This window comes from Phocoena phocoena, chromosome 5 (genome assembly GCF_963924675.1).
Source record: "Phocoena phocoena chromosome 5, mPhoPho1.1, whole genome shotgun sequence".
In the NCBI taxonomy this organism is placed as follows: Eukaryota; Metazoa; Chordata; class Mammalia; order Artiodactyla; family Phocoenidae; genus Phocoena; species Phocoena phocoena.
This window is the reverse complement of record NC_089223.1, coordinates 95,799,096-95,943,274: the sequence shown is the minus strand read 5'-3', so window position 1 is coordinate 95,943,274 and position 144,179 is coordinate 95,799,096. Positions and strand designations below refer to the sequence as shown.

Sequence of the window (144,179 nt, the reverse complement as noted above, 5' to 3'; positions counted from 1 at the left end):
GGAGGTTTTAAAAATAAAATTTTAAACTGTGGCTTCAGCTGTTGAGTCCTATGTGATAGCTACTGAACCTGATAATTATAAGATTTCCTAGAATAAATTTAATTGGCACACAAATACTTGCAATCAGCCATTATTGTTGCTATAAATATCTCTAAAGCCCTGGGTAAAACTATGCTAGTTGTTCTGGCCTCCGGAAAAATGTTAGGCATCACCCATTTATGGGCCCTCATTGTAGCCAGTTGTTTTGATTCATCTGGGGCAGATGTCTGTGTAGTTCAGAGAAACTCCTCACACTCACAGAAGACAGCAGAAAGTTATTCTCATTCTTGTGGAAAAAGGACACTTTTTTTTTTTTTTACCCCATGTGGTGTGTTAGAATCAGGTTTACAAATCCATCCCTGTTTATATCTAGCTATGTCATCTTCTAGAATTTCATTCTGAATTTACAGGGATAAAAATAATTTGAATATAAGCCATTAAGCTAAATATAAGCCATTTTGTCTTTAAATATGTAAGTCTGACTTTAAACCCTTGTTCTGCTTCTTAGTAGCTGTGTGACCCTAGGCAGCTCACACAATTTCTCTGATCCTTATTTATAAAACAGGGATGGTAATATACATGCCATAAGATGTATGTGCTGTTAAGACTGCAGTTTTTTGGAAATAAGGTTTTGGGAATTAAAGTATAATATGGCATTATTAGCACAGTGTGGAACACACAGAGCACATTTAAATTCATTTCATTTTCCCCAGGTAATTCTCAGAGAAGAATATCAATTTTATTTAATTAAGCAAACATTAATTGAGCACTTATTATATGCAAAGTCCTGGGGATACCAACCCTTCATTCAATATTTTTAAGAAGCTCATCATCTTTTTTTAATTAATTAATTTATTTAATTAATTTATTTTTGGCTGCATTGGGTCTATGTTGCTGCGTGCAGGCTTTCTCTAGTTGTGACGAGTGAGGGCTACTCTTCGTTGTGATTCGCAGGCTTCTCACTGCGGTGGCTCCTCTTGCTGCGGAGCACAGGCTCTAGGAGTGCGGGCTTCAGTAGTTGTGACTCACGGGCTCTAGAGCGCAGGCTCAGTAGTTGTGGTGCACGGGCTCAGTAGTTGCTCCGCGGCATGTGGGATCTTCCCAGACCAGGGCTCGAACCCATGTCTCCTGCATTGGCAGGCGGATTCTTAACCACTGCACCACCAGGGAAGCTCCGCTCATCATCTTCTAAGGAGGACAGACCCCCTCTTATGTCCTAATCACACCAGATTGGGAAAACTGCTTTAACTGAATTCGAAAGAACGTGCTCAGGGTTCCAAGGGAAAGGAATATTAGTTTTGACTGGTACCAAAAGGTTTTTATGAAAAGGTTTAAGAGCCTCAACCTAGCTCTCAAAGGATGAATAGTTCTGACCTGAAAGAGAAGAAAGATTTGGAAAGCAGAGAATGGAGAAAGAACACTGTAAGAGGCAAAAGCATAAAGGATGGCAAGACAGAGTAAATATGTGTGGTGTGGTCGAGGAATGCTGCAGAGGACTGTGTCTCCTCAGGGGAGATGACCAAGTGCCAGAGAGAGAAAGATGGGAAACAGAGTCGCCAGAGGCCTGGGTAGAAGTACCTGTGGCTCGTCCACATTGCCTCTGTCAGTGCCTGCCCCTTTAAGGCAGGCTGATCTCCAGAAAGGCAAATCTTGGAACTCTAGTGGAAGGTCAGTAGACATCTATCACCTTTAATTATTTACTCAGCAAATACTCATCGAGCATCTACTATGTGCCAGGCCCTGTCTGAGACCCTTGGGAGGCAACAGTGAGCAAAGCATGGTTCCTGCCTTCATGGGGTTCCATTCTACCAGGGCAAACAGATGATAATCAGATAAACAAATAAATGTCCTATAGAATAAAAATTTAGGCCATAGTGCTGTGAAGTACAAGAAAGTGTAGGGGATAGACATGAGCTATTTTCCACAGGGTCGTCAGAGATGTCTCTCGGAGGTGATACTTGAGCAGAGATCCAAGTTAAGTGAATAACTGTGGGAAGAGGGTTCCAGGGAGAAGCGCGGCAGGTGCAAAGGCCCTGATATGGATAGGGTCGCTTCATGTGCTCAGGGAAGAGCAAGAAGCCTAGGTGGTTCCAGTGCAGGGTTTGGAAATGAGTTCAGAGATTTGAAGAGGCAGATGAAGGTTTCTAAACCCATAACTCTGTAATGCACCCCCCAATCATGCTCTGACCTTCTGAGCTTGGTTCTCCTGGATTTTGAACTTGGCTTTTCCAGGGCAGATTCTCTTGACTCACTATTGGCTCCCTCTGCCCTTACAGGAAGCCCTGGCTCCCATGCCACCCAGGGCACATAATTCTGGGTACTAGTCTTTGGAAAGGAAACGCGTAGAAAAGGGAATTGGTCACTTGGGTGGCTGTGCCTCCCCCACCAGTGTTCTCATCAAATTCTCACCTTGATTCTCCAGACTGGCGGCAGGGAGGGGGACTCTCCAGTGCGGAGGGCCATGGCAGGCTTGACTCTGGGACTCCCCTGGTGTCATCACACCCCCGCTGGCCCTTTACTCTCTCTGACCTAACCCTGAACACAGACCCTTCCATCGATTTGCTCCAGCCCAGCTGAGACCAGGCTGGATAGTTTAGCAAGATTTTACAGGGGACTTAGGGAACACCAAAGGGATGTAACTAGAATAACTGACAACTACCACCGCCACGGTTGCTCTCAGAACCCTCAAGGCCACCCACAGCTGTCCCCTGCCTGGCTCAGCCCCTTCCCAGGCAGCAGCCACTGCTCCCTACTCCTGGGGTCCTGGTCCCCACGGAGGGGCCCACAGAGAAGCAGGCGGCCAACTCCTCACCAGTTTAAGGTCAGCCTTCCACATTACTTCCCGTCCCAGAATCCTCCTCTTCCCACCTGATTGACAGCAGGGTCACTGTAGGAGACCCTGCCCAGCACCCCAAGGGCTTGTAGCCCAGCTTAATCCTATCAGAGTGAAACCGAGTCCCCCTAAAACCAAGTTCCCTTACTGAGTTTATTAACCTCTCTATTCAGAACTTCATTGCCTTTCTTGTCCTGCCGTAGTTCCCCTCAGGATTGAGGAGTGTCAAAGAAAAGTGGGGATTGAAACCAAGCAGGACCCTGTGAGGCCCTCCTGGGTACGAAAGGCCCTCCATGCTCCCGTCTCTCTTTTGTTTTTTTAAACATCTTTATTGGAGTATAATTGCTTTACAATGGTATGCTACTTTCTGCTTTATAACAAAGTGAATCAGTTATACATATACATATATCCCCATATCTCCTCCCTCTTGAGCCTCCCTCCCTCCCACCCTCCCTATCCCACCCCTCTAGGTGGTCACAAAGCACCGAGCTGATCTCCCTGTCTCTTCTCTGTAGAAAAAAGGCTTCAATCCCCTAGGTCTTCCCGAAGTTCCAGAGAGCAGACTCAAGCAGGTAACGATTAGAACAATAGAGTTGGTTTCAGACGCACGCAGCAGTGAGCGGCAGCTTGCATCAAGCAGCAGCGAGCAGTAGTTGGAAGAAAGATCTTAGTTCCCAGACGGGGAGTCCTAACTGCTAGACCACAGAGGCCAGCGGCTAGGGCCTAAACCCCCCGTTCTTGCCTGCCTTGTCAGGAACGAATTCAGGCTAGGAGGCAGAAGGTGAAGAAAAAAGTAAAAAATTTATTGCAAAAGCAGAGTACATGCGGAAAGATGGACGGGCGAACTCAGAGAGAGAGTCTCGCCTTTGGGAAGTTTAAATCCTTTATAAGGGGGAAGTTTTCCGGGTCTTTGTCTTCCTTCTGGCCAAACATCTTGCTTTGTGCTCCCTGGCTAATTTGTCTCAGGACCCTCCCCTTAGGTGCGTACGCATCTCTCAGCCAAGACGGATCTCTACGCAAAGGATTCTGGGGGAAGCAAGACTCATTATGGCCTGGAGTTGTCCCCTGATTTTGATCCCCAAGGAGCCTTTCTGCACATGAGAAGTGTCTCCCTTGCCCCAAGGAGGGGGGAAGAAGAGATCCCTTGATCCTTTACTCAAACAAGGTTTTGCCCCTCTTTGTTCCTGCCATGACTGTTGTCTTAAGGCCTCCACGAGAGGCAAAGCTTGGCTAATTATCCAGTCCCTGTCATAGCTTCCATTTCAGAGAGTAAACAGGAGGTTGATTTTAAATGTCTAACCTGGAGCCCATCTAATTCTTGTCTCAGGAAATGCAAACAGGAGACGAGTTGTAAGTGTCAGGTCTGAAGCCCACTTTTTCCTGGCCTATGAAATGTAAACAGAAGGCTGGTTGTAAATGCTTAAACTGGAGCCCATCTATCTCCTGCCTCAGAGTCACCAGACTCCTAGCTCCTCCTGAAGATACAGAGAACAATCTGGTACATATCTTTCAGTTGTTCTATGAAAACTAAGACCCCCACCCAGGTGGAGGATGGTGACTACATGCTGACCATAAGCACGTAGACCCCAGGCTGGTGGGAACCAGAAGGTTGACGATTGGGATTCCTGAAACATCACCCCGTTACCTCACCACCAAGCAGTCAGAAGAAGGTCCACCAGCTGGTCAGGCATCCTAGGACATCCTATCCCCTAACGCTGTCTTTAAAACCTTGCCTGGAAGCCATCAGGAAGTTGGGGGCTTTTGAGCACAAGTTGCCTGTCCTCCTTGCTTGGCGCCCTGCAAATAAACCCTGACTTTGCTGCAAACATCCGCTGGCAGAGTTTGGCTCTTGGTGCCTTGTACACACGAGCCCTTGCTCGGTAACAAGAGCACTGTGCTCTCAGTGCCATTCAGAGGTCACAGATTCTCCTATGGGAGGATTCCTCACAGCTTGACGGGTGCCCCTGGACTCAGTTCGCCCCCGCCCTGAGCTGCTTGGGGCAGGAATTCCCACCTGGCCTGGCTTCTTGAAGCTCATCTCTGCTCAGCAGCCCCAGCATGGTGGGGAGGGGGCGGGGGTAGCCTGGAGGGGGCTGGCCTCCTGTCCTGCACTCTGCCTGTGCTGCTGAGTCTCTGGCTCAAGGGGCCGGTGGGCTCACCGGGGGTGTCCTGAAGTCCGGCTCGTCTCAGGGTAAGGTACGTGGCTCCTTCTACCCATCATGCCTTGAGCTGAAGAACTGTCACCCTGTTTACAAGTTAGACGCCGAAGCAAATGGAGCAGAGTAGTTCTCCAGGTTCAAATGGGACACAAAAGGAGCAGAGTCTGGATGAGTTTGGAGGACAGAGACCAAGAGGGACACGCCATGTAACGTAGCGGTTTATACTGAGAGTCAATACATGTAAACTTAATAGATTTGACTCAGTATCATATCATATCCCAGACACGATGCACGTGATCCATTTTCTTTGTTTTTTTCAGCATCTTTATTGGAGTATAATTTCTTTACAATGGTGTGTTAGTTTTTGCTTTATAACAAACTGAGGGGGCTTCCCTGGTGGCGCAGTGGTTAAGAATCCATCTGCCAGTGCAGGGGACACGGGTTCGAGCCTTGGTCTGGGAAGATCCCACAGGCCGCGGAGCAAAAACTTAGTGTGCCGCAACTGCTGAGCCTGCACTCTAGAGCCTGCAAGCCACAACTACTGAGCCCACGTGCCACAACTACTGAAGCCCATGCGCCTAGAGCCCGTGCTCCGCAACAAGAGAAGCCACTGCAATGAGAAGCCTGCACACAGCAACGAAAAGTAGAGTCCCCGTCCACCACAGCTAGAGAAAGCCCACGCACAGCAACGAAGACCCAACGCAGCCAAAAATAAATAAATAAAATAAATAAATTTATTTAAAAAAACAAAATAAAGTGAATCAGCTATACATATACGTATATCCACATATCCCCTCCCTCTTGCGTCTCCTTCCCACCCTCCCTATCCCACCCATCTAGGTGTGATGCATTTTCTTGATTCCCAAGGTGAAGAGACTTGGTTAAGTTCCATTGCTGAGGAATGGAGGTGGGGGACTGGGTGCAGATTGGCCTGACTCCGGGCCTGGGATTTTAGCTACCACACCACACTGCTTCTTAAGCAAAGATGCCTGAAGTCTGGGGAGGAGAAAACAAAGTCGGGAAGAATTCACTGAAGCAGGTTTCTGGGCCATCATGACATGTTGTGCTGAGCTCATGGCCCTTGTCCATCATAGAATGTACGGTGGAAACATCTAGAATACAGTAGGGAACCACCCAGCTGCCAAGGCAAGAAGAGGACCATAGTAGTGTCCCCAAGACAAAGGCTCCCAAGCCTCTAGGAGAGAAAATCGAACACATTTATGAATCACCCCTGATTTCCTATCATCATGGCAGCCACCCTGTTATGGATTGAATTGCATCCCCCAAAGTCCTTACCCCTAGTACCTCACAGTGTTACCTTCCTTGGAGACAGGGTCTTTACAGAGGTAATTAGTTAAGCTAAGGTCATTAGGGTGGGCCCTAATTCAAAATGGCTGGTGTTCTTATAAAAAGGGGACATTTGGACAAAGGCAGACATAGAGGGATGCTGTGCAGAGAAACAGAGAGAAGACGGACGTCTACAAGCCAAGGAGGGAGGCCAGGGACACATCCTTCGCTCTTTGTGAGACAGTGCCTGTCTGTCGTCTAGGCCACCAGTTTGGGGAACTTGCTTATAGCAGCCCTAGCAAATGAATCGACACCCCATGTGGGAAGAGTTATTGTCTCTACTTTACAAATGAGGAAACAGAAGCTCAGACAGATTTCAGGTGCCCCCTCAAGGGTCCTTGCATCCAGTAGGAGGCTGAGATTTGGGCTGTCAAGCCTTTTCCCACTGCCTGGAGCTGCTCCTGTGGGGGGCATGGGGCAGGGGGTTGGGGAGCCCTGAGGTTTCCCACACACGGGCCAGGCTGCACCCTCGTGCTGTAGCAGAGGAGGCCCTGACTCTAATTATGATCACTTGTTCCCTTCCGTGGTTAGGTAGCAACCGTTCCAATGATCTCCCGGGTACTCACACGGGGCAGGGCACCTCCTTCCTGGAGGCAGGAGGGGATCCAATTCCTGGCAGCCAGGAGGAAGAAAGTTTCCTTATTTACACAGTAAAGCTAATGAAAACCTTGTTGGAAGTCCCAGCTCTTTACACACCCCGGGGGAGGGGGTGGGGGAACTGAACCCTGGGAAAGTAAATAAGGTGTTTGCAGGAAATGTTTGAAAGTGAAAGTATGTGGCCCTTGGTGGCAGTCCCCTCTCCCATGCTGGTGTCATCCCATCACAGCTCAGGGTTTACTGACTCCCTTCCAGGCGTCTTCTGGCCTTCACCCCTTCGCCCATCCCAGCCTCTCCACACCTTGCGGGGCAGGGGCTGCTCTTATTTCTCCCTTGGACAGAGGAGGAAACCCAAGATCAAGGAAGCAGGAAAACGAGCCCAAATCCACGTGGCCAGTGAGTGGCAGAGCTGGGAGTCATACACAGTCTTTTATTGTCTCACCATAAAACTCATCTGGAGACCGTTGCTGAGCACTTGCTGTTTGTCGGAGGGAAGGAGAGGAAGAATGAAAACAGGGGCCTGCCTCTCTAGACTGTCTGGAGACCTCTGAGCTCCCTCCTGCTAAGAGCTGCCTCACCCACTCGGTCTCCTAAAAGCGCTGTTGAAACTGGCAGCCAGGCTGGTCCTGCGACCGAGGCCACAAAGCAGGTGCAACTGCCACCTCACTTCCATCCCGTTCATCCTGTGACACCGGCTTTCCAGCCTGGGGCTCGGGGAGAGCCAGGGGGTCAGGCTCGAAGGATGGAGGGGTCTTAAGGGGGAAGTGACTCACCTTGAACGAGCACATCAGAGGTAAAGAACAACGATTAAGTCCAGCAAAGGGCACAACGTCCAATGACCCTCCACACGACACTCCCCACCCCTTCGCCGGGCCCTGAGGGCTGCACTGGGCTGAGTCTGCTCAGGAAATGGGGGGACAGGGGGTTGGGGAGCCCTTTCCTCATCCAGAAAAGGGCCTCAAGGCTCCAGGGGGCCTAAGTGGCCCCTCGCCCTCAGAGGGTGGTAGGGCCCACAGTGAGGCACAGGGCGCTGTGTGAGAGGTGCTGGTCTCTCCTGGAGCATCGTGCAAAACCTCCGGAGCGGGGAGGGTCAGTCCAGCAGATCCAGCCCCTGGACAGGCATAAGCTACAGGCACAGCCCTATTCTCCTTTTTAAAAAATTGAGGTAGATTCATGGAACATAAAATTCGCCATTTTAAAGTGTACAGTTCATTGGTGTGTTTAGTACATTCACAGGGTTGGACAAATGCTGTCTCTGTCTGGTACCAACACACCTTCATCAACCCCAAGAAAGCCCCGATCCCATTAAGCAGGTGCTGCCTTTCCTCACCTCCCAGCCCCTGGCAAGCCCCGATCTGCATCTGTCTTGATGGAGTCACCTCTTCTGGGTATTTCCCACAAATGGAACTGTATGACCCTGTCTCCCTATCAACAGCCTGCAGAGCATCAGGTGGAGAAGGGCTGAACTGTAGATTTCCTTCTGATATATTTTAACCTTTGTTGAGACTTTTTGTGTGTGTGATAAAGACAGTCACACATTTCATGGTAGAAAACCTAGAAACCGAGAAAATCCCAAAGAAGAAACTTAAAATTGCTCCTCGTCCCATCCCTCAGAATAACTATACTAATATTTCAGAGACAAATATTCCACTTTCCCCCCCCAAGCAAATATCAGTGAGCATCTAGGCTGCTCTACCCGGCTATGTGCCTTGGGTTGGTTTCTTAACCTCTCTGTATCTCCTTTCCTCACCTGTACAGTGGAGATGATAATAGTACCTACTTCATGGGTCCATTGAGAGGATAAATAAGTGAATAATACATGTGAAGCACTGAAAACGGGGCGAGCCACAGAATAAATGCTCAGCCAATGCATCCACGTCAGCTATTATCATATTCTTTCCCACAACTCAATGTCATGAGGATTATTATATCTGCAGAAGAAGAAACCGAGGGTCTGAGAGGTCAAGTAATTTGCCAAAAGGCAAAAGGAAGCAAAGATTCTTTTTTGAGTACCTCTATGTGCTAAGGTCATTATCACTGCCTCATTTTACAGAGAAGGAAATTGAGGTGCTGAAAGGTTAGTGTGTCCAAGGTTACACGGCAAGTTAGGGGCAGAGCTGGTTATTAGCAGTCCTGGTGTCTTCCTCCATCCTGCCCCATTGCCTCCTTCCGTGTAACGAAGGCCCCTAATCTGGGATTTACAATCACGTGGCCAGGGCGCCTCACCTCTGTGTGTTTCCAAGCATCCGGTTCTGCCTTCCTGGTTTCCCAGGGCTGCTGTCGTCTCCCTCTGGCTGCTTGCTCTGGTCATCTTGGGCTGTAACTGGAGACACTCCTGCAGTGTCTCCAGTGTCTCTCTGAGGAGAGTCAAACACCCTGTGGAAGCAGGCTTGTCAGTGCCCCGGTTTCTACTGCCGGAGGCCCTTGGGTACCGCTCAGAGACAGTCCCAGGGCCTTTGAGCAAGGCATCTCCAAGATACACTATCTGCTGTGAGCTCAGAGCCAGGCACCAGGCCTCCCTTCACAGATGCCATCCACTGAAGCCTCCCACCTCTGCCCTGGAGCAGGGTAAGCCCTGCGAAACACCGAGAAACGCCTCAAGCCTGGTGAAGCAAGGAAGACGTCTCAGGCTGGAGCCCATAGCTCTGCCAGCTCACCATGGTCAGCACTGGATGTTGTTACCGAAGCAATTCATTGGGCCGTAGAGCTTTCCCTGAGATTCCACAGGAGGGCTTCGAGGCTGCAGCCTTTTCCCAGGATGCTAATTAGAAGCACAACCCGACCAATACAGCATCATAAATTATTCAACTTGGGGACCACAGGGACGCAGGGTTCATGCTGCTGCCCGAATCCCTCCAGAGCATGCTTGTTCCTGCCGTCCTCTGTCTGTCTGGAGATCTCCCAAGATGGGAGTACTTCTCAGCAGGAGCTGCTCCCTAGTCACTGGGACTAGAGGCCCGCATGGCTGCCTTGGTCTTGGCAGCCTCACTGAAGCCCATCTGGGCTGCTCCCTGGCTGGGCTGTAGATGAGGCTGCCTGGCTTGTCAAACGGGAGTTGAGTCTGGAAACTGGACACGCCTCCCTTCAGTGAAGTTCCCCCAAGTCCTCCAGCTTGGGGCTTGGTGGGAGCCGGGTAGACCTTCTGTTCCTGAGTTCCCAGAGCATCCACAGGTGAAGACTTATTTGTGAAGTTAGAAATGGCAAATGCCTTGGATTCTGTCCCTTGAGGATGTCAGGCACCTGCTAGGTGATGAGATACCCGAGCACGTGTAGCACCATTGTGCTGTGCTGCAGGGATGGAGATGCTGTCAGTGTTTGGGTGTGGCTTTGACACCGGGGAAGACTTAGAACGTCCACACGGAATAGACCTGTGGGGCAGGTGATGCCTCCGGGGGCCTCTGCCTACCCAGGCTCTCTCCTTGGCCTTTCTGAACTAATGAAAACTCACTTAATACACCTGGAAAAATCCTATCGTCCGTGACCCATGGAGAAGGCTCCCAATAAATAGAGAAGGTTCCCACACTTGGACTTCAGTGGAAGGATCAGAGGACAAAGCAACACGATTGCTCTAACCTGTAGACCACACTCCTGTTATACGTGTGGCAGACCCTCCGGGGGGGTTCCTCAGCTGGCTCGACTCTCTTCCCCTGCTGCCAAAGCCCAGGGCAGATCTGGGCACCCCCCTCCCACCTGCTCAAGGGAGCTAGTGTCTCTGTGGCCACAGGCAATGAATGTGGCTCAGTTTGAGCCATTTGTGGTCCCTCATTCCCCACATCCATGATTGCTTAGGTGTGGGCTTGGGATGTAACCCTAGCTCCTGACACAAAAGGAGAGGGTCCTTTGGGGATTTGGGGAAGGATTTCCTCCCTGATGGAAAGGACATGTGAGGAGAAATTGCCCCTCTTGTTCCTGGACATGATTCTGTGAAGACAGGCGATCAGAGGCTGAGGCCGCCATCTTGCAACCATGAGGCAAACCTGAGGACAAAAGCCGATAAACCAGGAAGCAGTGTAGAAAGCACCCAGGCCCTTGATAAAATTCAACAACCTGCTCCCAGCTGCCTTTGTACTACTTGTAGATGAGATAATAAATCCTTAGGTGCCCAAGCCATTGATTTCCAACCTTTAGCGTGTCACTCAGGGAGCTTGTTAAAACAGGGATGCGCATTGGGGCTGGAGTGAGGCTCCCTAATTTGCATTTTCAGCAAACTCCCAGATGATGCTGATGCTGACCCAGGGACCGCACTTTGAGTAGCCATGGCTGAAAGCCATTTTAGTTGCCTGCTCTATTTCTCACAAGCCAAAGCATCCTAGCTAATAAGTGCTTTGGGCTCGTACATGACAACGAAGTTTACTTCATATTCGCAAAGCTCTGATGCAACACTAGTTCGTTTGATCCTCACCACCGGCTTAGGAGGTGGCTTGCTTTGCGGAAGAGGAAACTGAGACTTAGAAAATTTCATTGGCCAGAAGCCTTTTGTTTGCAACGACAGAAACATGGCTCCAAAGGAGTTTAAGCACAAAGGGAAAGTTGTTGACTTAGGTGTCCAGAAAGAATAGGGGAAAACCCAGGCGCAGGTGGATCCAGTGATTCATAAGATGTGGCCAGGGCTTCATTTTGTTTTATTCTTTCTGACCTTTGACCACCTTTCTTCCAGTAGCAGAGAACCTGACCAGTAGCAACCCAAGGCTCCCATCCCATCACACTGGATTAAGACTCTAGAGTGGAGTGTTCCTCTTGCCCATTGTCCACATATGAAACCCCTGGACCAATCCCCGGGGGAAAAGAATGGAAACAGTGAGAATGGTTAGGAAGTGACCCAAATTGCCAGGCATGAGATGACGTGGCTCATATCAGGCTGGGGTCATGAAGGTTGTGAAAAGCAGTCGGTGTGCTTAAATTCAAATACCTTTGTAAGATTTTCATTTCAATGTATTTAAAAATCAGACAAAAATACTTTACCCGAATTCCTGTTGCAGGACTTGGTCCTGAAAATGTGACTCCCTCTGTTTGTAGTTTTTATCTGACCCTCCAGCTTGGAGATGTTAATTATTACCTCCTCCATGAGTTATGGGGCCCTGAGAGCAGAAAACATGTCATTCATTCATTTCCTCAACAAATATTTGTGGGCCCTGCTGTGTGCCCAGCTCGAGGAATGGCGCTGATAATGCTGTGTCCGTCCCAGTGAGGACGTGGCCTCTGGACAGTCGGGCTCCCTGTGGACCAGGCGTCCAGGAGGTGCATCTTTGTGCCCCTCCTGGAGCACAAAGACCCACTTCATCACACTCTCCTCAAATTTCATTCTATGATTGGAATATTCAGCTTTGCCTTGGCTTTGAATAAAGACTGATTTTACCATCTGTCAATTTAGAATTTGGTCATAGGCACATTTAGTGACCCCCAGAACGTGTGCACGCACGTACGTGCATGCACACACACACACACACACACACACACACACACACACACACACACACGCCTCGTTATCCCAATGTCTCCAAGCCTCGCCGAGCTGGAGTTATGATCACGTTAGCCATAATCCCTATGGTTGGCAAGTAGTTCTTTTGTTCATATTCTCAGCCTTTTCCATCCCAAAGAGCATATTAGCTGGGTCAGAATGGATCTTAACTATCAGCTTGCAGATGACCTTCAGATCCCCCCGTACTGCCCTCTGGACCTGAAGTCCCGAATCTGAATTGTTTTGCCAAAATTCCACTTCTCTCTTCAATTCCCTTGCAAAGATGCCCCAGTACTTTCGGTGGCTGTGTAATTTCATCCATCTCTGGTTCACAGAAAGACAAGGAAATCACAGTTGGGGTGGTTTGGGCTGATATTAGATCTGGACCTAATTAGATGTGGGCTTCCACGCGGTGATGCCCATCCACATGGTGATGCCCATTCATGCAGTGATCCATCTACATGGTGATGCCCATCTATGTGGTGTTGACCATCAGCCGGGCAGAGCAGCCATCTTGGAAGCCTCTGCGGAGAAGTTCTGCTTGAAGACTTGGGATAAAACTGGGGCATCTAGAGAGGAGAACAGACACAAAAGGGAACTCACCCTGGGTTACAACCGGGGTTGAAGGGCATGGAGAAAGCAGAGCAAATGCAAATGGAAGAGACAAAGAAGCAGTATCTGGAGAAAGGACAGCACAAGATGGCTGAGTCCAGGCGGGAGCATTGCTGGAGGGAAGGAGAAATGCAGTGAAAGTACCACCAAGACCGCAAAGTCAGGTGGGACTGACCACAGCAGAGCAGGCGAGTGGCATAGGCGAGCGCCTGCCTGCCTGGACCTTCACCCTGCCTCTGGAGGTGGGCACAGCAGACACTGTGATCTCTAGTTCCCAAACGAGTCTGCTGAGGACCAGAGAACTGTAGGAACGTCTTCGAAGTCACACAGGTTATTCTAATGCTCATGTGTCCTGGGACCTTGGCCAGTGTCCTTTGGGCTCCATCCAGCTGCCAAGGGCAGTGATCACTCCAATGGGCGGCAGCTGCGCAGGAAGAATCGGTCATTGGAAAGGTCAGCTGAATTACAGCTCAAACACGTTGAGGTCTGAATTTTTTAAAAAACCCATACAAGCCTGCTGAAATTAACCATCCAACTTTCCTCTCAGGAGGCAGAGTTTGTGGATAAATTTCTGTATATCATTACAAGTTTCCAAAATAGTTTTCCTTCTCTGTGTTGGGGAAACCAGCCAGACTTCCCAGGAGACATGACGATACCAGAGGCTTCCCTGCATCCACTAAATGGAAAACAAGCCTTTAGCACTGATGTGAATTCCCTAAATCACTGGTTCTCCACCCTGACCAAGAGGTTAAGTCCTTTGTGATGTTGTCTCCCAGCCAGGGGACGGTCCGCCCCCAGCCCTACCGCCAGCTGGTCCCATCTACTGAGGGGAGCCTGGGAGAGAGATGATCACTAAGGTAACCCAAGGCCCCGGGGGTGGGCAGACACAGACACACAGCAGCTCCCACTGCTGGGCACGCAGCCTATGTCCTGCTCTGGGGGCACTCCCGGGGGCCTTTGGCCAGCTGAGGCCTCAGACCCGACGCCTGCGGGCCTGCCTGGAGAGAGCTGCTTGGAGAGAGTCTTCTTGGTCTCTGCACACTCCTGTTGGATCACAGAGACCCCGGGGACCATCTCCAACTGGGGAGACTGAGGCCAGGAGTGGAACTGACACTTAGCGGCAGAGCTGGGGCTTACCCTCAGTGGTCCTGATACCTGCTCCTTCTTTGGGGTGATGTCTTGATACAGTGGGCTCCCCAGAATCCCATAGAGAGGGGCTGAACAGTGCTGCCATGGATGGCATTCATTCATTCATTCATTCACTCAGTAGGCATACCAGATGTCTACTATATTAGTTTCCCAGGGCTACCATAACAAATTACCACACATTTGGTGACCTGAAATAACAGGAAGTTATTCTTGTATAGTTCTGGAAGCAAGAAGTCCAAAGTCAAGGTGTCGGCAGGGCAGTGTTCCCTCCGAAGGATCTAGGGGTGAATCCTTCCTTACCTCTTCAAGCTTCTGGTGGCTCTGGGCATTCCTTGGCTGGTGGCTGCATCAGTCCAAACTCTGCTTCCTGAATGTGTCCTGAGCTGCTGAAGTGCAGGCCCGGGCACCTTGAGACCAGAGCAGAGTGTGGTGACATCATGGCATGAAGACTTGGCTTTTGAATTTCAGGGGCCACACGCAAGCGGCACGCCTTTCCTGGAGCTGGCCTGGATGCACAGCGAGGAGTAACAGCAAGGGGGGCAATCTGCATCCCCAGGGGCTGGACAGGCCAAGGGAATCCAAGGGAGGAACCAGACTAGAGACTTCCTGGAAAAAATTCTGCCCAAGAGGCTGCTTGCTGGGCAAGGGGGCCTCCAGCATGAACCCTAGGGCCGGAGATGTGATGGGCAGAAGCTGTGAGAGGTCAGACAGAGAGTGCACCTCCCACGCCAAGAGCCCCAGGTGGCGACAAGGGTGGGTATCAGGGGAAGGGGATATCCCTGAAGAGCCCACAAAACACCCCATGAAAGAGAGAGGAGAAAGAGTGCCATTATGGGTGAGTTGTTCACCCCCACCCACCAAATTTGTTGAAGTCCTAACGCCCAATATCTGTGAATGTGATCTTATTTGCAAATGGGGCTGTGACTTATGTCATTGGTGAAGATGAGGTCACACCGCAGTAGGAGGGGCTCTTAATCCACTGTGACTGGGGTCCTTACAAGAAGAGGGAAAACTGGGCACAGGCACAGAGAGGAGAAGGCCGTGTGAAGAGGCAGAGACTGGAGTGACGCTGCCACAGCCAAGGAACACTTAGCGCCAATAGAAGCTGGAAGAAGCAAGCGGGGATCCTCCCCTGGAGACTTCAGAGGGAGCGTGGCTCTGCCAAAACCATGATTTTGGACTTCTGGCCTCCAGATTGTGAGAGAACAGATCTCTGTTGATTGAAGTGCCCCATATTGTGGCTCTTTGTTATGGCAGCCCTAGGAAATTAACAAGGGGACCAACCTTTGAGCATCCACCACATAGCAGGTACCGGTAGCCAGCCATTCCAACAGGAGTTCAACAGAACTGCCTTGCCTTCACATCTCCTCTCCCTTTGCTCACCCTTCTCCTCCAGCTCTGGAGGAGCCGGACACGGCAAAGCCTGTGGGGGAGAGGGGAGGAGACATACGAGCCGAAGGACACACAATGCCCTCATTCCTGCTGTTGCTTTGCCTGAACTGGGGGAAGGGTACTTCTTCAAATGGGATGTGAGACAAAAAAAAGAAAAAGGAAAAAAAGGTCTGCCTTACATTAGACTGGAATCTTTTTTTTTATAATCAATTTATTTATTTTTGGCATCATTGGGTCTTCACTGCTGTGCCCAGGCTTTCTCTAGTTGCGGTGAGCGGGGGCTACTCTTCGTTGTGGTGCACAGGCTTCTCATTGCGGTAGCTTCTCTTGTTGCAGAGCACGGGCTCTAGGTGCGCGAGCTCAGTAGTTGTGGTTCATGGGCTCTAGAGCACTGACTCGGTAGTTGTGGTGCATGGGCTTAGTTGCTCCGTGGCATGTGGGATCTTCCCGGACCAGGGATCACACCCATGTCCCCTGCATCGGCAGGTGGATTCTTAACCACTGCACCACCAGGGAAGCCCTAGACTGGAATCTTTATACTATCTGAAAATGACCAGAACGGGGTACGGGATCCACCTATATAATGTGGGAAATTGCCTCCAAGAGGTAAGACTGGAAAAGAATTCAAAGGAAACATGCAGGTAGAAATATCTGATGGGCTCTGATACGAAACTTCCCCCTAAGCCGCAGCAGGAGCCAGAGTGCCTCTCTAAAGACGAGGGTGGCGGCAGGAGGTTATCTCAGAATCCTTGCCTTCCTTTGCGCTTTTCCAAAATGGAAAGAACCCTCAATTCAGCTTCACAGAAGTCTTCTCCAGGGACTGAAACCTAACCTGGAGCCCAGGTCACTTGCAGGGAAATGATCCAGACTTCAAGGAATTGTAAAACATGTACTCAGGCAACAGCTTTACCTGGAGGCTGGCCAATGAAAGTCACCTAGTGGCCACCTTTGAGACTGGAGATGGTGATACAAATGCCAGTAAATAGAGCAGGGTTTCCTGGTTGAGGGCATGGGTGCTCGAGGCACACAGCGCGGGTCTTTGTTCTGGCCATCTGTGCAGTTGGCTAAGTGGCTTTATCATCAGGGGCAACTGCAGGAAACAAAAGCCTCTAGTAGTTTCTAGGCAAAAAGAGAATTAGTACAGGGAATTAGATGCATACAAAGTCATCTGAAGGCTAAAGGGAGTAGGGGGCTCTAGACTCGGTCTCCAGGAGTATTTAAAGCGTAGATAGGATTTGTTTTCATCGGTATGATAAGATACCGACATGTCAGTGACTGTTGTCAAGGAAGAAGTGTGTTATCCTCTCAGATCCCTAGAAACAGGAGGCATAGCGTGCTATGTAGGGCCACATGGGGAAGCACCATGGTCTGCTGGGGGCAGTGGGAGCAAGGGGAAAACATGAACAAGAAAGAGCCTTTATCACGGTTTCCAGGGGAAGGAACTTGCTGCAGGGTAGGCAGGCTTGGGATTGGCTGGTGTGAATAACTTCAGCAGACTGTGGGGCCTAGGTGCTGTCCTTAGTTGTCTGGTACCTGGCCTTGGGGAGATTAGGGCAGGCGAATAGCAGCTCAGATGGTGAGAGCCTTAGAGGAGGTGGCTGGGGGTATGGGCTCTGGGTTATTGGCCAGTTTGCATAGGAAACACATGTGTACAGACCAGCCATTGGCTGTCTCTAGGAATTAGCTCCTCTGGAAGGGACAGTCCCTCCAGGGTCAGCAAAGCCCCAAGATGTCAAAGCATCAAAAATACAGAATAAAAAGACTCGATAAATACAAGAATGATTTCTTTACTACTGTAGAATTGACCAATAGGATGCGGAATGGTTTCTGCCACCTTCTGGAAGGTGAGGAAACAGGCCACAAGGAAGCTACTGAGTGTGAGAAGATAAAGACATGTATATAAACTGCTGGCAGAGCTAAAGGCATCAAGTCTTCATAGTGACTGCTGTCATTCTGATTATTGTTTTGAATTCTGTAACTTGGGCAGCACAGACAATGATCATTAGGCTTGAAGTTAAAAAGGGAAAATGTCCCGGCCATTTGATTATCCATTAATACAGTACTCCCAGGGACACAGGTCTGATCGCATGGGCGTACTTGTCAGCCCTTAGGTGCACCAAGTTAAATTGGACCGCAGTGTATTGGGGATAAGGGAGTAGTTCTGAACCTCATCTTTCCAGGAGGGCTTGAGCATTGTTGGGGGTAAAGTTGCCTATGAGAGGACCTAGCAAAAATTGTTTACAGCACCTTTCTGAAATATCCCAAGAGCTTTTCCATACGTGTAATGTTTTCTGCTGCCCACCAGGTAAGCATCAGAGTGAGGTGAGACCCAAAGCAGGGTGATGAAGAGGCAAACCCTAGGGCTTCCCTGGTGACGCAGTGGTTGAGAGTCCGCCTGCCGATGTAGGGGACATGGGTTCGTGCCCCGGTCCGGGAAGATCCCATATGCCGCGGAGCAGCTGGGCCCGTGAGCCATGGCCGCTGAGCCTGCGCGTCCGGAGCCTGTGCTCCGCAACGGGAGAGGCCACAACAGTGAGAGGCCCGCGTACCGCAAAAAAAAAAAAAAAAAAAAAAAAAAGAGGCAAACCCTAAATCCAGCCAAGGAGGGCCAACCTCTGAATCCATTTGCTGGAGTTGGGGAAACAAAGTGAGGGAACCGTTCAGTGGGTGGGGCCTCAGGGACAGCAGGGGCGGGGCAGACCACAAAGCTCCCCCAAGTCAACACAGGCCAATGTTGACTCCTTCAACCTGGCTTGTCCTGCCCAGTTTCCCTGACTGAAATTGCATTTCTCTGCACTTTCACTCACAATTTTTATGGGTTGCATTTTTTTTTAATGAAATAGCTCTTTTTAATTTATTTTTAAATTTATTTTGGCTGCATTGGTCTTCCTTGCTGCACCTGGGCTTTCTCTAGTTGTGGTGAGCGGGGGCTACTCTACGTTGCAGTGCGCCGGCTTCTCATTGCAGACCCGTTCTCATTGCGGAGCCATTCTCTTGTGGAGCACGGGCTCTAGGCGCGCGGGCTTCAGTAGTTGCGGCACGCAGGGTTAGTTGCTCCATGGCATGTGGGATCTTCCTGGACCAGGGATCGAACCCGTGTCCCCTGCATTGGCAGGCGGATTCTTAACCACTGCACCCCCAGGGAAGTCCCTTATGGGTTATATTAATTACACATCCTTCACAATTACAAAAGTAATAGACACTCACTGTAAGTCAGAGGCATGTACACTGTATAAAGATAAAACACCACACTGACAAGGATGGCTATACTGCAAAAGATAGCAGGTGTTGTAAGGATGTGCAGCGATTCGAGCCCTCAGACACAGCTGGCATTTAGCACAGCTGCTCTGCAGAACAGCCTGGCAGTTCCTCAAAATGTTAAACAGAGTTATCCCATGACCCAGCAATTCCACTCGTAGGGATATACACAAGAGACATGAGAACATATGTCCACATAAGAGCTTGCCCATGAATGTTCATGGCAAAATTATTCATAATAGCCAAAAAGTGGAATCAGCCCAAATGTCCATCAACTGATGAAGAGATAAAGAAAATGTGGTCTACCCATACAATGAATATAATTTAGCAATAAAAAGGAACGAAGTCGGGGAGGGGGAAGGGTAAGCTGGGATGAAGTGAGAGAGTGGCATCGACTTATATACACTACCAAATGTAAAATAGATAGCTAGTGGGAAGCAGCGGCATAGCACAGGGAGATCAGCTCGGTGCTTTGTGACCACCTGGAGGGTTGGGATAGGGAGGGTGGGAGGGAGACGCAAGAGGGAGGAGATATGGGGACATATGTATATGTATAGCTGATTCACTTTGTTATAAAGCAGAAACTAACACACCAACGTAAAGCAATTATACTCCAGTAAAGATGTTTTAAAAAAAAAGGAATGAAGTACTGATACAGGCTACAACACGGATGAACCTTGAAAATATTAAGCTAAGTGAAATAACTCACAAAAGACCACATATTGTAAGTAATGTCCAGAAAAGGCAAATTATAGACAGAAAGTATATTAGGGGTTGCTTAAGCCTGGGGTGGATGAGATGGGGAGTGACTACTAATGGATACGGGGTTTCTTTTGTGATTACAAAAAGGTTCTAAAATTGATGGTGGTAATGGTTGTACAACTCTATGAATATACTAGAAATCACTGAATTATGCTCCTTAAATGGGTGGATTTTATGGTATATGAACTAAATCTCAATGAAGCTGTTATAAAAATTAGTTATGAAAACTTATGTCTACACAAAGACCTGCACACGGATGTTTATAGCAGCTTTATTCATAATTGCCAAAACATGGAAGCAACCAAGATGCCCTTTAGTAAGTGAATGGATACTGCAGTACACCCAGACAATGGAATATTATACAGCGCCTAAAAGGAATGAGCCATCAAGCCATGGAAAGACATGAAGGAAACTTAAATGCGTACTACTAAGTGGAAGAAGCCAGTCTGAGGAGGCTACATACTGTATGAGTCCAATGATCTGATTTTCTGGAAAAGGCTAAATTATGCAGACAGTAAAAAGAGCAGTGGTTGCCAGCGGTTGGGGGAATGGAGGGAGGGATGAATAAGTAGAGCGTAGAGGATTTTTAGGGCAGTGAAACTATTCTGTATGATACCATAACAGTAGATACATATCATTACATATTTGTCAAAACCCATAGAAGGTACACCACCAAGAGTCAACCCTCCTGTAAACTATGGACTTTGGGTGATCGTGATATTTCCACGTGGGATTATCCGTCGTAACAAGTGTACCACTCCCTGGGGGATGTTGATGGTGGGAGTGGAGGTGGTGAATGTCAGAGACCAGGGTGCATATGGGAACACTCTGTACTTTTCTACTCAGTTTTGATATGAACCTAAAATTGGTCTTAAAAAATAAGGCCTATTTTTTTTTAAATCACTTAAAATTTAAAAAGTCACTTAAGAGTCTGATCACATACACACATGATAACTCAAACATTTTAATCGTGTGCTTGGAGTCTTCGTAAAGACGTTTTTATATAGTTTCACGTTACAGTATTTTAGCCTGTTTTTCTTCACTTAGCAATATAATGTAAACATTTTTCTATGTCAATAAAGGTTTTATTACACTTTAAAATATCTGCATGGAAATCCATTATGTAGATGAGCTATAATTTATTTAAACATTCCACATTTTTAGACATCCTTTTAATTTGTGTTAGCATAAAGAACACAATGGTAAACATCACATGCTCTTGGAATAAATTCTTAATGATAATAAATAGTGAATATTTGTTGAGTGCTTATAGGGGCCAGTTAATGATCAAATGCTGTACAATTTGTCTCGATTAACAAATGCTCAGAGAAACTTAGGAAGCAAGGTACTATAATTGACCCCATTTTACAGATGAAGTGACTGAGGTTCGGAAATATTAAATGACTTGCCCAAGGTTAAACAGCTAGTAAATGACGAAGGCTGCAATCACACTTAGGTTCACCTGATTCTAGAACTTAGAGCTATTAATTGTTTCTGACTCCTAAACACATGGAATTCGTTTCTGTAACTTTTCATTCTTTTGATACCTTTTGTCAAATAGCCCTCCAGAAAATTCACAATAATTTATAGTCCCCACCAAAAATGCATAAAAGTACTAATAACTCTCACCAACACTGATTTTATAGTTCTATGTAATCTTTGTGCTAATTTGATAGTCAAAAAATGATTTCCTGTTACTGTTTCAATTTGTAATTTTTTTTTTAACGGGCAGAGTTGTCATCTCTGAGGATGTAGACATGGTTTCTTTTTTGTTCTTTTTCTTTTTTAATTGAAGTATAGTTGATTTACAATGTGTTAGTTTCAGGTGTACAGTAAACTGATTCAGATATATATATATATATATATATATATATATATATATATATATATATATATATATATATAATTTCAGATTCTTTTCCCTTACAGGTTATTACAAAATATTGAGTGTAAGTTCCCTGTGCTATACAGTAGGTCCTTGCTGGTTATCTATTTCATATATAGTAGTGTGTATATGTCAATCCCAAACTCCTAGTTTATCCCTCCCCCACTCTTTCCCTCTAGGTAACCATAAGTTTGTTTTCTATGTCTGTGGGTCTATTCCTGTTTTGTAAATAAGTTCATTTGTATCTCTCTTTTTTTTAAAGATTCCACATATAAGAGATATCATATGATATTTGTCTTTGTCTGGCTTACTTCACTCAGTATGATAATCTCTAGGTTCATCCATGTTGTTGCAAATGGTATTATTTCATTCGTTTTTATGGCTGAGTAATATTCCATTGTATAAATATACCACAACTTCTTTATCCATTCATCTCTTGATGGACACTTAGGTTGCTTCTATGTCTTGGCTATTGTACATAGTGCTGCAATGAACACAAGGGTGCGTGTATCTTTTCGAATTATAGTTTTCTCCAGGTATATGCCCAGGAGTGGGAATGCTGGATCATATGGTAACTCTATTTTTAGTTTTTTAACGAACTTCCGTACTGTTCTCCATAGTGGCTGTACCAGTTTACTTACCAAACAAGATATAGAAGGGCTCCCTTTTCCCCACACCCTCTCCATCATTTATTGTTTGTAGGCTTTTTGATGATGGTCATTCTGACCGGTGTGAGGTGATACCTCATTGCAGTTTTGATTTGCATTTCTCTAAAAATTAGTGATGTTGAGTATTCTTTTCACATTCCTGTTGGCCATCTGTATGTCTTCTTTGGAGAAATGTCTATTAGGTCTTCTGCTCATTTTCAATTTGTAACTTTTAAGTTACTTGGGAGATTTATATTTTTATGTTTATTCGCTGTATTCATTTATTTTCTCAAGAATCAATTTTGTACCTGCTTTTTTCTCTTCCACTGCGCTTCTTTCTTATTATTTGTTTAGCAATAGCCTTGTTGTTATATAATTTTCAAATATCTTCACACTTCATGCTTTTGCATTGTAACTTGACAATTTCCATTATTTTTCTTACTGACTTTTATTTTTAGACTTTAAAACTGTTCCCTTACCAACTCCTCTAGACACGAGTACAGTAGCAATGAAGCTCCACAGTGAGCAAGCTGACAACGGCTAGTCAGGGAGCCAGCTCCTGAAATGGTTTAAAACCAGTCTCTGCTCTTATTTTCTCTCCAATCAAATCCAGAATAAATATCCATATTCTTTGCTTTCTGCCTGGAGAAGTCAGAATACACATCAGATGTAGAAGGCCGGTATCAAAAGTGCAATTTGGAGCTGACATTTGGTCCATAAGACAGCAAAAATTACAGCAAATTCCTCCATACTTTTGCTAATTGATGAAAAATGTTAAGATATAATTCATATACCATGAAATTCATCACTTAAAAGTATAAAATCTAATGCCTTCTATTATATTCACAAGGTTGTACAACAATCACTACTACTTAATTTCAGAATGTTTTCATCACCCTGCAAAATGACACTCCATACCCATTAAGCAGTCGATCCCCATTTCCCCTCCCGCCAGCCCTGGGATCCAATAAAATGATTTCTGTCTCTATGGATTTGCCCATTTTCTATAAATGGAATCCTACAACATGTAGTCTGTGTCTAGTTTCTTTCACTTCGCATGTTTTTCTTTTTTTTAATGATTTTTTTCTTTTGTCTGCGTTGGGTCTTCATTGCCGTGCGCGGGCTTTCTCTAGTTGTGAGTGGGGGCTACTCTTTGCTGTGGTGCGTGGGCTTCTCATTGTGGTGGCCTTTCTCATTGCTGAGCACGGGCTCTAGGGCCGTGGGCTTCAGTAGTTGTGGCACACGTGCTCAGTAGTTGTGGCTCGTGGGCTCTAGAGCGCAGGTTCAGTAGTTGTGGCTCATGGGCTTAGTTGCTTTGTGGCACGTGGGATATTCCCGGACCGGGGCTTGAACCCGTGTCCCCTGCATTGGCAGGCGGATTCTTAACCACTGCACCACCAGGGAAGCCCTAGCATGTTTTTAAGTTTCATCCATGCTGTAGTTTGAGTCAGTGCTTTTCTTTTTGTGGCCAAATAATATTCCATTGTATGGAATTTTGTTCCTCTGTTTGATGTTGATGGACATTTGGTTGTTTCCACTTTTTGGCTCTTATGAATAATGCTGATATAAAAATTCATTGCTACACATTTTCATGTGGAGGTAAGTTTTCATTTCCCTTGGGTATATATCCAGGAGAATGGCTGTATCATATGGTAACGATGTTTAACATTTTGGAAAACTGCTAAACTTTTCCGTAGAGTCTACACTATTTTTCATTCCCACCAGCAATGTGTGAAGGTTCCAATTTCTCTGCATCCCTGCCAACCCCTGTTATTTTAAAATGTATTTATTTTTATTATGGCCATCCTAGTGGGAGAGACTTTTACACTGGGTGAACTTTGAGTCTGTTAAAATAAAGACAAGCTTTCTGAGTGTGGGTCTTCCAGGGAACTACCAGACAGGTCAAATGATGATCGTTCTTTGTGAATGATGTTTTGAAAGAACTCCAGCTTTGTTCTGCTCCATCCAGTACGGGGAATGCAGACTGTTATTTTTCAAGGCTACTGCTGAGCTGGAAAATGAGGGATGGGACTAGAGCAAGTTAAAAAACAGAAATTATATTTTTATGCAAAATTGCCTGATTTTTAAAACACCTTTTGATGGTCCCAGTTGAAAACACCTGTGGGTCAAAATCAACTGCGGGCCCCAGTTAGGAACCTTGGACACAGAGAGAGGTGGCTTGGCGGAATGGAATGGTTTTCAATTGTTTTAAAGTAGTATAAAATTTTTGTCAGATAGCATTGTATTCAGAAGCAAGGGTGATATGGAAAATATTTCACAACCCAAAGGCCTAGCACCGGCCCATCAGAACAGACACAACTTCAGCTGTGCCAAGTGTTGCCCTTTGAACGGCCGGATTGTGGGGAGATGGAAGGGTGTCCAGGAGAGGGGCCCTCCCGGAGCAGCCCTCAGAGAAGAAAGGATGAAAGCGGAGCTTCCTTTCAAGTGGGGGTGGGAAAGGAGAACGTGTGCGCTGACCCCCGCGGTGCCCCAGACCCTCTGCAATCCCGACTCCCTCTGATCCCACACCCTGAGCCCACACTCCTGCGCTGCGGACCCCACTGCCCCTCCCCTGCTCTCCGTCATCCCTTGCTTCTCCCCTCCCCATTTCGGTGCCCTCCCCCCTCCGTGCTCCGGACCGCCCCCCACCCCCCGTGCGCCCCCCGGGTCCTGGTACCTGGACTCCGCTGTTCCTGGGCCCCCTGCACCCCTGCCCCTTCCGCCCCTCCCGCAGCAGCCCTTAAAGTACCTCGGGGAACCCTGAGCTCGGCAGAGGAGTTTAAAACTTCCTGCTAGAGGGTTCCCTTTTCTCCACACCCTCTACAGCATTTATTGTTTCTAGATTTTTTGATGATCTTGCACTCTTGGTGGGAATGTAAATTGATACAGACACTATGGAGAACAGTATGGAGGTTCCTTAAAAATTAAAAATAGAACTACCATATGACCCAGCAATCCCACTAGTGGACATATACCCTGAGAAAATCATAATTCAAAAAGAGTCATGTACCAAAATGTTCATTGCAGCACTATTTACAATAGTTAGGACAGGGAAGCAAACTAAGTGTCCATCATCGGATGAATGGATAAAGAAGATGTGGCACATATATACAATGGAATATTACTCAGCCATAAAAAGAAATGAAATTGAGTTATTTGTAGTGAGGTGGATGGACCTAGAGTCTGTCATACAGAGTGAAGTAAGTCAGAAAGAGAAAAACAAATACCATATGCTAACATATATATATGGAATTTAAGAAAAAAAAAGAAAGGTCATGAAGAACCTAGGGGTAAGACGGGAATAAAGACACAGACCTACTAGAGAATGGACTTGAGGATATGGGGAGGAGGAAGGGTAAGCTGGGACAAAGTGAGAGAGTGGCATGGACATATATACACTACCAAACGTGAAATAGATAGCTAGTGGGAAGCAGCCTCATAGCACAGGGAGATCAGCTCGGGGCTTTGTGACCACCTAGAGGGGTGGGATAGGGAGGGTGGGAGGGAGGGAGACTAAAGCAGAAACTAACCACCATTGTAAAGCAATTATACTCCAATAAAGATGTTTAAATAAATAAACAAATAAATAAATAAATTAAAAAAAAAAAAAAAACTTCCTGCTACAGGATGAAGAGTGTAGACCACTTCAGGGCTTCCCAGACTTGATCTTTGGGGGTCCATTCTCTGAGCCCGCGGAACCCTGCCCTCCCCGCCCCATCCCCGGCGCCCTGGGGGGCTCGGTTCTCTGCTGGGGTTGGCGGGGCTCCCGGAGTCTGTCCTCCACCCACCCCTGCAGGCACTGGGGGCGGCGGCGGCCACCCCTTCCCGAGGACCAGCCTCACAGGGGGTTCCTCCTCTGAACAGACGGGTCGCGGGTCCAGGGCGGGGCTGAGGGCGGCGGTGGGGCTCGAATCTGCCGCCTTTGTTTCCTCAACCCCGGGGGAGTGCGTCTGGAGGAAGGGTCTCCCCTGGCCCCCAGCTTCCCCCAGTCTCCCTTCTGTTAATGCCACCCTCCTTCGTGTGTTTCGTAGTCTAGCTTTGCTGGATGCCCAGGTCTCATAGATGGGTCCTGAGTGGGTCCCGTCTCTCCGCAGGGGTGCTGGTTTTTCTTGGAAACCACCACATCTGGTCTCCCGTAAAGAAAGCGTATTCGAGCTGTGATGTGTCTTGGTTCCTGATCCTTGAGATACGAAAGTTACTGAGGTTTTTCGTGAGGGGCTTCTGAGTCCTGCTTGAGCCTGGTTTTTACTGAGAATCAAGTCAACACGCAACAGGCTCCCTACCGTCTTGTCTTTCATGATTGGCACCAGCGCCCCTGGGATTGTTTCTCTGATCCTGGATGGGGATGATAACGTCACTTTACCGTCGGCCTCAAGGGCGTGGTGTTGGTTGTCAGCAGACTGGGTTCAATTCTCATCTCCACCAACTGTTGTATGATCTTAGGGGGTTCACTTGGCCTTCCTGGACCTCAGGCTCCTCAGTTATAAACCTGAGATAAGACTGTCCTCCTTATGGAATATTAGCCATAAAAAAGAATGAAATAATGCCATTTGCAGCAACACAGACCGAACCAGAGATTATCATACTAAGTGAAGTAAGTCAGAGAAAGACAAATGCCATATGATATCACTTACATGTGGAATCTAAAATATGTCTCAAATGAACTTATCTACAGAACAGAAACAGACTCAGACAAAGAGAACAGACTGGTGGCTGCCAAGGGGGGGAGGGGGAGGGCTGGAGTGGGAGGTTAGGGTTAGCAGTTGCAAACTATACATATAGAATGGATAAACAACAAGGTCCTACTGTATAGCACGGGGAACTATATTCAACATCCTGTGATTAAACCACAATGGGAAAGAACATAAAAAGATATATATGTATAAGTGAATCACTTTGCTGTACAGCAGAAATTAAGACAACATTGTAAATCAACTATTCTTCAATTAAAAAAATAAATAAAAGCATTAAAAAAAAGAAAAAAGACTCTCTCCTTGCAGTGAGGACTCAGACAGTGTGTGGCGAGGACCCAGTCCTCTTGCTGGCATCAAGCAGGCCAGCAACAGAAGTGAGCTTCTTTCTTTGCGTCTCTTGGCTTCCTGGGTTGAGCCAGCTGGTGTCCATGCCTTCTGGAGCGGCCAAAAGGAGAGGATGATTCTATGACGCTCTGCTGTCTGCCAGTCCCACCTGCTCTCTGGACAGGACCATGATCAAAGTGGCAAACATGGCCCCAGGGCTGCAGAAAGGCTGCAGATGGAGTGAACAGCATGGTGGTTCAGCAGGGTCTGAAGCCAGACACCCTGGGTTTGAATTCTGCCTCCGCCACTTCCTGTGTTCCTTTGAACTTGCAGCTTTTATCTTAAGTCAGCGTCTTATCCATAAACAGGAGTAGATTGTGAGGGTACCCAGCTCAGAAAAAGTACATGCAGAATGAATGACCTAAAGCACCCACCATACGTGAACACAGAGTCCAGACGTGGGAAGGAGCACTGCATCAACACAAACCAGTGTTATGTATTCTTTTTTTTAATTTTTAAAATTTATTTATTTATGGCTGTGTTGGGTCTTCATTTCTGTGCGAGGGCTTTCTCTAGTTGCGGCGAGTGGGGGCCACTCTTCATCGCGGTGCGTGGGCCTCTCACTATCGCGGCCTCTCCTGTTGCGGAGCACAGGCTCCAGATACGCAGGCTCAGTCATTGTGGCTCACGGGGCTAGTTGCTCCGCAGCATGTGGGATCTTCCCAGACCAGGGCTCGAACCCGTGTCCCCTGCATTGGCAGGCAGATTCCCAACCACTGCACCACCAGGGAAGCCCGAATTATGTGTTTTGACCTCACGGGATTGCCCTGAACATCCAATGAAATCATGGTATGTGGGCTCTTGGTGAGTTGTAAACGGCTTTTTGAAAATAAAAGCTTTTTGTCATTTGATCAAAACAGCAAAAAAGGGAAAATAGCCCACTCTAGGATGAAACCCAGGGGTTGGGGGGCTGCCCTCGTGAGTCTAGACCAAGTTCAGGAACACACAGAGAGATTCTAATTCCTGGGTAGGATACTGTGCCTGCACTGAGTTATAGCTTCGGCTTTTCAAACCCGGTCAGCAGCTTGCTAGGGGGGTTCTCTTGTGGCTTAACTACGTAGCTGTAAGTGAAAGGTCTTTTGCTAAGTAGAGGAAAGACGGCATCCCTATCAGTCATCTGTGTTAAAATGGCAGAGCTAACTAATACCATTTTAATTAGGAAATCGTAGGAATTTAATTTGCAGTGGCACTAGGGTGTCCTGCTCGGGGGGTGGGGTGGGGTAAACCCGGAGCTGCGAGTCACAGGGCTGCATCTGGGTGAGTCATACCTCCATCACTAGCCAGATGTGTCACCTATAGGGCAGGTTATCTAACCTTCCCAGGTCTTGTGTTCCTACTCGGAAAAATGAGTATAGTCAAACCTATTTCATCTATTAAAGATAATTAATGAGAACAGTCCAGAAAGTATTAGGTTCTACACAAATGCAAGGTTTCATCATCATCACATCAGATCCTTTCTCTCATCTCTCAGTCCAGGGGCCCAAGTTCACCAGAGAATGGAGATTTTTGTTTCTTCGTTCAGTAATTCTTTACTGACCATCATTTAACAACAAGGATTCGAAGTAGCATGTAGAAACATACAGAGTCCAGTATCATTCCAGTAAATACCACAGTGAGTTCCAGAAGGCTATTTCTTATAAGCAACACAGTACAGTAAAAGTGATTCTTTGGGATTCTTCTTCTCACTTGGTTTGTTGACTGAATGAATGACTGAATGGAAGATGATGAATTGATATTCCCTTTAGGTAATATTCCTTTGTACATGTACAGGGAGTACATACGTTTGCAATGTCCACAATAACCTGTTAGATGATCTCTCCCTTACAAGCATAATCCAGTCACAGAGGATCGATTTTCTCTCCATCATCACTGACCATCAACTTTATGACAAAGAGGCTCCAAATTGACAGGACTCAGGGTGCAGGACATGGTGTGATCAAAGATTTGGTGAAGCACTCCTCAAATGGCATTGAAATGATCCACTGGTAAAAACACAGATGCTTTATTTCCGGACACTAAGGAACTGAGCAAAACCCTCCTTTTGGGGGGAACTTTGTGCCTGGCCTAGACAGAATGGGGATCAATTGCCGTGTCCCCAGTCTTTTGGGGCAACAATGATGGAGGGGAATGAGAGGATGCTGAGTGCTGTGTCCCAGAGACAAAGCCCAGTTCATTGGATGCTCTATACATTGCGACTCAAGGGGATGTGGGCCCCATTGAATGTAACTGCTGATCTGCATTGCATAGCTGTCCTTAGCCATTGGAGAAACATCCAATGAAGAGTTTAAATAGAACTTTGGGGGAGGATTTGTTACGATGCGTGCTTGAAAAGACACTAGGAAAACTTATCCTACATGAGGAAAAGAGTACAGAGAAGTAGTTGCAATCTGAACACACCTGAAGAAACAACACTGGGCTTGGTGAATAGCCCGGAGGAGGGTGATCCTGCTATCCTAAAATGAACCTTGAAGAAAGGCCACTGGGGATCTGAGAACTCCTACCCAGGTATAACTCTCTCTATTATGGGCTGAATGTTTGTGTCCCCCCAAAATTCATATGTCAAAACCCTGACCCCCAATGTGATGGTATTAGGAAGTGGGGTCTTTAGGAGGTGATTAGGTCATGAAGCTGGAGCCCTCGGGATGGGATTAGTGCCTTGTTAGTCAGGGTTCTCCAGAGAAACAGAACCAGTAGGATATATATATAGTTATATACAAGAGGAGATTTATTCTGGGAATTGGTTCACAAGGTTATGGAGGCCAAGAAGTTCCACAGTCTGCTTTCCTGGAGAATCAGGAAAGCTGAGGGTATAATTCAGTCCGAGGCTGAAGGCCTGAGAACTGGGGAGGCTGTTGGTTTTAAGCCCCTCAGTCCAACGGCCTGAGAACAAGGAGCTCTGATGTCCGAGGGCAGGAGAAGATGGACATCCCAGCTGGAGGAGAGAGAGAATTCACCCTTCTTTCACCTTTTGGTTCCATTCGGGCCCTCAAGAGATTAGATGGCGCTGCCCGTATTGGTGAGGGCAGATCTCTTTATTCTTCTTCTGAATCAAACACTAGCATCTTCTGGAAACGCCCTTCACAGACACACCAAGAAATAATGTTTTACCAGCTAACTGGGCATCCTTTTTTTTTTACCTTTTTTTTTTTCATTACTCGGGCCTCTCACTATCGTGGTCTCTCCCATTGCGTAGCACAGACTACAGACGCGCAGGCTCAGCGGCCATGGCTCACGGGCCCAGCCACTCCGCGGCATGTGGGATCTTCCCGGACCGGGGCACGAACCCGCGTCCCCTGCATCGGCAGGCGGACTCTCAACCACTGCGCCACCAGGGAAGCTATCTGGGCATCCTTTGGTCAACTTGATACATAAAATTAACCATCATGGTGTCCTTATAAGAAGAGACAGGAGACAGGAGAAACAGGAGAGAGCCTTCTCTCTCTGCTTTCCACCAGGTGAGGCTACAAAGAGAAGACAGCCGCCTGCAAGCCAGGAAGAGGCTCCTCATCAGACCAGATCTGCCAGTACCCTGACCTTGGACTTCCAGAACTGAGTAAGGTTTGTTGTTTAAGCCACCCTCGTCTTTGGTAATTTGTTCCAGCAGCGTGGCTGGCTAAGGCACTCCCTGAAGGGGCTCTCCTGCAGCCTGGCAGTCAAGGTCCTCTGGGGCAGGTGGGGCTCAGACAACTTTCCCAGACAACCTCCTTCCATCCGTCCCAGAGCCCAGCCCACCTGGTGCTGGACGCGTGCTTGTTCACTCACACTGCCGCTCTGCCAGGGTTCACGTGTTCACACGGGCCCACCCTTCAAGGTCTGATGTCGGCTCTGTTACATGTCTACCTGATGTCTCCCTCCCTTTCATCCTGTGCTAATGAAACCCTGATTTTGTTCGGAGCCAGTATGTTCCAGGTAGTTGATTATGCTCGGTGTAAACTGGTGTTTTTCAAACAATGGACACAATCCATCACAAGATTATGAAATCAATTTAGTATAGTGTGACCAGCAGTTAAAAATTATAAACTGAAAATTTCTGAATAAATCAGAGTGAAGGTAAGTATTGTTTGGTGAAAGTTTACTTTTCAGTTATATATGTGTGTGTACACTGGTTTCAATGTGCCATGTATAGTTGACCCTTGAACAACACGGGTTTAAACTGAGTCCACTTATATGTGGATTTTTTCAATAAATACTACTACAGTACTACACAATCCAAGGTCAGCTGAATCTGAGGATGCGGAAGCATGGATTGGGAGGGCCCACTCTAAAGTTATACATGGATTTTGGATTTTCGACTGCAAGGAGGTTGGCACCCCTAACCCTCCTGTTGTTCAAGGGTCAGCTTTATTACCTATTATGGGTCTCCATCAGAAATTTCCAAAATCACTGGTCTAGGCCAATCAGGAAGCTCTCAAGTCCCCATCTCCCAGCCCCACTTGCAGCTAACACCAAAAAGAAAAATTAAAGATATAAATACACATGCCACTAAGATGAAAAATAACTAATAAATATTTTTAAAATATTTAATCACACTCTTAAAACTAGGTACCCTTTTTAAACATCTGTAAGGTTGGCAAGGATTAGATCAGGGCTGGTGGAAGTGTGGGGTTCCAGGTATGCTCATGTGTACATCTAGAAGGTAATTTCATAACTACAATAAAAGTTGTTTGGAGACTTTGTCCAAGGAATTCCAGCTCTAGGAATTTATGCTAACAAAAAAAGCAAATGCCCAACAAAAAGGAATTGATTAAACAAATTATGATATGGCAGTAAATGGAATTCTAGGCAGCCATTAAAAATATTTTAAATCATTGACTTGGAAAAATGTCCATCACGTGTAAAGGAAAGGAAGCATGTTATAAACCAGTATGTAGAGTATCATGGAAATATATTTACACGTAGAAACCTATACCTGTGTATATATTGTCAGAAACAGTTTGAAAGAAAGTACAACAAATTAGATGGTAAAATTATAGATATTCCTCTCCACATCTCTACCTTTTTCTTAATAGTCCTCTGACTTTTCTATAACAAATGTTTATTACCTGAGGATTGACAAAAGCTTTTAAATTATGCGCTATTTACCGTTGCTCAAGACAGGAAGGTGGTCCCCACCCTCCTTTCTTAGCACGTGATCAGCGATGGGGGACATGTTATGCCCACCCACGTGTTTAGCAAGCATGTGCCCCACCTATGGTCAGGAGCCCTGCTCCAAGGTCCTGGCACCACACCCAAATTCTTGGAAAACCAAGGTCTTGGTCTCCCAGTTGGTACATGGACGTCAGGACCCACCACGCAGGAGTAAATGAGAAACCAACTGCTAGGCATCACATAAATCCATGTTGTCATGCCTCACACCGTCTAGGTTCCTTAGGGAGAAAAAAAAGGTGATTCAACAGTAATTAGTAGAACCAGAACAATCCATTCATCGTCCAAATTCTAAAAATAGCACTCAGCAAAGCCAACCTATGGAGAATTGGAATCATATGAGAGACTGGAAAGTGTGAACTGAAAAGAGGTCAGGAGGAATGGAAAATTTGTTAAATGCTCATGCTTTTGTTGGAAAACCACTTGATTTAAGAAAAAAGTCTTGTGCGTATTGGTAAGAGCTCTGGTGCAGGGCTGTCCTGGGGTCTGAGCACTGCACAGCTGTGAAGGACCAGCGCTCTGCCATTAGATGAACCAGCCTTTAAATCTTGGTCCTATTTTTCCCTAGCCGGATGACTGTTGTGAAAAGCCTCCTAGCCTCAGTTTCCACATCCATAAAATGGGGACCCTGCAGGCATATTGTACAGATTAGATGAAGTATGAATTAAAAGGGCCTTGTATGATGGTTTGCAGTAGATGTCTAATAAGTACTGCTCTAAAAATCATTATTATTCTTATTACTACTACAGCTCTTGCTTCAAGCCAAAGCTAGATGACACTGGGGTACAGGAGAAAAGTAGCTTGTCCTGGGACAGAGGTTGGGTGCCTGTTAGAGCCCCTTCAAGGCTAAAATTCCATCTTTCTAGGACCTACATCATCTTTAAACATGTTATCTTTGAAGGAGAAATGAACATCCATTACATTTACAAGGGAAAGTCATATTCTTTCATGCGGTGTTTTCTAATTAAAGATGGGTAGGATCTGAAACCGCATGGCTTTATGTCACCCCGCCACCGGCTTCTTTTTTTTTTTTTTTTTTACTTTATTGGAGTATAATTGCTTTACAATGGTGTGTTAGTTTCTGCTTTATAACAAAGTGAATCAGTTATATATATACATATGTTCCCATATCTCTTCCCTCTTGCGTCTCCCTCCCTCCCACCCTCCCTATCCCACCCCTCCAGATGGTCACAAAGCACCGAGCTGATCTCCCCGTGCCATGTGGCTGCTTCCCACTAGCTATCTATTTTATGTTTGTTTCCAGTTCTCAGTCCAGTCCTGACAATGAGGGAGCTGAGCCCAGTTTCCTGCTATTCAGCCTGGGGCTCTCAGGGTGCTTCCTTCCGTTGCCTGTTATGCAAATGTGATTTCCATCCTGAGCCTGCGACCCGGTCCCAGCCTGTCTGGGCAATCATTTCAGGAGGCTGCTCGTCACTACATCATCCAGTGAGAAACAGAAAATCAGACAAAGGTGATTGATTTTGCCTATGTGCAGTGTCAGCATTGAAAGAACACAAGGATGAAGTGTAAGTCGAAACCTTTGTTATGTGGCTGTGCGGCCAGTGGAGGTTTAAAGGTTCCTGCAGAGGTGCTGCTTTTTCCTTCCGAGGTGGAGACAGAACCAAGTCAGCCTGGGGGGCTCCTGGCCCTGCCCCGACTCCAGGCCTCCCGCGCCTGGTTTATTCCATGAAAGCACCACCCCCCCCACGTCCCTGATTCCATGCTAGCTGCCCTACAACCCATTCTTCACACGGCAGGACAAAGCAACATCCTAACTCCTTATCTGGTCCCCGACCCAGGAATATCCTGGCCCCTCCTGGTCCCTGGGCTTGGATGAGCTGGAAGCCCTGCCATAGCCCACCTCTTACTGCATTTCAAGCTGCATCCTGTCCTTAACCCCACATCCCTTCAGCACTGCTGACTTCCTTCTGTGGGAAGAATACGCCCTTCTCACTCTCATCTCAGCAACCTTGAACTTGCTGGTCTCTGCCTGAAAGAAGTTCCTTCTACCTCAGGCCACATCTTACATGTCAGCTTTTAGAGGGCTTCCCTGACCATCCCTATCACATTATCTTGTTTTCTCTATGGCACCCATCACCCTCCACACTACTCAGCTGTTCCCAAGGTTGTGGCCCGGTTTCCGCACTGCAAAGTAAGCTTCCAAGTGAAGGACGCTGCTACCTTGTCTGCTGTGTCACTAGTTCTCAGAACAGCAGGCTGCTCCTGGAGGGGATGAATCTCCTGCAAAGGGTTTTGGTGCCCAATTGCACAACTTAGTGGACTGTGTGTCCCTTCTCTCTTCCTCGACTTTGGTGATTAAAACTTTGGAGTGTCATGTGATATCTTGACCCGGCGCTCTATGATTTCTGCATGATTTATCTGAAAAGTTCTACTGCCAGAGGTTGGGGGTGGAGCCTTGAGGGTGCAGTAGGCGGAGCATTGAGGCTTGAACATCTGGAAGACACCGGTTCAGCCCTGCTCTGCCTCATCTAACTGCCCTGTCTTGCGAAAGCAGCATCAGTGAAGTGTGGATTTTAAATAAAACGTAGGCATATGCTAGAGAACTTTGGCTCCCCAATTCTATTTTAGTCTCTTCGGTCTTTACCTTGGGAAGAGCAGCTGGAGCTGTTTCTGGCCCCATAATTTGAGGTCCAGATCCTAGACAGTGATGGCTCTAGGCCAGGGGCTCTGAAACTTGAACGTGCACGTGAATCGCCTCGATCGTCGGGCACCACTTCCAGAGCTTCGGATTCAACATGGCTGGGCAGGGGCCGAGAATGTGCAGTTCTAACATCTTCCCAGGTGATGCGATGCTGCTGCTCCGGGACAACGCTTTGAGGACCACTAATCTAAGCTGTGAGGCGTCAGGTAATGATGGTCAGCACAGCTCAGATTTGTACAGTGCTTTATCACTTACAAGCCGAGTTTTAGATGCATTACCTTATTCGCTCCTCCCAACAACCCTGAGCATATTATCAAGCCCAGTTTCCAACTGAGGTTTGCAGTTGCACACAGAGGAAGTCCCTGACTCAACACCACACAGCCAGCCAGCCAGCCAGCCCTCCCCGGACTTCCCAGAGGGGTAAACATTCTAGACATCCAACGTCCACAAGGTCACCATGCCCTACACCCCTTAAGTCCTGTTACTCTGGCATGAATGACCACAGTCACCTCCTTAAAGGGTTTCCTTCATTCATTCACTTCTGACTTGTCCTTTTTTTTAATCCATTTAATTCCTACTCTTCTTTCAAAGCAGCCTAATTGCACATCCTCCACAATGACCCCCAGGTTTATTCATCCAATAAACATTTATTGGCTGCATCCAGGTGCCAGGAACTGTACAAAATGCCAGGGCTACAGTGAACATGGTGAACCCCATCTGAATCCGATGTCCTGTAGCAACCAGCACCATGTTTGCGGTAGCACTTACCTCAGTTAGTGGTCCCCCGTCAGGCTGCAGATAAACTCTGTGAACAGAGAGCACAGCTTATTTAGTTCTGTGCTGTGCACAGCGACTGACTGTGCCATGAATATTTTACATCAAGCCCGACAAACTATTTAGGCATTTTTGTTGTATTTCACTTATCTGGTTAACCCTGACATGATAGCTGTCTCTTTCCCGAGTATTTACATTTTTATGTAGACGTATCTAAAATGAAGTGGAAATAAGCTTGTTGAAAATAATTGCAGTTTTGAGAGTACCCACTTTGCAGGTGATTCACCCCTCAAGAGCACAAACACTCTGTAATCCCTGATCTAATTCCCTCAGAAAGGTGCCCAGTGTACTCTCGAGACCCTCACTTCATTTCCTCACCTGCCAAAAAGAAAGTTGTAAGTGAAAAGCAAACTACATCTTGCAGATACATTCCCTTCTTTTTCATCACTTTAAATATCAAACGACTCCAAATAAACTTTACTATGCTGTGCCAAAACGGTGCCTTTCATTAACTGGCCAGTGTGTGTTGCTTTTCTTTTCTTACTGATATTTACAACAGCAAGGCCGAGCTTGCACTTGCGGAGCACTGCCTGCCTGTTACTAAGGGAACTCCTCAGATAACAGAAGCTCCCCTGGAACGCCAATTTCTTCCTTAACAACTTCCCCTCTTGACTGTACACGTTGGATATTTTCAGCCATCACGTACATGGTACCATTTGCTTCAAACTGGTCCCGGATGATCATGGTTCTGCTGCTCTTTTGACATACTAACTCCTTTTCTTTCCAGTTCTCTGTGCTGTTCGACTGTACCCATAATCTATTCTTCCTGTACAATTTCCTGAGAGACAAGGGACAGGGCACATCTTTTCTGTAGAGTATATGAACAAATAGGACTTTGCCACTTATAAACACTTAATGTCGTGATGACCCAGGGTGTTGCAGTCTGACTGCTGAATAAGTGGGGCGTAGTCGTTTTATCTTTTCCTCTACAAACAACAAATAGTAAATATCTAAAGAGTATTTTTAGAAGCACCCGTTTTAGGAAGTTAGGTCTAACATCCACTCCTTTTATGTAAAGATCTCTAAATAGGCCCTTTCAGATTTCCAAGTGTTATGACTGTGGGCTGTAATCCAGACCCTCCAGGTTCAGTGGCTTAGAACCAAAACCACTTACATCTCTCTCATGTATAGTCTAAGCTGAGGCATTCAGGGACCTGGGTTCCTTCCCTGCTGAGGCTCTGCCATCCAGTGAGCCCTGTGCATTTACCTGCATGGCTGGGAAGGGACCACACCTTCTCTGGGTTCCAACTGGTGGGAAACGGAGAGGTGTAGGGGACCCGTGATGGTATATACCCTTTGGTTTCCATCTCTTGGTGAGAATTAGTCACTTGGCCACATGTAACAGCAAGAGGGGCTTGGGAATGTAGTCCCCAGCGAGGCAGCTAGGTGCCCAGCCACAGCTCTATGCTTATGCCACAGAAGATGCTGGTGGACAACTAGAAGTATTTAGTAAAAAAAAAAATATTTTCTTTCTTTTTTTAAAAATTTATTTTTGGCTGCGTTGGGTCTTCGTTGCCGTGTGTGGGCTTTCTCTAGATGTGGTGAGCGGTGTCTACTCTTCGTTGCAGTGCGCAGGCTTCTCATTGCGGTGGCTTCTCTTGTTGCGGAGCCTGGGTTCTGGGCACGCGGGCTTCAGCAGTTGCAGCATGTGGGCTCAGCAGTTGTGGCTTGCAGGCTTAGCTGCTCCGCGGCATGTGGGATCTTCCCAGACCAGGGCTCGAACCCGCGCACCCTGTATTGGCAGGCGGATTCTTAACCACTGCATCACCAGGGAAGTCCCTCTTATTTTTTTTTTTATTTTATGGAAGCACTGTGAAACTGCTATACAATTATTTTATTTTAAGCAAATCCAATAGGAAAAAAAATCAGATTTACATTAAGATGTTAAAGAACTATATTTATTTTAAACTGAAATAGACCTGAGAGATCATTTGGTTATTAGACAACTTGCCCACAGCAGCTGTTATTTCACTGACTTGTTTACTATCAGTCCTCCCCAGGAGGGCAGGGACTTTTGTTCATTGCTGATCCCAGCAGCTAGAGCAGTTCCTGACACATACAAAGTGTTAATAAATCTTTGTTGAAAGAATAAATAGATGGAACTGAAACAGTGCAAAATGTAGTGATTTTAAATTATTTTGTGACTTTACATCCATCTCTGCTGAGTTACCAGGGATGGGAGGAAAATTTCTGAGGCTCTAACAAGTTTCTTCCATGTATACGTATAAAGAGTATAAAGTCTAACTGCTAGCCAAAGTACAAAAGTACAAAGAAAATTTGAACAAGCTCTGAATGACTCTTGGTGTTTATACTTCTATCCCAAAGAGAAAGCTATGAGTCTGACTTACGTTGTGCCTCAGATTTTTTTTTTTAACCAAAGTACTGTCTTAAACTTGACTCCCAGATGTGAAAAACACATGGTGTGACATTCAAATAGCTGCAAAATGAAGTACCTTAATTTGCTGAGAGATATTAAATGGTCTATGATCAAGACCCAGCCTATTTTTTTCCTCCAAAGACAAAAATCAAACATTTTTCTCCCATTAAAACCAAAAGAATAATTCAAATTAGACAGTCCTGTCACTTGTGAATTGGAAGTAAATTCTTATTATAGAGTGGGAAATTCACTCCACTGAATACAGTAGTAAATATTATTAAAATAAATTCAGTGACCTTTTTAAAAAAGATTATAAAATTGAATTTATTGAGTTTCACACAAGATGCACTTATAAAATTAGTACTGAATGCCATTTTAACAGAAGAAATGAACATTATTCCAAACTCCCAATATATTCTGCCAAAAAAAGATCTTTCAAAAATGACAGCACAGTAACAGAGTAATTCAAGCTGAACTGAAAGATATACCCAAATCATATTTTTGCTCTGATCAGGGCTATGTTTGGCAAAGTTATCCCCAAACTGTTCCCATTCCTCACAGACACTGTTCCTTATGTTGGTGAAGAGAAGATGGAAAAAAGAATAATAATCCTAAAACGGGCCTTCATTGAAACATACACAAAACAATTTAAAGTCTTTCATCTTTAAGTTAAAATAGTTCCTGATTTCACAAAAGCGTTTCTGTACAATTTTCTTTTTTACCCTACATAAACATTAATTTCAATTTCTTTAGCTTTAATATAAAACACTAAAATCCACTTTTGTTTTTCAGAGGAACAAGCCAAAGCATTAAAGCTTGCTTTTTCACATTTCACCCAGGAAACAGACAAACCAGCTACAATTTACCTTCTGCACGTCATGTGCTGGAAATATCAGCACAAGAGCTGAACTTTAAAATGAAACCATCAAAGGAAGTTAACAGTTAACGGTTAACACCTGGACATTCTGAAATTAGACCCCGTAAAATTTTCATAGAAGTGCAGAAAGGTTCCTCAAGGTAAAATGTGGTGGAAAATAACCTGTCCTATGACGTGGGCCACAAACCGGTAATTAAGCAGAAATGGAATACTGATCTCAAACAAAACCAAAAAGCACCTTTTGGCCGCTGTTCCCAACATCCCCGCACAAACACCTGTCCACACCCAGGCAGCCAGCTGAACGCCCCGAACACCCCACTTCCCTTCCCCCACACAGCCTGCCCAGCCCGGCACAGGTGCACGTGACAGCCACACCTCCCCACACAACGCAGGCCCGCCCAGGCGCAGGCACACAGACAGACCCACCCATGCACTCCAGAAGCCGGAGCAAGATGCTGCCCCATCCGCTAGAAGATGGACTTCAAAACTGTTGCTTGGAAAACCCACTTGAAGTCGACACCTTTGAATTTTGTATACTGACAGTTCTTCAGCCTGTTCGACACCAAATCCTTTTAACTCTAACAGTTTAGGAAGCAATTAATTAGTTTAAAGTGAAACCAGTTAACTATAGTTAAAGTTAACACTGCTCCGCCTTCTCAGCATAGGAAGTGCCTTTCTGTAAGGGAATTCCTATTTTATCCACTGCAATGAAACAACACACAGCTCACGTTTGCTGTAAAGGGTAAACTGAAAAATTATGAAACATTTTCTCAGTGATGCATAACCTTCATTAATTAATATTTTTAAAATAAACTGGCTTAGGGTCTTTTATTTTTTCTCTATAAAGTGCTACTATTCATCATGTCTTATTTAAGGTAGCTTTTTATTCTGATTAATTCAGGTACATCTTCAAAGATTATTCTGGTGGTAAGAACACTTGACTTAAGTTTAATTATTATTATTATTTTTAATGGTTTGGCAGATGAAGTGACGTTTGAAAACTGTGGAAACAGAGTGAGGCTGGAAAGGGAGCATCGTGCTAAGAGCTTCACAGTTTTCCAGGTATATCCTTATACTGAAGAGGACTCACATCAAAATCCGATCTTCTGGAAGCACAGACTGACAAAGCAAAAGTGATGTCCGTGCTGCTCCTGTCGGGCCCAGAGAGATCCTGCTGCTTTGCCAAGCAGGAGGAACTTTTCCTAATCCGTCAAGTTTTCCAAGGAGTCAAGGCTGGAGGTCACTGTTGGCGGACTCACGTGACCTGACCTTCAGCCAGAGCACATCACTGGAAGAAGGACACTAAGATTTGCTTTCCATTAATAATTTAAGTTCTTAAATAAATATTTAAGTGCCATTTTCAGCATCTGTCCATCCTGGTAGCACAGCATCTGCTGCCCCGGGACTCTGTATCTTTGGCACACGCAGCTACAGAAATCAGTCAATTCGGTTTCCACAAATTGTGAACCTGTCTATCTCTAACAAATCTTTCTTTGAGGATCTGTGTTTTAATTCAGAGTTTTCTTGCGTTATGTCCTTCTCGTCACCATCTGGAGTTGTCAGGAACTGATCAGAATTGCTTGTCACAAGTAGTGGTATGACATTTTCCTTTTGATGAAGAGGCTGGCTGGTGACTGAAGCAGACAGGTTTTCTTCTGTGGAAAAACAGATTCATTTAATTAGAAGAGGGTTTCCCCCCAACTTATAATAACCACAAGCTTACCAATATAGTGGTACTGAAAAGAAATACTGATTATCCATGCTTTTGGATAAAGCGAATAATAGCCAAATAGCATGCTGTATAAGCCCCAGAGTTTATAATGAAACTCAGAAGCTACACTATTTCTGTTTCCTCATCCAAAATTTTATATAAAAGCTATTACGTGGATCATGTCACACAAATAACACTGTTACCTGATTCTGGAAAGATCAGAACTCCTATGTAACAACCCTCCTCCTATAAAACCAATAATAAGATTGTTGCCAGAGCTGAAAAATTAACATTGTTCCCTAAACTCAGGACATCAGGGCTAAGTAGACTCTAATCCGTTCCACCTCTTATGTGTAGTCACATTAGACATAGCCAGCATTTCATGTCCAGGAAGTCCAAATCAGAAGTAAAAACAAATCAATGGACAAAACCTCTAATGTGTATTTTGGGCCATGGCGATCCTGAGCCTGGCCTGAGGAGCAGTGGTCTGGGGGCCTGGACCCACCAATCTCTGAATCATACATTCAGTCCTTATAAGAGCAGCTTCATCAAGGTAAGGATGACATACCACAAATGGTACATATTTAAAATGGATAATCTGATGAGTGTTGACACATATATACACCTGTTGAAACCGTTGCCACGGTTGAGACGATGAATACATTCATCTCTCTTGGTCGTCCCTCCCTCATGCTGTCCTTTGCTTCTTCTGGAACATGATAGACTCCATGCTGTCTTGACAGCCAGCCCCTCTGTTCATATGCAAATTGGGCCCGAGCTGCCCGACTTGCAATATCTTCCTGAATGGTCTCTGGCCAGTGGTCTCCTGACCTCCAAAACATCCTGACCAGACACAAAGGCACCCGCCCAAAATGCACTTCTTATTACAGGGCTCTGGAGCCAGTGAACTTGAACTGCAGTGTGTGCTACAGGTTTTATTCCCTCTTCAACTGGAGGCTTCTTGAAAGCAAGACTGATGGTTATTAGTTTCTTACTGTGTTGAAGGAGCCTAGCCTAACAGAACACATATGGACCCATTATGAACTACCCAAGTAGCTGAAACGAATGCAATCCCATATCACCAATGGTACTTATGTGTTCTTTAAAATTAAAAATTATTTTCAAGTTAATCACAAGTTTCTGTTCTACTTTAAAATAAAGCATACATGACGAGCATGGCTCTCTCTTCAGACTGGCCTCCGTCCCAGCTCTAGTCTCATCTCTTATTCCTTCCAGAACAAACTTGACGCCTGGAATACTGACCCACTAGTTCTCTTCTGTTTCAGGCCCACGCTGGTCCCTTTCCTAACGTGCCCCGGCTTCACCTGGGCCTATTTCTTCTCGCCCTTCAGGATTTAGTTCAGGCGTCACCACCTCCAGGAAGGGCCCCTCTTCTGTGCCCTCCACGCCCCTGTCTATAACCTCACTCACCAATTTGGATTATCCACTTTTGTTGTCTCCCCTGTCAGTCTGTGAGGCGCTAAAGCATGATTTATTTACCTTTGTATCTCCAGCATCTCATATACTACCTGTCACACACATTGCCCCAGTTCTTCCTCCAAATCTTCCAGGCCAGAAGCCCTGGAATCATCTTCAACTCCTCTCCCACGGCACAACCTCACTGGCAAGCCCTGGGCCCCTCCTAACCCACCCAGAATCTGGTCAGCCTGCCCGCTCACATGCTGACCCATGCACTGAGCCAGGCAGCTCCCCACTGGCCTCCACCTCTGGGCTCACCCTTCTTTTCTTTTTTTAAAAATAAATTTATTTTTGGCTGCATTGGGTCTTTGTTGCCGCACGCAGGCTTTCTCTAGTTGCGGTGAGCGGGGGCTACTCTTCCTTGCGGTGCATGGGCTTCTCACTGCGGTAGCCTCTCGTTGCGGAGCACAGGCTCTAGGCGCGTCGACTTCAGTAGCTGTGGCTCGTGGGCTCTAGAGTGCAGGCTCAGTAGTTGTGACACACGGGCTTAGCTGCTCCACAGCATGTGGGATCTTCCCAGACCAGGGCTCGAACCCGTGTCCCCTGCATTGGCAGGCGGATTCTTAACCACTGCACCACCAGGGAAGCTCTGGGCTCCCCCTTCTTGAGGTTAATTTCCACAAAGACTGAAAACAGTCCTTTTAAAATGTCTGCTGGATCGTGTCACTCCTCCGCTCCAAGCCCTGCAACAACCCCTTCACACAGGAAAAGCTGAGATTCTCACGAGAGCCCACAGGGCCCTGGGTGACCTGGAGCCCTGGGCAGCCTCTTGGACCCCCTTTCAGTCCCTCCTGATCTCGGGGGAGAGGCTATCCCTTGACACGCCAAGCATGTTCCTGCCTGGGGCCTCTGGATGCATGGCCTGTGCCTGGGAGGCTCCTCCCTGGAAGGCTCGGTCTCTGCCCGGATGCCGGCTCCTCACGGCTGGGGAGTGCCCCCAACTCCCACCACAGTCCCTCTCCTGAGTCTGCTTTAGTTTTCTCCACAGCACTTACAGCCACCTGCCATAGTGCACATCCACTCCCTCTCTCTCCCCGATGATCCAGCTCTGCCTGCCCCACTGCTGTATCCCTGGGCCTGTCAGGTAACAGGTGCCCAATAATCATCTACCGAACAACCAACGAAGGAGTGAAAAAGCTCGGAGCACTGCGTTAGGGGCACCTGTGATGAGATCCACAGCATAAACATTAAAAATCAACAGCTAAGCAAAGCGAAATCCAATCTTGAAAGCACTGCTAAACATTGACTGAACAGTGATTTTTTTATTAAGTGGAGTTCAGACAATTAATTCATTATAGAATGATTCATAGAAGTGATAAAAAGAAGCAAACCTACCTTGAGAGGGTTTACATTTATTTTGTGATTTACTGGACGGTTTGCTGGGAGCGCTGGTTGGGGGAGGGTTAAACAACTTTTCTTCCATTTTGGCTTCCTTCACGTACTGGCATGATTTTCCCAGCAGGACAATGCTGTTCAGTACTTTCAGAGAAATCAACCTAAAACCGGAAAGAAACGACCAACTACTGTTGGAGTCCCTCTCAGTCACTGGGCAGGTAGAGGGGAGGGGGAGAGAGGATCACCCAGGCGCCGCAGGGTCCAGTTCCTTATGCAAAACCCGAGTTTCTGGAGGTTTCTTTACCATGGGGGAACATTTTTGAAAAACTCCTTAGTTTTCTTTATAAGAAGAAATTATACTTAGAAGTCTCACCTGGTTCTAAATTGTTTGACATTTATTCTTTTATTACAAAACAAATACATTTAGCAAATGCAGATGAAAAACAACAAAAACTTATAATGCCACACTCCAGTGCAAATCACTGTGACATCTGGTATATTATCCTTCAGTCATTTTTGCTCTGAATGTACATCTATTCATACTTCTCACTGTCCAGAAATGGGGTCTCTTCAGAAGGCAGTAGGGGACTGGAGTTCAGAGCGAGTGCAGAGACTCCAGGGGCCAAGTGTTTGGGTTCGGATCCTGACTCCACTGCTCAGGACCTGTGTGGATCTGAGTGAATTTCCTAACAAGTTAATCCATAAAGAGGTGATTTCAGTAAGGTGCTCAGAACAGTGCTGAGCACACAGAAATGCCGACAAAATTTGTTATTTTATTACCATCGTTGCTGTTGACATGACAATACATCATGAATATTCTCCAGAACCGCTGGTGTTCCTTAATGACATTATCTTAATGGTCTCACAATGCTTCACTATATTGGTTATCATATAACAAAGCCCCTCAAAGCCCTTAATTTCTGGTTACTTAGGCTATTTCTAGTATTTTGCTTCTATTAAAAAGTTTCTGGTTAGGAAAACTTACGTTAAATCTGTGTTTCCTTAAGATAAATTCCAAAACACATAATTACAGAAGTGGGATTTCTGGGCCAAAAGGTATATAACCTTTTCAGGCATTTGAAACAAATCTGGCAAAAATTCTGAAAAAAACTCTTCACACTGGTATCATCACACAAATAGGGGCCCTTAAATGGCACAACACCAAGGACCTCACGGTCAGTTCTACAGTGAGTGAAGACGGGGGTGGCTATTTCTTAGGCCTGATACGAAATCCTGGTAGTGACACGGAACTACGCTTCAGTGAGGGGAAGTCCGAAGAGGGACGTGGAAGGAGGTCAAACAAGAAGCAAACAGGCTTCCTTCACTCTCCCCGGCCTCCCCACTCCCTACTCCGGAGCACCGAGGGCCTCACATGGACCCAAGGCTGCAAGGACCTTCCGCGTGCACGCGCCACTCTTCCAGGTTTACCGCCGGCCCCAACTTCCCCCGCCCTCCTTACTCAGCCCTTCCACTGCTTCCTTGACACCACTAGGGGATGTCTAGTAGGATCTCAAGCTTACAAAACCCAAACAGGACTCTTGTGCTCACAAGACTCCAGTGGTTCACCTCCCTCAGAGCTGAAGCCCAGGCCCTTCCCGGGGTCTGCCGGACCGCCGGCCATCCTTGCCCACACTCTCTGCCTGGCAGGGTGGAGATAAACAAGGAATGATACTAAGAACTTCGGAGGGCAGTGTGAGCATCTGTGCCAGGGAAGGAGGATCTCACATTTTTTAATGGCAGTAACTGATGAAAGTTACCTTAATACAGTAAAGCATTTCTATGTTCATTCAAACAGTAAATGGTATGCAATCCGAGCAGAACCACATCTTGCTTTGGGCATCACTGACATTGGCCGCGTAGCCTGAACGCGGCACTGAGGGCGTAGAAGGTTTATTTGTAAGTCACATACTTGGTGGAGATGGTGAAAACTGACTGCTCCTGGGATCCTGCATCAGACACCTCTGGAGCACCTGCTGAGTCAGTTAGCAGGCAGACAGCAGTGTAGAAAACACACTCAAAACGTGGAACTGGAAATACCCAGATGTCTCTGGAAAGCGGACCTCATCCCAGGGGCAGATTCTGGGTGAATCTCTGGCTGAGGTCACTACCGCTACGCTTATCCTCTCCTCACTTTCTCCTCTCGAGATACTCAGTTCTGACTGCCGCCCAGAGCACGGCTCCTGATGCACCACCTGGTGCGCCACTGCACGTGAGCACAGGGACCAGGGATGGGGTCCCTTTCTTCTAAAGTAAGTGAACCTAAAGCTAGGCGGGGCTACTTTATCATAAATTCACATCATGAAAAAACTAGCAGTGGCAAAAAATGCCTTTTTATATTATTTTCTTCATACCGCTTACTACTATCTTAAAGTATTTTAGTTGTTAATTTGTTACCCTTTGTCTCTCCCAACAAGATATAAGCCGCATGAGACCAACAAATCTGCGGATAAAAGTTTAACCAGTCACAGGCAGAGAAATGATACACTTCTGCATCTCCTTTGGGTTTATATGACATAGGCCTAGAGCATGCTAAATAATCAGTATGGCAAACATAGTAGAAACAAAGATTTTTTTAAAACACAGAACAATATCTGATTACAATGGCAGATTTTATCATAAAACATGGGTGAAACTTAAGTCCTAGGCAGAAAGGGCTTTAAATGCTTTTACTAAAAGATTAAAATTAAATCTAAAGTGCTATTAATACTACTACCAAACAGCATATTTAATTTAACTAGAATTTAACTGAGTCATAAATACATTTGGAGATACATGCTGTCAAGGGAGACCCAAGACAGTTGGGATGGGTATATTGTTATGATTTAGCTGCTATTAGCTTCCATCACATCTTGCATTTATACTTTACTGTATAACCAAAAACATATTCAAGAATGGTTAATCTTACCCGAAATAGAAGAGTATGACACAGGCGTAAGACAGGATTCCTTGCACTTTAATTGAGCTTGTTACAACTCTGATGAGCTAGCCAGAAAGAAACCAAAACAACAAAACACATAAACAAAACATACAAACAGAGTTATCAGTTAATATTTAAATAAAGATTTCTCCATGTGGATTTTAACACTTTGGGCACATACCTGTGGCCTTTGTCTAAACTGAAGAAAGCAGTTCTAGTTTTGTTGATTCATATCAGAATCTGGCTGCTTGTGAAAGCTTCTGTGGTTGATTTGGATTCTTTAGACAAATCCAGGATGGCTGTGGCTAATGCCACGTTCAACTGCTGACTCTAAAGTCAGACACTATACCTAGCTCATGAATGACATGTTTACCTGTATGTTAATACATAGATGCAAATCAGCTGACTTTTAACATAAAAATTATTCTGGAAGATACAAATGAATTCATCTTGCTGCATGTGTCCCTACCAGAACTAGAAGCATTGAGTGGGCATTTCCCTCGCTCCTGCTGTTTCTGTCCTTTTTTCTTTGACTCTCTAAGAACCCCCAATGACTTGCAGGGGGAGAGAGAAAAGGGAACCTTAGGGGGTTTGTACTGTTTAAAAAAACTAAATACTATTACAAAATTAATTACTTAAAGGCCAGAAACGTTCTGCCTCCTTTGGATAGTTATGATGAAACACCTATTTTCTTACTTATCTTACAGAAACATAGGAGTAACAGCACTATCCTTGGAAGTTTGCTGAATAAATCTGGTGGGATCTGTTGCTGGAAAATGTTTACACATTATAGGTTCAGCTTAATAATGAGCCCACATATTAGGGTATAGGGGGACTGCTTGGTGAAAATAGAAAATCAGGGAAAATAACTGACCTTATCTAGTAATGTTATCATCAAATGGAAGGGTCTCTAAATAAATATCATAAGATACATTTTAAATGACATTTTAAAAATGCTTTTAATAGGGCTTCCCTGGTGGCGCAGTGGTTGAGAGTCCGCCTGCCAATGCAGCGGACGTGGGTTCGTGCCCCGGTCCGGGAGGATCCCACATGCCTCGGAGCGGCTGGGCCCGTGGGCCTGCGCGCCCGGAGCCTGTGCTCCGCAACGGGAGGGGTCGCGGCGGTGAGAGGCCCGCGTACCGCCAAAAAAAAAAAAAAAGCTTTTAATAAAAGAGCAATTGGGAGGAGATAGACAGAATGGACTGCCATATATTCAATAAAATTTCACGATGAGGAAAGATATGGAAGTCGTCATCTCTGTCACAGTCTCTAATGGGGAAATGACCTGTCGTACAAACATTTGTGATGGAAAGTAACATGGTTCTAGAATTTTATTCATTAATATGAAAGGCAAACCAACGATCACATTCCAGGCTTAAACGACTTCATTTTTACCCAGTATATTATTGGGCAACTTTAAGATACATGTGTTCCAAGTCCAATTTCCTTGAGACCTTAACATATGATTTATTTTACTTTTCTTGGATATGAATTCATTCTAGGACCAACGGTAACATTTACAAGGAAACACTGCCACTCTTGGCCTTAATTAAAGAATTATCTTAGTTACCTGAGGCCTCAGCTTATTCTTCAGGGCCCCAAGATTTCTGCCAAAGCTAGGGTGTCGTTCTGGCGCTCTGTGAGAAAAGCGCTGCAAAAGAAAACCTGCTGGATCCTCGCATAACTACGTAATCCCCTTTGAAACTACAGGAGGTTTCCCAGAAGTGTTCTGCTAATCAATTATTAAACTTAAATCTTTTCATATAACAACCATAAAAACTTATTTAAAGAGTAAAACAAAGACTGAAGAAAAATCTAAAAAATCTACTAATTTAAAAAATTCATACTAATTATGAATCGAGTTTTCTGGCAAATAAGTTACTAGATAAATAATTATTATTTGGCAAAGCAGGGACACACTTAAATCCAACCACTTAACCAATCCTTTAAAAAAAAAAAAGTCAGGCAACCTAGGTTTATTCTCACACTGTTGTATCCTTTTTCCAGTTGTAGAAAACAAATGTAGAAAAATTTTAAATTCTATTTCATCAATCTCTTAAACCTTTAACAAATAACTTTACTCTTGAAAAATTTTCTGTTTTTCCAAAATTCTAGGAGCTCCTTTTCCCAAGCAAAAGAAAGCCGAATTAGTTAGTACATAATAAAAACAAGCTCCTAATACAACTGAAAACATTTAGGATGTGGTTATTAGAAGAGTCCTGCTGAAGTTTAAATAACATTAAATCTATTAATCATCCATCCTCTAAAAAAAAGTTACGCAAGCTGGTCAAAACTACAGTTAGTATAATCTACAACTTCTTTATACCTCTCTTAGTTAATTTCTATGGGACTCTGCATTATAAGAGAACTTCAGATGTCCTTTGACAAAAAGATGGCATTTGTTTTGATATGAGAATAGGTAGCCAAAAAGGAATATAGGGACTTCCTTGGTGGTGCAGTGGTTAAGAATCTGCCTGCCAGTGCAGGAGACACAGGTTCGAGCCCTGGTCTGGGAAGATCCCACATGCCGCAGAGCATCTAAGCCTGTGCGCCACAACTACTGAGCCTGCGCTCTAGAGCCCGCGAGCCACAGCTACTGAAGCCCGTGTGCCACAACTACCGAAGCCCACACACCTAGAGCCCATGCTCTGCAACAAGAGAAGCCACCGCAGTGAGAAGCCCACGCACCCCAACTAAGAGTAGAGCCCCCACTTGCTGCAACTAGAGGAAGCCCGTGTGCAACAACAAAGACCCAACACAGCCAAAAATGTTTAAAAAAACAACAAAAAAAACCCCAAAACCCCCCCAGAAAAGAATATAATCATATATAAGTGCAGCCAGCAAATCTTCTTAATTAACATTATTACAGCCTTAATTAAATATTATAGTAACTATATGCAAGGCTGTTCTGAGCAATTCATTAAAATATCAGAAGTTGATGACTAATTTTTTTGGTTGATCTAGTAAATTTCAGTGCTATTATTTAAAAAATATATATGATGTTTCCTGTGTATAACAGTAGAAAATCTCCTTGTAAAAACTTCGGAAAAAATTTAAGAAGTAGTGCTTATAACGAACACAGAGTATTTCTTCATGTGTGCATACCAAATTTATCTATTTCATCTGTTGCCAAATTTTTACTCCTACAAATGCCACTGCAATGCATAACCTTGCCTATAAATCATCATGTGCCTTTTACAACTATTTTCTTAGGATAAATTCCTAGAACTGGAATTACTTCATCAAAGCATAATACCGTCACAGTGCCCTTTAGAAACGCTGGATCAACTTATACTTCCACCAATATGTGTTACAGTGGCCACATCGATGCCTACCACTAGGTATTTCCACTCTAAAAGAAAAATCGTTGCCAAATGAATGAGCTTCTCCTTGTCAGGAAAGCCATTACATAAAATAGAGCCGTAATAGCATTCACCTATTGGATGGCTCAAAATCCAAAAGGGAGATACTATAAAACAAAATTTCCTTCTAAGTCATGTACCTTTAATTTTTATATCAAGTCCTTTTAAAACAAACTTATTGATAATCCATTTGTTAATATTCTATAATGACAGTCATCTCGTCATAAAAAAGGGAAAAGAAGTATGGACTTACTAGAACAGCTAGTGGGAGAGGAATAAACCCCATCCTCCGTGCCACGGAATCACTGTAATCAGTATATGCCTAGACAGAGAAAGGAGAAAAGGATTTACGGGATTCAACAGCATTTAAAAAGTACAATTCACTCATCACCAGCAAATGTTATGAACAGGTGAGGCTGTGAGCGAGAACCTAGCACCTACAGTGTGACGTAGTAAAAAATGATGTGGCCATCTAAGTGTTCATAAGAAGTTTGAAATACAAAGTTGCATAACTGTTACAACACTGCAGAAACCATGCCCTACGTAACGTTACAGATTAGTATTATTTTTATTATTTTGTAAACACTTAGTGTCAAGAACAGAGATAAGTAGGAAGTTTACCTAGCTTTCCCTTAATTAATATCCCATGCTGAATTAAACCATTGTTCAGTTAACTTCAGACTATGTCTTCAATATAATACTCACATTTTTCTGTCGACTGCTAACAAGGTCAAAAGCAAGGCTGGCTCTATATTCACTGTAGACCTGAAGACAAGTAAGAAAGAAATATTACGTAATATAGTGCAAACATACAACGTGGAAAGATTTACCTTGTAGATAAGATGTTCAATAACTAGCCAGAAAGAAGGTGCTACTAACTAAGCGACATCTGGGTAGTTTTTTCTCTTATTCGTTTTCCTACAATAAAGGTAAAACATAGCCTCAATTCTCCCAACTGGTAAGTTCACAGGCTTTGTAAAGGTTTCTCTTAAAGAGGGATAAATATTCAACGATTATGATCCTGAGAGTTTAGAATTTGGGGAGGAGTGGTTATATTTTAAGTAGTGTAAGGCACAGAAAATAATTCTGAAAATTTAAATTAAATGAACACTTTAAAAATTATTATTACTATATATCTAATGATAATGATGCCTTCTTAGAAAAATGAATGCTAAACATGATATAAAGCTGAGTTAGAGAATATAGTTATGAAGGCACTTGTATTCCACTAAAAACTGCACGAAGTATTAGAATCAAGCCTATTAGTTTTGACTTATGTTGCTGAGAAAATGATCCCATGAAAAGGGATTCTTGTTTGGAGGAAGCCAAGAGAGTAAAGGGTAAAATTACTTTATCACCGTTTATGCAAAAAAGTGCAAAATTATATTTTATTCAAGTATATTAAAACATTCAGAAACCCCATAATCCAATCATCACATTGTAGCAGCTGCAACTGCATTACATTTTAAGTCTTTGCCTTTTGAAATAAAATAAGCATCAGAGTTAAGACAAAGCACAACCAAACCAAATCTAGATAACTGGTGAAATTACTATTCATTTTGGGCCTGAGGTAGGAATGAGGACTGCACTAGAAAACTTGCCTACGTTTTGTTTACAACCAGCCTAAAGCCCCATTTCTATTTCTGGAAATTCTACAGAATACCTGGTTATAATATAAAACAAATCTCTCAAAGTTCCAGCAAATGCTTTCACTAGAAAAATATAAGGCTCTTGTCTTCTAGGACTTATCAGAAACCTATTCATAATCACAGAAAAAGAATCTATTTTTAAATATAAAATATTAAACAATCTAGGCAGAGAGAGAAGTTTTGATATCTAATGTTTTAAATAGAAACAATGTGATTTTTAAACAGTTTAAGTAGACAGATTATTATGGTTATTAACAGTTTATAATGGTTTTGAGCTACTGACACCCTGATCTCAACTACTGGTCAATCTATACCTCTACCCAAATGTATGGAACCAGAACTGTTTAATATTGAAATAATGTACTTTCAGTAGTACAATTATTTTTAGAAATTTAAAATTATAATGCTAACTTTAAAGTAGTAGTACTTTTCTATTTTTCTTCATAAATGCAGTAAACTTAAAGTTGCTCTTCTACAACTTTATAATATTAACCAGAAGTCAACAGCAAACACTGAACTGCTTATTAAAATACATACATCTGCAGTAATGTCATTGAACTTTGTGATAAAGGCATGTTTTACAATATCCACAGCGATTTCTGATGTAACCACCATACAGACATCTGGAAACAACACCCAGAGATGATCTATAAAGTAGGGGAGAAGAGAGACAATTAAATCTCTTAATATGAAGAGAATCCATAATATCCTATCACAGGCTACCACAGAAACCTGCAATCTCCACAGGGCAAAACTATAACGTTTTCATTAAGTGATAATAGAGAGAGAACCAGCATTCAATTAATTATCAGAAGAGCCCTATTTTATCCAGATAAAGGATAAGTCATTCAACAAGTATTTATTCTGTGCTTCCTCTGCGCCAACCCCTACTGAAGGGGGCACGGTGGTGAGCAGAGCCCCTGGCTTCCTTCCGGACCAGCACGGGAGGACTGGCGGGACGGCTAACTAAGCAGGCTCCTTGTAAAACTCTCTGGCTGCCTTAATGTGACAGTGAATAACTACTAGGAACATGTGCTGAAGTCAACTGAACAAATTGTTTTCCCTCCTTGATCACTAAGACTTAAAGATACTGATCAATCATTTATTTCACTGTCATACAGATGTTATTTGTCAGATTTGCTCACCTTTACCATATTTATTAGAATGTCAATTCAGTACCAAGTACCTGACAAAAAAATGCCAACAGATAACCCCCTTAGACCTTGAAGAAGGATATGAGTGGGACAGAGCAAGAAAAGGATCGGAATTATTGGCAGGGACCTGTAGCAACCCAGCACTGGAAGCTGGAAGGTGGGGTGGAGAGAGCCCAGCTGGGGCTCTGCCTGCTGACAAGATAAGGCAGTCTTAGGGAGTTTCACATCCTGTTGAGGTTTGGGGAATCAGGGAACCTCGTTCAACAATAAACTCTGCCACTGACTGGCTAGATGATGCTGGCAATTACCTAAGTTCCAGTTTCCTCATCTACAAGATAGCAGTATCCACACTTCACCATTATGAGAATTAAATGAGACAATGATGTGAAGTGCATAGCAATGGGCCAGGCATACAGGAAAGCTTGTACTATTTCTATGTTATTCATCATCTTGGGAATTTAGGGTAAGCTTCCGTAAGTGGTATTTGGTTTAAAAAAAATTTTTTTTAAACCTAAAAAAAACAAAGAGTGAAAGAATGATGAATTTACCAACAAAGAAGTGCTCCCTTACCATACTCACAAAGAAAACGAAGACAACTTGTTGAAAATCAAGTACAAATGAGAACACGACTTTAAACATCCAGTTGTCAGCAGGTTTAGGGATTACTATCCTGGGGCGCAACAATACCGCTGTTTAGGGACTGCTGATCCCACGCGGGCTCTGCTGGGACCAGCCACACTCGCCCGTTACTGCCTCTCATGGACATCTGTTAGCTGACTTAGTTATAAAGCAAGAATCCAGCTATGCAGAGAATCTAGGGGTGTGTGTGTGTGTGTGTGTGTGTGTGTGTGTGTGTGTGTGTGTGTGTGTGTGTGTGTGTGTGTGTGTGTGTGTGTGTGTAGGAGGGGCTTTGCTACCACAGGTCAAGTAGCCTTTGGATCTATTCAGATGAGACGTCAAGCCCCTGTTAAGATATACCATTTGATTGTATGCTTTCTACAAGAAAATAACTTCTGGAAATATATTTCCAAGATCACATATCTCATTTTACATCTGTTTCTGATGTTTCACACACACCTGAAAACTAACAAGAAGTTATTAAATACCTAGAACATGCACGGCATTGGGGGTACTAAACTGCAAAACATGACCTCGATGCTTAAGAACAAGGTTATACAGAAATGTCAGACGTAAAAAGTTCTAAATTACTTGAGATACCTGATCATTTCCCACCAAGCTGACTTCAGCACCACCAGACTGCGTTATAATTACCTATCTATTTCCTCTATTAGCTTGTGATTCCTACGCACATCTTAGTCCTTCTTCCCTGTGCCAGTGCCCAGCACATAACATATACTTAGTGAATGTCTGCTAGCTGAATGACTGATGAAAATTCATGGAATCTCAACAACTTCCTTGCCAGCCTTGATTCAGAGAGTATAAGTAACAAAGTTTACTGCGTTACATTATATTTCTTTAATTTATCTTCATTCAAAATGCTAATTCATAGGCAGTGAATGAGTAAAAGATAAATTTTAGGAAAGAGTAAAAGTTCTTCTGGTGAAACCGTAAAATGAAAAAGATCTGACTGTATTTAGATAACCACAGCACACTACAGTTAGAAAAATCAGCAAAGAGGCTTGGAAGCTGCAGTGCTCGACAGGGTCCACTCACCCACTGGGTACACAGCTCTATAGAGATGCTGTGTGGCTCACAGGAAATGACGGGCCAAACACCACAGCACGTGGTCTGGCTCCCACCATACCACAGAAAGCACACTCAATCTGTCCTACTGGAACGGTTATTTCCAACACCCAAAGAGTTGAACAGCTAAACATTTTGAGTTTTCTGCAATATTCATTTTATTCCATGGAAGAGAATGATTTTTGGTTCAAGAGTAAAATTGGAAGGCACCGTATTTGTTAAGAGTTACTTACCTGGATTCCAAGAAAATTGTTCCATGTTTCTTAGACACACTATTAGCAAAAGCACATAATTTGTAAATCGTTCTTTAATATCTGAAAGAAAATTTAACAAATAGTAGACATATAACAAATTGTATATAAATAACAATTATACAGTATGTATCTAAAGTAACTTTCTTTTAGTCAGAGCATGATGAAATTATATATGTAAATGTGTGTAAAATTAATATATTATAAAATATATATAAAATGTCTGTAAAATTATATATAGGGTGGTGCTACGTTGGTAGGCCATCTACTTCTTTCACCAACATAATTCTAGTATGGAAATTCCGGTTTTCTACAGACTTCAGAAAATATTCAAGCCATCAATCTGCTCATACTGAGTCAGACTGCTCCAGTGGTCTTTGGGAACGTAAGAAAACTATTTTCATTTTATAGAAGAAGAAATAATAGAAGAGTGTAAAATGTAAGACTTTGGGTAACATAAAACCCCTGCTTCCCAGACTATTTCTGATCTGGTAAATAGTAAGCATACAAGTACCGACCTGATGAATCCTTCAGCTAAGAAAGTGCTAGTATTACAATAGCATTACTAAGGATATATGTGGAACTTAGGGGAATAAAACGAGCAAAAAATTAGGTTTCATGATATTTACCGTAAGTTACTAAGTATTCTGAGCTTAGTCTGAATGAATTTAATAAAAGCAAATAAGTAAATTCCTGCTAAAGGCTAGTTTACACATTTCACTTTTGAAGCTGTTATCTTCTTATCAGAGTCTAAGATACTATGTAACCAAAAAATGGAATGAAATAAATCTGTCTGTGGTAAGGCTGGTACATCCACGTGTTGGGTCTATGCAATGGTAGGGCCGTGGCTAGAAGCCATCACGCATGTAGTGCCCATCTCAAAAGCCTGTACACATCTGTCATTTCCCTAATAAATCTAATATCTCAGGAATTCAACTGTGGGACCCCCTATAGCCCTCTGCGTTTCACTTTCACTCTGAAGTCCTTCCTGGGACAGCTTTGTCCTTCCTTTCTGATTTCCACCTTACCCTGTCAATCTAGAGCAAATGATTTGGACTTTTGTTCTACAGCTAAACCTTGGCCTCTGTAAGTGAGCTGGCGTTTTCCATGTGTCTTCTTTGCTAAATTCCTGAACTCTCTCTAGTTAGTAGCAGTACCTCTTTTCTAGGGTAGCTTGGCTCCTAGCCCCTATTTGTGAGGCGTCTGAGCTGTACCTTTACTTCTTCAAAGGCTAGGGGTCACAATTTGCTGTTCTATTATGAATCCATAGCGTTATTTCTTATGAAATGCCATGTTTTGGGGTATAAGCTCACAGCACAGTGAGTCTCCAGGTGAAGAGCACAGGCGTGCCCCCTCGAAGGGCACTGCAGAATTGCAAGGAAGCATACTGTGGAGTGTAAAGCACACATGTTGTGACTAGTTCTAGATCACATTTTCAACTTATTCTGTGATTTCAAACAGGAGTATAGGTTAAAAGAAGCTGAGAAGGGCTTCCCTGGTGGCGCAGTGCTTGAGACTCCGCCTGCTGATGCAGCGGATGCGGGCTCGTGCCCCGGTCTGGGAAGATCCCACATGCGGAGGAGCGGCTAGGCCCGTGAGCCATGGCCGCTGAGCCTGCGCGTCCGGAGCCTGTGCTCCGCAACGGGAGAGGCCACAAGAGTGAGAGGCCCGCGTACCGCAAAAAAAAAAAAAAAAAAAAAAAAAAGAAGTTGAGAAAAGCCTGTCCTAGAATAATTTCCATCATAATCTAAATAAAATGTATTCTCTGCTACTTATGTATAGTTAACTGTGGGACTTAATTTATGGGACTAATTAAATTTGTTCATGTACTTTCAGTTGGAATTCTGTACAGTTATTCACAGAGCTGCATCTATATGTGTGCTAAGCCCTTTGGATTTCTAATTTCCATTAACAAATTTAGCAAAGAAGTGTACTCATTTCTGACCTTTCTACTTTCCATGATACTGACTTGGTTCACTGCAGAATTATCTGGAAAGAAACTGCCTTGTGAAATTTAAAATAGTATTTGAGATAATCCAACATAATTTTTATGAAGTCTTATATAATAAAACAAAAACAAGAGCAGTGCTTAAATTAATCATATCTGATTCTTGGACACATGGTAGCTGCCGGCACAGAGGAAACCTATAATCATTTCAATTGTAAGAATACTGACAAAAGGGGAAAAACTCCTTTTTTTTTTTTTTTTTTGCGTTATGCGGGCCTCTCACTGTTGTGGCCTCTCCCATTGCAGAGCACAGGCTCCAGATGCACAGGCTCAGCGGCCATGGCTCACGGGCCCAGCCGCTCCATGGCATGTGGGATCTTCCCGGACTGGGGCACGAACCAGTGTCCCCTGCATCGGCAGGCGGACTCTCAACCACTGCGCCACCAGGGAAGCCCAAAACTCCATTTTATTAGGGAGATATTTAAGGTCAAATAGATTTTAGAAAAGCAGACTATTTCAAAATACTGTAGAGATTAATAAAAATTGATAAATTCTGGTAGATAAATGCATTTTACACTATGAGGGACGTGAAAGGTGGTAAGTTTGAAGATTAAAAACACAATAAAAAAAGCACTCATTTATCAATCTAACTATGAAAATGAGGCTGCTATGTGGCTATTAAAAAATCCCACTATGTTTCATTCTTGTACTTTCACAACTTTGTTTTTTGTACATTTAAATAATTTACAGATTTGACTTTTAAAATTTGAGCATCACTAAAGTATACCGAAATTCTGACACAGTTCCTCTGCAATAAAATAAAATCTTACATAAAGAAGTAACATTTTTTAGAATAATAGATTCTGATAATGATAAGATGTAAATATGTTGCTGATTGAATGATTTATCTATTTACAATATTAATAATGCAACCCACAACGTATTTACATCATATCTCATCTTCAGAACACAGTTTTGACTTGGATTGAACTCGCATTAATCAAAAAGTGAAACTCCTACCAAAATGGGAATGTTTTCTCTTAATCTTTATTAATGAGCTTAAAAACACGGGTGATTAATGCTTTAAGACTATTTCTGATATTCAAATTATTAAGCTCCTTTTTCCTCTTCTAAGTCACCACTAACAGGGATATACTTTAACATATTTACAGTCACAATTTAAATGTGCAGTGAGTGACTCTTTTATTTCCAACAGTCATTCAAATTAATGCAGGTACTCAGGCTTATGTTAAGAGAGTTAAACAGAATCACCCTGAGCTGGAATCTTACTTCAGAGCAATGTAACTCCTGCAGGATCTTTCTGAACGTACAGTTCACATTGTCAGTGGGTTAACAGCTATGTAAGACATTTCATTTTAAGAACCCAGGTCAGAAAGGTCTAGGTTCCATACTCAGCTGGGGCATACAATGACATGATGTGGAAGAAAGGACAAAATGTTAAAAGTTGGGTTTTATTAACTAAACTCTATTTCGTGTGTCCTCAGGTAATTCCCCTAAAGACAATGTACAGTCAGGCAAGAAACTGAAAGGGATAAAGTCACTCTAAAATTTCCAAACCAAGTTTTCAACGTTAAACTAGCATGAGGTACTAAATTTGATTCCATGAACACGGCAGCTCAGTTTCCCAGGGAAATTCACAGGGAAAGAAATAGCTGGTGTGTGACCGGCAGCATCCTGTGGACTGGCTCTCATTTCACAGCTGCTAATGCACGTGGAGGAGGCAATAAACCCAGTCACCACGTGAAAGGCAGGCGTTAGGGACTCCTTACCTATTCCTTTAATATCTGAGTACTGCCTGCAACATCAGCGAAATTGTCTACGACAGATTTTTCTTTTTCTTACTTGGGAACAGGTTTTAAAATTCTACCTTAGGTAAAATTAATTTCTTATAAAACTTGAAGGGAGACAGAAGGGGGTACAATGCAGATCACCCTGCATTGTAACGTGAATTATTTTACCTCTAACAAAAAGCAAAACTTTTCATGCTGATTACTAATCATTTTAAGCCAAAATATACTTCTGAATTCCTTATAGACTCACATGCATTGTTTTATTAATATGCTACTGTTTTCAGAGTTTTCTTAGAGCTGAAATATTGAATTCCTTAACTTTCTAAGCTAAGAGATTAAAATTTGGGGGACTTGTTTATAAAAGAAAGGAAAAAGGGATATTAATTATATCAACATACTGGCGATAAGGTTGAAAATCGTTCACAATCTCCTCCTCACGACACATAAAGACTGAAAACCCTTATAACTTAAAGATCTGCACGTCTAGTTTAAAGCTCTACAAAGAGTGCCTACTCAAACCAGGTTATTAATTTAAATACAAATTATATGATTTCTGCTACAAGTGAAATTCTTATAGCTGAAGCAATATATTCTGGAGTTAACTCCTGAAGCTGAGAAGAGCACGCCCCTTCCCTCCTATCCCTCCCCTCCTGTTACATTTCAAATGTAAAGAGCTTGGCAGCACACGTTTGAAAGAATATTACTGCACAGAAGACACCGTGCCAACTGCCCTTCAGAGCTCTGAGATCTAAGGTCTATCACTGCTCCACAGAATTATCTAAAGTTTTTCATTAGTTCTTTCTGTCCCTCGCCTAGCTATCAAATCTCCTATAATTCTAAACACTCCTTTGCTTTAATATATTCATATGCCATTATTTTCTGTCTAATATACGTACAGCAAAATTTATGTACAGTGAAATTTTACTTTTAAGTGTACAATTTGATTGAGTTTTGATGAATGCATAAGCTATGCCACCATTCCCATCACTAAAATATGAACAGCTCCATCACTACAGTAAGTTTCCTTGCTCCCTTCCCAGTCAACCCCACTGCCAGTCAGTAATCACTCTTTTATTTCTATCATCATAAATTAATTTTATTTGATCATAAACCTCATAAGTATGAAATCACACAGTAGGTACTTATTTGTGTCTGGCCTCTTTTCACTCAGCATGAGGCTTTTGAGATTCATCCATGTAGCTGAATATACGTAGTTCTAACTGCTGAATAGTGTCCCACAGTGTAGATACACCAAAATTTATTTATCCACAGTGTAGATATACCAAAATTCATTTATCTGCTCTCTTCTTAATGGGAGGATTTGGGTTGTTCCCAGTTTCGGGCTATGAATAAAGCTGCCATTACAATTCTTTACAAGTACAAGTCCTTTTGTGAAACTGTGTTCCCGCTGGTGAGTGACAGGGTAGGTCAATGTGTAACTGTGTAAGAAACCGCCAAAAGGTTTCCCAGAGCAGCTGCAGCAATTCACATCCACCATCAGTGCGGGGCACTCCCCAGCGTCACTGACACACACTGGCAGCCACAGGACCAGCCATTCCAGTGGGCGCGTGGTGATCTCTCACTGGCTTTTTCACCCCTGTTTTCCCCATAGTGCAAATGGCAACATGGTGAAAGAGAAAAGTAATGTCTTCATATTCTTATGAAAACAGTTTTGACTTTGCAGACTCCCTGGAAGGGTCTTGGGACTCCCCTCCAGGGTTCCATGGGCCACACCTTGAGAACCAAGACACTGTGCTGCTACGATTATCCTAACTATGTAAGATAAGGTTTCTGGGGATAAATTTTGTGCCCTCACACATCTTAGAATTAGAAAGGAGGCGGTAAGGCACAACTGAAAAAGTCTACAACTGAGAGCCAATCTGAGGTTTATCATCAGAATTCTCTTAGTAGCTAAGTCAGTGACCTCAGGGAAGTCAAATTACTCTCTGTTTCAACTTTCACATCTGTAAAATGGAATAATATCAGCTGCTCCTAAGAAATTTCTGGATCAATGAGAAGCTTCTGAAAGTATGGTAAGGTGAGATACAAATACCTGTAATTTTTTACTATCTTAAACATCCTGAGATTACAATAACCAAAATAATCAAAAAAATACTTAGTAAAGATGTTGAGAGAATAAAAGCAAGCACAGCTTAAGTCAAAGAAAACAGTGACCCATAGGAAAAGTGACATTAGAGTTTCAGAATGAGTTACAAAATAATACTGCATAAAGCTACAAGTAGAATCTGATTGTACATACCGCTATTTGACATTTGAAAAAGATTGTTCTTTTCAAACTTCTTGAAAACACTTCCTTTAATTTCAACAAACTGAAATAGTAAACACAAATATCATCTTCATCATTAACACAGTTTTAAAAATGGACATGCTACATATAAAACTTCTTAGGGAATAAATAACATTTAGAAAAAATAACTTTTTCCCATTCAGAATACTGCTGTTAAATACCATATAACCTCAAATGTAAATGTAAAATAAAATCTCATACTTACATTATTAGACATCATAATAGTAAGCAGGGACTTGTTGTGTGAGTTAAAAGCCACGTTGAGAGTTGTTGCCTGAACCATTATAAGGATCGCATGCAAAACTAGCAGTAAGTGATGTCAAGGAAAAAACTTAAGTTTGTTTTCAGTTTATATTAATAGATAATGCTATAAAATCTTGCAAGTTTATAATGGGGAAAAAATATGACTATGCTTTCTAAATCAAGTCTTAACGTAAGTATTTTATTATCTTTGTAATTCCCCTATTAGCTATAGTTGATATAAATTTGATGGGATAAGATGTATGCAACTCATATGAAACAAAACAAAAGCAGAAATGAATCCAGTCATTTAGACTGTGAGTCCTGGAAAACAGTTGTCTTGTTCTTTCTGGATCTTTGGCATTTGGTACAATGCTTGGGAAATAGGATCTCAGAAAAGTTTATTAAATAAATGGAATAAACTATGGTAAATACTGAAAGAAGAGACCTAGATGTATACACTGTGAATTAAGATAATTTGCATTCTAAAATAGAAGAGAACACAAAGTAAAAGTTAGTCTGGAATTGATTTTCCTCTCTGGTTCTGCAGGGGGCAGGGAATATGAGACAATAAGAAATGTCTGATAATTAAGATTCTTCCTCAGATGTCATTTTTGAAGACATCCACAAGCTGCAGAATTATACTCATATTACATATGGAATAGTTTATTTAAATTAGAACAGCAACTTTTTACTTCATTATACTTGGAACAAGCTTTTACTCTCCACAGAAATTTTTCCTACAGTCCTTTAACTTCCCAAATATTAATCCAATTCTTTCAAGCATTGCTCTTTCAGAGACAGTACAGAAAAAAAAAAAATCACACGACACATTCCTTTGAATGAGTCCTGATCCCATATGGACCTTAAGTGTAGGTGTGCATGTGTGTGTAAATATACATACACACACGTGCACACTGTGCTATATAGTAAAGCATTTACTCTCCAAAAGAAAAGCTTTCAGGAGATGAAGGAGGGAGAAATAAAAGCTCAAAAATTCCTCCCTAACCAATTTCAAATTTTATTTCTAGATGAATTGTATACATTTTAAGCTGAGGGTTAAAACAAAGAATTCACAGGTTTAAAGATAACTTCAAAAAAATTCTAATATATGTATGAAAAAGTTATATAGATCTATATAAATCTAAAATATGTATAAACATACTATCCCTTTATTCTAAAATCCTTCCTTATAATCAGTTACACTGAGAACAGAACTATTTTCTAGCAGTTCAAAGGGTCACGTACACATGAGACTCTTTAATTCACAATTACAGTTGACCCTTGAACAACATGGGTTTGAAACGCATGAGCCCACTTATACGCATATATTTTTCAATAGTAAATACTACACTATTAAATGGTCCGTGGCTGCTTGAATCCTTGGATACACAGGGCTAATTGTAAGTTATACTTGAATTAGCCCCTGTGTTGTTCAAGGGTCAACTGTACTATTATAAGCAATTTCTCAAAAGAAAGCAGAGGGTTCACATTAGTCTTCAGGATATGGACACACACACACATCTTTAAATCTGAGAAACAGCTAACCAAATAGAATAATGTAAAATATGCATTGATGGTTGGAATTTCCGAGAAGTCTAAAAGGATACAGACATAGAGAACGGCCATGAAAAAGTGAGGAATCACCCCGATGTGGGCTCTTTTTCTTTCTTTGGGCTCTGTTGCTGTCCAATAGAGAGCATCTAATATATCTTGTCCAAATGATGAAAACAGACGATCTGCTACCTAAAGAGAACAATTTTGTTAAGGTGTTTCTCAATATTCCATTTGAATATGTTACTAAAATTCAGAGGTGAACTCAAATACTGGAAATCTCACTTTTTAAATCCTACTAGAAGCTAGGCTCCAAAAGAGAGCAGGATCTTTATTTACTTCTTCACTTACATTTCCTTATTCTCTGACACACAGCGAGTGCTCAAGTTTCGTGTTACCTGAATTAGACTTTGTCTAGTAAACTCTGTTTGTAACAAGAAAAGTTTTAGTAGCAAAAATAAAAGGGAGAGGATACATCAAAATCACAGTTCCTCTGGTTTTAAAACTCTCTGAACTCAAATTCAGGATTCAAACTTAAATCCTTTAGGACAAATATATCATTTGACCCACTCTACTCACACCTGAAGCAGTAAATAACAATAGCTGTAATTTGTTTGAGGTTTATCATGTAAGAATATAATAAGCAGATTTGCTTCCTAAAGACATTTTCAAGTTCTGATCTCCATGAATACAGTATGATAAATAAAGAGAAGCACATAAAAAAAGAAAACAGAAGGGCTTATCATTCAGGATTCAGTCACATTCTAAGACAGGACCTTCCCAGACCATCCAGTCTTTTGTGGTTCCCGTGGTCTCTAACTATTACCGTGTTCTTCTTCATCACGGTTATTTATTGTTTCCAAATACCTCCCTGTTGACTGCCTCTCTCCCACCTGTAGAATATAAGCTCCAGGGGATTAGGCTTTGTTCATCTCTGGATCTTCGGGATCTTGGCATGTAGGGAGTGTTGGCTGAATATGTGCCGAATGAAGGGATAAATCGCTACCATTTAGGGAGCTCCTACCACATGCCTGGTCTGTGCTAAGCCCCTCTACGGGCTGTCTCGTGTACTCCTGGTAATTCCCCTAGTATCTCCACTTCGCAGATGAGAAGCTGAAGGTTAGAGTCATTCAGCAACCGGCAGCCATGTGCAGGATAACCAGGATTGGACGTAGTTATCTCTATACTAGAGCCTGGACTCTTCTACACTATGCTGAAACCACTCATCAACTCTAGTCTACAAAGGGAATCAGTACTTAAAGCCACTTTGATCAGCAATTCATGGATCCTTCTGCTTGCCCTGTTTCCTAGTAACGGTAATACCACCACCTTGTAGAGGGCTGTGTAAATCAGGCGGCGTCTGCCTTAAGTTTGGGAATAGGGAGAAGCCCGGTAACCTGCAATCCCCCGGAGGGAGGGCACGGAGGAGATTAGTGGGGTGCTGGCACGGAGAGCCACCCACGCGGCCGGGGAAGAAAGGAGGCCTGGGCTTTTCCTTCTGTGGGAGGGAGGCGAGAGCAGGATGGCTACTCTGCTTCACAAACCACACCCACACTTAACGGGGCAAAGCAAGTGTATGGCAACGAGCCTACAACCAGGAAGCTGGGGTGTGGTTTTTAAATCATCCCAGTCAATGAATTAAGGACTAACCAGGACGGCTAGAGTTCTGCGGCTTCTACGAAGAGATGGAAAGCCCCCAGCTGCCCGGGCAGCGCAGCTTCAGGGCAGAAGGCCAGCAGCCTCCACACCACCCCACATGTCTACGCCAGGACAAGCCCGCCTGTGACTAACTGAAAAGACAGGTAGACCTTACTTGTGTCCCCAAAGAGTAGTATAGGAAAGTGCAAGTTGAGTCTCAGAGGTTAATTATATAACCCAGGTTGGCTTACCATCTATCTGACTTATTAAGTTTCTGCCTATAAAGCAAAGCACGTTTTTCTTTGCTTTGTGTAACTGTTAATTTATGTAAATACAGATTTTCATATGATGACTGCTTTAAAGCGCAGCGTACTTGGAAGACATATTGTATTCAAAATGTTAAGTACTTAGAGAAATCGGGAAATGGTTTACTTGCTTGGTGTGAAAATTCAAAACCAACTTAAAATATAAATCTACTATAGCCAACATACACATAACCCTAAAAGTATCTTCATAAATTTAAAAATTCTAGCAAAAAGTATACATAGGTTTCCAATGAATTTGCAAAATAAATTTCTCTACCATTTGACAGTTTACATTCTCAAGGGAGCACTGACTCAGAAATGTCTAGGCAGCAGGTACCCCTCTTCCCTACTTGAGGACACTTTGTGCCCTGAGGACCTGCTACCCTCAGTGTGCCCCAGGGCCGGCAGCACAAGCACCATCTTGTTAGAAAGAGCCAGCCCAGGCCTACTAAATCAGAATGTGCACTTCAACAGGGTCGCCAATGACCGGAGGAACACTGGAGGCCAGAAGCACCATTACCAGAGCCTGCAGGAAAGTGTTCTGTATTGGAAGGCTCGGAGCTGTGTGCCACCGGCCAGGCCTGTGCAGGCTGGGGCGCTGGACTGCCTGGAGGGTAAATGAGGGCCCAGACTCACCTCGAGCATATTGTAGATGATGTAGAGCTTGATGACGGACTGGCCCCTAATCAGGTGATACATCATGGAGTAGTCCACATAGTGCATCATAAAATAGCAGATGACCAAAATGACACCCTTCAAGATGTCACACACCTGGGCAGGCTGAAGCAAACGTCTGTCCCTGAAATATATGAGAAGTAATGAAAATATGAGTTTTACCTTCTGTGTCCCTGAATAAATAATCTTTACTGGACATACAGTGGCAAACAAAGGTAATGGGACCTAGGTTGATCTTTCAAAACTTTCAAACTAACAAGGAAAGTTATGCTGACTACTCAACATTATGAAATTTTCTGCCCAAGGAGAGAATATAAAATATTAAACCAGAATTACTGCTAGAAGTGGGGAACCTAAACAAGTGAACACCGAAGGCAGGCGGCTGCTGATAAGAGTGCCTGGAAGCAACGGATTTCCACGAAGAAGACACAAGCCTCCCACCTCATCGGGAAGCCCTGGAGCCCCACTGGCTCAGCCCTTCTTACGCAGTGCTAGCACTCTACGCATGGTGTTCTGCACTTTGCACTTTTTATTTAACAGCATAACAGATTTTTCCATATCAGTTCATAAGGAATTCATATTTACATGACAGTGCAGTGCCCCACTGTGTGGATGTATCATAATTTATGTAACATATCATTGACAGATTTCCAGCCTTCTGCAACTATAAACCACGATGCAATGTACATGTCATGCCATGTCAGTGAAAGTGCATCTATAGGATAAAGTCCTAAACCTGGAATCTCAGGGTTATGTTCACTTGACATTTTGATAATAGCAGCTGCGCTGCCCTCTGCAAGGGTTGTACCAATTTACACTTGCACTAGACACCTGTAAGCCCACGTGCATCAATTAGCATTTGATCAACTTTGGGATCTCTGCCAATGCCACTGGTGAAAAATTGAATCTAGTAGTTTCAATGTTAATTTCTCTCATTAGGAGACTGACATCTTCTTTATATATTTAAGTTATTTATACTGTGTGTGAATTCTCTCCTCACATCTTTCTCTTACTGGTTTGTAGGACAGCTTTTATATTACAAAAGTTAGCCGTCTATGACATGAGTCGAAAATACAGTTGCTCCTTAAACAACATGGGTTTGAACTGCACGGGTCCACTTATATGTGGATTTTTTTCAATAAATATGTACTTCAGTACTACGTGCTCTGCGATTGGTTGAGTCCATGGATGAGGAACCATGGATACAGAGGAATCTCGGACACGGAGGGATCGTGTATACGGAGGGCTGGCTATTGAGCACAGGGTTGGTGCCCTAACCCCCAGTCGCTCAAGTGTCAACTGTGGTTTTTTCATAATTAATACAAGCAGAATCATTCCTTACTTTTGAGATCAGAGTATAAGGAGCTAAACCTAAATTGTGAATGGAAATGTCTTCCTAAGACACAGCAAAAAAATACATTAGAAAAGAAGAAATTTAAGACTTCTTTCACTGAACGTAAAATTCCTGTGACAAGAATGGGAAAGGTGTTTTCTCTAAGTCAACTACAGGCTGATTCCTCAAGATAGAAAATGCTCAGTCTCCTGCTTTGGCAGCTTTTACATATGTATCATACAATCAATAAAAAGCCTGAATACTGGCATTAGGAGCCGCAGAGTCTCTTCATCGCTGCCTGTTGTGACAACACTTTAGGACCTTCCTAAGGAGTGAGCTCCCTTTCCAGCGGCCTATTGGCGTCCTGAGCTCTCTACTTACTTGTTATTTCCTGGCTCCCCTTCTTAGCCCTTGTCCACATTCAGATCGGGGGCTCTTTTCTTCCAAAGATCCTTGTAGGGCTCAACAAGGAACCCGTAACTGCTACCCAGAACACTGTTCTATAAGATAACAGTGAGGCATGCAATGCCAATTCTGCCAGATGTGCTACAGAACCTCATACTTGTTTTCTACAATACATACTGCATTGTGTACTACATTGTAGTATGCAGAGGTTTTCAGTCAGGTGTGAATTTGACCTCTTCACAGAGAGAATAGGAAATCTGCAAAAATCCGGAAAAGAGACAAATTCTGAGAAGACTGGGTCCAGGGAGGGCTAGCAGAGGATGAGAAGACACTGGGCTGAACCAACGAGCTAGATGGAGAGACGGGTCAGAATAGTCCAAGTCACGCCACGTGTCCAAGTCATACCACCACGGCACAAGCCGAGGGGAGTTATTCTTAGTAGTTGAAGTTGAAATCTTGGGAAAAACTGCCTCAAGGACAAAGCTGATCAATGTCTATCATCATTTTTCTGTCCCTTTCTGTCTCCAGTGCTGTTCCTCTCTCTCCCTGTAGACTCTGGACCTTTTCCCCTCATGAAATCCAGAGTGAGCTGTGTTTCCCATATCCAAACACCTAGCCCAGAACACAGAACTCTGCCAAGGGCTGTTCAAATATCGAGGTAATTCGCTGCTGGACCCCAAGATAAAAAATGGAAGCGGTATATTTGTCAAGAGCTGGAGGTAAACATATTTTTAAGTCAAACAATGAGAAGAGGAGACATTCTGAACACTCTTGGGCTCCTGGCCCGTGTGCCTGTCTCCCCTGGGATGGCCAGGGTCAACCCGAAGCATCAGCCAGGAGCACACACCCACCTCCCCCTCAGAAGTGCTGGCACAGCTGAGCATATGCTGAAAAGCACAAATCACCCATAGTCGGGGGCCTCTGTGTTTAAGAACTAGAGGTCATGTTTTATGAACTAAAGAAAACGATAGGAACGAAAAGTAGGGTGGTATTAATGAATTTGCATTAATTACCCAAAAGATTTAGATAACTAATTAAAGTAGAAATCTATACTTTGAGCTTTTGGTACTAGATTGGCATCTACTTAGTTAAGTGATCTCAGTCAAAGCACTTTATTTAAGAGATAAAAGGATTTTTAATACCTATCTGTCCAATTTTGTTTCTTTATAAACATTTACAACAAAGGAACAGTGTGTTAGTATATCTAAGGAGGAATATTATATTCGATACAAGTCATTGTTAGAAATTAGCTACCAAACATTGGAAAGCTGTCTCCCCAAATAACGTAACACCACACATTTTAAACCAAGATGATAATAAATTTAAATTTTTAAATTTTAAATAAACAACTTTAATTTAGCTTTCTTTTGCTTAGGATTAAACCAGGCTGTAAAAATGGCGGAAGAGTTGAAGAAACACCTTATGCTACAATCCACAGGTCCTATGAGGCAGGCACCATTCTAGGCACTTGGCATGTATCTGTTCTAGTTTCCACGACAATCCTATGAGATCCTATGAGGAAGGTACATCACCATCCCTATTTCACAGATGACGCAAAGAGTATCAAGAACGTGCCTGCAGCTGCATGGTCAGGAATCAGATGTGGGGGACCAGGGATCTGACCCTCTGCATCTGGCTCCAGAAGGCATGTTCTCACTCCCATCTACCGTCCTAGACTTTTCTTTAAAAGAACTTTTAAACTTACAGGAATCAGCAACTCGGTATCTTTTATCTTTCAGCATAATTTAATACTGTATAATTTATCACTGTACTGTCATCTCATATGGAAAAATTATTGTGCTAAAAACCAAAAATAGCTGTAATTTTTCATTTCTAAAAAGAGGGAAAAAAGGACTATTTTCACTGGATCTGTGCACTGCTTTATGTGCACTCTCTGCTTTGGTGAAAATTTTCCATTGCTTACATCATAACTGTACAGAGATGACTCTGATTTTCTCCTTAATTTCAAAATTAAGAGGATTTATTCAAATAAAAAAAGAAAAGCATAACTCTTAAGAAACAAGGGTCTTGTTTTCATATAAATTTCCCTGTAAATGAAAAAGGAAAGTTGCAAAAATAATAAAATCATTTCTAAGGGGGCATCACAGCTTCTCTGAGTAAGAAAAAATCTAACCTCAAAATAAGTCCAGCTGATTAAAACAACTTGAACCAGTTCCAGCATTTGTTTCCTTCTCTGCCAGGACATTTTTAGATATGATATATGATAAGTATTTCCAACTCCAGAAGAAGCTTCTCTACAGCCCTGCCAATCAACTCTGAATTGGTTTATGAACAATACTTTCAGGCTGAAGCTCTTCCTTATAAATGCCTGTTAAAACAGTGGTTACTGGCAATTCGTTTTGCAAGCACTGAAAATCCCACACTAACACATAAACAAGTGGAGGAAGCTGTTGGACAAAGTGAAAAACCCACTAAATCTAATTTACAGCTGGCTGTGAGTTATCACAAGACAAGTAATATTAAACAAGATAGTCAACTTGAATTTTTTTTAATCTTCAAGTTAAGCCACTCTTACAGAAATTAAATTGTCTACATTTCTAAATTTTATCTTTTGGTCTTTCAAATACTTTCCCTGGATTTGCACAATTACCGAATAAAGTGACCCAGTTGTTTCAAGGGCACTTTTGGGGAACAGAATGATGTAGTAAACCAAGATGACCAGGTGTAGGCTTTTTCTGCACCCTGTTCAGCAGAAGGTACTATGCCAACTAAGATTACAGTAAAAACTGATAGTGAACAGAAAAAGATCAGGAAAGAAGAGGAGGCAACACAAATGACTAAGAGAACTGGGATAAGCCCTGCCTAGTTAATTTTCAAACTGGTGTTGAAACATGCCAAGGTACCAGCATGAGCTACTTCATTACAAAATACGCAGGTGGGATTTCTTTTTTTCTCTCTTTCTCTTTTAACAGTTTTAGCTATTTGTGGTATAAGTGAAAGAATGAAGATATATAAGCACTATTGAAAAAAACGTGAGATATTAAAAATGGTCTCCATTTTTGAAAGAGAAGTCGTTTTATAATTTTAGAGTAAACTGGAATAAAGTATTAAGATTAAGATATTTTCCTTAATTAGGAGACTGAAAATTTTAAATCTTAAGTTTTTGTGACAGACAGTAGAAAAATAATTATAAAAGCTTAATTAAACTGAATGACTAAAGCGTTCCTTGGGCTTTGAAAATAATTTCAAACTATACTAGGAAAAAACCACTGGTTTTATAAGCTATGTTTGGTGCCTGGAGGATGCAAAATAAAAACTGCTCACACTGAAGGGCTCAGCTGACTGATGTGGCATTGGGAATAAAGTACTTGATGTCAGGTCTAGTCCGACATGTATAATTAAAGATCATTTTATCAAGTGATTTTCTTATGTTAGATGAGATCACGGTGAAATCCCGCACAAATGTGGACAAAGCTCTATGACCAAGTAAGGACAGGGAACCACATTTTCTTCAGTATGTGTCCATCTCCAAATGGTTATGTCTATATTTTTTCATTATAATCAGTATTCGTTTGTACTGATGTCAATTTGGCCGAGGGTATAGAAGGAAAAATCAGGGTTTACTCACCACGAGGAGTCCCTGTGACACCACATTCCATTCTATAAAGGAAGTGAAAGTGCTCCTCCCTTCGGTCTGATTTACGAGAGAGAAAGAAAGAGAGAAGGTTGTAATGTTGCTACGCTACTTAGAGCGTCATGGTGAGGAAACAGCGGACAATAAAACTGAGGTTAGGAAGACTCTCTAACAAATATATTGCTCTCTACAAATCAGCCACGTAGACCAGCCCTGGTAAGAGGAAATGACAGACGTACTTGTTTCCCCAGAGAAAGTTACCAAGAGCTCTCCCTACATGCGCGACTGGGGTGGCACGAATCACTCAGGCCAAAAATAAGGCTTATATCTAAAAAGAGAAAAATCTATTATGTATATGTGTGTGTGTTCATACGTGTGCAGTTAATTTTAAGTAGAACTACCTTGGAGGAGGTAAGGCATACGGAAGAAACCCAATGGGTTAAGAAACTCTCAAGCACTGAAATTCATAATTCTTCGGGAGATGAGAGCTTTCTGTGGGGTAAATTCTCAAAAGAAAAAGACACCATTGCCTCTGAAAAACAAAAAAGTACATAAAGCCCAAGTAAGAGTTATGCCTAAAACCGAGGTGAGAAATCAGTAAAATTTACTTGCACATATTTTATTTGCTCCAATAGTAAAAGAAAATTACTCTAGCATTTATTACTTAAACCTACTCTACACTTATTACTGTCTAAAATATTTTAGCAAAGTTTTCAAAACTATCAGTTCCTGGCACCAGCTAGTACTGCTTTTCTCTACAATCTCCCTCAACTTTTAACTCAAATGTGACTGAGGCTTCTACAACACAAAATGAAGCCACAGGCAGGAGGAGGAAAAAGGATCCAGAAAAAATGCCAGGTGAATTAAAAACACACATACAACTGGTTATTATTTATTTATTCTATAAGTAAATTTGGAAAAAATAATGTTGGATACCTCTTTAGCATAATATAGAGCAGTCTACTTTTCTAAACAACAAAATACTTTCATTCTTCCAAGAAACGAAGACACTTCATATAATAAATCAAAACAATTCTGATTTTCATGTCCTCATCATTAAAAAAAATTATCCTAATTCAAGAAGTTTCTCAAATGTTTTTAAAAAATTATACTATCCTGAGAAAGAGGGAAGACATACATAAATCAGTTGGCTTTTAAAGAATCTGGGTGTATTTCTTTACTTTAGTCTACAACAAAACAGTTAAGGGCAAAGGCTTTTCAAGACTGTAGATTCATTAGCAATAGTTTTCACCTAAATATTCTTGAAATTACTAAGGACAGGTGTAAACTTTTTATGCAAGCAGTACACCCTTTGCAGATAACACACACACAACTACCGAGTCAAGAAAATTACCCTGCCAACATCTCAAAATGAAAAATATTTTAACAGGGTCAAAAGCTGGCAAAATGTCCACCAGGGGAGCAATCACGATAAAGGCTGGTTTCTTAAGGGCTGCAGATTCGCCCTGGCCCTCAGGCTTAGTGAAAGGCAGAAAGTCTATTTAGTTTGTCAGTACTGACAAACACCCCCAAACCAAAACCCACGGCAAGTCTGCAGAAGATTTAGAAGTAGGTTCAAAAAATCAATTCTAAAGCAGAAAACCCGGGAGGCTGTCAGCTTTCGGAAGCCTCTCACAAATGCTGTACCAGATACAACTCTGCACGTAGAGGAGGTGAGAACACCAATCCCATTTCTGAAAAGAGGGCAATAATAGTACTCTGCTATGATGTGACACTGAAACCACAGCACTAGAGCCTGCAAACTGTTGCTGTTTTCATGTCAGCATCTTGATTACTTTGACAAATATCCCTTCCCACCCCCCACCCGGCTTTTGGGGAATAATTTCAAACAACTAAGAGACTAGGAAGATATCAATAGTAACTTTCTTTTTTTTTTTTTTTTTTTTAACAGAAAGAAAACTAAAATACAGGAGAGTGAGAAAAAGAAAACAGAAAAAAGAATGCAATTAACCTCTTTGTTGGTCTCTTTAATTTCTTCTTACCTCTTTGAAAAAATAAAGTCAGACTGAAGGAAAGAGCACTTTTTGTTTGCTTAAGAAGATGGGACATGATACAGCTACAGGCAAGACAAATCAAATAATCTTGAATGGAAGTAGAGAATGCTGGAAGAAAAGCTGTGAGATGACAAAACTTGGCTGATTAATAATTTTGTAAAAATAAAATGTATTTTTACATTCCTAAAATATCTGAAAGGTCTTAGACTTAATATTAACAATAGTTTTGCTAATTCTGATAAAGTATACTTAAGGCACTAAGACAGGAAGGCAGTATCTTCATATTCTGTATAATCTGCCTGTTACACTCACAGAGTATTTAAAGTGCTGAAGTTCTGTTATGTAATTTTAACTGCACTTCACGTTTTATATATACACATATTTATTAGTGATGGCATAAAATGTAATTTTTCAGTTGATCCAAACTGCAGAAATAGCAAGAACTGCTTGCCCAGGAAAACTTTGCGGAGTCTTCACTGTAGTGTGATGGGCTGCCCTCTAGTGTCAGTTTGGCCATAAAAACTTGAAAATAGAACGGACTTGAATTCTGTTTTAAAATGTTATTCAAATTAATTTAGATTGAAAAGTATTTTAAAGTAATATACGAAAGTTATCACCTTTACTTTTTATGCCAAAAAAAACCCCCTTAAAATACCTAGAAAAGGTTGGCTCTACGGACCACTGACCACTCACACTAAAGCCAACAAGGAGTAGAGGGATGAAGTCTTCCCAGCTCTCTGCAACATCTCTCCCAGTTTTTAGAACAAACACTGAAAGACTTCTCTAATGCTACTTTGGTGCCTTGCTCCCCAAGTTACAAGGGACACAGTTTAGATACCTGTGTAACAAGATGGCTCTTGTTGATTTTAGGTTACACATCCTTTTAATGCTATATCTCATAGTGCCAACAGCCACGGAGAACATGCTCTGTCTTTAAAAGCCATTCGCTTAAAGGCAGCTGGAGCACGAACTTGCCTCACATTGTTGATCAAAGAATAACTAAAAAATAATCTAGCTCATAGTGTAGACACGAGCTATTTTATGTCAGATAGCCTCACATGGGCTTTATCCAACTTTCCATGCGTCTATTCTTGTTATGCAATCACACATGAAGACTTCCATTTAGTAATGTCTTAGATTTTTTTTCTTGGTCTTCTGAAAAGGTAACTGAAATAACCATGATTCTACTGAGCTCCCAACAGTGATAAAGGAATAGTGATAGTATACAAGGTTAGGCTTTCTGAATATTGGAGTACCATGCTACAAATGTCTGAAAAAAAAAGGTTTGCTGATACGAATAAAGTCTTCTTAAAAATTCTCCCAAAGGCATAAAGCACGTACTTGAATATCTTAAAGCTGATGGTAAACTCCTAAAAAAGATACTCCCGTTTGATTAACAAGAAATTAATAAAATATATAACATAATTCTTTCATTCTGGAAGGAGAGGAAGATTATAGAATATGAAGTATCACATATAACAATGATGTGACCTTAATTCTTATAATCTACCCCATGCCATCTTGCAAAGAAGAGCCTTTACTCTTATCACAATATGATCATCACGATCGATAAATCCTTCCAGTTTACACTGGAGGGATTTCTTCCGTATTAAGACTGATTAAGGCCATTTTTAAAAGGACTGTTATGTGTTATTCAGTACATACTAAATATCAAGTATATGCTTGTTTATTACTTTAAAAGAGACTCTTCCATGACTTTAGTCTTAAAAAAAAATCAACATATAATTCTGTATGTTGATCAATAATTTTATAAGTCAGTTTCCATGGTTACTGATGACAATGTTATTATTCATATATTTAATATACCATGGAAGAGTTACCTCTTTTATAGTTAAATAAAGTTTCACATATTATTGTCCATTTCAGTATTTTGTAACTTTTTCGGAATGAAACGTATTTAGAAAAATGACGCATGTGAGAAACGTAAATTGGGCAACTATGCTAAGAACACTGTAATGATGTTACAGAGAGTGACCACACAGAGCAGAGGCATGTTGATGTAACCACAGAGAAAAAAACTGTAAAATCCAAATTTCTAACTTCAAGACCAAAAAAGCAATAAGATTCACATAAGCTTTACATTTTCATCTTCCTGTTCCCAGTTTTGGAAGAGAAGGAAGGAAGGAAACTAGTATTTATTCCTGTCTACTACAAACCAGGCACTACACTAGGTATTCTTTGCACATCTCTCAGTCTTTGTGGTAAAAGATGCTGGCTCTAAACATCCCCTTTTTACTGATGGGGACACAAGCTTAGAGAAGTTAGTAGTTGCTCGTGACTCGTCGGTTAATCAATGCTGGGCCAGACTGTCTGCTCCTTCCCACCAGGACAATGGTCTTCAAGAGCTTTCCCCTCTCACAAATCAGAGGGGGGTCTCACCTGTAAGCAGTAACTAAGGCTAGCTAGGCCATGAAGATAGAGACTCACAAATGAGACAGAGGAGGAACCCTGTACTAAGAGCTCCCTAGGAGATTCTGATGCCAGCCGCCACCTACCTCCCAGCCTAGCACCTGGTCCTCACTTTACAGATGATGCCCAGGAGGCCAAAGGACTTGAAGAAAATAAAAGTACAGGCTGAGCTAGCACAGTGGCAATGTGGTTGGTCCTTGACTCTCAGTGCTAGGCCTTTTCTATTCTTCTACACAGCCTCCTGCATTATTAACATTTGTTTACTGGCCAAAGCAAAGTTCTGGTCCAAAACCATTTGGAAAAAAAAAGTACATATAAAAAGTACAAATATTATATAAGCATATTATATAACATTCATTAAAAAGATAAACAGTTTTCATTTATGCATTAAGGGCCAAAGTGTGAAAGAAACTTAATGATTATCCCTATTCTAAAAAATCTATGCAAGTGGTTATTTAGCTCAACTACAAGTAGTAAAAATAACTTAAATGTTTAAAATAGTTCATAATCTTAAACTTACCTTAAGCCATAGCAAGGCAGTGTGAAGAGCCTGAACAGCGCCAGGAAAACTCTTAAAGGAAGCAGGGTGAACACATACAGAAATGCATCCAGGCACAGAAAGATTCCAAAGACCATGAGCTGGATTTTAAAAGCAGAGAAGAACATAAAAAACAAAATGTAAAATAAATATTCTTTAAAATATTACAGATGAAAATTTCAAACAATCAAGGAATTTCTAAGCTTTGTAGGAAATTCATTTCTTATAACTTATCCATGGAATAACAAGTTAGTACTTCTCCTTGTGTATACAAGCCATATTCTAATGAAAAATCCCTTTTCAAAATGCAAGTTTGTAGTTCTTCTTCCAGAGTCTTTGGTTTACCACCTACACAAGTCAATTAAAACACAAGTTGCCCTTGACCACAGCATCTGATGTAGCTTTCTGGGTACTTCCTCAAACTTTAGATATTATAGAAAACCTTTCAGACAAAACTTGTAAAGTCTAACCTTACTCTTATGTAAAGAGATTACTAATTTTAACAAAATTTCATGTATACTTTAACTTGTTGTACAGAGAAGGCATTATTCTTAATTGGAGGAATAGCTGCTAATATCTGTAATGTTTCCCCCTTTCTTGTATACTTGCCACATAAGGAGGACAGAATCTTTTGATGGCTTAGAGAAGTAGCCATACCCAGGCTACTAAACTTCCCTATTTTAAGAGTGGTGACTTTCTGTATGTCTGACATACAAACATGGTATGATATATACACCCTCACACACAGCACTTGATGTATTCTTAGTCAGTAAACTGTCCTACATATATATATTAAGCAGTTAAAATCTACACTGTTACTGGTAGAATCGTATCCCTCCCCACCAAATTCAGATGTTGAAGGCCTAGCCCTTGGCACCTCAGAATGTGACCGTATTTGGAGATGAGAGTTAATTAAGTTAAAATGAGGTCATTAGGGTGGGTCCTAATGCAATATGACTGGTATGCTTATAAGAAGAGGAAATTTGGACACAGACAAGACACCGAGGGAAGACAACACAAAGACACAGGGAGAAGACAGCCACCTACAAGCCAAGGAGAGAGGCCTCAGAAGAAACCAACTCTGCTGACACTTTGATCTTGGACTTTTAGCATCCAGAACTGTGAGAAAACAAATTTCTGTTGTTTAAGACACCCAGTTCATGGTACTTTGTTACTGCAACCCTAGCAAACTAACACACCTTTATAAGAAAGGACACATTTTATTAATTTTTTGCAAGAATGTCCCAAAGGAAAAAAATATATATATACACACACACACGTATGTGCATGTATACATATATGTGCCAGGTTTCTTAGTAGTTGGTCTGAGTCAGTCACCCTGTCGTCAGCAGTCACAGTTCTGTCTGTCCCCTTGTTTTACACACAAAGGAGTGCTATAAAAGACTGAGCAAGGTCCACCTAAAGCTAGTGGTCCTTACTCTCCTGTCACCAAGAATCCTTTCCCTGTTTGCTGGTGATCTGTTGTTTACACTCCAAAGGCAGAAAATGACAGAAACCTGACATTCCCAGAAGGTATTTTGCTGTGTCCGCGTAAGTGGCTGTCTTTCTCGTGACCTTACGCTGGGGATTAACACATCACTCATTCATCAGCATCTACTAAGCCGTTAATACGGGCCAAGTAAGATGCTCAGCCTGGCGGGCACAGAGCCTGGCAGGACCTCATGATGGGGTTCCTGCCCTCAGCAAGCTTATTCGCATTTTCACAGAGAGAGACACCAGCATGTAGATAAAGGAGGTCAATGCAGAGGTAACGGCTGCTATGGTAGAACTAAGTATACAAGGAACAGGGGAGCCCTGAGAAAGAATGGCCAACCCAACTTTGGGAGATTTAGAAAAAGCTCCATAGAAGGAGACTCTTAATGACATCTGAGATGAGGGCTACTGACACCTGGAGAGGGTAAACTGGGAGGGGGTGGAGGGGTGGGAACAGGGGAAGGAAGCTTTCCAGGGGAGGAAGAAGTGTGAACAAGAACACCGATGAGAAAAGTAATCATGACGAAAACTGTCTCTTAAAGAATCAAACCTTCTTTTAAAGAACAGTCACCTTTCTTAGGCTTAGAGGAATGTGTATTAGTATCATGGTAAACAACAGTAACAGAAGTCTAATGGGCCTTCCCTTCACTTTTTTTTCAATTTTTCTTTTTATTGAAGTAGAGTTGATGTACAATGTTGTGTCAATCTCTGCTGTACAGCAAAGTGACTCAGTTACACACATAGACATTTTTCATACTTTTGTTGTTGTTGTTAATTAATTGATTTATTTATTTATTTTTGGCTGCTTTTGGTTCTTTGTTGCTGTGTGCAGCTTTCTCTAGTTGCGGCGAGCGGGGGCTACTCTTCGTTCCGGCGCATGGGCTTCTCATTGCAGTGGCTTCTCTTGCTGCAGAGCACGGGTTCTAGGTGCGTGGGCTTCAGTAGTTGCGTCATGCGGGCTCAGTAGTTGTGGCTCGCGGGCTCTAGAGCGCAGGCTCAGTAGTTGTGGTGCACGGGATTAGTTGCTCCGTGGCATGTGGGATCTTCCTGGACCAGGGCTCAAACCCGTGTCCCCTGCATTGGCAGGCGGATTCTTAACCACTGCACCACCAGGGAAGCCCTCTTTTTTCATATTCTTTTCCATTATGGTTTATCACAGTCTTCTGAGTATAGTTCCCTGTGCTATACAGTAGGACCTTGTTGTGTATCCTCCCCTTCACATTTTAAACCAGCCCAGTAGACTCAGTGGGCAAGAAAAAATCTTCCCTGCACTGTGTGCTGACCACATAAAGACCACCTGGAGCTGTCGATATAACAGATCTCAATATTAAAATGGAAGGAGGGACTTCTCTGGCGGCACAGTTGTTTAAGAATCCGCCTGCCAATGCAGGGGACACGAGTTCGAGCCCTGGTCTGAGAAGATCCCACATGCCGCAGAACTAAGCCCGCGCACCACAACTACTGAGCCTGCGCTCTAGAGCCCGCGAGCCACAACTACTGAGCCTGCATATCACAACTACTGAAGCCCGCGCACCTAGAGTCCATGCTCCGCAACGAGAAGCCACCACAATGAGAAGCCTGTGCACCGCAACAAAGAGTAGCCCCCGCTCGCTGCAACTAGAGGAAGCCTGCGTGCAGCAATGAAGACCCAACGCAGCCAAAAATAAATTAATAAATAAAATTTAAAAAATAAAAAATAAAATGGAAGGAAAGCAAGTGGCTGTGATCTAAAGAAACTTCAGCTGGGCGGAAAGAAGGCATCCATCTATGTGAGAACATGCAATACACAAGTAAAGCAAAAGAGATGCCTTTCAGGGTTTAGAAACATGGAAAAGTGACCCAACTCCTCTATCTACTGTTCAGGTGTTAACTTTTTTCACAAAGCACAGCATTCTCTTAAATTCTTTACAAATGAAAATGAGAAAACTTCCAAAAAAAGTAAACAAGATGTAATCCTGAAAACATTCATCCTTGAGGGAGGTAAAGAAACCCCTGCTGGGCTGAGTGTGAGCCTGGCGCCCTACTGGGCGCTGGAGGGCATCTCATTTAATTTACCTGGTGATCCAGGAGTCTAAAGGAGATGTGCCAAGAGGGACTCCTGTGTCTTCCATCCTCCAGGCGAGTGGTGAGTGCTTACTACTTAATCCCCCATCAGCTCTTGAGCTAGCGATTTTCATCCCTGCTCAGCACACGAGGAAACCACAGCTCTGGCGGCTGAACACCTGCCCAAGGCTGTGGGTCAGAGTGAAGGAACTGGCCTTCACGCCTGGGTCTGTCTGCCTCAAGGCCCTACATGTTCTCTTTGAAGCAGTTTAAGCACAGAAAAAAGATCTTACTCCCTATTTTTGCTAGGCATAGGAGTTAACGTAATTTTCTTTGTGCTAACTTGTCTTTTGCCAATTTGCCTAGTGTCATAAAAAATGTAGAAATAAAAGGCATTTAATGAACCAAATTTACAAAAGGCATAAACATTTCACATATATAGATTTACTGCTAGCTTTGAAAATGTTATCTTAATAAAATTAAAAGGTCTGAGTATATATTATTCACAAGAATAATGTGTACTTTCACACCTTCAGTTAATTGGTATGGCATCTCGATAAAACAGGCAAGTACTATTTCCTCTTCATTTGGACCAAATAACCATAAAGCATTCAAGCAGTCTTAAGTAACAGCTAATGAAATCTGCCCTGAAATATACAAGGTGTGACTATAAAGCAATGAAATTGGTGTCATATGCCACCCTGTTTCCCTTTCAAGAAACACAAAAATCTCCTTTAAATGCCACTTGAAATTTCAAAATAAATACAATGTTGTGGCTAAAATCAAAGAAGCACCATGCTTCTGGAACATGCCTCTTTAAACCACGGGTGAACATCCGTCCTATCAGCTGACAGTCATGCCTTGCGCACTGGACCCTTGTTGCTCTCTCACCCCATTTCCCCATTTCTCTCCTCCTCTGGTACTGCTGCTCCAGTCCCACCTCACTTTATCCATCTTGAAGAAGGTGGTATCTTACTTTAGCTGCATCTCACCTTTACGAGGGGCAGGGTGGGGGAGGCCTTATAAATATGTCATCTCTTTGAACTGGCCACTACATGAATAACAGAATGCAGAAAACCAAAGCATAATGGAGAAACTTCAAGAAGAAACCCCACACTGGAGTTTTTGGCTTGTACCTCTTTTCCATTCCGTGTTATTTTCCCGGGGATGGAAGACAAAATGCTACAGAAGGTTTTGTGTGAAAACTTTCCAGAGCTAGCTCAGTCTTTGATTTGTTCCTCCTTCTCTCTCTTAACGAAACATGTATTGCATGCTCTAATGTTCCCTGGTCTTTCTGTCTGGCGGGAGATCTTGTGTGCAAAGGCTTCAGAAGCCTTTTACGGGTACTGGGCAATACGGCCAGGCACTGGCCAGGTGCTGTGCACAGGGCCTGAGGGCCTCCGTCCATCCTCACCTCCAACCCGAGCATGCCGCCCCTGCCGCGACTCTGCAGTGAAACTCGGGAGCTTGCCCAGTTCCTGAGCAGTAGAGGCAAGGCCAGTAGGTCTGCAGAAGACATGGCTTTGAAACTGAAGCACTATTTCTACTGAAGACACCTGTCACTCAGCCTCAACCTCGCCACTGGATTTGGCTTTATATGTTTAAAAAAAAAGATTTAACAGAAGTTTTAAATAATTGAACATCAATGTTAAAACTACAACAATTCTGTAACACTTCTGGTCAACAAAACATCACACGCTAGTGAAAATTTCCACAACCAGCTCTTACCACACTCATTTTGAACCTAACTCTATTGCTCTTAATCATATGAAAAATACTAGCCTCAAAAGAAATAAACAAATAAAATGCCAGCCTCTCTCTGTGGAGAGTGGAGCAAGGTTTCTTAACCTTTTAAAAATGCTTCCTTTTTTGACAAAAATCTCCTGCCTTCCTTTTAATGCCATTTGAAATTTCAATAAATGTTATGGCCAAAATTAAAGCACAGTGATTCTGGAATATGCCTCTTTGAGTTGCACAAACCATCTTCTGGCAATTCTGAATCTACCTCCTCCACCATGACCACAAAGTAGTGTCCAGAGCTGAGGGCGGCTGCTCTGGGGTGGGAGTTGGGAAGCAGTAGTAACGCAGGAAGGGTGTTTTCTTTCCTTCCCCTGGTCTCAGTTTATAAAGCTCTGGGTCTACTCCTGTCAGAGCAGAACCCGCGTCCTGCTTAATTCTACACGGGGGTTGAAAGGTCATTTAGGAAGGACATTTTCTCCAGGGAATTCAAATCTAGTGAGCAGGACACAGACTGCAGAGTAAGGGCCAGATGAAGGATGTGCTCTGGATGCGCGGAGATCAGGTCTGAGCAGCGAGCTGGGGGCGGGGGTGGTGGTGGTGGTGAACTTGGGATGGGCACCTGGGGGAGGGAGGAACAGCGTTAGCAAAGATCTCCCACCAGGAGACAAGATGGGTACTAGCTGCCGCCAGGCACAGAAAGGAGGAACAGCATTTCAAGCAAAGACAAGAGCGTGCTCAGGTGCAACGTGAGCGGGAGGCTGTGTGGCCAGAATGTAATCATCAGATGAGAGGGTCAGGAATCTGCTCAGTTGACCACTAAGGGGCACAAATCTTTATCCTGTGCTCTGGAAGTTCTCAACAAACTCACATGCGGCGATCAATTAAAAGGATGTCAAGGAGACTGGGTTATCAATAAGGAAGTTTACAAATGACTGACTTCGAAAGCAATTACTGCTTCAAGGTCATCCCTATAATAAAATAATTTTTATTCATCTGAATTCAAAAATTCATACCCCTGGGAAGTCTACACTCTAGGAGATGGTAAACAAAGCGATTACAAGGAGCCAAGTACTTTCATGACAGGTAAAGTCACATAAACACATGTGCGTACAGAAAACAAGGTAATTTTGATAAAAGGCTTCATAACAGTCAACTTATGCCTGACATATTTAACACAAGGAATACATTTCTTCGGAGGTAAATAAATATATTGAAGATTTTAATTTGTAGAAAGACTGCACATGCAAGATCTTGAGATTTTCCTACTTCTCTTATTTTTAATCATTGTTGAATACTGTAATATTCTAAGCACTTGACCTATATTAACTTACTTAGTCCTTACAACAACCCTTGCTTGAGGCAGGGGTCATTACTTGGTATTTTGCAAGGACAAACAGGGCTGTGATGTACAAGGCTGGGTGCGCCCTCAGGACCCTATGGCACATTTGCGAGGTCTTAGCAGCTGCTGCAGGCGACAATCACACACCTTCTAGGCTCAAATCTGCTTTTTTTAGGGGGCGACCAGCAGCACTGCAGCAGGCTGAGAGAAGCAGCAGGAACAGTTACGAAGGAGAATACTAGTCTGAGGGAGACAGCACAGTGGCCTGATACAGCACAATGGAAAGAGAGAGGAAGAGCAAGAGTTTAGACTGTTTCCGAAGCTAACGTGACAGAAGTAAGTTACTGATCCAAAAAGATAAACATAGGCCCACAGTGCCAAGGTCACAAATTGTCTTCTAAACACATCAGTGAATGGGATGGAGGCCTGAAGTCTTTGGCTGGTTGCCCTAGAACCATCTGATGGGTCCTATGTGCCTAAGAGGTACAGGGCTGACACCAGGCCAAGGAAGCCCCGGATGCCTGGGCCATCCCCCATCACCTCCAAGACCTCCCTCTGAAGTGGGCTACTCGTGCCCCCGCCAAAATGGATCTGCACTCCCACCTGCCCCACGCCAAGAAGCGTTAGGAACGGTAAGACTGTCACACAAGACACGTGGAAGCTGCTGTCACCACTGCTGCAAGCCAGGGGCGACAAGCGTCAGAGAGGCCAGGAGGAACACCAGCCAAGGCTGCTGAGATGCTGAGATGAGCAGATACCCTAGGCTTTCTGGTGTCTTAGTAGTCATGTGGTGGGACATCTTGAGTCAGGGTGTGTCACAAGCAAGAGCTGCACCATGAGAACAATTTCGGGGGATGATTCCCCACACGCTTTCATGAAAATCAGAAACCGAGTAGGATGCCCAAAAAATCACTGCCGTAAACAGATCTATGTACTCTCACAACAAAATCTCAGGACTGTTTTATTGAAATAAAGGTGAAACATTGGCTATAACTACATTTTCTTAATATACACTTACACTGTGAAACAACAAAAAAAGGCTTTATATATTTTCACTAAGTTCATTATTTTGAAAGGAACTTTTTGAATTATTTTTTCCTAAATGTTACTACCCCTTCCAACTCTCAAAAAAGCAGAACTAAGTTCCTCCACTAGAGATGTAAAATTTCCCTGCTGTGAACGTTTCCATTACTCCCATTTCCTCTGCCCCTCGTCAGCAAACTCATTCACACGGTCATGGACTACTCACCCTCCTGAGATGACCTAGTCCAAGTGCCTAGTCTTAGACGAAGAAAGTCAAAGCCAAAAGAACACCGTGATCAGGCTACTGGGCTCTTCCCTGCGGACCCGAGATGAGAAGCTAAGGTTGTTCACCTCGACCCCAAGACTCCCCTCTGTGACAGTAACCTCTCCCTTCCAATAATAACGAAGTCTATGCCCCAAACACAATATTCTATACCTATTGTATACTTATATCTTCAACCTGATGAACTTAAGTCGTTCTATTTAAGACTAAGCAGTTGAATTCGATTTTCTAAAAAAATATATTAAATAACTATAACATACAAAGCATGGTAATGATGAAATAAAAGATTGTCAAAAAACACAGAATTATAAGGTAAAGTCAAAAATGTATTTTCATTTTAGTTCTACCTCTTATGATATAGGCAAAATTACATAAGCATATGTAACTACAGAAAAGTAATTTTGATAAAAGGCTTCATAATAATCACATCCCACATATGACATGTATTTAACACGAGGAATAAATTTTTTAAGAAGTAAAATTAATCAATTGATTTTTTTTTTTTTTTTCCGGTACGTGGGCCTCTCACTGTTGTGGCCTCTCCCGTTGCGGAGCACAGGCTCCGGACGCACAGGCTCAGCGGCCATGGCTCACGGGTCCAGCCGCTCTGCGGCATGTGGGATCTTCCCGGACCGGGGCACGAACCTGTGTCCCCTGCATTGGCAGGTGGACTCTCAACGACTTCGCCACCAGGGAAGCCCTAATCAATTGATTTTAATCTGAAGAAAGAGCGTACTTATGGAGGGATCTTAAGCTCTCCCTGCTTCTCTTATTTCTAATCCACGTTGAACATTGGTATGTTTCAGAAGCAGAGCTCTGAGGGGTGGATAACCTGATTATCATTCTCAATCTGTTTCTCCCTTTGTTGGAAAAGCATGATATTCACTGGCCTAGTCTCCTGTGCAGCAGGGACGGCTGTGTGACTCAGTGGCTAATAAGACATAGTGGAAGGAAGCATGCTGGGGCACCTCTGGGAAAGCTTTAAATTCTTTATAAAAGGGACAGTGGAGAAGGTGGCACTGTCCATCTCCTCTTGTTTCTGATTATAATGCAGATGTAATGCCCAAGGTTGCAGCTGTCATCTTTCTATTAAAAGGAGGACTGAGAGCCAATTTGCCAGTGATGGTGAAACAGAAAGCTAAAAAGGACTTGAGTCCATGCTGGCCTCATTAATCCGCTGGAACAATTAAGATCTCCTTCCTCTTCACTTGTTAAAAATCTTTTCAGGGCTTCCCTGGTGGCGCAGTGGTTAAGAGTCTGCCTGCCGATGCAGGGGACGCGGGTTCGTGCCCTGGTCCGGGAAGATCCCACATGCCGCGGAGCGGCTGGGCTTGTGAGCCATGGCCGCTGAGCCTGTGCGTCTGGAGCCTGTGCTCCGCAGCAGGAGAGGCCCGTATACCTCAAAAAAAAAAAGAAAAATTTTTTCAAAAACCTTTTTGTTTAACTCAGCATTAGGTATTCTGTTACCTATACAGCTAAAAGTATTCTTGAGAAATAAATTTTAATTTCCTCCCAAAGCCAGTCTAAACTCCTTAGCCTAATCATTCAAAGTAACCTGGCTCCAGCCCAACCTTCCAGTGTACCTGTCCTTTCTTGTGTGTTCCTAACAATTTCCCACCTCTGGATCTCCCTAGTACAACCACCCCTGTCCCCGCCACACAGGCTGTAAAATGTACAGAAGTGACCTTTCTCCTCATCACCTTGCCATTACCTTCATGAGTCTTATGTTTATCTCTCTACTCCCACACTGTAAGAGTGCCTGGAACTCAAAACAAAGACAGAGGAAATTAATAAATAAATGCATGAGTGAGCTGTATCTCTCTAAATTAGTATTTAAATACATTAGGGAATTTTAGAAAATATGGAGTTGGCCAAAAAGTTCGTTCCGGTTTTTCTGTTAAGATGTTAAGGAAACGTGTAACACCTTACGGAAAAACCCGAACAAACTTTTTGGCCAACCCAATACTATGGTGAGCATTTCTTCACTACTTCTTGCAGTTTTGGATTCACTCAGATGACAAAACTAGCCCTTGGACAAGGGATGATTTTGTACATGGTGTGGGGTAAACTGTTCCTATGGGGTCAAAATGCAGAACACACATTAGCACATGCTTCAACCAAAACATGGGCTGAAGGTGAGATCTGTCTGGGCGTCTACATGGGACGGCAGAGTGCGGCAGGAAGAGGACACGGAACTTTCATGGTACTTATACCTCAGGAGGCTGCTGATGGGATTCAATTTCATTTCAGGTGCTCAGGACAGTGCTAAGCATCTAATCCTTATTTGATAAATGCTCTTCGTTTTATTAGTAACACAGAAATGGATGCCAGCGATGGGATGTAACTGGCCAAGCCAAGTGGGGTAAGAAGCAGTGAAAATCACTCACCAGGAATTTCCTCTCTGGGAAACTGGTGATCCCCTGCCCTGGTTCCACCAGCACCTGATTAAAGCAACCATTGTCTATCCTAACTGTCAGCTCCAGCCCTGTGCCTGCTGAGGTCAGACTTGAGGGCTCAGCAGAAAATGTCAGGGTGTAAGGTATGTTATCTCTATGGCCATTAGCTAAATCCTCATGAAAGAGATAAGCTTTACCCTAAGACAGTCTGGCTAAAAAGAGGGAAGAAAACAGTTTTCCCTAAAGGCTCTTTCTGCAGGACGTCAGCAATCCAAGAGGGCTGAGAGTCAGAAAATCATGGCCCTTGCAGGGTTAGAAAAGTCGTTTATTAGCTAGCGAAGAAGGAAGATGAAAGTATAGCAGGAGATGAAAGAGGGACGCAGGAGAACCTTGAAAATCAGTCCTTTCCCAATCACTTCCTGCTATACTCAGCCCAAGATGACAGCTACCTCTATTGCAAATGAGACTTCCACTGGAATGCAACCTGGGGACAAGAAACCTTTCAAATTTTTTCTTGTTCTCCCAGGGCAAGGCATTCCCAATTTGCTGAAGAGAGGCTTGTAAAGATTTTAAAACACTTACAGAAGGCTTACCACATAATTAACATAGAGATGAGAAAACCGAGGCACACGACAGAAGTAAATTAATCAAGGCCCCACAGTTAATAAACTGTGGAGCCAAGATTCAAGTGCAGGCAGACTGACTTTAGAGTTCATGCCCTTAACCCACGTTGCTATCCTGGCTCTCAGCTCGGGATGCACAGAACAGTTCAGCCTCCTCCTTGTAATGGAAGAGAAAAGCACAGCCCCCAAAGTGGACCACGTAAGCAGTTAGCAGCAGACCTAGGACGAGAACCCACGGGGTGTGTGTGGGCACAGGGGAAAAGGGATTGTGGAGGAAAAGAGGAAATGTTGCCCCAAAGCCAACAAAATGCTCCAAAATTTCATACGCTTACCTAAGATTGAAAAGTTCAAATGTAAAAAAGTGCTAATAATTGGAAATACTATTTTAAATATGTAAGCAATTCACCTTTATTAAATGTCAAGTATAATGTGTTTATCCACTGACACAAAACACATGGGATTTTTTTTTTTTTTTACAATCACTAAACAGGTTCGGTAAGAGATACTAAGCTGACCTTTCTCTTGACTTTAAAGTATAATATGCAGTAATTACACGCTTTATAGTATTTGCAATCCCTGTAGACGCAAAGTGCTCTTTAATTATCAACTTTCTCTTCCTGCAAAGGTTAGGTGAAAATATATTAGCATTTACCCAAAAAAACAAGAACAATAAAAAAAGAATAAGGTATTACATATTAGAATAGACAAACACAAAGGAAACCAATAAAAAATAAATTAGATTAGCGTGAATATCTAGATAGCTTCTCACCTCTCACAATAAAAGTCTGAAGTGGGATCCCCACATATCAAATAAAGGCCTTAGAGAGAGCAGAGTGAATTCATGCTGTTTTGAGAGATATTTAAGCCTGGAATTAAACTGAAATCTAACTTTCCTCTGTGCTTCGCTTAGTCTTAGAAGAAGAAATTGCTCTAAACTGAAAAAGAAGACATTCTTTCGTACATTTTAAGCAGTAAAATTGCTAAAGTGTTGTTCTAAGAGACTAAATGAAAATTTCCTAAATAGGCCTAAAACTAAAAGCCTCTCTCATGGGAAACAGGATTAGAATAATTACAACTGTGCATGAGCAGTGCCCATTCAACTTTTCTGACGTTAATACGTTTTATACACATAGAAGTGAGACCTAAGTTTTAAGAAAAAATACTTACCCTTAGCACAGGCAATGAATGCAATCTGATACTTTTTCTATTCTTTAATTAAAAAAAAATAAATCCTAACTGATTAGTAACCGTATGGGTTACTCCACCTATCAGTGGTCCTGTAACGGACCACAGTTTGAAAAACAATGGTTTATACTGCAGTCCCAGAAAGACCTGCAGGGATTTCCCCCAGAAGACAATTTAATACAATAACAAACATGAAACGCTTACAAGTTTCTGTGAGAAACCTACCCAGAAACCTGTCTGTGATTTCAATGTTGCTAATAAAGAGAGAAGGATGGGTGTATTGAACCTGCCTCTGATGAGGTGACAGAATTATGAGAGGATGCTGCCATCACGCACTATTTCTGCCACAGGTGGGATGATAGAAGGGGTCAGATGGACACCTCTCCGTGTCAAACCAGCTTCCCGGGCGTGTCCATAAAGTCTGCCTGTGACTGCAGGCAAATCCCTCTGTGCTCTCCCAGAGCAAAATGGGAGTCCAGACAGGTGGGCAGACGAGGCCGGCACTGTCCCAGACAAGAGTCCAGGCCGCAGAGGTCCACGCCTCCAGCAGTGTCCTCACATTTCCAGCCATGGCTTATCATTGGTAGGAAACAGTGAACTTTGAAAAGCAGGTTAAAGTGTTTTAAGAAAGACACAAGACTTACCTTAAAAAAAATTTTTTTTTTCTCAAGCAAAAGAAACATCACCCCCTAGGTCCCTCCAGGACAAAATCTTAAAGCAACTCCAATACACAAAATAAGGTTGATGCTGCACCTGGGGAGGAGTGCTGTCGAGGGTGCCCCCCAGGCCTCCACCTCCCTCCTCACCTCCAGCCTCGGCTCCTCCACAGAACCCTAGAACTCCCCAGAAAAGCAGCAACACAATAATAGCTACGCATGTTTAATGATCCTGACCAAAGGCAACAAGCTGTTTCATTGTCTCAAAGGTCTGCTGGCTCCCTAATACAGAACTTTCCAAAGCTTCAGCACATGCTGCGCCACTAAGAACCTACTGAAAGCAACATCTCTCAAACCGGGCATCCTTCCTTTTCACTGTACCACACCTCTTGTTATTATAATACACTGAGAAAGCAAACCAACTAAACTCTTCTGATACCAACTCCAATAGTAAAGTATGATTCTACAGAAGTGACTGGAACATTACAAGTTTCACATTACTATAAAAGTACGAAAACGTGTTTCAGTATAGCTAAAGCTGAATTATTTCTTAATTCTTGCTCAGACTGGTCGACTCTATCAATGCAGACAGAAAGAGCGGCCTTGATTTCGTATCTGACTGGTCTTGATGCCCTGGGACACAATCAAGGGAGCGCCTGATGTGCAAAGATTTAGTGCTGCTATTACTATGTTTATCCTATGCTGAGATGTTTTCTGTGATGAAGGTGAAATGAATTGTCTTTTCTCTTTGAAGAAACTGTTTTTAAAAATGAGGGCTTTCTGAGAAACTGAAACCTTAAAAAAAAGGGTGCAATTAAATAATTTATATTATGCTGAATGGGAAAAAAACTGCTTCTAGTAAAACAAAACTGAAGAGAACTAAAGGAATAAGTAGAGAGCAATTCCTTGAAAAAGTTATTTGGGTGGGACACAAATGGGAATACGGTAAGTTTAATAAGCTGCAAAGTTAAAAATCACTGGATCTTACACTAAAAATACACTTTTTAAGACTCTTCCTGAATGGGAATTCCTACTCCCCCAATATATTTATTTATTTATGATCACGTTATTTCCAATATTTTAAAAACGCAACTCAAGCTGTTCACAATTTTTAAATAGAATTAACATATTGACATAATTTTCAAAACGACGAGTTAAAAAAAAAGTACCTTTTCCAATTCTCTTGGTATTCGCATACAAGTGTACACTCTTTCTCTTCTTTCTGTATACTTGGCCTCATTATGTTCAAGGAAGTACCCTCTGGTTAGTTCAGCACTGAGGAACCTCAACAATGAAAGCTCTACAGGAAAAATAAAAAATGACAAAACAAAAAGAACAGTATTTATCAAGGAACTTCCATGCTAGCTGGTGCTACAGGTAATGTATATGGAAAACAACAAGAGAATAAAACAAAGTAATCTACGTTTCTGTGCCCAGAATTGAACTGCACACAAACCACCAGAAAAGAGTGTTGAGAAAATTGCTGTTCTGTGTGATATAAACTGAAAAAGTCACAGGAATATAAAAGGGACGATTACTATGAGCCAGAATAGTTGGAAAAGTGTTCTGTGAGAGTCTAGTCCTGGGTCTTACAGGTGATATAGGACCTGGACTGACGGAGAGATGAAGGCAGGTAAAAAGAGTAGATACCAAGTACATACAAAATGGAGATACACACACACACACACACACACACACACACAAAATCAAAAGGGAGCCAAGTCACCTAACAGGCATTGCTTCAGCCCAAGAACTATCCTGGGTGAAGTATACAGACACTGGTGCAAATTCTTCCTTGTTCAGCCTCAGAGATCCTGCAAGTATCTAAATAATGCCACTTCCCCAGGTGAAGGCTTCCCAACATGATGGTAATTATAATAAGTCATACAAAACAGAACCTCAACCCGATCTGAAAAACCTCCCTTTCCTTGGATTTGTCCACCTGTTTCCTCGGTTCCTCTGAGGCAAATTCACCCACAGTCATCTCATCTAAGCTGAGGAAAGAAAGGCCAAAGGAGGTGGAATGCTTTCCACTTGGCTGTACCTGGAGGACTTGAGATGAGAAGGGTGTTAATGCCTGATCCCAATCTTCCCACTGGGTGACACTTCTCTGACAGCCCAGCACCTCGGTGACCTCTCAGTACCCAACTTCACAGACATCCCTACTTCTACTCTCTAGGAGGCCATCCTCTCTTCCAGAACTCAGCATACCAAAGGTTTCAAATTGCTGTCTTTGCTCTGAGCTGGCCTCGTGGTCCTTTTACCAATTACAGTATTGGTGTTCCCTCCAAAAAATGACAAAGAGAGGAGTTTGATTTCATTTACGAGTGATCGACCCTCATAGTTATGTCTTACGTGATGCTAGGATTTAAAGGTTGCAGGGATGGGGAAAAGTGTATAGTCCAAAATACCCTTGAAAAGCCCTTAGGAAGACTCAGAAGTGGACTTATTATCTCCCAGTGGGCCTAAAAACAGCTTACTTCCTCCAACACTGGGACAGATCGCTAGTTCTTTGAGCGTCAGGTGAAGTGGCTTGCTTATGTATAGAAGTTACAGCTTCCCCCCAAAAATTACACACATTTTTTAAAAATATAAGATTCATAATCCATTTGGAGAGTCAGTGATACCATGAAAGCTGTCTGAGAAACAGGAGACTGAAACAGATGGAGAGAAAACCCGACTTCCACCTACTGCAGCCCAGCGCAGGGGCAGGCCAAATCATCCAGTGCACCACGAGCACGGTACTCTCAGTACATTGATGGGTGAAGCCATGTACACAAGATGTAAACTTCACTGCATATATTAATAGATGTTCAGACTAAAAGGCCTTAATATAGGGACTTCCCTGGAGGCACAGTGGTTAAGAATCCGCCTGCCAATGCAGGGGGCACAGGTTCGAGCCCTGGTCTGGGAAGATCCCACATGCTGTGCAGCAACTAAGCCCGTGCACCACAACTAATGAGCCTGCGCTCTAGAGCCTATGAGCCACAGGTACTGAGCCCGTGAGCTGCAACTGCTGAAGCCCGCACACCTAGAGCCCGTGCTCCGCAACAAGAGAAGCCACCGCAATGAGAAGCCTGATCACCACTAAGAAGAGTAGCCCCCGCTCGCTGCAACTAGAGAAAGCCCGCGCGCTGCAACTAGAGAAAGCCCGCGCGCAGCAACGAAGGCCCAACGCAGCCAAAAATAAATAAATAAAATAAATAAATGAAAAGAAAAAAAAAATGCCTTAGTATAACCAAATCTGTGTAGAGTAAAATTCCTGGCTAGGAACTTTCTAATATGCTGTTGGCGGGCTAGGTCCAGGACAAGATCTACCGTCTGAAGGAGAGAAAAAGTCTTTTGAGCTGCAAGCAAAACAGCTAAAACGGAAAAGAAAGATCAAACAGTTATACGTGCACATAGTTCAGTTTTCCAATTAGAAAGAAAGGGATGTTTTAATTAGCTAATATCTAAAATATCAGTTCTCTCCTGTGAAAACTGGGAAGCAACAGGACATTCAGAGAGCAGAAGAAACTGCACTTACACAAAGTTTCACTGGCGCCAGCGAGCTGAGTCATGAGCCCCAAAGGTCACTTCACCATAACTGCTGAGTGGCATCTGCCCCCAGCTTCACGTTCCTGCCTGCCACCCCCATCAGTGGCGCTCTGCTCTCGGAATCACCTTTGCTAACCTAAGTCTCTGAGGGGTGCCTCCTCCACCACCGGACCCTTAAGCATTTGCTGGTCAGTTCAGTGCTCTATTCACTACATCCGAACAAAGTACGGTTACAGTAAAATGCCAGCCATCCTTTAAGGCCACATTCTCTGATGTGTCATCAGCCACCTTCTCTTTTTCTTGTCTTTTTTTTTCCTACACATACTCTATTTGGGCCATCTAAGGTCAAAACCATCATCTAAATCCTTAAGTCACCATACCTTCAGCTCTGACTCCTGAGCCTGAACCAATATTTCCAACTGCCACCTGGAAATCCCAAAGGCACCTTTAAACCAGCAAATCCAAACCTCACCTCTTCTCCACTAATCCCCCACCCCCCACCCCGACCTCCTGCAGCCCTGCTGTTAGCTCAGCGCTCACCAGTGATACAGAGGGTTCTACACTGGCGGCTCGGGGCCAATTCTGACCATCCCCTCCCTCCTCTCCCCAAGCCCTAATGACTCTTTCAGTTAATGTTTATTAACTGTGCCCTCTTCTTTCCGGGCTCAGCCTGCATTTGGTCCTCGTCCTCTCTCTCCACGTTACTGCAGAGGATTCCTGACCGGAGCCCTCCTTCCGATCCTTTGTCCCCTCGGTCCCACCTGGCCTGGCGCCTGTCCGTGTGCACGCAGGCCAGCCATGGAAACCCTCTGGGGCCCGTGGGACCTCCAGGTGAGGTCAACACCTCAGCAGTGGCAACACCAGAGCCTTGCAGCCTTGGCCCCTGGCTATCTTTCCAGCAGTGCCGCACAACTGCCTCCCTGAACCTCAAGGTTATGATTTCCTAGTTACGTCACTTCTCACTGCTGGCAAATGTGTCAGTTGGATCACACTGTTCACTGGCCTGAAAACTCCCTTCCAGCCTCCACAGGTGAACACGTGCAGAGTCACCCGCCCCGTGAAGATTTCCCAGGTTCCCCGGGCAGAACAAGTCCTCCCCCAACTCAGCTCCATGCTTCCCGGAGCCACGGTACATGCATTTTCTTGTCTGGCGTTCTCCTCTACCTTTGCATCCTCGGGGTACAGCATGTAAGAGGTGCTCAACCAATGCTCGCTGAAAGAATGTGCGGATCAGAGAAGAGGAAGGGAAATCACAATGAAGAGTGTGGCAGAGAGAAAAACAGAATCAGAAATTAGAAGTGGCAAAAGCAGAGAGTAGCAGATTCTTGGGAAGAGAGCCCGTGACTGAGGCAGGTGTGTTCTGAGACTGGGGTGTTCTTAGCAGGGCAAGAACGCAAAGCTCCTGGTGTCTCACTGGACTCAGCAGTCGCCGGAGCTAAGGAGCCTCCAGTCCGTATGCATCCAAATGATGGAAAAGGTCCCCCAACAGGTACCTGTCCCTCCACCCCTAGGAGGACAGGGCACTGCAATGCAGTCACAGCTGGTGAGTGGCTGGGTGCATCGTCCCCAGTAAGTGCAGGAAGTTGGGGAGCGCACTAGTATCACAGTGTGTGAAGGAGATAAACAGGTTATTGTACAATTTTAAATTTTAAAAAGCAAATTAAGGGCTTCCCTGGTGGCTCAGTGGTTAAGAATCTGCCTGCCAATGCAGGGGACAAGGGTTCAAGCCCTGGTCCGGGAAGATCCCACATGCCGCGGAGCAACTAAGCCCGTGCGCCACAACTACTGAGCTCACGTGCCGCAACTACTTAAGCCCTCGCGCCTAGAGCCCATGCTCCGCAACAAGAGAAGCCATCACAATGAGAAGCCCGCGAACCGCAACGAAGAGCAGCCCCCACTCGCCGCAATTAGAGGAAGCCCGGGTGCAGCAGCAAGGGCCCAACGCAGGCAAAAATAAATAAATAAATAATTTTTAAAAAAAACTCAAATTAAATTAAAAGGTTGAGACAGCTGCATGTATGGTGAGGCCACTAAAGGTGGCTGTTCTCTTGCTCTCGGTACTTCCCCTGCCCAGCCAGTGCCTGCTTCACCTACATCTTAGGCACATGAGTGATCTTCCTATATACTTGCCTCAGGCCCCAGCTAGTGACTGTTCTTATCAAAGGGGTAGTGAGGGGTGTGCCCCCTACTGGTTTCCCTGGTAACTAATGAGCCTACCTGAGGTCAATTGCCCTATAACTGGTAATCTCCCACTCTCCCTGATAGCGAAGACTGCCACCATGCCCTGCCCGCTGTCAGCCACACATTGTGGGGTGTCACTCCAGGACCTTGCTTCAAGTGTGTAAGATCCCCCATCCATTAAACTACTGATGTCTCTGTTGCTGAGTCCAGGCTCTTTCTTCAGTCTTGAAGCTGGGCAAGCACAGGGCTTGTAGGCCTGCGGGGTACTACACAGCCCAACACTGTACCCTTGTTTACTTAGAAAATTATCCTCCATAATGGTGCCTTCCCTGGTGCCCACAAGATGACCGAGCTTCCACCGTAATAAGGGTTTTGTTATGATGCACAAAGAGAGCACAGGATTAGCAATTAGAAGAAGGAAGTTCTGGCACCAGTTCTGTCACTCATTAGTGCCGTGACCCCGCTCCACTCACAGATCTCAATTTTACAGAAGAGGAAACCAAGGCTTGGAGCAGTTTTACAACACCTGTTACCTGCTTGCCATCCACAAAGGATGTTCGAGGGACTGAGAGAGGATTTGAATGAAAGGATATGAAAACTGCAAAGCATGGCACAATGCTTGAACTACTGACTAGTAATTTCACATGATCTATAGTATTAACCAATTCTAGTTTGGTGGTTACCTAATGTTTATTGCTATTTCTGCAATCCTGTTTCCATGGATAAAAGGTAACACATCAAATAAGCATCTTTAACAAACTATATAACTTAAGTAACTAATTTTCCTTAAACAAGTTATAAAATATAAACCTATGAAAGTGTTTTAACTATATAGTAAATATGAAAAAGTGTCGTGTCAGGATTTTACCTCTAGAAATGCAAGAATTTTAGTTATAAACACCAATTTTGATTTTCCATAGAAAATTTAAAAGTAAACACTTAAAAATCAAATGATAAAACATGTTTTGAGTAGACACCTCTCATAACTATGAGACAGGTTTTATAATTATGCCCAATTTATAGATGACGAAACGAAGGCACAGAGAAGTTAAGGAGGTCTCCAAGGTCACAGAGCAAGCCAAATGGTAGAGCCAGCATTCAAATCAAGCAGTCTATCCTAAAGTGTGTGCTTTTTGGCACCAGATTGTTCTATCACTGTCTCAAGTGCTTTTGTAAACAGGCCATTGTGTTCTGGAAAACTGGGTCTCCCCCCACCCACCACCTCTGTGCTCCTGTAGCATTCTGGGTTTACTTCTATGAAGTTACACTGTTTACTAATCAGCTCCCTTACCAGCCTATGAGCTTTCTGAAAGCAAGCACCATGTATCCAGATCTTCTTCATGTCCGGCCAGCAGTGAGTTCTGAGTGTAAGGGCAGTGTTTGCCTACAGTTAACACCATACTAATGGCTGGGGAATGGTTTTTAAAGAAACATTAAAGCAATACTAACAACAAAAAAAAAAGCTTCATGGGGTGAAATATTTTGAAAGCTTTCTTACCTCCTCCTCCTCCTCCTCCTCCCCCCCCACTCCTGGAGAACTGGCCTTACTTAAGGGATTAGGATCCTCCCACTAGATGGCCTGAGGTAGTTTACAAAGGTCCTGCTCACACTACTTCATGAAATTCTCACAATTCTGAGAGCTGAAGAACAGTTAACAGCATTCACATTTTGCAAATGAAGAATCTGAGGCTCACAGAGGTTAGGAGACTTGTCCATAGTTACTGAAAAGCTAAGGGGCAAGTTGGGAATAGAACCTGGATCTCTGAACTCCAAGTCCAGCGTGCTCTCTCCCCTGGACCATAATTATCACCCATCTATCTGACAATCGTACTAGAGAAGATGACCTAGCCCTGATCTGGCTTCAACCTGTCAGAAGGAGCCGTCTGATTCACGCTGAAGAATAAGATTCTGTTGCCCGGTGGCCTGAGCTCCTAAGGCATAGGGTAGCCTTGCCGCTCTGTCTGGTCTCCCCACCTCCAATCTTTTCCTGGCCATGGATATTGTCTGCAGGATGCTACTCAATCTTCTGTTCCAAAGTATAGCTGTGTTTCAGTGCTTTTGTTTGTTGCTGCCGTTGTTTTAAACGCTGTTCTCTAGCATTCTACAGACTTACCTGAACTCACTTGTCCTGTGATACTGGGTAGAGTGCCTGGCTAATGATTTAGGAAGGCTACTACTGTTCTTTGACCTGTGGGTGCCACTCTTCAAGAATTCTGCCAGCTAACTGAACCGTAACTTTTTCCATACCGTGGTGATATTTCATTCCTTCTTAGCAAGAGTCACTTTCATTTGTTATGCCAAACATCTTTCTTTATAGTTTAAGTGCAAATTATTTTCCAAAATAAAATAATCCAATTGTTTATTTTCTGAATACCGTTTGAACTCTTCAGATGTCAACCAATTTTAGTTCATTTATCCAGATCTCACCAAGAAGAAATATTCAGTAAAAGTCTTTTTAAAATAGAAGTATTTTACTATTTATCAACAATTATAATAGAAACGAGCTTCTACATTCGAATAAGTTAGTCTTGCCAATTATGAATATTTAACACTAGGAAAATAAGACTAATCATAAACCTGGATCAATTCTTCCAGATTATTTTTAATCAATATTCATCTACCACAGAATTGCCTTGTGATCCAGTATCTTAAATTGAGAAAAAGTACAGTATATATGGTTCCTTCCTCATCCCTAAAAGAAGAAATATTGTTTAATTATCTTCTGAGAGAGCTTGTTTTAGAAATAAAAACCCAGTATAAAAAAGTATTAATTTGAAGTAATGAGTAATCATAAATATATTTACATGTTCAGTAATATGTCTAAATATATCTTTCTTAAAATACCATTGACCATCAAAAAAACTGTAAAGTAATATTGGTTAACTGCTAGGAAAATACTATGAAACATGCAAATCTCCACAGTCTTAAATAATGCAAAAATTTAATAGGCTTTACTAAAGTTACACTAAAATATTAGCTACACGTTTATTACACAAATACAAAGGCACACCCTTGTACAAGGCCAACTAGGAATCAATGACAGCAATTCTGCTTTCCTAAGTCAAATACAGTAAAGGTTCTAGTCGAACTTTTAAGGTCCTCAAACTGTTTATAAATAATCTCATTCAGGGAAGTAAAGAATAGGTAGAATATTCATAAATTTATAGATGGAAAACAGATACAAAAAGAGTACTGACTTTTTCCAAGGTCATATGGTTACAAAGTAAAGGACTAAAAATGGGAACAAAATATCATTAACTTGACAGTCAATGATACAGTCTTTGCAAAGACCTCTTTCTCTTTTATGCAAGCATCCCCAAAGTGGGCTGGCTGCAAATGAGCTGCTAGGACTGAATTCTGGAGGGTAAACTAGGTGGAAGGTAAACAACTTAAAAAGGTCAAGAACATTGAACCAAAGATCAAAATAAATAACTTTTCATTGCTTGTTCAGTTTACAAGTACTTGTTAAGTAAAGCAAGTGAGAATTTTCAAAGGAGAGCAATCATCTGTCAAAAGAGAAGAAGCTAATTTTACTTTATCTGCATCAGGGTTGTGTTCACTCCAAGTAATTTCTCAGGCATTTTTACAATTATTCTTATTTTCCTTTGTAAATGAGAAACTGATTTACTCTAGAGCATAATTTTCAGAATCACAGGCTTTAATCATCCATCAGGATAAGTTTGGGGCCATAAGGATAACTATGTAACATATTATAGAGGATCAGGACTGGTTAAATGAGAATGTATTTTAATATTCAAAATGTTAGATTTTCAAATACACAATGGGACATAGTGAATACGAACAGTTAAAACCCTTGTCCCACTCAAAATATTTTGTGGGAGCTGCTAAAAAGGAGATCAGTTGGCTTTTCTGAGTTTTAGTCTTTCTTCCTGCCTCTGTTCATTCTCTTATGGAGGTAAAGCAAGAAGTTTAAAATGTAAAGAAAAAGAAGAGAAGCACAAGGGATGGATAACAAGTTTAAGCTCCAGAGTGATGAGTCACCACCTAAAAAGGAACAAAATGGGCCCATGGCACTGCTACAGTCAAAAACCATACTGTTCACCCATACCTTACTTCAAGTTCTTTTGTTTTACAAGCAATACCTATCCCTATGCATACTCCAATACCTGCATTATATAGGTATTGTTTCATCCTCACCAGTAGGCGATGTATTTATTTTACAACAAGTCTTCTAGTGTTAAGCTCCAGTCACTAGAGCCAACTTAGATACTTCAGATACTAAACTATTTAGTAGTGGAGTTATGAAACAGAGCCAAATGGATTAGGCAAGCATAGAGTCTACAAAGCAATTGAACAACCGAACCAAGCCAAGCACAGATTGCCTAATTCTTAGTCAAAAGTTGACTCGCTGGGCCTAGATTCCTAAATGGGAATATGGCTATACAGAAACTCTCCCACTTAGAATTTCTACAGACCTGTGAAGTGGGGCACAAACATGGAAATATAGTAATATGTACTTTTTTTTTTTGGCCGTGCCCTGCAGCTTACAGGATCTTAGTTCCCTGACCAGGGATCAAACCTGAACAGAGAAAGCAAAAGCATGGAGTCCTAATCACTGGACCACCAGGGAAGTCCCAGTCATATGTACTTATTATCTGGTCTTATATCAAAAAGGACAATAGAAGTTGGTCATATTTTTAAGAAGAGGAAAAAAAGAAGACAGAAGAGATGAATCTGTGGTTCTTGATGACTACTATACCCAGAGTTCAAGACAGGTGACCACATAAGGCAACGGTGGAATACACAGTGACCATTATGAGTGAGAGAATGAAACCAGGAATGACGAGTGGGATATCCATCCCTATCTATTTTAAGGTTTAAGTACTAGAACCTGAGAAAAGTCTCAGCCCATTGCCAGGCTACATATAAGTCAGAGGGAGTTCAGTGAACAAAGTGATTAGAAGAGTTTGAAAAGACAAACAAAAAGAAAGCTTACCCTTGATGTAGCTGTATATATACAAACTAATATACATAAATATTCTACAAACCTATAAACGGGCTTCCCTGGTGGCGCAGTGGTTGAGAATCTGCCTGCTAATGCAGGGGACACGGGTTCGAGCCCTGGTCTGGGAGGATCCCACATGCTGCGGAGCAACTAGGCCCGTGAGCCACAACTACTGAGCCTGTGCTCCGCAACAAGAGAGGCCTCGATAGTGAGAGGCCCGCACACCGCGATGCAGAATGGCCCTCGCTTGCCACAACTAGAGAAAGCCCTCCCACAGAAACGAAGACCCAACACAGCAAAAATACATAAATTAATTAATAAACTCCTACCCCCAACATAAAAAAATAAACTATCAATGAACACAGACAGGTATAGAATAAAAACAGGAACCTCAAACATTACGTTTTGAATTATTTTACTTGGATTCAGAGGGTTTGGATAATCACCTAATCTGTATATTCATTTACGGGACCGTAGATGGTTAGGGCAGGCCAACAAACGTCCAATTTATAAGAGTCCTAAATTCCTTGGGAGAAATGATAACGGGGACTTTGGAACTAACTGATGGTTCACGCCACCAAGACACTAAAATTATGACTTTCAAAAGGAAAGACAGGGCTTCCCTGGTGGCACAGTGGTTGAGAGTCCGCCTGCTGATGCAGGGGATACTGGTTCGTGCCCTGGTCTGGGAAGATCCCACATGCCGCGGAGCAGCTGTGCCCATGAGCCATGACCGCTGAGCCTGTGCGTCCGGAGCCTGTGCTCCGCAACGGGAGAGGTCACAACAGTGAGAGGCCCGCGTACCGCAAAAAAAAAAAAAAAAAGTAAAGACAAAGGTTGCCCTGAATTGGCAGGGGATGGGGGGAAGACTAGAGTATCAGAGGCAGCACCAGAATATAAAAAATGGACATGTAACACCTTAAGTGCAAGCACCTAGGCTTGGAAGACATTTGATTCGGGAAGAAATATTTCTCACATGACACTAGGTGGTGCCACTCCAAGGCCCTCTGGCCCAGGGCAGCCCCTAGGTAAGAGTTTTCTAAATTCCGGACAGGAGAGGAAGGAAAGGATGCTGAGCAGTGGAAGGGAGCAATGCTGCAGGGTTAGGGTGAATGCAGAAGCCACTTAGCAGCCCAGGGCATTTCAGAGTGACTGAAAGAATTCTAATCTCCAGCGAGGATGCCCTGACCAGTGCGGCATCAGAGTTGGAGAGTGGGCACTGGCAAGGGCAAGAGCTGTATAACTAGCGGAGAAGAGACAGACACGCGGCGGAAAGGACAAAGGGCCCATGTGCAGGCCCAGACACAACAACGCTAGCTGCTGACTCCAGCTGAAATACTCCTGGGATTCTCACCTAAGTCCTCATCCCCAAGAGCTGCCACCGTCATCTCTCCTCAACATAAGGTTCAGAATTGGGGAAACAATGACTACCCCAAAGACTAAAGCCGGAAGTGTGTCCCCGATAACGACTTCCTGCAACTCTGGGTTAAAAGTCCGGCTTCAAACATGTTAAGTAAACCACGCTCCGTAACCCATGATGATGAAGAATGCACAGGCGGCGTGAAGTCAATGGAAGTCCACAGTACCAGGTATCCAGACCCCTGACCAGCAGGGCCACGGAAGGGGTGTTAAGGGTTACTCCAGAAGCCCAACATCTATGATCATCAAAAGGCACCTGACAACTTCATTTTTTGTGCATGCAAACAATAACAAAGGCTTTTATAATGCTGGCTTTCCTAAAACTCATAAATATTTCAAAGAAATTATAGTGAAACCTGGCTACATTTTTTTCTATTTGCACCAGAGTGCTTTTAATTTTGAAGTCCAAGTAAGTAAACAGACAGCTAAGAGATTTAATACTTTGTCTTACTTAGATCTGACCAATTTAGAAAGTAAATACTCTCCCAAGCAAGTGTTTAACTGACAACTTAGGGTTGAGAATTTCTAAGTGGTTCATTGAAAAAGACAAAACAAGGCACAGTGTGTACTTAATTTTTCAAAGATAAACACCTCTTCAAAGTCTAACCTACCTCTACTTCTGATAATTAGCAAGTCAATCAGGATCTTACCTGATCAGCCTTAAGTTAGCATTTAAATACTCCCACATCTTCAATACCCGAGTGCAATCAATGATGCAGTAAGCCTTAGTACTTAAAACATTTATTTGCATGAACTGCAGGAAATAACGGCTAATGCAGCTCCTATTGTGTACCAGAAGCAAATTTTTAGTTGGAAGAAATTAATGTAGTTATGGGTCTGTTCCTGCTCAAAACTTATAAAAGAATAAAAGAATTATTTAAGAATTAAAATGCTGTTATCACCTTATATTCAATGAAACATACATCTCAGTCTTCCCCTTTTTTAAGCTTAATACACAACTGCAATATGAATACAAATGCAACTTTTAAAAACTCTCTAAAAATAAGAATAAATTCCTATAGCTTAAAGAAACAACATTGTAACAACATGCTTAAAACCGGTCATTGAAAGTAGGATCCACAAGTGCATCTTACGCAGCCTTTTTCTTTTTTTTTCAAAGTGGCTTAAGTTTCGGTTTAGGAAAAGTTCACAGGTAACATTTGCAGGAGTACTAAATATTTATGTCCTGAGCAAAATGACTGAACTTTACGGTCATTATTACCACCTTGTTATCTGCAGCAGAAGAACACAAATTTAGAGGGCAAGTTAACAGGTTTCGATGACTCAAGTTCGTTTAAAACACAGAACAAAAGTCACCTTGGCACACAGATAATGAAATCAGTCTTGCGTTTCTCAGTTCTGGGCTCCCTGAGACGTGGGCAGATGCTCGCCAACGTTATCGAGGTGTGAGGATACCAGGCGTTCTGTTTTGTTTTGAAAGACCTTTAAAATGCAGGAAAGTGAGTGGGGACGAACTCCCCGGGCCGCAGCCCTCTCTCTCGGACGCACCTACCTGGCTGGGCGTTTGCCGCCGGGGCCTCGGCGCTTCGCGCGGACCCGCCCGAGGAGCTGTCAGCGGCCGCGGAGCCTCGGGAGCTGCGGCGGCTCCGCGCGCCCACACCACGGCGGCCCCGGAGGCAGCGGCGACCCCGGAGCTCGCAGCCGGCAGTCCCACGGCGCCCCCCGCCGCCCTCCGCTCCCTCGCCGCGGCCTAGCGCCGCCAGCCCGCCCTTCTCACCTGCGCGGCTGCGGCGCCGCTCCCGCCGGCGGTCGCTCTCGTAGAAGCCCAGTGTCTCCGTGTGCTGAGGCGCCGGCGGGGGCCCGTGACCGCCGCCGCCCGGCTGCTCCGCCTCTCCGCGGTCTTCCCTCTCCGGGATGTCGGCGCCGCCGCCGCCGCCTTCTCTCTGGGCGGTCGCGTCGCCGACGCCCGCCATGTTCCGAGCACAACAAACCTTCCCCACCGCCTCCCTGCAGCCTCCCGCCCGGCCTCCGCCTCCAGCCGGCCCCCTTCCCGCCTCGCCCCGCCCCTCGGTGGAGCCCGGGCCGCCGCTGCCACCACTATCCGCGGTCCGCCGGCCGGCGCGCGCCATTAGCGTCAGCTGCGCGTGAGAGGCCGCAGCCGTCACGGCCGCCGCCATCTTCTTCCTGCCGTCGCCGTAGCGCGCGCTGGATTCCCGCGCCGTGCCGGGCTCGGCCGTCTTGGACCCAGCGGCGGGCTCCATGCAGCCGGGTCGCGCGGCCGGGGAGAGCGAGCGCCTCCGGGGCTCGGGTCGGGGTCTCGGCGGGAGCGGGGCAAGAGCGGAGGCGGCGGCGGCCGGAGGGTTGGCCGAGGCGCCCCGGGGCGGCGGCCGCTGCGCCTGCTGCCCGCTGTCTGCGAGGTGGCCGGCCGCTCGCCCGGGGCCCGTTTTGCAGGCTCGGTGCCCGGAGTGCGCCGGCGCCGCCCGCCCGGTCTTGGCACAGCTCGCGTGGCCGCGGCGCTGAGGGCCCGGCTCCAGATCCCCGACCCCCGCGAGGCCCGGCCCCATAGGTCTGCTATCTGGGCTCCATCTCCTCTGCATAGTTACGATCACCTGTCACATTCCCTGGCCTCTAGGTTTTTGTTGACAGTTTCCAAAGCACTTGGGCAAGGAGGAGCCCGGAGATGCTACCCAACAGGTGGGGGCGCGGAGGAGAAGCGATGGGCTCAGGGACTCAGCCCGAGGAGCAGTGTGCTGTATACGTTTTCCGCGCCCGCGGACAAACTAGATTGTCTTTCGGCATTAGGGTTCGGATACAGCTCTTGGCCGTCGTGGTGCCCTTGCTCCATCACCTGGGCGACCTCTTTACTTGGGGTGACTGTCCTTTGCAGCTCAGGCGTGTGACTTCGCACCGAGGGCGGTGCCGAGACCACCTACGCCGCAGGGCTCCTGGAAATGAAGATGCCCGGGGCTCGGGGAAGGGGCCGGGCACTCCATTTAGGGGGGCCGTGACAGGTCGAGTTCTCTTCTGCCAACTTCACCTGTACCTCTGGTACCCTTTTGATTCGAAAACGGAGATCTGTAATTTTTCCCTTAGCATTAAGCTGTCTGGAAATTACCCTAGACCTAAACTTGAGAGCCAGATATAAACGGGTGTGAATAGAGGAAAGTCGACCTCGTGTTGATTCACCAAAGACCTTGAGTGTTCTGTTGTCACTAGTGAGTACCTACCTGGTTGCAGACTCACAGTGGGCTATTTTGGGCACCGTGCTGAGGGCAGCCGCCTAACAGTCTAACAGCAGGGTAAGAGACGGGCGAGAGACCAAGATGGACCAAAAAGGCCACGAAGCTGGGAACTGACCCTCGGCCGCCAGGGAAAGGAGGAACTGATGCCTTTGGAACATCCTTATTCCCCTTAATAAAACGGAACAGTTCAGAGGATGACATTTCTAAACATTCCTGTGACCATGAAATTTTCTGTTTTGGTTATATTTGGTCAAAACTGAGTCTTAATTAATCAATCAAAAACAAGTGCTCTGGTCAAATCTTCAGAATCATTTTGAAAATCAAAAGGTACTGAAAATTGTATGGCCTCTAAGATTCCTTTACAGCTCAAATTCTATTATTCTCTGATCTTTTATAGTGTAAAACCATCCCATTCTATTATGCACTGATTGTGAAGGAGGAAGTAGGCTTTTATTGCTTGTTTATGTCAGTTCCCAAGTGCTGTCTCACCACATTTATTGGCTTATGGCCCCTGCTTTTAACTCAACAGGAGCTGGAAGGGAAGGAATCTAAAATTCTGTTTCCTAAGGCAGCCAGTTGTAAGAATGGATTTCTCTCATTTTCTGTAATAGCCTGAGGAAGAACATGGTGTTCCAAGGCCTGTCTCTGTCCTTTAAAATAGTCAGCAAAGAGAGGGAGGGAGCAGTGTGTCCAGGCCAGGTCTGAAGGTGTTACAGCAGAGGAGCAAAGCAGAAATGGGAAAGCTGAAGCTCTTGTAGCTTTTCATCAATTGGGTCTTTTCACTGGAGCTGCATTATTTTATCTGACGTTTTGTGAAACTGCACAATTTCAAACACATAAGTCTAATATACTAAAAAGCATTTTTGAAATGAACATTAATATAAATAATTTTTTCAATTAACACTATTCTTTCCTTGTCTAGGTATGGATAATTAGATAATCAAGTATCTTACTGTATATGAACATTTTTCTCTGACTTAATTCAACCCATTGGCAAATTTTCAGAATCCAGGAAAAGGGTATTATGAAATATGTATTCTAAATCATCAAAACTTAAGTTATACATAATCTCAAGAAATAGTTACAAAGCATAGAAAACCAACAGTTCTCTGAGAACAATAAATAGAACTTAAAATATAATGTTCTTGATATCAGTTGTAGAACAAAAGATATAAGCTTAGATTCATAATGCCATCGTTAGGAAATAATAGGAGTAGTTCAAAAACATGATAACCCTTGCCATTAAAGAGACATCAAATAACATTCTGAGTTAAATTATAAGTTAAAAGCAGAATTTGGATAACAATGAACTACAGGAATTGAACTTAAAACATTAATTCAGCAGACAGTAGGATGGTGTGCTGTTAACATGTCACTATATTAGTTGCTAGTGAAAGAGATAATTCATTGGTGGGTAATAGTTTCAAGTAGAGGAAAGTGATGAGCAAGAATGAGAAGCGGAGAAGAGTCTTACATGTAAACAGTACTGAAGGAAAAAAACTCAATGAGTGAAGAAACTTCTTAAATAATAAGGGATTTATATATTCAAATTATATTTTAATATATATGCATAATAACTATAATTATATAAATTCAATTAAGAGTTTGTAAAATTGCTACACGTATTCTTAACTGTATTCTTTTTTTAATTTTAAAATTTATTTTTTTATACAGCAGGTTCTTATCCATTTAATACATATTAGTGTACATATGTCAATCTCAATTAACTGTATTCTTTACCTAATGGTGGTAATATCTACCATGTAGCTATTGTATTTTGAAAATAGCAAAACGCAAAATGTTGTTTTTAAAAAGAATGAAAATTGGGTGAGTAGTGTACACAATTAAAACAACAAATAGCCTATTTTAGTAAAGATTTAATGATTGTGATTTTGTGACTAAACAAAATACATTGAACACATTGTGTAGGAACCATGGATTCAAGCTCCAGAAAATTATCTTATGTAGCCTATAAACTCTGGTTCTCAGTATCTTTCGCTGGTAAATGGGGCAATACCTATACTACAGTAGGAGCTGAAAAAAATAAGATTTCCCTTTTTCTTCCTCCTCAGTGCTAACTTCGAATGCTTCCTTTTGTTTAGACTGAGTAGGTTTTACTTTTCAACTACAGAGCAATTTATCTCTTGATAACATTTCTGGTATATTTCCCCTAAAATATGTTTGGAATTAGTTTCATCTACTTTTCCTGAGTAACGGGAACATCAGGCACTTTGATGACTTGAAGGGGCGCTGAATCAAGAGAAGGCCTGGACACTCTGGCTGTCCAGTCAAAGAGTCTTTTGATCTAAGGTGACACATGTGACCTCTCTATGCTTCATTTTCTCCACTGTAGAGTATTACACCAGATTACCCTGATGGCCTCTTCTAAAATTTTCTGATAAAACCCTTCCAAACCCTTTTCAGATTCTTGGTCCCCTGGGTTATAAAGAGCTAGATATTTGCCTATACTCTGAAGATTCGTAGAAAAGTATGAAATCCTTAATTATAGAGTGACTTTGTAATTGGGTCTAAAATTTGAATGCAGGGAATTCAAATGCAGTAACTTTATTGATAACACATCCAAGGTTTGTCATCTTTAATGTCCCAACTTTATGAGCTAAGCATTAGCTCTTCATCCCTTTGTGTGAGGAGAACTGGTGGTTCCCGCTGACCTTTCCACTTCTCACCCCAAGACTCAGGGTTTCTGTACTTTTTACAAGTTTTCCGTACTGGACACATGCATAACTCTTAAGAACACCGCTTGGGGCTTCCCTGGTGGCGCAGTGATTGAGAGTCCGCCGGCCGATGCAGGGGACACGGGTTCGTGCCCCGGTCTGGGAAGATCCCACATGCCGCGGAGCGGCTGGGCCCGTGAGCCATGGCCGCTGAGCCTGCGCATCCGAAGCCTGTGCTCCGCAACGGGAGAGGCCACAACAGTGAGAGGCCCGCGTACCGCCAAAAAAAAAAAAAAAAAGAAAGAACACCGCTTTAAGGTAGCATTTAACAGCAACTGAAGAGGTATTTGAGATGATTACTATTGTACCACTCGTTTTGGTAGTATAGATTCAACCACTGAATAGAATACAGTTTAAAATAATTCTGTATTTCCCGATTGAAAATTTATTTTAGCAGTACATGACTTCTATTCTCTAAACCATAAATACCACACACCTAATTCACAAAACGTAGTACTGAATTTAATTCATTCACCCTTGTCTTTCCAAGAGAAAAGTATGAATTGATGTTTTCAGAAAATCCGAGCAGCATTGCAAATGGTGTTCTAAAGAAATAAAATATACTGAGGGCCCCAGAGCAAGGCTTTGCAGTAAATTTATGTGAGTTTAATTGAATCTCTGAGTTTCAGTAATAATACTTTCTATCTTCGGCAATCATTTTTTTTGGACTGATACTTATTATGTTTTATCCTGTCTGGGCTTTATTCCATGGATTTCTTTTTTTTTTTTTTTTATTCCATGGATTTCTAAAGGACATCAACTCAGTTTGTTTCTGCAAGATCTAGCACAAATTGAATAATGTGCCTTTGATTCTAATGTACCTGTTACAACTTAACTAAAACGGTCATGAGCAAAATCTTTTTTCTAAAAGCATTTCTCTGGCACAAGAATATAGGACTGAAAACATTTTAAACAGGACCTATTGAAAACTGTATTTTGTTACAAGAGATATTTTATAAAAGATAGTCTGTTCTGAAGACCTAAAAGTAGATTCTGTTTATGTAATAAAAGTATATGAACGTAAATCCATGCTTTATTGGCTAATGAGACCCTTTATTCAAGATCAGATATAAGGTTTGTTTCATATTAAATTTTAAATTTCTGGAAAATTCCAAAATACTGATGAGAGAGAACATGGCGATGGCTTAGCAAGCTTTCCAGTCCAGATTTCTCTCTTTGAGGAGAAAAAAACATTGTTTATTTATTTATTTTAAAAATAAATTTATTTATTTATTTTTGGCTGGGTTGAGTCTTTGTTGCTGCACGTGGGCTTTCTCTAGTTGCGGTGAGCGGGGGCTACTCTTTGTTGCAGTGCGCGGGCTTCTCATTGTGTTGGCTTCTCTTGTTGCGGAGCACGGGCTCTAGGTGCGCGGGCTTCAGTAGTTGTGGCACATGGGATCAGTAGTTGTGGCTCGTGGGCTCTAGAGCACAAGCTCAGTAGTTGTGGTGCACGGGCTTAGTTGCTTTGCGGCATGTGGGATCTTCCTGGACCAGGGCTTGAACCCATGTACCCTGCATTGGCAGGTGGATTCTTAAGCGCTGCACCACCAGGGAAGTTCCCAGTGTTCTCTTTTATGGAGAGTAGTATAATTGGCTTCTCCCTTGAAAGAAACTAATTTTCTTTGTATTTGTAAGGATATGTTTTTAAAAACAACATATCAGCAAGGATTTTTTTCTTCTGAGTTTGTAATTTTTTAACTAAATTTTCATAGAGGCAGTGTCTGTTAATTCTTAAGGGACCTATATAAACACACAGGTGGATTCACCCATGCAAGCATTTATTTCTAGCTAACGGATGGTTTTCTCAAAACAGTCTGATTGTTTTGCTTCTTTGCCAAACTGTGTGGCATATTTGTTTGGGGCTGGACTCTGCAATCTAATATCAAGTGATGGCAGTAGACTAGAAAAGGTCTTCAGATAGAGAGACAGCAGATTAAATGGGGAAAGCTATAAACTCGGAGTCAGGAGGCCTGGGTTAGGATTCTGTGCTGCCACTTACTGGTCATGATACTTAGGATGAGCTAGGGCCTTAGTTCCCGGATCTATACAGCAGAGGATTGGCTATATCGTCTTGAAGTTTCCTTTAAGTTCTAGACTTAAGAGATTTTAGGTACCTCTTGGGGTATTTAGGCTGAATTTAAATGTTGACTTGGCATAAGCTTGTAATATTATTTTTCTTCTGATGAACTCAAATTCCCTATTCTAAATTATAATGTTTACCTTAAATTGATTACCTTTACTTAACAGACTTTAGCATTTCTTATTCAGCAAACATTTGTTGAATGTTTTTTATGTCAGTTACTACACAAAGCCCTAGAGTAACAACGAAAATGACATGTAGTTCTTTGTCCGCAAGAAATTACATTGCAGTGTGATAAGTATTACAGTAGACGAATGAATGAAGTGCCATGGTAGTTCAAAGGGGAGACCGAGTAATTCTGTTCAGGGGGAGCCTGGACAGCTTAGAAGGAAATGGCATTTGAACAGGTCTTGGAAGATGTGTTTGTCAGGTAGAAAATGGGGCAGAGACGGGTAGCTAAAAGGCCTTACAGGCAGATGGAGCAGCGTGTACCGAGGGAGCCGGGTAGGAAGATGCAGAGTGTTTGAGTAGAGCTTCGAGACTGGGTTTGTTTCCAGGGCTAAACCCAGGGAAAAAATGGTGGGAGAGGCAGGGCATTGACTAGACAGAAGAATGGGCAAAAATGGTCTGGAAGTAGAATGAGGAATTAGGGGATTAAAAGGTTGCTAACACTACCTCTGGGCCTTCTTGACAAGAATAATTCATCGTTTTTTTGAGCCTCATATATAGTGAGATTTGCTTGCACTTCTACCCATAGTTGTTAAGTAGAACAATTAGAAAGTCGATCTGTGTTTATGGGGCATTTACTGTGTATTAAGTCTTATTCTCAATGTCCAAGTCCCTAAGAACTTTTACCAACATCTTTTTAACTGAGAATTTATCTCTGTATAAAATTTGTAAAACAAACATTTTAAAAAAATTGTTTTGTTTGGCTATAAGACAAAGGGTTAGGTTTTTGACAAGGAATCACAGATGCAGTTTAACCGTAAGCGATGTATTCTTCACGTATAGAATATCATATTTCACCTCAAAATCGCAAATCAAATCATTTTAGTCTATTGAAAGGGTAAAATGGGATGACGGCTTGGAAGCTGCTTTTTGGAAACTTTAAAGTTCTAGATTATTTTGATTAATTATAAATATCAGAAGGAATACACTGTTAAATTTTATGTCTGAGTTTCAGCCCTCTCCCCCAACAATTATAGCGTGGGGTAAGAACTGTACGTCAGCTTGGAATCAGGCTGTTTTGAGCCATTTAATTTAGACACATTGTTTTAATATAAGCACTTTTCCTTTGGCAGGCAACATACAATTTTAATTAGCACTTGGAACACAGAAGAATAGGTTGACGAGGTACCAGACACGAAGAAATGTGTTCATAATGGCCTGCCTGAGGACTCTGGCAGCATCCAGGAAAGACGCTTCCAGCATAATGCCCAATGCTTCTGAGAAATCATCTTCACTGGCACTTACACTCATATATTTAATCACTTTAGTGTTTTGAAATGTCAAAATATTGGCATTAGCTGCTTTGTCATCGAAACTACACTCAGAGAGAATATTAATTTCTTAAGCTTATTGTGTTGCAGCAACTGGTATATGAGAAAACTAAACTCATTTTCTACATCTGTCCGGGATTCACTTCCCAACTTTGCCGGTCAAGCGCTTACTCATCCTTTAAGCCCTAGTTGGAGTATACCCCTTCCCAGTCTTCCCTAACCTCCCTTTCCCCCATGGCTAGTCTCTTTTCTGTATATACCCATTGTCCGTGCGCCTACAACTACATGACCACACTCTGTTGTTATTTTTTAATGCCTTATTCTCCCTGTTGACTCTCAATGCCATATTTGTAAGAACTGTGTCTCCATATCTGTATTTGGGTTGCATCTAATTAAAAGACACTGCATGGTGGAATAAAAAGAACATGCGCCTTATAGTTAAACTGTTATAGGGTTAATCTTAACTGCTACTTACTTTCTATGGGAACTTGCACAAGTTACCTAACTTCTTTGTGCTTCTTTCAGTGAGGGTAGTAATGCCTGCTGTGCAGGATTGCTGTGAAGATTAAATACGATCCATCCATTTGTTTAACAAATACATAGAGAGGTCCTATTTCATGTCAGCCACTGTGCTTGGTACTAAGAATATAATGGTGAATAAGGCATGATCCTTCCCTGAGAACTTTATAATTTCTTGGGAGAGACAGATAAGGAAACAGACAATTGCAACATAATTCTTTTTTTGTTAATAAATTTATTTATTTTATTTATTTTTTGCTGCATTGGGTCTTCATTGCTGCACCCGGGCTTTCTCTAGTTGCGGCGAGCAGGGTCTACTCTTCACTGTGGTGCACGGGCTTCTCATTGCGGTGGCTTCTCTTGCTGTGGAGCACGGGCTCTAGGCGGGCGGGCTTCAGTAGCTGTGGTGCATGGGCTTCAGTAGTTGTGGCTCGCGGGCTCTAGAGGGCAGGCTCAGTAGTTGTGGCACACGGGCTTAGTTGCTCCGCGGCATGTGAGATCTTCACGGACCAGGGCTTGAACCTGTGTCCCCTGCATTGGCAGGCAAATTCTTAACCACTACGCCACCAGGGAAGTCCCTGTAATATAATTCTTGAAGGAATAGCACAGGGATTCTTGGGGTTGGATGAAGGCAGCAGGATTTGGGGTGGTAGGGGAAGCACATGGGATAGGATGCTCTTGAGCCAGAGAGAAGGCAGCAAGTCAGGAGGCAGAGAGAGACATTGTCTAGCAGTGGCCGTGGGGTTTAGGCTGGAGATGTAAGTACCATGAGAGGCCTTGCATACCAGGCATGAGGCAGAGGGAACCTGTGAAGAATGTATGATCAGATTTGAGATTCAGAAAGATCTCCCTCCTTGGCAGTGTGTGGGTAGTTTGCAATATTCAAGGGAACCAGCACGACCAGTTAAGAGGCTGTTGCCCAGAGGTCATGGTGGCCTCCACAGCAGGAACCACATTGGGAACGGGATGATAAGAACATATTGAGAGATATTTAGGAGCCAGAAAAGGCAGGATGGGATCAGATGTGATGGTGGGGAAAAGGTGGTAAGGAGGGGAGAGGAGTCATGGAGAGGAAACAGAGAAGTGATTTGGGATGTAGGTAGGGAAGGAAAAGTGAGTCCGGTTTGGAAATTGTAGGGTTTGAAGTACCTGTGGGGAGTGTGGGACATTTTGACGTCATCATTTTGAGCACTTGTATATTTTGGCCCTGCTGGCTTTTGTTCTGGAATGTAAACATTTCTGCTAGGTTGATATCAACACGGATGAATTCTGTGGCAAAGATTTATTCCAGAGTGAACTCCATTGAGACAATTTAATGCCCTGATCCATTTCCTATATAGCCTATTAAAACTGTTTCCAATTGTTTTCACTTCCATTTTTTTTTTTTACCAACATTATTTCCATCAGGATAAAATCTTTCTCATGTACCTTTTACAAGGAAGCCTTGATTGTTCAACTTCTTTTCTTCATCTTTGTCAAATTTTTATAGGTTATAGCTTTTACTATGGCAAGTTTCCTTTTAGGTCCACTATTTTTACCATGTCAAATTTTATACATGTAAACTTTTATCAAATCTTTTCTGATTTTTCATTAATCTGTGAGCAATAAAAGTTTTTTACCATTTGCTGTTTGGGCTATTGTCCACTGTAGTTTACTTTGCTTTTTTAACCTAGCCCAATATTTTCTGAAAGAATTTTTGTAGTTTTTAAATTTAGCAATGATATTTGATCCTCAAGTCAGCCTTTCATGTGTAACAAATTTTACTATGTCTCATTTTGGCCCCTGCCAGTTTCATTTAAGTCCTTAATATCAGGGGTCCCCATTCCCCGGGCCATGGACTGACAAGGGTCTGCGGCCTGTTAGGACCGGGACCGCACAGCAGGAGGTGAGTGGCGCGAAGCTTCACCTGCCTCTCCCCATTGGTCACATTACTGCCTGGACCATCCCTCACCCCCACCCCGGTCCGTGGAAAAACTGTCTTCCACGAAACGGGTCCCTGGTGCCCAAAAGGTTGGGGACCGTTGCTTAAGATCCAACTGCCTCCATTGAGAGAATCAAAATGACATATTTCAGCCCACTGATAGCCAAGGGGAGGTGTCCAGGAAATAGGATATGGATGCAGATATAGTGATTTGGAGAGAAATCAGGGTCCAATACAGATATGGGTGTCATTTGCATCTGGGTGTTGAGGACAAGGGGATGGGTGACATCTACCAGGAGGGTATATAGCATGAGAGAAGAGCACCCAGGAAAAGTAGAGGAGCACCAACATTCCAGAAAGACTTAGCCTGAGGAGGAGTCCATGAAAGAGAGGCAAGAGGCAGGAAGAAACCCACCGGAGGGTATTATCACGGAAGTCAGGTCAAGGAAGAGCAGGGTCCAATGATGACGGATGCAGCAGAGGGCGTGTAGGAGACACATGAAGCATGTCCTCTAGAGTTAACAGCAATGACACCATCACTGTCCTTAGTGCCAGCCACCTCATGCGTGGGAGAGAAACACTCAGCTGGGGAGACAAACAGGAGGAGTGAGAAGGAAGTAAAGACATGGAGACAGGGCTTCCCAGGTGGCACAGTGGTTCAGAATCCGCCTGCCAATGCAGGGGACATGGGTTTGAGCCCTGGTTCCGGAAGATGCCACATGCCACGGAGCAACTAAGCCCGTGAGCCTCAACTACTGAGCCTGTGCTCTAGAGCCTGTGAGCCGCAACTACTGAGCCCACGTGCCACAGCTACTGAAGCCCGCGCACCTAGAGCCCATGCTCCACGACAAAAGAAGCCACCGCAGTGAGAAGCCCGCGCACCACAATGAAGAGTAGCCCCCGCTCACCGCAACTAGAGAAAGCCCACGTGCAGCAACAAAGACCCAACACAGCCAAAAATAAATAAATAAATAAAATAAATAAATGTATTAGAAAAAAAAGAACCAGTTAGTCTAGGTAAGTAGGGACTGGTAGATGGCCTTAATTATTATTGTTTTTTTGTTTTTTTTGTTTTTTTTTTTAGTAGAATCTATACCAATCTTATGAGGGCAATAGAACATATGAAATGCACTCTTCTTATCCTATTGTAATCATTTCACCTGCCAGTCTGCCAGTTCACACAGCTCCAAAGGTTAACTTTGTTTTAGGAAGTGGGACAGGTTTCAGTACTGCGATTACCTTCAAGTAAACTTTTCTCCGTCCGTAGCAACTGACATCAGCTACTGGACCTTCAGGACATTGAACAAACTCCATTCTCTCTGAATCCTTTATATTTATAGCTAGCATCCCCTTCCACCCTGTCCCTGTTCTGACCCTTTTTTCGTTTTGTTTTTTTTGTTTGTTTTTGCCTTCAGGACAAAGTGCAGGACACTTTTGTTGGCTGTTCTTGAGTCTAGCGTATTTGTTTGACCTCTGTGGAATTTAGTTCTGGGCACATGAATTAAATAAAGGTGGACTGAGCAGTCATGATTCCTCCCTGACAAGTTCCCCAAGCTTCCGTCTTTGCGTTGCTATTTCCCTATGCCACAGACATGTCATTGCCTCTGGGCTCCGGCACTGGCACCCTGTGTAGGTGGGACACTGCAGTGGGACAGCACGGGGCTGGGGGAGCCCAGGGAAAATCAGAGATGCCCTTCTTCTGTTTCCCTGCACCAAGCCACAATTCTGCTTGGAGTATAAGTGTGTCTAATTAGGTTGAGAAAGAATCAGAGATATTGGGCATATATTTCATCCCCCAAATTGAAATGTGCAATAAACACTGCATGAAAGTGATCTGTAGACCAATTTAATACTAACTTTAGACTCACATCATAGTAGGCTGCTGGAAAAAGGAAAGAAGAGGAAATCCTCACCCTGTCCCGGGGCTGGCTCTCTTCCTGACATGTGTCACAGTTCCGGATATTGTCCCCGGCCAGAGAATGGGTGGGGTTGGATCTGGGCTTTGTTCACTGTCCATCTTTATAGGTTTGTCTCTGCATAGTCCTTTCACACCATGTGGGTCTCACTCTGTCTCCCTGCCTTGCCTGGAGCACAGGTCTCAGGCCGGGCTCTGCCTGGAGGGTCCCGGCCACATGGCCGTGAGTCTCCCTGTCCGTGCCCGGAATATTAGATGGATCCTCTCATTCTCAGTATGCCAGACATCATTCTCTCGTTCTTCTTCCCTCTTTCCTGGTGGGTGGGGCAGTGAAAGTTGGACAGACAGGCCTTTGTGTTCTACCCTCCACATCTGTTCCCCAGGCACCTCCCTGCTCCGATGGGGGCAGGACAGCAGAGAGAAAAGAAGGGTCAGACCTGGAGAAAAAAAGACACAGTTTAGTATTTTAAATTAGTATCATCCTGCCCCACAAGCAAATAATGCTAATAGGGAAGATGGTCTCCCCTAAATATTTAGAAAAAATATTTCTAAAAAGTTTTGGCGAATGACGAAGATCTGTGGCAAGATTGAGGGAGAAGCTTCTGCAGGCTGGGGGAGGAGGCCGTTTGGGGAAGTGATGTCTTGCTAATGCTGCTTCTCCCTTCCTGTTCTCCTGTCACTTCCTCTGGACCACTCTCCTCCTGAGCCATATTGTCCCCTTTCTCCATCCATCCCCGTCTTTCCCCGCCATTGTCCTCCTCTCATCCTATACCCATCCGCCGAAAGCCATTTAGAGAGGACCGGCCAGGGCCTAGTAGGTCCCCCTACTTTGAGGGTTTGTCCAGAGGGCCATACACCATGGTTTGACTTCTCCCTGTGGATTACTTCTGTAAAATATCCCCTTTTAATTTCTGCATGAGCTATTTTCCTTGTTTTTTTACATTTAATTTTACTTTTTGAACATAAGATCTGTATGATTCCAAAGTCAACATTAAATGGTTATACCCAGGGCCCTGTTGCTTTCATCCTGTACCCTCCACCCTGTTTGCCTCTGCTGTCTGCAGGTAACTAATGTTGTTTCTGAAAATAGTCTTTATGCAAATATAAAAAAATATATAGGAAAGGTGGCATATGACTTGCCAGTTTGCACCTTGCTTTTTGCACATAATTTATCTCAGTATCCATATTGATATGTATGGAATCTTCCTCATTTTTCCTCAAGGCTGAATTACAGAATTATGGGAACCTATCATAGTTTCTAAGTCCCGTATGGATAGGCATTTGGATCGTGTCCAATCCTCTGCTATTATAAATTATGACACAATGAATAGCCTTTTGCATTTGTTGATGACTTTATTTAAGTAAAAACAACTAGGAGGGAGGACAGGAGGGCAGGAGAGAGAGGGAAGGAGGAAGAGATGAAGAAGTAGAGAGAGATGCTTGATTTCTTAAAAATATGGTGCTTTGGACAAGAACATTTTTGAAAGAAGACCTGTATGCTCTTGGGAATTAGTTGAGATTCCAGTGTTCTCTCTTCCCAACGGCTTTTGTGTCCTGTGAGAGAACCCCGAGAACTACCCCAGTCTGTCCACAGCCATTGAATTAATGGGAGAGCCTGATCTATTTGGAAGTTTGAATTGGTCGTGGCGGGTGGGACTTACTGTCCTCTTCTTAAGGAGGTCAATTTCTCCATGGTGCCAGGAAGCCTCCTCTCCAGCATATTATCTTGATTTTTACTGACTCCTTCGATAGGAATAAGCCTCTCATTTATGATTAGAGTTGCCCAGGAAGAGAGAACTTACTGGCCTTAGTGTGTCAATGGCCTCTGTCCCAGGCAGTTTCTTGAGAAGACATTTGCCTCGGACGCACAGGGTCAGCGGCCATGGCTCACGGGCCCAGCCACTCCGCGGCACGTGGGATCCTCCCGGACCGGGGCACAAACCCACGTCCCCTGCATCGGCAGGCGGTCTCCCAACCACTGCGCCACCAGGGAAGCCCCGAGAAGACATTTTGATAGAGCAAAGGACAGTGCAAATGTGATGATGCGAGTTGGGGAGGATGGCAGAGGGAGGAAGGGGAGGGGAGGAGTAAGACATTTTTGAACGTTTTACCAGGATATCTCCTAATCCCTGCAAACTTCGCATCTCACGCAGAGATGGTATTTCACCCCTGGAGCTGCTATTCCCCATCTTATTAATGCGAAAGTCCATGCCTTCGTTCACTGAAACTAGAAACCTCAGTTATTTGTACTGATCTCTTTGTCTCACCTACTCACCCTGCAAATATCATTCGTCTTGTTCCCTCTTCTCTATTCCAGCAATTATTGCCCTTGGACAGACCTTCAACATTTCTCCCCTGGAGGATTACAGAATAGGGGAGCAGAACAGCCTGCCAACTCTGGAGCCAGACTCCCAGGTTTAAGTCACTGCTCTGTGCTTACTAGCTTTGACCCCCTAGACCACTTACTTAGCCTCCTGCGTCTCAGTTTCCTCCTGCCATTTGAGATGCACGATAGTATTTGTCCCATTCAGCCCTTGTGAGGATTAAGTGAAATAAAATGTGGAAAATACTTGGAACAGTGCCCGACATGTCATAAGTATGCAGTAAGCACTAGAGATCATTTCAAAAGCCTCCTAACTGGTTTCACTGCCTTCTCACCTCTCTCTCTCTATTTCTCTCTAGTCTATTCCCCACTGGGTGGGCAGACTGGTCTTTATCATCCATATGAACAAAGTGGTTCCCACTGGAATCACTTCCATGATCCTCTGGACCTTCTCAAGCTGATTCCAAGCTATCATCCCAGTCTCATCTCCTGCCACAGCCCTGCAGGATTCCCTGGTCCTACCACTGCGGGATTCTCTGGGTTCACATCTCTGCAGCTTGGGGCTCTCAACTGGGATTTCCTCCTTTCTGCTTTTCTCCTTGGTAATCCACTTCCTATCCTTCCAGGCATAGATCAGATGTCCTAAGCTCAGTGAAAAGTTTGCTGACCTTCACCTCCTAATCACCAAGTCATGTTGACGGCTTTCTTTTCTGCAGTCCCCGGCAATCTATCTATCCCTCCAACTTAGCCCACCTGCTGCAGCAGGGAGAATGCATATGCACCCCATGTTACCCTTGCTCCATGGAGGGGAAGCCATGCCCTTCCTGCACATCTCGGTTCCCACAGGATTTCCTTGTGCCCAGATCACCTTCAACCTTTCCTCAAACCGTCACACACCCCTCATTGTAGCACTTGCCACACTCCCTAAAGGAATGGAGGGAAGTGTGCTTTATTTTGTGCATAAAAGTGGTTGAGAAAGAAAATGAGAGGAATGAGGGACCTTCAAGATGGCAGAGGAGTAAGACATGGAGATCACCTTCCTCCCCACAAATATATCAGAAATACATCTACATGTGGATCAACTCCTACAGAACACCTACTGAACGCTGGCAGAAGACCTCAGACGTCCCAAAAGGCAAGAAACTCCCCAAGTACCTGGATAGGGAAAAAGAAAAAAAATAAACAACAGAGACAAAAGAATAGGGACAGGACCTGCGCCAGCGGGACTGAGCTGTGAAGGAGGAAAGGTTTCCACACACTGGAAAGCCCCTTCACTCGTGGAGACGGGGGCATGGCAGAGGGGAAGCTTTGGAGCCATGGAGGAGAATGCAGCCACAGGGGTGTGGAGGGCAAAGCGGAGAGATTCCCGCAAAGAGGATTGGTGCCGACCAGCACTCACCAGCCCAAGAGGCCTGTCTGCTTACCCGACGGGGCGGTGGGGGCTGGGAGCTGAGGCTCCGGCTTCGGAGGTCGGGTCGCAGGGAGAGGACTGGGGTTGGCTGCATGAATACAGCCTGAAGGGAGCTAGTGCACCATGGCTAGCCGGGAGGGAGTCCAAAAGTCTGGACCTGCTGAAGAGGCAAGAGACTTTTTCTTCCCTCTTTGTTTCCTGGTGCGCAAGGAGAGGGTATTAAGAGCGCTGCTTAAAGGAGCTCCAGAGAAGGGCGCGAACCGCGGCTAAAAGTGCGGACCCCAGAGACGGGCATGGGATGCTAAAGCTGCTGCTGCTGCTGCCACCAAGAAGCCTGTGTGCGAGCACAGGTCACTATCCACAACTCCCTCCCGGGGAGCCTGTGCAGCCCGCCACAGCCAGGGTCCCGGAATCCAGGGACAGCTTCCCCGGGAGAACGCACGGCACGCCTCCGGCTGGTGCAACATCACTCTGGCCTCTGCCGCTGCAGGCTTGCCCTGCATCCATACCCCTCCCTTCCCACGGCCTGAGTGAGCAGAGCCCCTGAATCAGCTGCTCCTTTAACCTCGTCCTGTCTGAGCGAAGAACAGACACCCTCAGGCGACCTACATGCAGAGGCGGGGCCAAATCCAAAGCTGAACCCGGGAGCTGTGCAAACAAAGAAGAGAAAGGGAAATCTCTCCCAGCAGCCTCAGGAGCAGCAGATTAAATCTCCACAATCAATTTGATGTACCCTGCATCTGTGGAATTCCTGAATGGACAATGAATCATCCCAAACTTGAGGCAGTCGATTTTCGGAGCAGCTGTAGCCTTGGGGTTTGCTGTCTGAGACTGATTTGTTTCTGATTTTTATGTTTATCTTAGTTTTGTTTTTAGTGCTTGAATCGTTGGTGGATTTGTTTATTGGTTTGGTTGCTCTCTTCTTTTATTATTATTATTTTAATAATTTTTTTTACTTATCATTTTTTAAAAATCTTTTTTCTTTCTTTTTTTCTCCCTATTCTGCAGAGCCGTGTGGCTGACAGGGTCTTGGTGCTCTGGCCAGGTGTCAGGCCTGAGCTTCTGAAGTGGGAGAGCCGAGTTCAGGACATTGGACCACCAGAGACCTCCCGGCCCCACGTAATATCATTTGGTGAGAGTTTTCCCAGAGATCTCCGTCTCAACGCTAAGACCCAGCTCCACCCAATGGTCAGCAAGCTCCAGTGCTGGATGCCCCATGCCAAACAACTAGTAAGACAGGAACACAGCACCACCCATTAGCAGAGAGGCTGCCTAAAATCATACCAAGTTCACAGACACCCCAAAACACACCACCTAATGCGGTCCTGCCCACCAGAAAGACAAGATCCAGCACCACTCACCAGAACACAGGCACCAGTCCTCTCCACCAGAGAGCCTAAACAACCCACTGAACCAACCTCACCCACTGGGGGCAGACACCAAAAACAATGGGAACTATGAACCTGCAGCCTGTGAAAAGGAAACCCCCAACATGGTAAGTTAAGCAAAATGAGAAGACAGAGAAATACCCAGCAGATGAAGGAGCAAAGTAAAACCCCACCAGACCAAACAAATGAAGAGGAAATAGGGAGTCCACCTGAAAAGGAATTCAGAGTAATTAAAGATGATCCAAAGTCTTGGAAATAGAATGGAGAAAATACAAGAAATGTTTACCAAGGATCTAGAAGAACTAAAGAGCAAACAATGATGAACAACACAATAAATGAAATAAAAAATTCTCTAGAAGGCATCAATAGAAGAATAACTGAGGCAGAAGAATGGATAAGTGACCTGGAAGGTAAAATAGTGGAAATAACTGTCACAGAGCAGAATAAAGAAAAAAAGCTTGAAAAGAATTGAAGACAGTCTCAAAAACCACTGGGACAACATTAAACACACCAACCTTTGAGTTATAGGGATCCCAGAAGAAGAAGAGAAAAAGAAAGGGTCTGAGAAAATATTTGAAGATATTATAGTTGAAAACTTCTCTAACATGGGAAAGGAAATAGTCAATCAACTCCAGGAAGCTCAGAGAGTCCCACACAGGATAGCTCCAAGGAGAAACACACTAAGACACATATTAATCAAACTATCAAAAGTTACATACAAAGAAAAAATATTAAAAGCAGAAAGGGAAAATCAACAAATAACATACAAGGGAATCCCCATAAGGTTAACAGCTGATCCTTCAGCAGAAACTCTGCAAACCAGAAAGGAGTGGCAGGACATATTTCAAGTGATGAAAGGGAAAAACCTATAACCAAGATTTCTCTACCCGGCAAGGATCTCATTCATATTCAATGGAGAAATTAGAACCTTTACAGACAAGCAAAAGTTGAGAAAATTCAGTACCACTAAATCAGCTTTACAACCAATACTAAAGGAACTTCTCCAAGCAGGAAACACAAGAGAAGGAAAAGACCTACAATAACAAACCAAAAACAATTAAGAAAATGGTAATAGGAAAATACATATTGATAATTACCTTAAATGTAAATGGAATAAATGCTCCCACCAAAAGAAACAGACTGGCTGAATGGACACAAAAGTAAGACGTATATATGCTGTCTACAAAAGACCCACTTCAGACCTAGGAACACATACAGACTGATAGTGAGGGGATGGAAAAAGATATTCCATGCAAATGGAGATCAAAATAAAGCTGGAGTAGCAATACTCATATCAGATAAAATAGACTATAAAATAAAGACTATTACTAGAGACAAAGAAGGACACTACATAATGATCAAGGAATCAATCCAAGAATATATAACAATTGTAAATATTTATGCACCTAACATAGGAGCACCTCAATACATAAGGCAAATGCTAACAGCCATAAAAGGGGAAATTGACTGTAACACAATCATAGTAGGGGACTTTACATCACACTTTCACCAATGGACAGATCATCCAAAATGAAATAAATATGGAAACACAAGCTTTAAATGATACATTAAGCAAGATGGACTTAATTGATATTTACAGGGCATTTCATCCAAAAACAACAGAATATACTTTCTTCTCAAGTGCTCATGGAACATTCTCCAGGATAGATCATATCTTGGGTCACAAATCAAGCCTTGGTAAATTTAAGAACATTGAAATCATATCAAGTATCTTTTCCGAACACAACGCTATGAGACTAGATATCAATTACAGGAAAAAATCTGTAAAAAAATACAAACACATGGAGGCTAAACAATACACTACTAAATAACCAAGAGATCACTGAAGAAATCAAAGAGGAAATCAAAAAATACCTAGAAACAAATGACAATGAAAACACGACGACCCCAAACCTATGGGATGCAGCAAAAGCAGTTCTAAGAGAGAGGTTTATAGCAATACTATCCTACCTAAGGAAACAAGAAAAATCTCAAATAAACAACCTAAACTTACACCTTCAGCAATTATAGAAAGAAGAACGAAGAAAACCCAAAGTTAGCAGAAGGAAAGGAATCATAAAGATCAGGTCTGAAATAAATGGAAAAGAAATGAAGAAAACAGCAGCAAAGATCAATAAAACTAAAAGCTGGTTTCTTGAGAAGATAAACAAAAGTGATAAACCATTAGCCAGACTTATCAAGAAAATAAGGGAGAAGACTAAAATCAACAGAATTAGAAATGAAAAAGGAGAAGTAACAACTGACACTGCAGAAATACAAAGGGTCATGAGAGATTACTACAAGCAACTCTATGCCAATAAAATGGACAACCTGGAAGAAATGGACAAATTCTTAGAAAAGCACAAACTTCCAAGACTGAACCAGGAAGAAAGAGAAAATATAAACAGAGCAATCACAAGCACTGAAATTGAGACTGTGATTAAAAATCTTCCAACGAACAGAAGCCCAGGACCAGATTGCTTCACAGGAGCATTCAATCAAACACTTAGAGAAGAGTTAACACCTATCCTTCTCAAACTCTTCCAAAATATAGCAGAGGGAGGAACACTCCCCAACTCATTCTATGAGGCCACCATCACCCTGATACCAAAACCAGACAAAGGTGTCTCAAAGAAACAAAACTACAGGCCAATATCACTGATGAACGTAGATGCAAAAACCCTGAACAAAATACTAGCAAACAGAATCCAACAGCACATTAAAAGGATTATACACCATGATCAAGTGGGGTTTATCCCAGGAATGCAATAATTCAATATACATAAATCAATCAATGTGATAAACCATAGTAACAAATTGAAGGAGAAAACCATATGATCACCTCAATAGATGTAGAAAAAGCTTTCAACAAAATTCCACACCCATTTATGATGAAAACTCTCCAGAAAGTAGGCACAGAGGGAACTTACCTTAATATAATAAAGGCCATATATGACAAACCCACAGCCAACATCATTCTCAGTGGTGAAAAACTGAAACCATTTCCTCTAAGATCAGGACAAGACAAGGTTGTTCACTCTCACCACTATTATTTAACATAGTTATGGACGTTTTAGAGAAGAAAAATAAATAAAAGGAATCCAAATCGGAAAAGAAAAAGTAAAGCTGTCACAGTTTGCAGATGACATGATGCTATACATAGAGAATCCTAAAGATGCAACCAGAAAACTACTAGAGCTAATCAATGAATTTGGTAAAGTAGCAGGATACAAAAGTAATGCACAGACATCTCTTGCATTCCTATACATTAATGATGAAAGATCTGAAAGAGAAATTAAGGAAACACTCCCATTTACCATTGCAACAAAAAGAATAAAATACCTAGGAATAAAGCTACCTAAGGAGACAAAAGACCTGTATGCAGAAAACTATAAGACACTGATGAAAGAAATTAAAGATGATACAAACAGATGGAGAGATATACCATGTTCTTGGACTGGAAGAATAAACATTGTGAAAATGGCTATACTACCCAAAGCAATCTACAGATTCAGTGCAATCCTTATCAAATTACCAATGGCATTTTTCACAGAACTAGAACAAAAAATTTCACAATTTGTATGGAAACACAAAAAACCCTGAATAGCCAGTGCAATCTTGAGAAAGAAAAACGGAGCTGGAGGAATCAGGCTCCCTGACTTCAGACTATACTACAAAGCTGCAGTGATCAAGACAGTATGGTAGTGGTACAAAACAGAAATATAGATCAATGGAACAGGATAGAAAGCTCAGAGATAAACCCATGCACATATGGTCACCCTATCTCTGCTAAAGGAGGCAAGAATATACAATGGAGAAAAGACAGCCTCTTCAATAAGTGGTGCTGGGAAAACTGGACAACTACATGTAAAAGAATGAAATTAGAACACTGGGTAACACCATATACAAAAATAAACTCAAAATGGATTAAAGACCTAAATGTAAGGCCAGACACTATAAAATTCTTAAAGGAAAACATAGGCAGAACACTCTATGACATAAATCACAACAAGATCCTTTTTGACCCATCTCCTAAAGAAATGGAAATAAAAATAAACAAACAGAACCTGATGAAACTTAAAAGCTCTTCCACAGCAGAGGAAACTACAAACAAGACAAAAAAACAACCCTCAGAATGGGAGAAAATATTTGCAAATGAAGCAACTGACAAAGGGTTAATCTCCAAAATATACAAGCAGCACATGCAGCTCAATATCAAAAATCAAACAACCCAATCCAAACATGGGCAGAAGACTTAAATACACATTTCTCCAAAGAAGATATTGCCAACAAACATATGAAAGGATGCTCAACATCACTAATCATTAGAGAAATGCAAATCAAAACTACAGTGAGGTATCACCTCACACCAGTCAGAATGACCATCATTTAAAAATCTACAAACAATAAATCCTGGAGAGGGTGTGGAAAAAAGGGGACCCTCTTGCACTGTTGGTGTGAATGTAAATTGATACAGCTACTCTGGAGAACAGTATGGAAGTTCCTTAAAATACTACAAATAGAACTACCATACAACCCAGCAATCCCACTACTGGGCATATATCCTGGAAAACCATAATTCAAAAAGAGTCATGTGCCACAATGTTCATTGCAGCTCTATTTACAATAGCCAGGGCATGGAATCAACCTAAATGTCCACTGACAGATGAATGGATAAAGAAGATGTGGCACATATATACAATGGAATATTACTCAGCCATAAAAGGAAACAAAATTGAGTTATTTGTAGTGAGGTGGATGGACCTAGAATCTGTCATACAGAGTGAAGTAAGTCAAGAAGAGAAAAACAAATACCGTATGCTAACACATATATATGGTATCTAAAAAAAAAATTGTTCTGAAGAACTTAGCGGCATGACAGGAATAAAGACGCAGATGTAGAGAATGGACTTGAGGACACGGGGAGGGGGAAGGGTAAGCTGGGATGAAGTGAGAGAGCAGCATGGACATATATACACTACCAAATGTAAAATAGATAGCTAGTGAGAAGCAGCTGCATCGCAAAGGGAGATCAGCTTGGTGCTTTGTGACCACCTAGAGGGGTGGGATAGGGAGGGTGGGAGGGAGATGCCAGAGGGAGGGGATATGGGGATATATGTATACATATAGCTGATTCCCTTTGTTATACCATGGAAACTAACACAACTTTGTAAAGCAATTATACTCCAATAAAGATGTTAAAAAAACCCATAATCTGGTAATGGCAAGAAGTATAAAACAAAAGAAAAGAAAATGAGAGGAATGAGTCTGGGGAAGGGCAGATTTATAAGAGCTAAATAGTCTGGTTGCCACGCCTCGTGTCGGCTTCCACAGCTCTCAGAAACTTCTTATAATACAAGTGTCAAACTCTGGGAAGTAACTACGCCAAGAATTTGCTGCCCTCTTGTTCTTGTGCTCACCTCCTTCTGGGGAGGCAGTTTAGAGAAGACAGAATAAAAGCCTTTGAAACCATGAAAGTAGTTATGATTTTGTCCTGTTGTTGCATTCTCTACCCTGCCGCGGTTCACGCTGGGGCTCCTTGGTTTAGCAATGTAGCACGGAACCCAGATCTGAATCCTTGCTGTTCTGTGTTGAGTTCTCAGTCCCCTTCTGGAAAAAATCTTATAAATCCAACTGTGTTAGGTCTGGTTCCCCAGAAGCAGAACCTGGGTTAGGGATCGTTGTGACAGTGATGTTTTGAGGCAGTGCTTGGAGAAGGGGAGTGGGAGAACAAGAGCAGGGAAGGAGAGGAAAGCCCCTCATGGATGTGACCTTGGCAGGGGCTGACTTGGATCTGACCCCTCGGTGAGCTCTGGAGCATGAATTCCACCACGGAGCTGGTCTCCTCTTGAGGCAAAGGGATGGTTTTTCAAACCATCGGTCAGTGTGTCGGTCAGTCATTGTCTCCCATCTTCTCTGAAGGCCGGGCAGCTCCTTTTGGTTGAGCGCCCACAGAGTCCACTATGCCAACAATCTTTGAGCAAAGAAGTGGAAAGAGGTAGCTCAGAGCACATACCGACGACTAGAAACATAACCCCTTGGGGTGCCTTGGAGAGACTGAAACGGGATAGGCTAAGTGTGTGCATATAGTTCCTGCATGCACGTGTCTGTGCCTGGATTTCCCAAGGCACGTGGTACGGGGCCCAGGCAATTTCATTAGGATATTGAAGGGATGATGTCCTCTGAAGATACAAGGACTTAGCAAAAGTGAAATAACAGACATTCGTTTTTTGATAATCCATGGTCTATTTAAAAGACCAGAGCTATGCCATGTCTGTATCTAGGTCTAGCAGCAATTGACTATGGCGATGTGCTACTCTTTCTACTTAATTTAACTAATTTATTTAGAGTTTCTACCCTGGCTTTGTAGAGTTTAACCCATATAAACAAGGCGACTCTGAAAGGGAAGAGGATGCTGCCAAAACCTTTAGTTGAGGAGTTACTACAGGGAGCTCTGAGCACTAAGCCAAAAATGGGATAAGTGTTGGGTTTTAAGGGTCTATTATTTGGGGAAAACGAGGAACTATAATGTGAAGAAAGACACAAAGCTTTATTTACCTCCCCTAACCATCTCAAACCGAATAGGTGGGACTCTTGCATGACTGGGATAGCCTTATTCCTGGCCAGGTAGCTCAGACAGCTCCAAACGTGACTCCCAGAGGTTCTAGCGCTGCCTAGTGTCTTTAAATAAGTTCATTGTCTGCTTCAACTTGTACATGTAAGAATGGATGAACTCAGAAAGCTCGAGGACTTGAAGACATCCACGTGGCTAACTCTGTATTTTTATATATTTAAGGATCTTTAAAAAGACCACAGCATGCTAGTTGACTGTATGTCTGTGGGTCCTGCTAATATTTTTACTGATGTCAGAAGGTCCAGCCTTGTATTTCTAAAGTTTTTCCCTTCAAGTCTTCAATGGACATTCCTACCTCTGCAGTCACTATTTGATAGAGGCCTGAGAAGCTCTTCCACGAGGCAGGGTTATCATTGGTGAAAGAGCTTTAATAGGCCAAGTTTGAAAACCTTGCCTTCCCAAGAGCCACTTGATCCTAAGAACTGTAGATACTGCATTTTTCTGTGTGAATGTGTGATTGAGGTCTATAGAGGCTGATGCTGTCTCAACAGCTCCTGTAAATGGTCTCTGACAAATCTGTAATTATTAGCTTCTTGCCTTCTTTCTTTTAGAAGTCTGGAGCAAAAGAAGTGATTAACAGTTGATTGAGATGGTTCATTCATTTGGGTTTTGGTTAAAGTCAAGAAGGCTCTAATCTTAGTGCTATTGACTCTAGAAAATGATCTGTCAGATCACCTATAAAATATCAATAATATTACTAAAGGAAGTTTTCAGAAAAGTAATTTTCTAAGCAGACATAAAAAGAATTAAGATATACGTCTGTGCTTATACCTGTGATGAGCACCTGGTGTGGTGGAATTTTTTATTTAGAGACAAACATAGAAAGTCACATCGGAGTTGCATCCTCTATATAAATATAAGAATTGAGGTATGTCGACTTTGGAAAATGGCATACTGTTAACTTTTTTTTTTTTTTTTAATGCTGTTGTTTTAGCCAAGACTTCTCCTCAATCTGCAAAGGTTTGGGGAGAAGGTGGATGTATTTGCATAAGGATCCTAAAAGCTTCTGAAAGGGAAAAAGTGAGGTACCAACCCTCTCCACCAAATCTTAAAATTAGGAAAACCTGCTACAGTGGGCGGTGGCAGTCCTGACCACTGTTCAGTGACAGAAGAGGACACTCTGGTTCCTTGTGGTGAGGGAAACTCACCACAAGAGAAAGTGGAGTTTGGCAGTGATCTGAGCTCCACACCATAGCCCCAAATCAAGGTGAAATCTTCATCTCATACACCACGAGCCTGAGTTCAGAAGATCCACAGGTAGGGGCCAAGAAACCAGCCATCTTGGATGCTATGATAAAAAGCTTAAACATTCCAGGCTGAAGGGTGTCAAGCAAGGCAGTGGCCTGGATTTTGTATTAGAGAGTTCATTCCAGTGACCAATGCAGAGGCTATGCCTAAGAGGAACAAGAGTAGAGTCTGGGAGGCTATTGTCACGGTCCAGGGAGTGGAATGGGGTCCGAATGAGCCAGAGATAGAAGGGAAAGATTCAAGCAGTGGGAGGTAAAGCTGTCATGTTGTTAATTGATTAGCTCAATGGGAGCAGTATTTAATTTGTTTGCTATTTGTGCTGTGTATTGCTATTATAAATGGTGGGAATTGGAATAAGTGGCCAATTATTCTTTTCCTGATTCCACTTGTTTCAGCTGTTGGTCACTAAGAAGAAAACTATGACAATGGGGCTTTGATTAGCTTCACTCATTTTCACAATGACTGTGGTTATCATTCCCAGTTTCTTGAGTGGAGTCATTGTTTTAATTTGCATAAGTGGCTTTTGGATATGCAGAGATCCAATTAATTAAAAGCAAGATATCAATGGATATAGAAGAACAATTATCTCGATATGGCCAGACGTTAAAGAGAACGAGTGTCTGACTGGAGAGTTTGCCAGCATTTCCACTGAGTTAATTCTAGCTGCCAAAGATTGATGGGAGGAGAACATAAAGAAAAGAAGAAATATAGATGGTCTTGGCCAAATGGTACTTCTGCAGCTTAGAAGCATGGTGGGGGAGGCGTGTCATGTTTTTATTTTTTAACCAAAATGTTTAAAACTAGAAAAGCAACAGATTTTTGTTGTAAAGCAACAACAACCTAAAACAATAAAATGGTGCATATGGTAGAAATGAAAAAACATCTCCTGTCCCCGCAACCTCCTAGTTGCCTGGACCCAGTTAGTAACCACTGTTCATAGATTAGTGTGAATTCTTCCAGGTCAAAGATGTCCTTAATGAGATTCTATTCATTTTACAGAATCGATGACAGCACATGTTTCATCAAGGTAAACCTTGCCCTATTTTGTTATCTGATAAAGTCTACTTGATGATTCAGTTCATAGCTTGCTGGCTGGCTGAATGCTAGGATTGTTGTTGGCAGGAGATGCTGTCTTGTTGGGAAGTAGACAGTGGGAATAAGAGAGGCAGGACAGAAAGCCAGGAAAAAAGGGTCAAGTGAAGGTTGAATACAAACGGCAGATGCCAGGTGTGAAACTAGGACAGGCTTGGCATTCGAGGCTTGGAAGTCCCCCTTCTCTGCCTTCACTTTGTCACTCCAATCCTAGTCACTCTAACCCCTGGCTGCTGAGTTTCACCCCCAGGCTTCTAAATTACTCTCCCAAAGGTCACCAAGGGACCATTTGGTCACCACATTGGATGACATTCCCTCAAATTTCACCTTCCTTAACCTCACTGAGTATATGACATTGCCACCAACAGTCCCCTTCACACACCTTCCTCTGTCCTTGGCTACAGTGACGATGTATTCTTCCAGTTCTTAACCTTCCCTGACTGTTCGGGCCCTGATTTCCATCCTGACTCTGCTCCTCTACCAGTTCTCCAATTGTGGGCATTGCCTACAGCTCTGTTCCTTTCCTGCTCCTCTTTTCTCTGCATTTCCTGTTTCTTGGATGTTTAATTCATGTCTATGTCTTCAACAATGATCTCTGTGAGGGAGATGCTGAAATATTATAAATATAGCTAGAAATAAAAAGAGGAATTTGGCCCCAATGTTCACTGGAGTTCTGATCTTCTGTTTTTCGTTACCTTCTCGACATGTACCATGTCTATCTCAAACTCAGCAATTCTAAGACTAAACTTGTCCTCTTCTCCATCTGGCAGACTCCTCAGCATGGCCTAGAGGGGTCTGCATGATCTATCCCTGCCCACCTGTCTAGTCTCATCTCTTGCCGCCCTCCTACAAGCATCCTCTTTTCCAGTCATACCGAAATAACCACAGATGCCTGACCATGCCATGCTAACCTGGGCCTCTATGTTATAAATTATGTTCCCTCCACCTGAATTGCCATTCTTCCTGGGCCTGGATCTTTTCCCCCAAGACAACACTTCTTCAATTCTCAAAACTTCTCTTGAGTATCACCTTCTTAAGGAAGACTTCCTTGAATTCTGGATCTGCTGCCCCTCTGCAGTCTCCTGTATCACCCCTGGAAACTCCTGCTATAGAACTTATCATACTATAGTGTGATTGGTTTCTTTGCTTGTATTCCTGAAAACCTGTGAGCCCTTTGAAGGTAAGGACTATGTCTTTGGCCTCTGCACCCCCAGGGCCTAGAGAAATCCTTTACACATACTAAGTACTTAATACATACTGGATAAGTATGAGAACAGCTTCCCCCTCCTGGCTCCTCTATTTTTGGTAATGGTAAAGCCATCTGACATTGAGATCTCTAACCCAGACATCTCCCCCCAACTCCAGAATCGTATCCTTCCTTTGCAATGTCTCTGCTTGAATGTTTAGCAGGTTGATCAAAGATAACAGGTTCAAAACAAAGCTCTTGATACCTTTGCCCACTATTCCCCATCTCAGAAGGGCACAACTATTTACTGAACCACTCAGAGCAAAACCCTTGGAAGCATTCTGATTTCTCTCTTTTTCTTCCACGCTACATCAAAATCCAAGAAAAAGATCCTGTAAGCCTTATCTTATCATATATTGGGAATCTGGCTGGTTTTTGTATTCTCTAAAAATATCACATTAGTCCAAGGCATCATCATCTCTTGCCTGAACCCCTGTAGTACCCTCTTGCTGGTCTCTGTATGTCCACTTTTGTTCCTCTATGAATGATTCTTCCACACAATGACTTAGCCTGGCTTATGAGACCCTTCTAAATCTGGTCTTTTGTTATCCCTCTGTCCTGGCCAGATGCCTCCAGATGCCTCTGTCCTGGCCACTTCCAGAAAGAGGACTCTGAATACACTAAAAAAGAACCTCCTGGCTTCCCTGGTGGCACAGTGGTCGAGAGTCCGCCTGCCGATGCAGGGGACATGGGTTCGTGCCCCGGTCCGGGAAGATCCCACATGCTGTGGAGCGGCTGGGCCCGTGAGCCATGGCCGCTGGGCCTGCGCGTCTGGAGCCTGTGCTCTGCAACGGGAGAGGCCACAACAGTGAGAGGTCCGCGTACCGCAAAAAAAAAAAAAACAAAACCTCCTGACCCTCCATCCCCTCACCTTGATTTTTTTCTCTTTACCCCATGATATTTTATATTTCTTTATATATCTATTGATGAACTCTTATCTCTAGTATGTAAGCTCCCTGAGGGTAAGGTCTTTGTCCGTTAAATTCTTTGCTACAGCCCAGCATCTGGAACAGTTCCTGGCATTATAGTAAGAGCTCAATAAGTGTTTGACGAACGAACGAGTTATTCTAGTTTGAAGGCTATGAGTCATCTTTGCTTTCACTGCCTTCCTTCCTGTGTATAGTCACCAACTCCTTTAGAGTATTCCTGATTTAATTCAATTAACATTTATTGATGCAAACTGATTGCCTTGCATTGTGTCTATCATTGAGAGACTTACTTCCCACAATTGCCGTATCAACTGAAGTACTTGATGGGAAAAGAACTTTGTAAACTCTGAAGCACCACACATGTCGTTTGCCTTCCAGCTCCCCTGTGATGACACTAATTAACATTACTTCCACTTGAACCTCTAACTGATCTTTCTGCTTCCAAAATCTCCCCAGAAAATATATTCCAAACACTGCTGTTGACTTAATTTTCTTAAAGCATTGTTATAATTATGTTCCTCTCCTACTCAAAAACTTTGACTGTCTTCCAACATCTGACCAAATAATACACAAACTCCATGGCTTGTAACCAAGATCCCCCCCAACCTGGCTCCAGATGGCCTTTTCACCCTCTCCCTCTATTCCCCCATTGAAGCTGCTGGTGTTCAAGTCCATCTAGACCACTCAGTTCTCTCCGAGGACAGCTGCCTTTCCCCCTCTTCTTCACTCACAGTCTCCCTCTGGCAGGAACTCTTCCTACACACCTTTCCCTGAAAAATTCGCACCTGGCAGGGTCAGAGCAAATGAACCTCATCATGCTCCCCTCCCAGTGTTTTTCCACTTCTAGGTGATTTTTCTCTACTCTCTAATGTTAATAGCATTTAGATCTTCCTATTGAGGGAGCACTCTTACTTCCAGAGATTTTAAACAGGCTAGAATATTCTTTAACAGGCTAGTTTTCCATTCTGAGTGTGTGTGTCCGTGTGCGCACATGAGCGCATTTCTATTTAAAAGTGAACACTCCACATGTATCACAAAATTCCAAACCTGGAAAAATCCTCCAATATAGCCTAATCTATAACTGTTTACATTTGAGGAAACTATGAACTACTTCGGTTAAGTGAGATATTCCAAGGTACACACTAGCTGGCAGAAGAGCTTGGGCGAGAAACTTGGTTTCCTGATTTCCAAATTAGTTCTCTTTCTACTACTCTACTTCATAACACATTGCCAAGTTAGTACTAAAAATTCAATTTGACAAATACTTATAAACTATTTCCGTACATGCCCAGCACTCGCTTAGTGCTCTGGGATACAAAAGAAGTGTAAGAGAAGAGTCCTGCCCATGAAAAACTTTTGAGCTCACTGAACAAACAAGGCGCACCCACATGAAACAAATATATTCTATCTTACATTGTTATGTAATTATACAGAGTGAAACAGAGCTGATAAATCTTCCTGTAATGACAGAATGATTCTTTATCTTTGCTGTTCAGTGGCCAGGAGAGCCAAGTGTGGTTGCTGAGCACTTAAAATGTGGCTAGTGTTACTGTTACCAACCTGGGTTCTTGGACTACATTTCCTTAAAGGAGGAAGGAAGGAAAAGGATGCAAGGAATGCTTTAAGTATCTCTCTCACCATTCTTATTTGGGAGGTAGGGAAAGTTGGACGTCCACTTGTCCAAGCTTCTCTGATTCTCGCTCCCTTTCAAATGGGTCATGTGACTGTCTCTCTGGGATCTGCCTTTCAACAATCAGCATGCATACGTGGCTCCCGCTTCTATACGGTAGACTTGAAAGACAGGTTTTCATCTTGCGGGATGCAGTGGTCTGCCTTTCTGAGTTGGCAGTGGGCAGAAGCCTCCATATGCTACAGGATGAGCTCCATTCTCCAATGTAGCCTTGCTGAATTATAAATCTAATGTTTTGGCCTCTGTGCATTGGACTCTATTTCTTAATTGGTTCTGGACTCTGAAGAGAAAGAGCAATTAATTATCATCCTCCCTTAAACTCAAACATCATCCAGATGGGCTTTTTCATGCACTCCTCTATAGTACAAATTTTATAATCTCATTCAGATTAGTAACCCAAGATCATAAGCACATAGAAAGAAGAGGCAATATTCTATACTGTTATTCTTCCTAAATCTCTTTAGACTTCAGGTTCATGGGCCAGTATTTATTTGCATGGAGGTCGTAATGGGCTAATAAATCAGACGTTAAGAAAAACATTAAAAATAAAATACATATGATGAGAAATCCCTGCAGGAATTCTGGCTGAAACTCAAAGCTAGTTAAAATGTGTGACAAATTCCCTATGTTATAAAGAGCAATGCTAGACACATTTCTGTAGGACTTACTGAGAGGTGAAGAAATGGATTCTTCAACTGTCCAGAGCTTCATCAACTCCATCAACCACCTTCAACTGTATAAGAAAAAGCTGGAGGATGATTTAGATGGGATTCATAGGTGTAAGAGCATCATGGCATCTTCCTGATCTTCAATCTGGGGTAAGAAAGGAGGACTGTGCCCTTAAGCCAGGTTAGGGTGGTCCTAAAGGCAGACCTAGAAAAGAGGAAAGTCTTCGAGGAGGGAATATCGACATCCTACCCCATGAGACTGGGGCCTTCCCCTTGCCTGGGGGGTCCTGAGCGTGGGAGTCTGGCCGGAGCTGTCTGAGACGGCAGCTGAAGACTTGGGGCAGGGATGACTGGCCAGGACTTCAAGAGGTTGATAGAGAAGCATGTCTGAGTAACCCCACGGAAGGCATTCAGTTGCCTTAAGACAGTCATACCCAGAGTGATTATGAAGGCAATTATGTGAGAAAAATATAAGCTAGTTCCATTAACACTCATGAAGTGCTTATCTAGTTCCAGGGTACGGATCATTTTATTAATGCTCACAACAACCCTGAGAAGTGGTACTTTGACTCCTATTTTATAGATGAGAAAATGGAGGCACGAAGAAGTTGTTATTGAACATGATTCTGACTAGTGTTGAAAGAAGCAGATCTTTGTATATATTACTTGGTTTTCATACCATCTGTCTCCGATTTAGGGGACGCGGGTTCGTGCCCCGGTCCGGGAGGATCCCACATGCCGCGGAGCGGCGAGCCCCGTGAGCTATGGCCGCTGAACCTGCGCGTCCGAAGCCTGTGCTCCGCAACGGGACAGGTCACGACAGTGAGAGGCCCGCATACCGCAAAAAAATAAATAAATAAAATAAAAAATAAATAAAATTTCCAGCTCTAATCTCTCTCTCTCTCTCTCTCTCTCTCTCTCTCTCTCTCTCTCTCTCTCTCTCTCCCCTGAACTCAAGGCTTGTATATCCAACTGCTTATGTGATAGCCCCATTTGGGTATTTAATAGGCAATGGAAAATAATATATACAAAACGAAAACTCTTGATTGAAACCTGTCCCTATCTCACTCTTTCCCATCTCAGCTGCTTCAGCCAGATCCTTTCCATCCCCCTCCCTTATTGAGTGTAGAACTCAAATCCACTGACTTCTTTCCATTTCTTCTGCCACTTTCCTAGTCCAAGCCACTATCACCTCCTGCCTTTACTCTTTCCTCCTTAGTCCACAGGAGACAGAAAATTCTCATTTCCTTCACTGGTCTTGCATTTGTCTGAGAATAAAAGTCACACTCTGTACTATGGAGCCCTGCAAGGTCTGGCTTCTCCTGCTCTCACACTTTCCCCATTTCTCACTGGACTTCAGCAGCACCACCTCCGTTCTGCTCCCCAGGAGCCCAGGCATTTGCACATGCTCTTCTTTCTGCCTAGAATGCTATTGTCCCATCGTTTCTTTGTTTTTGTTTTGTTTGTTTTTTTAACGTCTTTATTGGAGTATAATTGCTTTACAATGGTGTGTCAGTTTCTGCTTTATAACAAAGTGAGTTATACATATACATATGTTCCCATATCTCTTCCCTCTTGTGTCTCCCTCCCTCCCACCCTCCCTATCCCATCCCCCTAGGTGGTCACAAAGCACCGAGCTGATCTCCCTGTGCTATGCGGCTGCTTCCCACTAGCTATCTGTTTTACGTTTGGTAGTGTAGATATGTCCATGCCACTCTCTCACTTTGTCCCAGCTTACCCTTCCCCCTCCGCATATCCTCAAGTCCATGCTCTAGTAGGTCTGTGTCTTTATTCTTGTCTTACCCCTAGGTACTTCATGACCTTTTTTTTCTTAGATTCCATATATATGTTAGCGTGCGGTATTTGTTTTTCTCTTTCTGACTTACTTCACTCTGTATGACAGACTGTAGGTGTGGGTAGATCATCCTCCTCTTTAGAGCTCAACTCAAAGGTCATCTACTCATTGCTGTTCCTGGTCACTCACTCCATCTCTCTTCCCTGTTTATTTTTTCATAGTCCTCCAAACAATTGGTAATTATTTTGTGCATTCTTTTTTTGAGTTGTTTTTTGGAGGCATTCATTTCCACCTCCTCCCTACAACTAGGAAGTAAGCCGCCTGAAGAAGGGACCTTGCTTAACTTCTTCTTCATCATTGTATTCCCAGAATCTGGCATATCACCTCATGTGTAATAGGTGCTCAAAAAATGCCAGTTAAGTAAAGGAATGAAAATTTCAGTAAACATTTGTTGTATGAAAGAATAAAGAGAGAACCATGTATCGGATGCCATATATGGTGCCATATATGTATATGGTGGAGAACCATGTATCGGATGCCATATATGGTGCCATATATGTATATGGTGGAGTTCTGACCTGGTGGGAGTGGGAGGTATGTTGGCGGAGCACATAGTCATCATGATTAGGACCATTGTCTCTTTTGGAGGCAATGAAAAAGCACCACCACTCACCTATACTTATTCCTGTGTTCAGACAATATTTATTATTTTCTCATGTTCTAAGCACGAGTTTAGTGGCCAAGGATACAATGACATAGGCGCAGTCCCTGCCCCCAAAACTTATGGTGTAGCATCCTACAATACACGAGAGCAGGGAAAAGTGGGGAAGGGGCAGGAATGGAGCAAGTCTCCAGTAACTCCTTGACTCTATAATGTCCCCAGGAAGTTGAACGCTCAGTTTTTTTCATCTCAAATACAGTGTAAAAGAAAAACACAGAAAGAGTCTGTAAGGGATAGCAAAATGCCCACCTTTTAAAGACAAGAATGACCACTGAGAAACTGGAGCAGAACTTCATCTAGATATCCGTTAGATTAGTTGGTATGAGCGTGCTACTTCTCTAACATGAAATCTGTAAGTTGTCAATCCTAAAGCTGAAAGTTAGAGCTCAAGATACTTTGAGCCATTTAGAAATTACAACTGCCCTATTATTCAAGACTTCTGCCAACGTCCACTCCTAATACAAGGGAACAAGGAACAATGGAGAAAGCCGTGGAAAAGTTGGAACTGAAAACCATGGATGAGAGTTCTTGCTTTGTTCCTGCCAGCTCATTCGCCTTAAGGATGTTTCTTAATTTTTTCCAGTCTCAGTTGACTCATCTATATATTGGGGATGAAAAAGACATATATCTTATGATATTGTTGTAGATTAAATGAGCTAAACCATGTAAAGTGTTTACCACAGTGCCGGTCACCTAGCACACAGAGTAATGTTAGGTAATATTAACATGATTTGGGGGGAAATTATTATAGTAGCACCTAAGTCACAGGGTTGTCACTAGGAGTAAATGATGTGTGTGTGTGTGTGTGTGTGTGTGTGTGTGTGTGTGTGTGTGTATGTAAATACCTATCACAGTGCTTGGAACATGGTAAGACCCAATAAATAGTTGTTGAAGAGGATAAAGTATAGGAAAAGCTATGAAGTATAGATTGCTATAAAAATGCTTCTGCTTTTTATTTTACTATTTATTTTCTCAACAAAAATAGACTGAGTAACTAAAAGCCTTTGTATGAAAACAAATGCTCAAAACTTCCCCATCCAACTAGGTATGATATTTAGAATATTTAGCAGTCAGGAGGGCACGCACGCTGACCAATCAGAATGCGTGCTGGCAGTAGCTACAGAGAGCGGGATGCCAAGGGTTCTCACCCTGCCAGGCACTATCCCTTTAACTGGAAACTGTGAGAAGGCCTTGGAGGAGCCCCATGGATGGACCAGAGGGAAAGAAGAGGGGTCTGGGGTGGAGAGGTTTGCATAGGGTAGTAGCCATTTTCTAACAAGTACAAAACAATTTTGCGATGGACCTAGAGGGTATTATGCTTAGTGAAGCAAGTTGAACAGAGGAAACAAAAATACTGCATGTTATCACTTATATGTGGAATCCAAAAGATAAGACAAACAGAAAGAGACTCAGAGATATAGAGAACAGACTCTGGATACCAAGTGGGGAGAGGGAAGGAGGAGAGGTAAACTAGGAGTAGAGGAATAAGAGGCACAAATTACTATGTATAAAATAGATGAGCAACAAGGATATATTGTACACATAGGGAAATACAGCCATTATTTTGTCATAATTTTAAAGAGAGTATAATCTATAAAAATATTGATTCACTATGCTATACATCTAAAACTAATATAATATTGTCAATCAACTATATTTCAATAAAAAGTTTCACTTATTTAATATCTGAATCGGCTGTGTTTGTGCCTACATTCGGATGCAGCTCTGCCCCCTAAACTACACCCTTTGTGAACTGGAGTTGAAAGGAGAGAGAATACATCCTATGTATACTGTTCTCCCATTCACTTCCCATCCTAAACTAGGGTTTGTTTGCTTGTAAGTAATGTTCTGTTAAAGAGCTGGGTCAAAGAAAAGACTCCGAGCACCCAGCATCAGGAAAAGGGTGTGAGTGTTCTGTTAGGGCTCTGTAAAAGGCAGTCTGTTTTTGGTAACACGTGGGTGAGCTGCCAGTTGCATCATCCCTAGCCGTTGCTGCTCTCGATAATACATTATTAGTCATCTTTATTCCAACAAAATCCTCATCACTCTCTATAGATTTGATGTTGAATTTCAAATCCACTTTAGTAATGATATTTATAACTGGTACGCTAGAAACTCTGCATTATTTGAAGAAAGGCCACTTATTTGAAGATCAGAGGGAAGGGTTGGGGAATAAACTAACTTCAAGTCACTCATTTTTTAAGTGTTACTAAGGAATTGAGCCTTCACGTTCCTCTGTATAGCTCTTTTTTAAAACATTAATTAATTAATTAAATTTTGGGTGCATTGGGTCTTTGTTGCTGTGCACAGGCTTTCTCTAGTTGCGGCGAGAGGGGGCTACTCTTCGTGGCGGTGCGCGGACTTCTCACTGTGGTGGCTTCTCTTGTCGTGGAGCACGTGCTCTAGGCGTGCAGGCTTCGGTAGTTGCGGATCCCGGGCGGGCTCTAGAGCGCAGGCTCAGTAGTTGTGGTGCACGGGCTTAGTTGCTCTGAAGCATGTGGGATCTTCCCAGACCAGGCATCGAGCCCGTGTCCCCTGCATTGGCAGGAGGGTTCTTAACCACTGTGCTACTGGGGAAGCCCTGTATAAACTCTTTTAAGATCTATATTGATGTATTAGACATCATGAAATGTCTGTGGCCTCTGTTTTGGAGTTTGGAAAATATAGTTAGTGAGAGATATGGAGGAGGGACCACAACTCTTTATGTTCCTTTCCAAGTGAAAGACGTTTGAAAAGGCTGTATAAGCTGATTAGCACAAATGACTTCCATAATTCACCTACTGGAGAGCTTATGTGAAAGCACTTTTTATAAAGTGTATTAGCCAGGATTCTCCAGAGAAATAAAACCAACGGGATGTTTCTGCCTCTATCTCAATCTCTATATCTAACTTTATATCTATCTATCTACCTTATCTACCTATCTATCTATCATCTATCTAAGAGATTTATTTTAAGGAATTGGCTTATGCAACTGTGGAGGCTTGAGGTGTCTAAATTCTGATGCAGTAGACCAGCAGGCTGGACACCCAGGGAAGCATTGCAGTTTGAGTTCAAATGCAGCCTGCTGGCAGAACTCCTTCTTTCATGGGTGAGACCAGTCTTTTTCTATTAAGACGTTCAACTTATTGGATGAGGCCCATCCACATTATGGAGGGCAATTTGCTTTACCCCAAGTCCACCAATTTACCTGTTAATGTCATCCAAAAAAATACCTTTGCAGAAACATCAAAAATAATGTTTGACCAAATATCTGGGAATTGTGACCCAGCTAAGTTGATGCATAAAATTAACCATCACATAATGTACTGTGAAGAATGACTAACTTTTTTGTTGTTATTTATCTATTTGTAAGAGAGAGGTGCCAAGATGGCAAAACAACAGCTATCTGAGGAGTAGCTGCAGGTTGAGATGTTAAACCAGAAAGAAGAAGACTTAGGGACATATGTATAATAATACAAAGACAGTAACACATTGGTGTTCTCACAACCCAGAGATATACAATGTGTGGATAAGATATATATATATATCCTATATACCTTGTGCATTTTCAAAATACTCAAATGCCTGCATGTGAAAGGCAAAGAGCAGAACCAGGACTCTCAAAGGAGATGAATTTTGACTCAAGACTAATTGGAACCATTAATAAATGATGACTTCTGATCATAGCTGGTCACTCATTCCTGACCTTCTGTGGTGAGCTTACTTTCAATTCTTCCCAGTGGCTGTCACAAAATTTTCTCTTTTCTTTCCCTCACCCCCGTCCACTTTATTTCCCTCAATGCAGAGATAAAAGCCCACCAATTCTGTAGCATTCTTCTCAAACACCCTTATTTTTAGATCTTCTTTATTTATATCTCATTGAATGGGTTTTCTGGATTTTTCCCAAGGCCAGTTTACCTGCTTGTGTGCTTGGCCCTATCCTTTCCACCTTCTCCAGGTCTTTGCTCATTTGGTGAATATACAACTCTTTAGAAATAAATATGTGATGTGCTCTGCACTTAACATTTTGTAGCAGGTAGGCTCTTTTGTCTCAATGTCTGCTATGCTAGGCTTATGGCTAACAGAATTTATATGTAAACCAGATGAGTGAGATTATCTATCTGTCTATCTGTCTATCTATCTATGTATCTATCTATATTTTTTTAAACAAACAATTTTTATTGAAGTATAGTTGATTTACAATGTTGTCAGTTTCTGGTGTACAGCAAAGTGATTCAGATATATATATGTAATATATATATATATATATATATATACATATATTTTCAGATTCTTTTCCATTATAGGTTATTACAAGATATTGAATATAGTTCCCTGTGCCATACAGTAGGTTCTTGTTGTTTATCAATTTTTTTCCTTACAAATTCTTTTTTTTTTGGCTGCGCTGCGTGGCTTGTGGGATCTTAGTTCCCTGACCACGGATTGAACCCAGGCAACAGCAGTGAAAGCCCAGAATCTCAACCACTAGGACACCAGGGAACTCCCCCTATCTATCTATGTTTATATGTTTGGACTAGTGCGAGAGTGAGGATGACAGAAGGAAAAGCAGATGTATAAAAATACAGAACAATAAAGTATGAAACATTTGTAGGTGGAGAACCTGAGAATACTTTGCTATTAGTACTATTAGTATTGAATATTCAATGCATTCTAGTACAGAAAGCATGGAGTCTGGTGACCGGAATGCACTTATCATGCATTAAAGGCAAGTTGCAGACAATAGTTACATTGACACAATGACTAAGCCTCCTCCCTGCCATATCTACCTGCCCCCACAGCTGGGCCTGCTATCTTGTTTATCTTAAGGTATAACTTATGTAAAAGAGTAGCCCCCTTTTAAATGCACAATTTGAGGAGCTTTGAAATATGTATACAGTTATGTAACCACTAGCATACTCAAGATATAGTTTTGATTCCATCACCCCAAAAAGTTCCCTCATGTTCCTTTGCATTCAATGTCCCCTCCTCCCAATCCCAGGAAGCCACTGATCTGGTTTCTCTTAGTGTTATGGACTACATGTTTGTGTCTCCCCAAAATGGGTATGTTGGAACCCTAATAGGTGGGGCCTCTGGGAGATAATTAGGTCTTGAGGGTGAGGCCCACATGATGGAATTAGTGCCCTTATTAGCAAGCTGTCTTCTCTCTCTACCATGTAAGGATGGTAAGAAGATGTATTTCTGTAAGCCAGCAAGGGGGCTCTCACCAGACAGCAGATCTGCCTGTGCCTTGATCTCGGACTTGCCAGGCTCAGAAACTATGAGAAATAATGTTTGTTATTTAAGCCACCTCTTCTATGGTATTTTTGTTACAGTAGCCTGAGCTGATTAAGACACTTAGTATAGACTAGTGTTGCATATTCTAGTATGGAATCACATATTAGTTTTGACTGCTTAAATAAATGGTGCCATACAGTATTACTGTTTTATGTCTGACTTCTTTTCCTCAACATAGTATTTTTGAGATTCATCTATGTTGTTACACGTATCAGTAGTTTGTTCCTTTTTATTCCTTAGTGGTATTTTATTGTATAAATATACCAAAATCTGTTTATCCAATCAAATCACGCGTTTAGGTTGTTTCCAATGTTTGGCTCTTATGAATAAAGCTACTATGAACATACATGTGTATGGACATATATTTTAATAATATTTGGGGTGGGATACATAATCAGGAGTGAGAAGACAAGTATATGTTTAACTTTATAAGAAATTGACAAACTGTTTTCCACTGGCAATATTGCTTCATATCTTCTTGCCAGTCTTAAAATTTACCCATTCTAATAGATGTATAGTTGTATTTTATTTTGCCTTTAATTTTTTGCATCATCCTAATGATTAATGATGTTGCTTGTCTTTTCATGCGTTTATTGGGTATTCATACATCATTTTCTTTCGTGAAGTGTCTGTTTAAACCTTTGCACATTTTAATTTTATTCATCTTTTATTATTCAGTTGTAAGAATTCTTGATATATTCTGAATTCAAGTACTGTGTCAGATACATTCATTTCAAATATTTTCTCCCAATCTGTGGCTTGTCTTTACATTGTCTTAATAGTGCCTTTTGAAGACAAGTTTTTAATTTTATTAAAGTCAAATTTATCGATTTTTCTATTATAATGCATACTTCTGTGTTCTACCTAAGAGATCTTTTCCTATCCCCAAAGTTGCGAAGATTTTCTTTTATGCTTTCTTATAGAAGTTTTTATAGTTGTAGCTTTTATGTTTACATCTCATCTATTTTGAACCAGTTTTTATGTATGCTGTGAGCTAAGACCTGAGGTTAATGTTTTGTGTATGGATATTCAGTTGTCCAGCACCATTTATTGAAAAGACTATTCCTATTGACTTATCTTAGCATTTTCAGCAAAAATCAATGGACCGTATATGTTTGCATCTCTTTCTTAACTCTCTATTCTGTTCCATTGATTTCTGTGTCTATCTTTGCACCACTATCCCACTGTCTTGGTTACTGATGCTTTAGAGTAAGTTTGAAATTAGGTAATGTCAGTTCTCCAGCTTTGTTCTTTTGTTTCAAAATGGTTTTGGCAATTCTAAGTCATTTAGATTTACAAATAAACTGTAGAATCAGCTTGTAAGTCTTTAAAAAATCTGCCTGCTGCAATTCTGATTGGGTAGAATTGACACCTTAACAATACTGAGTCTTCTAATCTGTGAATATGGCTCTCCATTAATTTAGCTGTCCTTTAATTTCTCCCATCAATATTTTGTATTTTTCAAGGTATAGATCTTATATATACATATATTTAAATTTGTTATTAACTAGTTTGTGTCTTTTGATGTTATTATAAATGGCTTATTTTGGAAGTTTCAGTTTCCACATGTTTTTTTGCTAATGCAAAGAAATACGATTGTACACTGGCCTTTTCTAAAACCTTGCTAACTCCATTTAATTAGTTCTGTCAGTTTGGGCGTGTTTTTTTAGATTCCTTAGAGTTCTCTATGTATGATTCCCTTTAAAATCAGCTCCATATCCCTGAATGCCTTCCTTTGAGAGCTGGACTACTATCCTATTTCTTCGAATCTGTTGTCTCTCTCTGTCCTCTGTGTCTGGACCTTGGCCATTTTCTTTTAGCCTCTAACTTCACCAGTTCCTCTGAGGTTGCAGTCTGTCGTTGTCTTGGTGGGAATGCCTTACTCTCACTCAACTCTAGCGCTAACCTCAAGAATCCTAACTTCCTTCCTGGACACTTCTGGAATGGGGGATCATTCCACATTCCTTAGGATCATAACCTCTAAAAACGTGGAATATGGAAGATGATTATAGGGTGATACAGAGGTGGAACAATTAAAGAAGAAAAGAATCGCTGGAGGGAGACCAGCACTGTTCACCAAGCACTGTTTACAAAGAGTTTTACCAATGTGCCGCCAACTGAAAAAAAATGCACAACATAAAAGTTGTGAGTTACGTTTTATTCGGCAGATTTTCTGCAGACTTCAATCCCCAGAGGCAGGACTCTCAGATTGCTCTGAGGGACTGCCCCAAAGATGTAAGGGAGGAGCCAGAATATAGAGGAGTTTGCAACAAAAACCAGGTGGTTGGAACATCAAAAGATGACTGTTAATTAAAGAAAACCAGACATCGCAAGTTAATGAATTTAGTGCTTTTCTGTGTGTGGGAAGATGCAAAAGTTTGGGCTCATTGAAATCATTCCTTTGATATGCACCTCAGCTATCTAGGGCCAGTATCCTGTTTTTTTCCATCCTAAGTTTCCTCAGGGTGCATCCTTGCGGGTAGCTGCGGTGGCTGAGGGTTTGATGGCAGGCATCCTATTTCCATCCTGAGATGGCTTGATGACTGCAACATCCTCTGTTTATTGATGTGGCAGATGTGATTCTTGGTCCACAGTGCAATGCAGTGGATTGAAATATAGTGCTGATAGAGCTATGTATGGTCCAGTTACGCCATGTAATAAGCAAATAAATCCTTAGTGCAATCTACACTAAGAGTATGTTTCCCATGCATCTGGACTAAGCTGGCTGATCTAAGCTGGCCATGGCTGGTGCAGCTGGTGGGGTGTAGCTCTACTCCACATGTCTCTCTTCTTCCAACAGGCCAGCCTGGGCACACGCTCACGGTGATGACAGAGGCACAAGAGAGAGCAAGCCCCAGTGTGCAACCCCTTTTCAAGCCCCTGCTTGTGTCACAGCTGCTAACATCCACAGGTGCAATTACTCGGTTAAGCCCAAGGTCAAGGGGGTACAGCAGAGCACCCTGCTCCTGTAGGAGGGCACTTCAAAGTCACATGGCAAAGAGTGTGGGTGCAGGGAAGGGTTAATAATGGGGCTAAAGGAAACTACTACATTGCCAGAAACTCACTGGGTATTATTTGTAGATGCATTTGAGTATGCTCATATCTGTGCTTGAATAAACCACATGAATTCTCAATCAATGGTACGTGTTCAGATATCTTCAAAAAATCTGGAGCCAATCACGCTTGTTTTATGAAGTTCTGACTTAGCCCCTTCAGAGGTTATTTTCGATATCTGAAATTAGTAAACACTAATTAACTGGTACTTACCATTTTGCTACCCAGAGCCAAAAAACCAACTATCTTCCACAGAGACATCAGAGTAGTTAAATAAATCCACACGTGAAGTACTTAAGGCACTGTCTGATCTTTTGGTCCGTAAGTGTTGGTTATCTGTATTATCATTTTCTGAAACTTAAATATTATCATGACACTTCCCTGCTAATCCTTCCTGTGGCTTCATCTTGCCTGAAACTCTGGTTCTCGATCTTCAGTTTGCCTCATGATCACCCGGGCAACTTGAGAAACATGCGTAATT

At 42.9% G+C, this 144,179-nt stretch overlaps 1 protein-coding gene and 1 pseudogene across 1 annotated transcript; one reads left to right on the top strand and one right to left on the bottom strand.

Moving 5' to 3' along the window:
* Positions 1 to 40,548: 40,548 nt before the first annotated feature.
* Positions 40,549 to 102,287, bottom strand: TAPT1 (transmembrane anterior posterior transformation 1). The gene is made up of 14 exons (XM_065877924.1): positions 102,092 to 102,287; positions 89,420 to 89,550; positions 75,451 to 75,569; positions 65,114 to 65,276; positions 62,591 to 62,726; positions 60,946 to 61,043; positions 60,693 to 60,762; positions 54,656 to 54,736; positions 52,102 to 52,211; positions 50,621 to 50,680; positions 50,169 to 50,237; positions 46,542 to 46,618; positions 43,634 to 43,797; positions 40,549 to 40,775 (listed from the first exon to the last, which is right to left on the bottom strand). Exons 1-14 carry the CDS (start codon positions 102,285 to 102,287, stop codon positions 40,549 to 40,551), a joined length of 1,701 nt encoding a protein of 566 aa, XP_065733996.1.
* Positions 102,288 to 102,573: 286 nt separating this feature from the next.
* Positions 102,574 to 103,311, top strand: LOC136123223 (uncharacterized; annotated as a pseudogene).
* The last annotated feature ends 40,868 nt before the right edge of the window (positions 103,312 to 144,179 follow it).

Bases quoted from the DNA above. Each gene is read 5' to 3' on its own strand.
- TAPT1 (XM_065877924.1), bottom strand. From the start codon at position 102,287: ATGGCGGGCGTCGGCGACGCGACCGCCCAGAGAGAAGGCGGCGGCGGC. The intron at 62,727-65,113 runs GTGAGTCTGGGC...TGTTCTCTTTAG, and splicing joins TCATCTACAATATGCTCGAG to GTAGCAGATCGTCTGTTTTC. The intron at 52,212-54,655 runs GTAAGTAACTCT...CCTACTTTATAG, and splicing joins ACAATTTTCTTGGAATCCAG to ATCATCTCTGGGTGTTGTTT.